The sequence below is a fragment of the Bombyx mori genome, chromosome 26 (genome assembly GCF_030269925.1).
Source record: "Bombyx mori chromosome 26, ASM3026992v2".
Classification (NCBI taxonomy): Eukaryota; Metazoa; Arthropoda; class Insecta; order Lepidoptera; family Bombycidae; genus Bombyx; species Bombyx mori.
The window spans coordinates 8,825,157-8,940,627 of NC_085132.1; the positions used below are offsets into that span (position 1 = coordinate 8,825,157).

General features: G+C 39.7%; 4 protein-coding genes across 5 annotated transcripts; 2 read left to right on the forward strand and 2 right to left on the reverse strand.

The window, feature by feature from the left end:
- Positions 1 to 3,787: 3,787 nt before the first annotated feature.
- Positions 3,788 to 7,702, forward strand: LOC101746650 (uncharacterized). Its single transcript, XM_038020710.2, has 2 exons — positions 3,788 to 4,035; positions 4,117 to 7,702. The coding sequence occupies exons 1-2, from the start codon at positions 3,921 to 3,923 to the stop codon at positions 7,446 to 7,448; spliced, it is 3,447 nt and encodes a 1,148-aa protein (XP_037876638.2). The 5' UTR covers positions 3,788 to 3,920; the 3' UTR covers positions 7,449 to 7,702.
- Positions 7,703 to 19,790: 12,088 nt separating this feature from the next.
- On the reverse strand, positions 19,791 to 48,644 carry LOC101739944 (uncharacterized). Its single transcript, XM_004922033.5, has 7 exons — positions 48,472 to 48,644; positions 35,641 to 35,758; positions 26,452 to 26,522; positions 24,608 to 24,683; positions 24,069 to 24,215; positions 22,908 to 23,067; positions 19,791 to 21,741 (listed from the first exon to the last, which is right to left on the reverse strand). The coding sequence occupies exons 1-7, from the start codon at positions 48,565 to 48,567 to the stop codon at positions 21,603 to 21,605; spliced, it is 807 nt and encodes a 268-aa protein (XP_004922090.1). The 5' UTR covers positions 48,568 to 48,644; the 3' UTR covers positions 19,791 to 21,602.
- A 2,037-nt stretch (positions 48,645 to 50,681) lies between these two features.
- Positions 50,682 to 106,789, reverse strand: LOC101746788 (huntingtin). Of its 2 annotated transcripts, none has more exons than XM_062676344.1 (43): positions 106,565 to 106,789; positions 106,349 to 106,490; positions 106,084 to 106,205; positions 105,409 to 105,626; positions 104,327 to 104,458; positions 103,085 to 103,218; positions 102,225 to 102,414; positions 101,535 to 101,686; positions 100,141 to 100,290; positions 98,920 to 99,029; positions 97,967 to 98,091; positions 96,330 to 97,084; positions 94,816 to 95,012; positions 92,880 to 92,999; positions 91,817 to 92,069; positions 90,813 to 90,987; positions 89,587 to 89,835; positions 89,120 to 89,301; positions 88,287 to 88,802; positions 87,786 to 87,946; positions 87,082 to 87,175; positions 85,585 to 85,684; positions 84,467 to 84,558; positions 83,615 to 83,860; positions 82,502 to 82,886; positions 81,801 to 81,987; positions 80,225 to 80,369; positions 79,359 to 79,541; positions 78,163 to 78,281; positions 77,558 to 77,689; positions 76,856 to 77,008; positions 75,359 to 76,394; positions 74,419 to 74,612; positions 73,353 to 73,499; positions 72,065 to 72,256; positions 71,282 to 71,430; positions 70,442 to 70,569; positions 67,730 to 67,951; positions 67,046 to 67,224; positions 65,435 to 65,573; positions 63,773 to 63,908; positions 55,939 to 56,255; positions 50,682 to 55,514 (listed from the first exon to the last, which is right to left on the reverse strand). In XM_062676344.1, the coding sequence occupies exons 1-43, from the start codon at positions 106,627 to 106,629 to the stop codon at positions 55,119 to 55,121; spliced, it is 9,219 nt and encodes a 3,072-aa protein (XP_062532328.1). In that variant the 5' UTR covers positions 106,630 to 106,789; the 3' UTR covers positions 50,682 to 55,118. The 2 variants fall into 2 exon arrangements, with proteins under 2 accessions (XP_062532328.1, XP_037876527.1); XM_038020599.2 differs by having other exon boundaries at positions 55,939 to 56,258.
- Positions 106,790 to 107,538: 749 nt separating this feature from the next.
- LOC693086 (proline synthetase co-transcribed bacterial-like protein) lies at positions 107,539 to 110,919 on the forward strand (the record flags this gene model as incomplete). The annotated part of the gene is given in 4 exon segments (NM_001046839.1): positions 107,539 to 107,744; positions 108,107 to 108,464; positions 109,312 to 109,553; positions 110,721 to 110,919. Coding segments are annotated over 4 exon segments (789 nt in total). The 3' UTR covers positions 110,793 to 110,919.
- Between the last annotated feature and the right edge of the window lie 4,552 nt (positions 110,920 to 115,471).

Here is a 115,471-nt window from a genome sequence, read left to right on the forward strand (position 1 = left end):
TTGCGATAGTATTATTTATTAACAAAGCTCTATTTTAAATTAGTATGTAATTCTTGGTTAGAAAAATAGAAATAAAATATACCGATTCACACCATATTTATGGCTAACTATACTGAGTATACTATACTATACTTGTAACTATACTATATAACTATACTTGTAACTATCCTAAGACCTTAGAACTTATATCTCAAGGTGGGTGGCGCATTTACGTTGTAGATGTCTATGGGCTCCAGTAACCACTTAACACCAGGTGGGCTGTGAGCTCGTCCACCCATCTAAGCAAAAAATAAAATAAAAAGCTAGCGGTTCTTAACAAGCCTACCAATTTCAATATAGTTGTTGTTCCAATTCAGATTTATCCATAGAATAAATTCAATCACATAAATTAATTGCGACATCAAAAAGGCTTATTTTTCTGTTAATACGGCCACGACTTTAGATCCATTGAGTTATTTTAATTAATATGATTAGAAATAAGACTGTTAGACCACTGTATAGATTGTCACCGACTATAACCTAATTGTTTGACCAAGTTATAATGGATTATAAATTCATTTGGTTTTCATTCTCACAATAACAAACACAATAAGAATATATTCAAAATCTGTATTCTGTGAATATTTACATTTCAAAAAACGAATTATCTAGAACGTTCTTTTTTTTCCATTTGCATGTTTTTATCCCGCGTCGATGGTTATACCGCCATTTTATTTATTTCAGCGGCGAAACAATAACGCGTTCCGGTTTGCGGGATAATACAAAAAAACATTAAACAATAGAAGTGAAGCTTCGTAGTCGCAGTAGAGGCCGCAATTGTCGCGGCTTAACATCAAGTAGTCCGGCAGCTTTACAACACAATTTAGACTTTCATGACTCATGTTTTTTTTATTGCTAACGTGGGTGGACGAGCTCACAGCTCACCTGATGTTAAGTGGTTACCGGAGCCCATCGACATCTATAACGTAAATGCTACCACCTACCTTGAGATATAAGTTCTAAGGTCTCAGTATAGTTAGGTACTCCTAAAAATTGTAATAAAAAAAACTCTTTTAATTTTACAGACTTCTGTTTGGATTAGAATAATTAATTGCGTAACACAATAATGTATAAGAAAACAAACAACACTACATTGTATGAAAAAATCAAATGAAAAGCTCAAACAGAAACGAGAAAATGTTTCTTTTAAATAAAAGGACCGAAGAAGGCATTCTTAAGATAAGAATAACATCTAAATTGAATTGTGTAAAGTGTGAAGTTCATTCTGGAACGTTCGACATTTCATTAGCGTCTCGGGAATAAAATGGTTTCGAACAGATTTTCAGTTCTTATCGCTTCATTTCGTCTTCAGATTACACTGGCCGAGTTAACTGCCGAAGCGCACCCTTCGAATATAAACGACTATTGATATTATAATATATATGTATGTATATATATGTCGTGAATAACGACTTCAGTAATATTAAGACATTGTTTTAATTATTATTTTAAATAATAAAATAATGTTTTGATAATTATCACAAAAATGTAGGGTAGACGCCGCCGCGCCGTAACGCCAGAGTATAAAATGGCGGTGCATGGACAGAGTTGTCTCAGTCAGTCTGTCAGTCTCAGTCAGTCTCAGTCAGTCTCAGTCAGTCTCAGTCAGTCTCAGTCAGTCAATCATTCAGTCTCAGTCAGTCAGTCAGTCATTCAGTCTCAGTCAGTCATTCTCAGTCAGTCAGTCTCAGTCAGTCAGTCTCAGTCAGTCAGTCTCAGTCAGTCAGTCTCAGTCAGTCAGTCTCAGTCAGTCAGTTTCAGTCAGTCAGTCTCAGTCAGTCAGTCTCAGTCAGTCAGTCTCAGTCAGTCAGTCTCAGTCAGTCAGTCTCAGTCAGTCAGTCTCAGTCAGTCAGTCTCAGTCAGTCAGTCTCAGTCAGTCAGTCTCAGTCAGTCAGTCTCAGTCAGTCAGTCTCAGTCAGTCAGTCTCAGTCAGTCAGTCTCAGTCAGTCAGTCTCAGTCAGTCAATCTCAGTCAGTCGGTCTCAGTCAGTCAGTCAGTCTTCAGTCGGTCTGTCGGTCTGTTGGAACGAAAATGCCGGCTTACCCTGTCATTGTGAAAATTATTTGTTGAGAGTTTCAATAATCTACTATATAAAAATAAGTCGGGTTTTCCTTCCTGACGCTATAACTCCAGAACGCACGAACCGATTTCCACAGTTTTGCATTCGTTGGAAAGGTCTCGGGCTCCGTGAGGTTTATAGCAAAGAAAATTCAGGAAAAAATTCAACAGAAAAGCGGGAAAATCTTTTTTTCCTAACGGCAGCGGCAACACGTTTATTTGACAACTGTCTATTGTGTACTACTAATCAATTGAATTGTCCTTAAAGCATAAAAAATCACTTAATGATACAAACACCATTCGTTTAGTAATTAGATTTAAAATAAGAATTTAATCGATCAGAAATTTAGCTTTATGATTATTTTTCCTGGGTTCTTAGCTTTGAGTTTATTATCAGTATAATCTATTTTATATGTTTAGTTTGATTTATGTTAAAAAGAATATAAAGTAACAAATTAAAATGTTGTAAAACGCTACTTATTTCAAAACGTTTCTAAACGTTTTGTAAGTTATCAAAATGACAACCAGCAAAGTGACGTTTTCTAAAGTCGGGGCGGAATAAGCCCCCAGTTAATTTCATATGACAAACCGGTATTGTGTTCACTGTGAAATTGTGAAAAAAAGTAAAAAAAATAAGTTATTCGTTTCCTAACATTTCAATTGGAAACCATCAAATCAATCACGTGTATTGTGCAAATTTTTATTCAATTTCAACAGCAGGCATTTGTTTTTAAGGTCGTAAGTTGAACTGTGTAAATTATGTGGATCGTGCATTTGAGGTTAAATTCACCACTCTGTCCATAGTCCAAAATGCCTAGAGGACGACGTGCGAACATTGGCCGCCGCACAAGACATGCAAGCCAGCAACAAGTGTATTCACAGAACTTAAGCGAAGAAAGACAAAATATAATAAGAGAAAATGCCCGATTGAGACAACGCGTGAGCACACGAAGATCATTGGCATCATACAATCGCTTGGCATTCCAATATGATCCCACTGCGAACTACAGTGATGATGAAAATTTAGATATTGGACCAATGACGACTATATGCCGATATTGCAATGCGTTAAAGTTCAAAAGAGAAACGGCTGGATTGTGCTGCGCAAGTGGAAAAGTCAAACTAGATCCATTACTTACACCACCACAGCCACTGAAACCATTGTTCGATGGAACTGATCCCGATTCCAACCATTTTCTTCAACACATCCTTGAATACAATAACTGCTTTCGTATGACTTCCTTTGGAGCTAATATCATTCGAGAAGGCGGCTTCATGCCGACTTGCAAGGTAAAAGATACAACACACATAACCAATCACTCACACCAACACAATGAATTGCAACACATAACAACTACATATACACCACACACTACACCATCACACGATCAGAAGTTACACCGTATTCTTCAACAAATGATTGTTTGCAATTACAGATCCAAGGACAAATATATCATTTGCATGGTTCAATGGTGCCAACACCAAATGAACCGCATCAATTTCTGCAAATATATTTCATTTCGTCGATGGTGGATCAGCTGAATGTGCGGTGCAATATACAGGGAACACAACAGTTAAAGAGACGAATTATTGAACAGTTGCAAGCATTTTTTCACGCTAATAATGCTGTGGTTAATATGTTCAAAACAGCATTGGAACGAATGCCATCGGATACGCACAAATTTGTCATAAGAGCGGATTGTACCCCAACAGGGGAACATGTGCGAAGATTCAATGCACCCACCGTTAATGATGTTGCTGCTATTATTGTTGGCGATCCAACTAAATCGCGAGACATTGTCGTTCAGCGAAGAAGCAATATCATGCATCGTGTAAACGAGACACATCGTTTGTACGATGCGTTACAATATCCAATCATTTATTGGCAAGGACAAGACGGATACGACATCACGTTGAAGATGGTCGATCCAATTACAGGTACAATATTCACACACAAATTATTGCTATTATTGCTATTATTGGTTTCCATTAACAATTCATTTAATTTTGCATTTTCAGGCGTATCAACGAATAAAAATCTAAGCGCAATGAATTACTATGCGTATCGTATGATGATTCGTACACATGAGGAGAATGTCATTCTGAAGTGCCGTCGGCTATTCCAGCAATTCGCTGTCGACATGTATGTCAAAGTCGAGACCGAACGTTTAGCGTTCATCCGATTCAATCAGGCAAAGCTACGATCTGAGGACTATATACACTTGCGTGATGCTATTCATTCAGATGGTGATGTTCAAAATATTGGACGTCTGACGATTCTCCCATCATCTTATATCGGAAGCCCACGCCACATGCACGAATACGCTCAAGACGCTATGACGTACGTGCGAAATTATGGAACTCCGGATTTATTTATTACGTTCACATGCAATCCGAAGTGGACGGAAATTGAACGTGAGTTAGAACCGGGCCAAAAACCGCAAGATCGCCATGACATAATCGCCAGAGTATTTCAGCAAAAACTCAAGGTTATGATGGATGTGCTTACTAAGTATCGAGTTTTTGGTGACACACGTTGTTATATGTACTCTGTGGAATGGCAGAAGCGTGGACTACCGCATGCTCATATCCTAATTTGGTTGCTGAACAAATTACATTCAAATGAAGTGGATGACATCATATCAGCTGAAATTCCTGATCCAGTCACTGATCCCCATCTACACGACATTGTGACAACACAGATGGTGCATGGACCGTGCGGTGCATTAAATCCATTATCGCCTTGCATGGCTGATGGAAAGTGCACAAAACGATATCCGCGACCGTTAGTTGCTGAAACAGTCACAGGGAACGATGGATATCCAGTTTATCGTCGGCGTTCAAAAGAAAATAATGGTCGAACTATCAAAGTTAAAGTTCAAAATCAAGAGATTGAGATCGGAAATGAATTCATTGTACCATATTGCCCGCTGCTATCAAGAATTTTCGAAACACATGCAAACGTTGAGAGTTGTCATTCGGCCAAATCAATCAAATATTTGTGCAAGTACGTCACAAAAGGCAGCGACATGGCTGTGTTTGGTATTGCGTCGGAAAATGCCAATGATGAAATCAGTAACTTCCAAATGGGCAGATACGTTAGTACTAATGAAGCACTGTGGCGATTATTGTCATTTCAAATTCATGAAAGATATCCCACAGTTGTACATTTAGCAGTGCATTTGGAAAATGGCCAAAGAGTTTACTTCACTGAGGCTAATGCGGCACAACGAGCTGAAAGACCACCATCGACAACATTGACTAGCTTCTTTGCAATGTGTGAAGCAGATCCATTCGCAGCGACGCTGATGTACGTTGAAATGCCCAAGTATTACACTTGGAATCAATCAACAAAGAAATTCCAACGTCGCAAACAAGGAACCCCAGTTCCAGATTGGCCACAGGTGTTTTCCACTGATGCACTAGGTCGCATGTATACTGTTCATCCTAGAAATGACGAATGTTTTTATTTGCGACTGCTGCTGGTAAATGTACGTGGACCAAAATCATTTGCGCATTTGAAAACTGTGAATGGCCACCAATGCCAAACATATCGAGAAGCATGTCAACTATTGGGTTTGCTGGAGAACGATTCTCATTGGGATTTAACACTTGCGGATTCAGTTGTTTCATCAAATGCGTACCAAATACGAACGCTGTTCGCAATTATCATCACCACATGTTTTCCTTCACAACCAATTCAGTTATGGAACAAATTCAAAGACGACATATGTGAAGATATCTTGCATCGCTTGCGCATTCAAACGAATAATCCTGACATCCAAATAACCGATGAAATCTACAATGAAGGATTGATTCTGATTGAGGATCAATGCTTGACTATTGCAAACAAGTTACTGATTGAAGTAGGAATGATTGCGCCAAATCGATCGATGCACGATGCATTCAACCAAGAATTAAATCGAGAGCTGCAATACAATGTTGATACATTGCAGGAATTCGTTCGAAATAATGTGCCGTTACTGAATGAACAGCAAAAACAAGTATACGAAACATTAATGCAAGCGGTGGACAATAATACTGGTGGTCTATTCTTCCTGGACGCACCTGGAGGAACAGGGAAAACATTTGTCATTTCATTGATTTTGGCCACTATTCGATCAAGATGTGACATAGCTTTGGCGTTAGCATCATCTGGAATTGCGGCGACTCTTCTAGACGGCGGTCGTACTGCACATTCTGCGCTTAAGTTGCCACTCAATTTAAACACAATTGATACTCCAACATGCAATATTTCCCGATCCAGTGCAATGGGAAAATTGTTGATGCAATGCAAGCTCATTGTTTGGGATGAGTGCACAATGGCACATAAGAAATCACTTGAAGCACTTAACTTCACACTGAAGGATCTTCGGCGAAATAACAACATCTTTGGTGGCTTGATGATATTGTTGGCAGGCGATTTCAGGCAGACGTTGCCAGTAATTCCCCGTGGAACGCCTGCAGATGAATTGAATGCTTGCCTGAAGGCATCACCTTTATGGAATAACGTAAAAACATTATCGCTAGCCACTAATATGAGAGTTCAACTTCAAAATGATCAAAGTGCTGCACAATTTTCCAAACAATTGTTAGCTGTTGGAAATGGAAAAGTCCCAGTTGATGCGACATCTGGATTAATTACTCTTACCAACGACTTTTGCCGATTTGTAGACTCTCAATTAGCTCTTATTGAAAATGTTTTCCCAAACATTAGTGAGAATTATCAGAATTATGCTTGGTTAAGTCAACGAGCAATTCTTGCCGCAAAGAATAATGATGTACACGCACTGAATTTCACCATTCAATCAAAAATTGCTGGCGATTTGGTGACATACAAATCCGTTGATTCCATAACAAATCCCGATGATGTAGTAAATTATCCAACGGAGTTTTTGAACTCTCTGGAGTTGCCAGGATTTCCACCACATAACTTGCAACTCAAAGTTGGTACAGTTATTATGATATTGCGTAATTTGAATCCACCGCGACTTTGCAACGGTACTCGACTTTCGGTAAAAAGACTTATGCCGAATTTGATTGAGGCAACCATTATTAACGGAAAGTACGCAGGTGAAAATGTATGTATTCCTCGAATACCAATGATTCCTACTGATCTTCCGTTTGACTTCAAACGACTGCAATTTCCAGTTCACCTTGCGTTCGCAATGACAATTAACAAGTCGCAAGGCCAATCGCTTAGTGTTTGCGGGATAAATTTAGAAAATCATTGTTTTTCACATGGGCAGTTATACGTTGCGTGTTCACGAGTTGGGAAGCCATCGGCTTTGTTTGTGTTAACGTCAGACCAAAAAACAAAAAATGTGGTTTACCAAAGAGCACTTCAATGAAACGGATAATTTGCGGACACGTATAACGCTTCGATTCAGTATTTACTTTGGATTCACTTTCATTTACTTAGAGAAGTTCAACTAAATAACACTTCATTTTTGTAATCGAAATGAATTCATTACTGTTGTGAAATGAAATAAAAATTTTCCTTTTCAAATATAAAACAAAAAAAAAAATCTTCATCTTTTAATCACCAAACGAAATGTTACATAAAATGAAGCCATCTGGTGGCGAAACGGAGTTCGCCGGGTTTGCTAGTTAGTATTAAAAAGGTTTTATTGACTTTTATTGCAATAAACTGAGTTCTACCGAATACGAATGATGACGGAACTGCCGCTCAGCCATCCCTGGCGCCGTCATATATATATTTTTTTAATTATTTCTTAGATGGATGGACGAGCTCACAGCCCACCTGGTGTTAAGTGGTTACGGAGCCCATGGACATCTACAATGTAAATGCCACCCACCATGAGATAATATGAGTTCTAAGGTCTCAGTATAGTTACAAGGACTGCCCCACCCTTCAAATCAAAACGCATTACAGCTTCACGGCAGAAATATGCAGAGTGGTGGTACCTACCCATGCGAACTCTATAAAAAAAACAAAAACAAAATTACTTTAAAAATAAAAAATAAAAATTGGATCTGCTATTGGAATTACCGCCAATTCTCCAACCTATAATGCATAAAGGGCTGACCAACTATAATGCATAAACTTCACGGCGGAAATAGACGGGGTGGTGGTACCTACCCGTGCGGACTCCCAAGAGGTCCTACCACTAGTGACTACTTAAATTATAATTTTATAATTTCATTATTCTCATTCGATAAGTCCATTATATTTTCAAAGTTAAAAGTTATTACTCAGACCACGCGCACTACAGTTTGGGAATTCAGGGAGTGCAGAAATTTAATGTAACTAAATTAAATTGTCTTAAATAAAAATTACTGAAGTGTGGTTTGTGGGTTTTTTTTGTTTTGTTAAAAGACAAACAAGATCGAGCTCTTAACAATACGTCTCTTCAAACAAACGAATCTCTAAATAGTTTAATACAAAGACGCTGTCTGTCTTTGTCTGTCTCCCCGCGTATTCTTCAAAACCACGCAACAGATTCCGATACGGCTTTTACGGCGAATACAAAGAACTATAAATAACAAAGGTTTGCGTGTATGCTTTCAATATTTTGGGACAAAATGGCTGAATTATTCAGAATGGAAAGCAGTCGACGTCGCCCCAAACACGTCATTTCGGATCGTCTCGATCCACTAACGGTGCTTTTCTTCTTCCTATTCGTACACTCTTGACAGAGTGGTCGTGGTCATGCATCAGTCGGATCCTGCGATACCGATGCTCTCGCGATGCGACGCCTTGTGGCACGATGTTTCGCAGAGTGAGAGCAAACATTTATGTTGGAGTGAATAACAGATTTTATGAGGTCGGTCCATCGTGTTGGAGATCGTCCGCGAGATCTTTTGCCCTCGACTTTCCCTTGCACCACCAACCGCTCAATGGAAACCTCATTACAAGTGATGTGCCCGAAGAACTTGAGGATTCGTAATTAGACTGTTGCTTTTAGGTACCTCAAGCACCGGTCATCGTTCTTATTAATTAACCTAATAACTCTAATTAATTATCCCACAGACACAGCCCACTGAGTTTCTCGCCGGATCTTCTCAGTGGGTTGCGTTTCCGATCCGGTGGTAGATTTTGCAAAGCACTGCTCTTGCTAAGGCCAGTGTTAGCAACACCTCCGGTTTAAGCCCCGTGTACTCACCTACATGTTAGGACGAAGCTGAAATAGCCTCTCAAGGCTATCAGCATAGATAGAAAAAAAAAAGCTGAATTATGATGGTGTTGTGTCAAACAAACTATTTACCATTCCAACCGTGGTTCAATATTAATGCTTAGTCCACCTGGGCGAGTTTTCGGCCGAAAAGCCAATAATAAATATTTCTGTTTCAAAACCAGCACGGTACGCGCTACCGATGCAGATCCGCGGCCCGCTAAAATCGATTGGCTTTGACGTAAACCAAATCGAATACGGAATCGATTTGATGATAGGACCGATAAAACTCAAACGCTGTCAAGATTAATTGATTTCAAAAACGTTCACGAACGATATATCGTCTTTCATATTTACACGCGGAGAAAAAACTGGACATATAATGTGACTACTTTTCGGTCCACTGCTTCGCCCATCTCGATTTAGTTTTAGATTTTTTTATTTTATTTGTTGCCCTCGTAGGCAGACAAGCATACGGCCCACCTGATGGTGAGTGGTTACCGTCGCCCATGGACTTCAGCAATGCCAGGGCCAGAACCAAGCCTACCGTTGAGTACTCTCCACAAGCGTCGTTTGAAGAAGGACAAGTCATAGCGCTCGGGAAACACCATGGAGCGGAGCTTATTCCAAAGCCGTATGGTACGTGGCAAAAAATATATCTGAAATGGCACTGTGGATGAACGCAGTGGCTCCAGGTAGTATGGATGAACTTTACTCCGATGGCGGGCGGTACGATAGTAAAAACGAGATGATGGAATCATCTCAAATAATTCCTCGTCATCTCAAATAATTTGCGTTGCTCATACTCAAGGTATGGTACGGTTGTACGGTGTAATTAACCCATAGACACAGCCCACTGAGTTTCCCGCCGGATCTTCTCGGTCGCGATTCCGATCCGGTAGTAGATTTTTTTTTATTGCTTAGATGAGTGGACGAGCTCACAGCCCACCAGATGTTAAGTGGTTACTGGAGCCCATAGACATCCACAACGTAAATGCGCCACCCACCTTGAGATACAAGTTCTAAGGTCTCAAGTATAGTTACAACGGCTGCCTCACTCTTCAAACCGAAACGCATTCACGGCAGAAATAGGCAGGGTGGCGGTACCCACCCGCGCGGACTCACAAGAGGTCCTACCACCAGTAATTCCGAGAAGGACTGCTCTTGCTAGGGCTAGTGTTAGCAAATTATCTCAGGTTGAGCCCGTGAGCTCACTTACCCGTCTGGGCGTAGCTGAAGTAGCCTCTTAGACTCCCAGCGAATAGGTTGGCAAAAAAGAGGCCAATATAATAGATATTGTATTGCCAATTTACTGTTGAATCGTGGTTTAAGTTTAACCCGCACGAGTAGGTACCACCACCCTCCTACTTCTGCCGCGAAGCAGTAATGCGTTTCGGTTTGAAGGGTGGAGCAGTCGTTGTACTGTAAAAACTGAGACCTTAGAACTCATTTGTCAGGGTAGCGACATTTATGTTGTTAATGTCTACGGACTCCAGTAACCGCTTAAGTGGTGGGACGTGAGCTCGTCAACCCACACTAGCGTACATCGATATATCAGCCGAGTGTTATTCAGTCTCATATAACCGACAGCATTTTTTTAAACTGATACCTGTTCGCCTTTACACCGATCTATTCAGTCTAGAGGTCCCGCAGTAGTCGAAATTCGACTATAATTAATTGGAATTGTAAGTTTGTACACTATTATGATTGTATTTTATACTTCTATAATCACAAATTTCCCCAAGACTGCACTATAAAAAATATTAACAAAGACAAACAATGCGTGTGTGCGTCAAATACATGGTATGTAGTGTGTGTAATGTTTTCTTTATTGATTTAATGTATCTTTTATGCATTATTTTAAAAAAATATTAGTATTGTGCACTTCTTCTCTATATTCTCTATAAGTGTAGAAAATTTCATACTCCTCCGCCCGCGCAATTTTCGTAAAAAGGGATACAAAGTTTTTGCTTCACGTATTAATATGATACCTGTTCGCCTCTATACCGAACTATTCAGATGACGTGTGGTTTTAAATCACTTTCTTTTTTTCATTTCAATTTCCATCAGAATTTTTTTTTTCGTGATTGAAAACTGAGCTTTTCTGTCGAAAATTTTTATTCACTCTCAGTTATTGATGTTATTTGGACCGGGTAAACGTAAAAGGTGAAATTGAAAAACGTTATCAACAGAATGAAACTCGTAACTTTTATGCGTGTAAATTGACTTTGGCTTGGTATTGCATACATTTGTAATAATTACTCATTTAAAGAAGAAGCAATTTAAAAAAAAATTGAAAAGTGATTTAAAATAATTTTAAGTCGCCATTATTAAATATAAGGCACGGTTCTACGGTAAAAGTATTTATTATTATTATTAAACTAGCGACCCGCCCTCGCTTCGCTTCGGAAACATTAAAACACACATGAAACCAAAAAAATAAAATTAAAAAAAAGTAGCCTATGTTCATCAGGGACAATGTCGGCTTCTAATGGAAAAAGAATTTTTCAAATCGGTCCAGTAGTTTCGGAGCCTATTCGAAACAAACAAACAAACAAATCTTTCCTCTTTATAATATTAGTATAGATTCTTTATTTCAGATAATCATCCATATAAATGTTAGTAACAGTGATTTCTTAAAAATAAATTAGTTAGGACACAGTAATAAAAGAAAACAACAACATTCATACTACATACGATTGCAATAGCGGCATTACGAGCAAATTTTGTGGAATGATTCAGAAAAGGTCCATCTAATCTAGAGATTTATAAGATACTTGACAGGTTCTAACAAAGGACTTCCATGATGAAGGAGTAGAAAATCCATGAAATTCCATAACTTATGGTAAAATATATTGCAAGTCCACATGAATGTACACCAGTATATTTTCTATTTCAGCCGCGAAACAGTAAGGCTTTCCGGTTCGAAAAAGTGTCACAGACGTACTAAACGCTTGAGACTTCGGCCTATTGTTTTAAGATGAGCGACTTTGTTAGCGTCAATAATCATTGCACTAAATAAGGCGCGATATTCTTCTGGACTCTATTCTATTTTTTATACTAGTGGAATACGTATAAGTGGTTTATAATAGTGGAACCGTGTATAATTGTTAGTAAATACACACATGGAATTTCACGCAGCTAAATATAGATAATTAAAGTCGGAGATATCAAGTGAGACACACGAATGCATCCACAGGGAGCACGAATAACGACCGGGTGCGTGAGCCAATTTTTGGATAAAATCCTCTCTGCAAAATTTATAAGACTCCCGGTGATACGAGCCGAGGTTTGAATGTAAGCGTGGAAAGTTTTATGAAGAACAAAAGCTTAGGCGAAAAGTATTCGCCGGTAGCCTTTAGGAGCTATTTCAGCTACTCTCAGACGCGTGGGTGAGCTCAAACTGAGAAAATTTTCTAACATCAGTCCTAGCAAGAGCTTCGGGGAATCTACCACCGGATCGGAATCCCGATCCACTGAGAAAATTAGGCGAGAAACTCAGTGGATGAAAAGTCTTAAGTAAACTCTTAATTGGTTTTCCGCCATAGACTTTCAAACACAAGTGTATCTTTTACATTACAGGGCGATATTGACTGGTCTAAGTACATAAACAAATCCGCGGGTCATGTTTATATGGAGAGAAACGCATTATCCTTTGTACCCAAATTCAAGGAACAAACCAAGATCTGAAGAGAGTACATAATGAAAATGTGCAGTAAATTAATTTGTGAACCCTTCCACTGATTTGGTATTGCAGTTCGAGGGTGGGTTCGACGTCAGACAAACATTTGTGTGATAAACAGATTTTGTTTGCTCTTAGTCTGGGTATTTAATCCTAAATTGGACCGGATGACCGTGCGTGATTTGTTCCCGTTTATTATCAATATTATATGTCGGAGACGGTCATCAGTTTGGTAGTTAAACGAAACGCAGTACGATTCCCGAGAGATGGCAGCACGATTGCTATATCGTCGGAACTCGGCTAACTTCGTGCTACGACAGAGCCTAGCCGATAGAGGCGCGTAGACGCCATCACACTTACCAACCAACCAACAAACCTTCTTGAAGAGCGGTGCCTCCGTCCTAAGAACTGTCATTCATTTTCGTTTGCTAACGTCAAAAGGTTTCTAAATTATTCTAAGACAACAAATTGGTGTACTCAATATTTCTCTTAGCTCGATCACCGTATTCGCCCCTACGATCTCTGACGATGGTGTTAATAATTGTGGTTTCTTCGACATAATTATATATTGTTACGCGCTGGGGTTCGGGATAAATAAAATTTCACCAAAGTATAACTAAAAACTATATTCAACACTTAGAACACTTAAACACTTCACAAACACTTTAAAACACTCAACAAACACTTTAAAACTCTCATTTCGCTTGTTCCGCTTTGCTTCAGGTGATCCATTCACTGTTTTGCTTCGAGTAGTTCCGATCACTGACTGACTGCGTGCCATCTCTACCACACTTTTATAGCCGCTACCTCATCCCTAGAATTATCGAGAATATTCCACACATCTCTAGTAGTAGTTCCCGGTATCTGACAATAGATGGCGTTGTACTTCTCGAGCGTTCTAGGTCCTTCGACATCGTTCGACTCGTTCGGCGATAGATGGCGTTACTCTTACCGGCGTAATAATATTCTTATTTTAGTATTTGGGTTAGTGCATTTCCCAGGGCTCTTCTGTTCATTAAGACTACATGTTCAGTTTTCTTAAAGTCTATCGTGATCATCTTCGTGATTTGTGTATATCGAAATAATAAAATATAAGCCCGCTCATATTGAAACCGCAGCTCGTGACAGACAAGTACGACTCCGCAGGTGGCATTTCTGATACTATATGTGCGCGATTCCCGGCCGAGCGCACACTTTACGGGCGCCTTTGCTTCTTGAAAGAAAAGCAATTTTTCACGATTCACCCTCCCTATTTTCCTGTCGATTCCCTTAGCTTTTCTTCGTGTACTTTCATACTAGATACTAGTAACACTGAATGCGCTTTGCAGTCGTTTTAAACCAAAGTCTGGTGTAGTGGTAAGTGACATGGTCACTACACAAGGGGGTCGCGGTTTCGAATCCCGCCAAGGGAAGATATTTGTATGATAAATATAAATGTCTTTTCTAGGGTTATGGATGTATATTAAATATATGTATGTGTATAATAAAAATCTTACATTTATATCCGTTATCTGGTACCTGTAACACAAGTTCTTTACGAACTTATCACGGGTCCGGTTAACGTGGCGTGATTGTTAGTAAATATTTAATTTATTTATTTATTTATTTATATATACAAAAATGAATTGCTGTTCGTTAGTCTCACTAAGAATCTGCTTACGTTTGCATTTATATTTGTTTTGTTACTGTGTTTTCTTACGAACTTAAATATATAACAAAAAAACGTGAAGTTACAGTTACACAAATTAATATCAAAAAGAACTTGAGTGTGCATTATTTAAAAAATTAAAATAGCAACAATAGTCTACTAAGCAGTGCAAAAAATAGTGCTCGTAAATTATTTTTTTATTTTTTATTTCTCGATTGAGGCACTACGAAGTCTGCCTGGTCAACTAGTCCTAAATAAATATTAAAATTAGTTTAACCTTCACGAAATCAAAGACACGAACTTGCTATTCAATTCTAAAATTATCTAGATACCAGCCATTAATTTAACATAATTTGCAAAGAAAACTCATGAGATACGAAATCCCGTTACGAAAATCTAATTTAAAACTGTATATGAAATTAGATAACACGAGATAGAGATTAAACCGACAAAATATTTACTGGATATATGTATAGGGTTAAGGGTCAGTTTGTATTTCTCAATACTCATATTTCTACGTGGGACGACATGGGATGGAACTATGCTCTATTCCAATTATGAAAGTCCCGTTCGACAGATCTTATTATTATGTTATTGTGTGTGTGAATTAATTATATAATGATTTAGATTGATTGTGTATTTTTAAATGTTGATTTACGACCATGAACAAAAAATTATTATTATCTATATATTAATACGTGAAGCAAAAACTTTGTATTCCTTTTTACGAAAATTGCGTGGACGGAGGAGTATGAAATTTTCTACACTTATAAAGAATTTATAGAAGAAGTGCACAATACTATTTTTCTTTTTAAATAATGCATAAAAGATACTTTAAATCAATAAATAAAACATTACACACACTACATAACATGTATTTGACGCACACACGCATGCATACTATTTATTGTCAAACTTTTGTTCTTGACGTCTGTTGTCAAATTGAGAATAGATTAGATATTGTTTGTCTTTGTTCATATTTTTTATAGTGTAGTCTTGAAGAAATTTGTGATTATAGAAGTATAAAATACAATCATGATAGTGTACAAACTTACAATTCCAATTAATTATAGTCGAATTTCGACTACTGCGGGACCTCTAGTTATTTCAAACTATGCCAAACGTGAAGAGTTACATTCTAAGAAGTGTCAAAAGAGACTTCGTAATTGGAATAGAGTATAGTGACCTTCCTGATTCCTGTACGCGATTCCGTAGGCTTTAAACTTGAACTCTTCTGCTTATGAAAAAAATTATAAAGATATTCTAAATTCTGAAGCAAAAAAAAACCTTTGTACCATTCACGGGAACATAATAATATTTTCGCTAATATTCCATAATGTTAATTGCAAAAGAGTACAGCTTTAAGCACACAGTTTGTTTGTTATTTTGTTTTTAATAAATAATAAATATTTACTAACAATCACGCAACGTTAACTGGTCCCGTGATAAATAGGTACCAGATAACGGAAATAAATGTAAGATTTTTATTATACACACATATATTTTAATATACACCCATAACCCTGGAAAAGACATTTATATTTATCATACAAATATCTTCCCTTGGCGGGATTCGAACCCACGACCCCCTTGTGTAGTGACCATATCACTTACCACTACACCAGACAGCCGTTAAACTGTAACTTCCAATACAATTTATCTTAAAAAATTCAAAGTGCTAACTTAGCCTTAAACGCCATGGTGGGATTAAAGCAAAGTGATTGATGACTAGACGTAAATTGGCGCGGACCTTCTGTCGGCTGACGCAAATTTGGGAGCCTCTGGTCTTTACGATGCCTTAAGTTGTGAGAAATCAGCGACTTTTTAATACGCTTTTATTAGCTTCAGACGTATGTATGTTACTATGTAGCGGAATCTTTGAACATGATTTTGACCCCCTTCAAAATGTCGGATTAACTCGAAATTGGGTATACTTATTAAGGACTGATGACAATTCAATATTTTAAAAAAAAGAAAAAAAAAATGAATTTTTTTTATTGAAAATATTGAAATTCATCTAAAAGATGAAAAATTAATAATAGTTTAAAAAAAACTAAAAAAATACGCTTTTATACAAAATCCAACTAAAAAATAGAAAATAAATTTGAATCTAAAAAATTGAAAAAGAAGCCAATACTTATTTTTATGGAAATATTTACGGGCAATCGTGACGGTATGTAGTGCAAGCTATTTTCCCAAAGGGCTACCTAAATATATTACTTTTGTATTTTGTGAAGAAACAAAAATGAAAACATTCTTTTACACAATAATTATCGGGCTGAGCATAACTGGATACTGTGGCGAAGATTAGCTCCCCTAAGTCCTAGTGTAGTAGTAAGTACGCCCATACTTAGCATATGACGTATGTGCGCTGATCATGCAATGGATAATTGAACGCCACATGGGACCTTGGCACAGACGAGAATATATATTTTTTATTGCTTAGATGGTTGAACGAGCCCACAGTCCACCTCGTGTTAAGTGTTTACTGGAGCCTATAGACATCTACAACGTAAATGCCGCCAGCCACCTTGAGATATGAGTTCTAATGTCTCAGTATAGTTACAACGGCTGCCCCGCCCTTCAAACCGAAACGCACTACTGCTTCACGGCAGAAATGGGCGGGGTGGTAGTACCTACCCGTGCGAACTCAGAACAGGTCCTACTACCAGTAAGACATTCCACCAGATGCTGATTAGCGTCGCTGTTGGACATCAGTAATGCCAGGAGCATGCCAAGCCCATGCTTACGGCCGAGTACTCTGTGAATCTTTTGACAAAGTAGCGCTCATCTCGTAACTTGGAGCACAAGTTGCAATTCATGTCAGACGTACCAACACAAATTTGCATACGATCCACTCCTAGGCGGATATTGCACTTTCGCTGTAACACGATTCCGCAGTTTGAAAGTGGTTTTGGTATTACATTAATTTACGACGTTATAAAATTTGAGAAGCGTTGATTTAGGGTACGCCACTGAAATTAGAAATATAGTACTACAATAAATTTTGTATATTTTTATTGCTTACTTTTGTGAACGAGCTGACAGCCATGATTAGGTACCGATGCTTATAGAAATTTGCAGTGGTAGGGCTGTATCGCTGTCGCTAAGGACTCTTTCGAATATTTTATTATGCGCCTCATTTCAGTCACAGTCGTTTCAAAATGGTAGGCAGCGGCTTAGCTCTGCCCCTGGCATTGCTGAAGTCCATGGGGGACGGCAACTACTCACCATCAGGTGGTTCGTATGTTCGCCTGCCTACAAGGGCAATAAAAAAAAGCAGAAAAATTGGTAGCTAATGAGGGAGTATGTTACCGTCTTCACCGAACCCGTCGCTTGCGACGAAGGGCTCGATGAGTAAATTAACTCATAGGCACACCCCACTGAGTTTCTCGCCGAATCTTCTCAGTGGGTCACGTTTCTAATCCGGTGCTAGATTCTGCAAAGTACTGCTCTGGCTAGGGCCAGTGTTGGCAACACACCCGGTTTGAGCCCCGTGAGCTCACCTACACGTCAAGGAAAAGCTGAAATAGCCTCTTAAGGCTGAAGCATACGTAGAAGAAAATAAACAGGCAGTAACTTTAGAATTTAAACTAAAACATAGGTTGAATCTGAAAATATTATCTATTATAAAAATAAAGTTAAATAGACAGATCGGGTCAAAGCACAGACACGAAGTGGTAGTCTGCATTTTATTGTACAGTAGTTTGTCTCACTAGATTTTGTGCTATATACAATTATGACCAGGAGATGGGAGATTGTGGACAGAGCTATGGTAAGCGCAATACCCCGAGGGATTGCGAGATTAAAGTGGCAGGGGCAGTGTATATTGTTCGAAGAACAGATGGACGCTGGAGATAAAAAGATCTTAGGTGAGAACCGAGCACTGGAAAAATCAGCGTGAGTAGACCTCCCTTGAGCTAGACCGACAACCTGCTAAAGGTTGCAAGAGTCGGCTGGGTACAGGCAGCTTGGGACCGGTCATTATGGCGAGCTTTGGGGATGCCTTTCTTATTTATTGCTTAGATGGGTGAACGAGCTCACAGCCCACCTGGTGTTAAGTGGTTACTGTAGCCCATAGACATCTACAACGTAAATGCGCCACCCACCTTGAGATATAAGTTGTAAGGTCTCAGTATAGTTACAACGGCTGCCCCGCCCTTCAAACCGAAACGCATTACTGCTTCACGGCAGTAATAGGCAGGGTGGTGGTATTTACCCGTGCGGACTCACAAGAGGTCCTACCACCAGCAATAATGTCTAGCAAGCAATGTTCCATAAGCTTATGATGATGATGGTCTACTTCGAGAAATAAATAGACATTTAGCACTTATCAGTGCGCTCTCAGAATGCACCCAACCAGAAATACTGCTATCCAATAAACATGATTTTAATATAATAAAATATCCACATTGTATGGACTAGAGCCAAAAACTGAAAATCCATTTTACGTTACTGTCTAGCGTAGTTACAAAATCCACGCACACAAATAATAAACTTTGATTACAATTATTAAAAAGTTTTGTAACGAATTTTTTCTCATTTCTATGTTAATGTCACACGAAGGGATGGGATGTGTTTTATTTGAATTTCACAAATGCTGCGTTGTTTTGTTTTTTAATTTAAAAATAGAGAAACAGTGATCTGCATAATCTCTATTCGCTAGTGCTTGTGATCACTGTCTTCTCCGAAGAATTGTCCAGAGTTGCTCCAAGACTGGTAACCAAGTCAACGGCCACTCCTCATTCCCCATCTCACAAACCGCCTATGTTATATGTGAAAGACCGGGACCCTTCTCAAGATATGAGGTCGTAGACTCAATTCCATCGTATATTATTACTGGTGACAGGACCTTTTTTGAGTCCGCGCAAGTAGGTACCACCGCCCTGCCTATTTCAGCCGTGAAGCAGTAATGCGTTTCGATATGAAGGGTGGGGCAGCCGTTGTAACTAAACTTGAGACCTTAAAACTTATATCCCAAGGTAGGTGGCGCATTTACGTTGTAGATGTCCATGGGCTCCACTTAACAACAGGTTGTGAGTTTATCCACCCATCTAAGCAATAAAAAGTATAATAATATTGTCTATCCCACCCTTTAACCCACGCAGGACTGCTTCACAGCAGAATTGAGCAGAATGGCGGAATCTCAGCACCCATATCGTTGTCGATGCCATTGTGTAGGTATATTATAATCGATTAATAATGGAAACTTAATAAAAACAAAGAATAATAAAAATCTCGTATATTTCTTTAAAAACCTATAACACTAATTTACATATATAAAACTAACAGAAGTATCGATATTATTAATATATTATCTTAAAACTAATTCAAGTATTAAATTCAACAAAATTACTTAAATAAGTATACTTATGCGTAAACAAAAAAAAAGAGCTTATACTTTTACTTATTTCGCGAGTGTAACAACATATAAAATGACGGGGATAAATCTCGACATCTTAATAATAAGCACGCATCTATTCTTAACTAAACTCGCTTGTACACGGATTATTTTATACATATGTAATCTTTAAGTTATCTTAAAAAATCTTTGTATGGATCGGCTTGTTGGACCGCTAAAGTGGCTGATGAAAGGCGATTGCATGCAGCAGAGATGCGAATGTTGCGATGGATGTATGGAGTAACGAGAATGGATAGAATACGGAACGAATATGTTAGAGGAAGTCTGAAAGTGGCACCTGTGACAGTGAAGCTGAGAAGTGTGCGTTTGGGATGGTATGAACATGTCATGAGACGAAATGAAAATGAGGTTGGTAAGAAAATGTTAACCATGAATGTGGAATGATATAGAGGAAGAGGTAGACCTAAGAAGAAATGGATGGATTGCGTAAAAGACGATATGGGTAAGAGGGGAGTGAGCGAAGAAATGGTATATGATAGAAGAATATGAAAGGAGAAAACATGTTGCGTCGACCCCAAGTAACTGGGAGAAAAGCAAGATAATGATGATAATAATATGTTGTAATCTTTAAAGTATTTTTCTTGAAGCTTGAAGTTCTATATTAACCTTGTGGCGGTACCTATCATACAATTATGGAGGCTAGAAATAAGAAGCACTATCTCAGTGTATTAAAAAGCGTAGCGGTAATGTTTTAGCGGTAGGCAGCGGCTTGGCTCTGCCCCTGGCATTGCTGTAGTCCATGGGCGACGGTAGCCACTCACCATCAGGTGGGCCGTATGCTCGTCTGTATACAAGGGCAATAAAAATAAAAAATAATAATAATAAACGTCACACAGCTAATGTGCGATAGAGATAACAGTATGAAGCTGAAATTAGCCGGTTCTCTCTTTCTGTAGATCGATTTGCAATATTTATTGCCGAGTACTGTAACCTTCTTTACAAATTGCACATAATTATTTCAAAAAATGTGTCATTTCAAAAATCCATATAAAAAAATCAATCGCCACATGTATAGCGTAGTATCTTTTGAGGACGGCTCGATCGATTTCGACACAATTCTTTTTCGTCGTCTGAAAGAAAATTCTTGGCAAACCCACTAGCAATTCTTCATACAATTAGTGATAGTCACAATGGAACGTGATCAGCTTACTTACTTGTTCACATTAATTGCTTACACAGTTAAAACGTCTTTAGGGAAACAACCACATCGGAATTAGTTTATTATAATGGCAGACAAAACAAAATTTAGCTTGGTCATAACTTTTTTCTTAATTAATAATAATAATAATAAAGCCTTTATTCAGACAAATACATATTTTTTTTACATATACAATTATTATTTCATTTTATTATTTTTTTTTTTTATAATTGCTTTAAGTAGTGGTATTAATATTACTTTAATTTTTATGGAAGATTTTTTTGTACCTAAATTATTATTAGTTTCTGTCTGTTTGTCTATTATAGACATAGGCCTCCTCCAACTGCCTCCATGAGCTTCTATTTTCAGCTGTTCTGGTCCATGTGCTTCCCGCAACTGTCTTAATATCGTCCACCCATCTCCTAAATTTCTTTATTGGAGAGTTCTTAATGATAAATTTATGAGTAAGGTAGATAATATTAATATAGAAATATAGTGCCGTCGGAATGATTGTCGACTTTAATGGTTGGCGGTGGCGGATCTCTTTCTAACAGGTACGATCTTAGACGTATCAGACAAACGTTTATCAGATTGCACAATACTGAAGTTATCAGGATCCTGAAACAATAAAATCTAAATATACCAATGGTAATAAATAGCTTCACAAGTTTGACTGGATCGATGGTGCGGTAGTTGGTGCTCTTAATTGCTGGGCTGAAGGTTGTAGGTTCGATTCCCAAATCTGGCCAGCATTCTAGTGATAAGCATATTTGTTTGATCTATATCTGGGTGTTAAGTTAAGTTAAGAATTTAAATGTATGTATAAGTATACTGTTGTATATAAGTATACTGTTCACTGCTTTTTGATATGACATGACGTTTATTAGACATTTTTATTAATATTTCAACAAATAGTACTGTTTTTTGACTGCGGCTGAAACTGCTTGTTGATATGATATGACGTTTATTAGACATTTTTATTAATATTTCAACAAATTGTACTGTTTTTTGACTGCGACTGAATTAAGAAATTCCGTAACGAAAATAACCTGACACCACCACTACGCCTACTGTGTAGCTCGCGTTCAACACATTCACGCGTTGCGCTGGTGTAGTGTTTGTGAATAAGCGCGCGACGTGACGTCGCACTGCATGATCATCATGAAAAGTCTGCCCATCTCTCTCTCACGCGGTCTAGCTTATGAGTGTAAAGGGGACAGTTAATGTTTTGCTTTTGTTAATGTTTATAAATATAGCGTGGTCTTATTTTTATTATTGTTTTAATATGAAATTATTATTGTCTACTTGTAATTGCAAAGTTGATAAAAAATGCTTTGCAATAGCTTTACCGCGGCAGTCCCCGAGTGCCACACGTCTTTTTTATTATTGTATTCCATTTTCGAGCCGATGAATTGCCAATGTTAGGTACGCCATTGTTGTCACATGCATCAGGCCATAAATTAAATAGTTTAAGTTTCTTTTCAATGTTAGATGTTTGTGATGCGGCAGTACTTTTTTAAACAAATAAATAATTAAGTATGTATATCAGTCTCTGATTCGCATAATTATTGTTGCAATAATCATTATTTGCAGAATTATTGGTGAAAGGGCCTTAATGTAAGTCCACACTGACAACTACGACCGTCATGTCTGTTTAATTGACGAAGTAATTGTGCAATTCAAAGGGTCTTTGATTGATTGCAAATGAGTTTGGCCTCATACCTATAAGCGAACGTAACAACTTAAACTCAGGAGTATCCAGTACCACAAACTGAAAGACTTACCAATAAGAGTATCCTAAGCTTGGACCTGGGACGAAAAGACCCAGCGCTATATACGATATGGCCAGATGGTCCTTCAAGCCTGACACCAGCCAGTATATGCCGAAGATCAGCAAAACAATCGAGCCAAGTAGTGCAGTTAAGACATTTGCCCAAAGACACCCTGGAAAAAATGATACACGCTTCATGTTCCGTCCACGAAACCGGTTCACAGGGAAAAACAAATAAAATCGGTTGTCTGTAAAGTCGGTTTACTGACAATAGTTGAACGTAACAACGTCATAAGAAAATACTGATGGAATGGTTTCATTTTTCAATTATCGCAATTATCGTTGCCATAAACAATTGACACCACATTCACTTTTCACTGAACTTCATACTTGACGAAAACATGTAAATGTATTATTGTATAGCAGCTGTCGGCGCGGATGCATCGCTCACTCAAGTAGGAGAGAGACAGATATCGAACGCTGCCGAACGCGGAGGCCGATCGTGCCTCTTTGACGCTCGTTGCGCGCTCTCGCTTGCACTTCAAGCCTTAAATGGAACGCCTCAGAGCGAGGTAACGCCGCATGAGTCATGTTTTTTCGTGCGTGCAGCCGGCTTTATCGAACTATAAGACGTTGTCAGGTCAAAACCTTCAAATGACTTTTTTTTCTAATTAGTGTAGACATTAAAACGTTTGTTACCTAGTGAAAAAGAATTTAATCTGAATTTCATATTTATTAAAATTTGATCACTGTATTTTTATTCAATTATTCTTACTCTTCTACTTTCAAGATGTCAACTATTGCACTGTCGATTGCATCTATAATTGAGGTGACATCTGTCATTTACTTCTATATATTGTTACGCCGGTAAGAGTAGCGCCATCTACCGCCGAATAGCCGAACGAATATCAAGACCTCTAGAACCTCTAGAACGCTCGATGAGTTCAACGTTATCTATTGTGAGATAGCCGAAACACACAATACTCGACTTTTGTGGACTTTTTACGGTAGGCAGCGGCTTGGCTTTACCCCTGTCGTTGCTGACGTCCATGAGCGACGGTAACCAGTCACCATCAGGTGGGCCGTATGCTCATCTGCTTATACGGCAATAAAAAATAAAAAAATAAAACTCAAGTGGTATTGAGTGCAAAGTATACCAAAAAAACGATCTTACCTGGTAACCCGAAGATCGGTTCGGTGGGGTTCTTCGTTGCGTTCAAAATGGCCAGAGAGGCAGCCACTAAGCCGAAAGCGAGCTGAACGAACAATACCACAATGACCGCAATGTAGACAGCATAGGACAAAACTGGCGGCGGATACACTGAAACAATGAAACGAAAAGCTATTATTACTGGTGGCAGGAACTCTTGTGAGTCCGCGCGGGTAAGTACCACCACCCTGCCTATTTCTGCCGTGAAGCAGTAATGCGTTTCGGTTTGAAGGCTGGGGCAGCCGTTGTAACTATACTTGAGACCTTAGAACTTATATCTCAAGGTGGTTGGCGCATTTACACTGCAGATGTCTAAAGAGTACCTTAAACACTTAAGATCAGATGGGCTGTGAGCTCGTCCATATAGCATTAAAAAAAAAAGAAGGAATCATGCATCGCAATAGAAAGTCTTATTTTCTCCTCAAAGCATAGTGAAGTAAAAACTTACCAATTTCTATACAATAACAATTAATCTGGTTATTCGAAATTAAAATTAGACTCACAAGGATCGTTTTGGTCCACTTCCGTAACAGCTGTGCAGGCCGGTGTGGGTCTAAATCCTTGAGCCAATGCTTCCACCTGCAAAAATGATTTTCACGTAATTACTGAACACCTTAGAACTCATGTCTCAAGGTGGGCAAGGCATTTACGTTGTAGATGTCTATGGGTTCCGGTAACCACTTGACACCGGGTGAGCTGTGAGCTCGTCCATCCATCTAAGCAACAACAATAATAAGTTAATTGTAAATAGACATGTTTAAACAAAAACAGACTTCAAATAGAAAAAAAAGAAAGATATTCCAAAACAAATTAATATACACTAAAAACAATAATCATCGAAATCGGTTGGCGTGATATTGAGTTATTCATCTATTTGTCGCGCACGTACTTAATGCAAATTTAAGACTTATATGGTTTTCTCAGAGATACCATTATCAGAACTGGACTAAATTGAAATGGGACCACACGGGAAGCGTCAGCTTTCTGATAAAAAAAGAATCACCAAAATCGATTCACCCAGTCAAAAGTTATGAAGCAGTCGAATTGAGAACCTCCTCCTTTTTTGAAGTCTGTTAAAAATAGTCCGGTTCAATCTACAAATGCTTAAAGTCCACACTACACCAATCCCAGAATGCATTTACACGTGAGTTCTACTGGTGTATTTTTTTCCTACATAAGCTGGTAGCCTAGAGAGGCTATTCCAGCGTAACCGTAACTAGTAGGTGAGCTCACGGGGCTCAAACCTGACGACGATGCTAACACGAACCCTAGCAAGAGCCGTGCTTCGCAGAATCTACCACCGGATCGGAAACGCCACCCACTGAGAAGATCCTGCGAGAAACTCAGTGGGCTGTGTCTGAGAGTTAATTTACTCGTCGAGCCCTTTGTCGCAAGCGACGGGTTCGACGAGAACGGTGACCGGTGCTTGAAGTACCTAGAAGCACCGTTAGCGGATCGGGAGGATCCGAGATGACGTGTTTTAGGCGACGTCGACTGCTTTCCATTCTTTCCGCAGGATCGGGAATGTAATGGTGTTAATGCGTGAGACGTTTAATGTATTCTACAGAGCAGCGCCCCTAGCGGCAAACTTAGGCAAACGTTCCAATTGTATACATATTTCAGTTAACTTTTACGTTATCGAGACCGTTAAAAAACTCGCACTAAGCACACTGCTCAATTCAAATAACAATTTCCTAACACAATAATACTTAATCTATCTATATAAGTATATAAAAATGAATTGCTGTTCGTTAGTCTCACTAAAACTCGTTAACGGCTGGACCGATTTGGCTAACTTTTGGAATTGAATTATTCGTGGAAGTCCAGAGAAGGTTTAAAAGGTGAATAAATATGAAAATGCTCGGAATTAAATAAAAACAAACAATTTTGTTTATCCTTTGATGTGTCGTCCCCCGTCGGACCGATTCCTTTTCTTTGTTTTAAGTTTATTTTATACAAAAGTTTAGGTCATTTATTTATCGATTGAGGCACTACAACGTCTGCCGGGTCAGCTAGTTTGAAATAATAATCTTTTTTTTTTCATGGCCTTAAACATCATTTAAAAAATACACAGTCAATCTAAATCATTATACAATTAATTCACACACACAATAATATAATAATAACATCTGTCTCATGGGACTTCGTAATTGGAATAGAGTCTAGTCTGCCCATCTAGAGCAGTAAAAAGTATAGGCATCTCAGCCTTCAAATTGAAACGCTTGAGTACTTGCGTTGCAGATAGATATATAGATATAGGCAAGGCTATGACACCAAACCACGTGGGCTCAACCGCTATACAGCTTAAAATATTTTACGATGATTTTTTTAATAAACGAATACTAACTTCTATAATCCTCGCGTTCTCCTCTGTTTTACAGCTTAACGCACAAGCGTTGAAGTCGGATAGGCAGGTCACTGAAACACGAAAAGAATAAAAGTAGCAATTAATAGTCGAAATTCGAAGTCGTCGTGGCCTAAAGGATGAGACATCCGGTGCATTCGTGTGTAGCGATGCACCGGTGTTCGAATCCCGCAGGCGGGTACCAATTTTTGTAATGAAATACGTACTCAACAAATGTTCACGATTGACTTCCACGGTGAATAGTTGTGTCGGTACACGGCTTGATGGCGAAAAGTTTCGATCAACATCTTAAGAAACTTTCGTTATCCAGCTGGGTTAAGGGCCTAATACAGAAAGCAGTTATCCTTGATACTGCACGCATTGTGAGGAGGTTTCTCACTCTGGAGTCCTAACCACTGGTGGCTTGTGTCGTAGACACCGCCATCAGCGGCAATCTATTTTTATATAGTGTTTCTTAAAAATTGTATTTTTAATATCTTTTTTAAAAAATATTATGTAATTAATAAGATTTTAAATAAATATAAATAATAATAAGAATAATAATAAGCCTTTTATTTCCTACTAAATACTCTAACAGCTATTAACATATGATCACTTTACTAATTTAATACATTTTGGTAGTTTTATGTAGAAACTCCATATTTGGTATTGGCCTTCTCCAAGGTTGCCCAATTGTTTCTGTCCTGTGCGATCTTTTTCCAGCTTGGACCGGCTGTCCTTATAATCCCGGCCTCCAAACGAGTCAATGGTCTACCTCTGTTCCCTTTACCTAGTGGGCCTTTCCAGAATGCTATTTTTATGGTCCATCTCTCATCCTTAGCCTCGCGATGTGACTAGCCCATTTCCACTTCAGTTTTTGTGCATAATTTTACGCATTGGTTGCTTTTTTTTTTATTTTTTTTATTGCTTAGATGTGTGGACGAGCTCACAGCCCACCTGGTGTTAAGTGGTCACTGGAGCCCATAGACATCTACAGCGTAAATGCGCCACACACCTTGAGATATAAGTTCTAAGATCTCAGTATAGTTACAACGGCTGCCCCACCCTTCAAACCGAAACGCATTATTGCTTCACGGCAGAAATAGGCGGGGCGGTGGTACCTACCCGTGCGGACTCACAAGAGGTCCTAACACCAGTAAATTGCTCTGGTTATTGACCGTTATTTTGTATGTCGTACTTTATCTACACTACATAATTTATTTATTACGACCCTGCAACAACCACGTCTAAGAACGCAGACGAAAATTACTCACAATAATGTAAGCGATAAATTTCGAAAAAAAAAAAACATTTTATTACATTACTCGTTCACAAATACGCGACGAGCTTATAATATTAATAATTTCGAAATTATTTTGCAACCCTCAAAGTTCTATCGTTTTGATTACGGCTTTCGTGAACACCAAATACTTCATGTAATCGTTTATTTTTTAAGCCCACGATTGGAGAATCGCAGTATATAAACAATCTAGATTTATTTATCTTGAATGAGAGTCGTGACTACCGGAAGAGTCGTGTCAATTTCATTAAATTACAAAAAAAAAAACAGCATTTTTGTCATTATTTTTTTATTGTGAGTTCCGAATAATTGTTCTAGTCTTAGAACTGTTTCAGGATACAGAATGACAATTACACACTGTTACACGCTGGGGTTCGGGATAAATAAAATTCAACCGAACCACAACTTTGTTAACTTAACTGTATTTATCACTTATAACACTTAAAACACTTCATAAACACTTTCACCTAAATCACAAACACTTTAAAATTCTTAATCCGCATCTTTCGCTTCGCTTCAAGTGATCGATTCGCTGTTTCGCTTCGAGTAGTTCCGATTACTAACTGACTATGTGCCATCTCTGCAACGCTTTTATAGTCGAGACGAAATCCCTAGAATCGTCAAGAATATTCCACAAAAGTCGAGTATTGTGTGTTTCCGATATCTGACAATAGATGGCGATATACTTCTCGAGCGTTCAAGATGCTACTAGATCCTTCGACTCTTACCGGCGCAACAAGCACTCTGGATCCAAACCAGCCTTTAGGTTAAGGTCGTTTTGACATTCATTTAAATTTTTTGTTTTATTAGTATTACATACTGTTTTTGTTTTATTCCGAAAGTGTAATTATTGTTTTTATTTAATTCTGGTATACTATATGAAATGTTAACGAAAGTGATATGGATGCAAAATCTGAACTAAATTAATTTAAAATAAAAATCGGTAAAAAAACTTTTAAGTTAAACGGTTTTATGTGCACTGAAAACTACAAAATAAATAAATAGTTACTTACCTATCAACCTACGTAAGTGATCTCGGTCATTAATATCTCTGATGGTAGTGGTTGTCATAACATGAACCATGTCAGCGGCCGAAAGGCAGTTCATGAAAGAACACTAACACCAGGGTTTGCTTGGTAGGTAAACTAAGCAGCCCACACTATAACAAGTAGGTATTTTGACCTTCTAGTTCAGAAATATTTTAGTACTAGGCAGAATAGCTTTTAGGCATATTAGACTAAAATAAAAACGTGGGGCCCATTATTATTTCTGTATTACTTTCTACTATACTAAGTGTGGATTGTATCGACTTATTATAATCGTCATCATCATCATCCTAGCGGTTTATCCCGGTCGCATCCGAAACCTCATAGCTCCGGAGTCCAGGGTCCGCTGAATCGACTTACTATAATCGTAACTGGAGGTTTTGACCATCAATAACCAGCCGTGACGGCTTCACCAGCGAGCGTCGAGCTCATGATCTACCAAAGTATAAGATATGCTCTGCCATAGGTATGATTTCAGAGGGGCCCCACGTTTTTATTTTAGTCTAATATGCCTAAAAACTATTCTGCCTAGTACTAAAATATTTCTGAACTAGAAGGTCAAAATACCTACTTGTTATAGTGTGGGCTGCTTAGTTTACCTACCAAGCAAACCCTGGTGTTAGTGTTCTTTCATGAACTGCCTTTCGGCCGCTGACATGGTTCATGTTATGACAACCACTACCATCAGAGATATTAATGACCGAGATCACTTACGTAGGTTGATAGGTAAGTAACTATTTATTTATTTTGTAGTTTTCAGTGCACATAAAACCGTTTAACTTAAAAGTTTTTTTACCGATTTTTATTTTCTTGTTTTTAGTATTTAGTGAAATTGTCTACCAAATATTCCTCATTCTATTTAATTCATTCAGTGCATCATTATTACATGGTTTCTTACCTGATAATTTAGTACAATCTAATTCCTCAATACATAGCCCTTCCAGAGACTTGACTCGACTTAGAGCCACGTATGCTTGTCCTTCCTCAAACAATTTTGAGCCCAAATATACTACTGCATGGTCGACGGTGCTGCCCTGCATTTTATAGACGGTGAATGCCCATGACAAAACTAAGGGCAACGTCCTTCTTTCAGCCGTACCATAATTGAATTTTGCTGGAAACTGTATGGCTTTAGGGTAAATAACGTGCATGCCGTTACATTGCACGCCGGAAAATCCCGAAGTGAAAACGCTGTGGTCACCTTGATGCCATGAAGCCCGAATAATTCTAGCAACGTCATTAATACTAATGAATACATTTGGAATTTCAATTCTTTCAGGTTCACCGTTTTCAGGTATATCTGGCACACTAAGTCGTATTAATTCTTGTTCACTAATCTGGACATTTTCGTCAATGCGTACATCTCTATAAAGCGGGTTATTTCTAGTTAACCATCTTAAAGCGCTGTAGACTTTTTCGCGAGATATTGTGAATTCTCTTGTGATGTTCAAATTCTCCAAACGTTCTGTAACTACAACGATACCCACCTGGCTGGAAGATCTTGGAAGCATATTAGGTAATCTTTCACTGACCTCAAAGATATCTTGGGCAACAACACTGCTTGTCCGCGGAAACCGTACTGCCCGTATAGCCCAGTAAATTTTACGATTTTAACAAACGGGATGATTCTACACAGCAAGCGCTGCTCTGCTTGCGTCAGCGTTTGAATCTCATCTGGTATTGAACCTGGATCCAGATTATTCCAATACGCCTTTGATGGTGTTATTGTTTTATTACTGGTCACATGTGTTTGGCAGCGCGAACATAAAAGTAATGTTGTTTTGGAGACAGTTCTGCAGGTAGATATCCTAATGCAGCTGTGTTGTAACGTACAGTATGAATTTGGTTAGGATAACAATGCTTCGTGCAAATGTTACAAACGTGTACACGATATGTTAATAGCATTTTCAAACGCTTGTACATGATTTTCAGCTCTGCGTTGCTGTGCATGCTCACGTTGGTTATTTCACCTGTCGTGGCGTTGCTCAGGTGTTTCTGAAGCTTCTAACTCCTTTCGTCTCTCACGCCGTCCTGTTAGCCTGGCCTCGTGTTGCTCAGATGTTTCTGACGCTAATAGCTCTTTTTGTCTGTTACGTTTTAATCTTAGCCTGGACTCATGACGCTCAAGTGTTTCTGACGCTATTAGCTCTCTTCGTCTGTCACGTTGTGATGCTAGCCTGGACTCATGACGCTCAGATGTTTCTGACGCTATTAGCTCTCTTCGTCTGTCACGTTGTGATGCTAGCCTGCACTCATGACGCTCAGGTGTTTCTGACTCTACCAGCTGCCTTTGTCTCTCACGTTGTGCCATTAACCTGGTATCATGTTGCTCAGGTGTTTCTGTTGCTAACCGTTCTCTTCGTTTCTTTTTCTCTTCGTTCTTTTTCGTTGTGTAGCAGTTTCGTTTTTATTTTTGTTTGCTTTTTTATTTATTGTTACCATGTTGTTCCCACGATTAAGAGGCATTTTGACGGTCGACCCCCCCAGAAGTCCAGTAAAGGGGCAAGGCTTAATATACAACAAGATGCGCCCAATCTTGAGGGGGAAGCGCTTACGACATTACATTTTTATCCACCCTAATGCCATACAGTCCTCGGCACGTTTTAACCTATTATTTTCATCGCCGGATCATCATGCCATCGTCTTTAGTGACTGTGGTCGTAATCATCATGGATTGGATCGGAAGACCCCCGAGATTCCCACCCTCCCGATCGTGGCCGTACGCCGGCGAAATTGGATCAGTAGATGTTTAATTTCTGTTTCTGATGTTAAATATAAGGGAAGCCAAGGGAGCGGGCTCCGGGGGAGAAACAGACGGGCCTGATCTACACCCTCTCCGCTGGACTACTGTGCGAAGCTCAACCAACGCCGCCCCCCATGACGGACGTCATTTGATTGAACCTGGTCCAGTTCATATGCGATCCTCTCAACACTAAGATTGTAACAGTCTGCAGTGTCGGTTCCCGAAGCCCGATTATGGTCCTCAACTCCTTAAAAGAAGCCAGGCTCCATACTCCCCTCCAAGATATCGTGCACGAAGTGGCTCGCACGCACTCAGCTTTCGGAAGTCCTAGTCTACCTGCGACCAACTCAACCACCTCCCCGTGATTCCCGTATTTATTACGTTTCTCACGGTGGAGCTCATCAAGCGACCGCTGGCCCGAGACGACCTGTACATCCACGATCATTCCGACACCATCCCTGGAGGCGATAATATCCGGCTTACGGAGACCCACCGATGCTCGTAGCCTAGGCTCCAGCTCAACCGTCCACTTGTTCTCTTCCATAGCTTTCGCCACGAAAGAGACAATCTTGTTATGTCGTAGAATCCGGCCGCCGTGTGTTCTGTGACACTGCTGTAGGATGTGAGCCGTCGTCTCCCTGACCCTGCAACCAGCACGGCAGGTCAACGCCGACTCACTCCCACCTCTACGCCCTCTCGATCCGCGAATGCGGGATGGGAGGGCGTTGATGTGCGTGTGCACGAACTGCACGAAGTCCCGTCCGGTTATCTGCGCGCATCGCTCCCTCATCCATTTAACTTGGGTGGTATAGCTACCGCTTACTAACGAGGTATCTAATTACCTAATTTTTTTTATCTGCCCCTCTAACGTCACACAATCTTGGACGCAATCTGTTCAATCTGTTCTCGACACGACTAATCATGCCCCCACCTAATACGCCATTTTGTAACGGCGTCCATCTTGAATTTTAAATTTTGACATAATCATCGTGTTTTACTAGTGTAGCCCTTTCATTTGATACCCATATTAAGGGGGTTAAAGTAAAATATGTAATCCGCCATTTTGTATCGGCGGCCATCTTAGATTTATAATGTTATTGATTTTATTATATTATATTGTCATCTAAATTACATGTGTGTACCAAATTTCAGATCAATCTGACAACGGGAAGGTGCTTAAATTTCAATTTCTAATTTTGACCCAAATAAATAAAAAACAAATTCCGTACGGGTCGAGCTAAATAAAACCGTTTAAAAAGACGCGTGGCACTCGGGGTCTGTCACGGTAAAGCTATTGCAAAGCATTTTTTATCAACTTATGCAATTACAATTAGACAATAATAACTTAATATTAAAGCAATAATAAAAATAAGACCACGCTATATTTATAAACATTAACAAAAGCAAAACATTAACTGTCCCCTTCACACTCATAAGCTAGACCGCGTGAGAGAGAGATGGGCAGACTTTTCATGATGGTCATGCAGTGCGACGTCACGCCGCGCGCTTATTCAAAAACACTACACCAGCGCAACGTGTGAATGTATTGAACGCGAGCTACATAGTAGGCGTAGTGGGGGTGTCAGGTTATTTTCGTTACAGAATTTCTTGATTCAGTCGCCGCGCTCAAGGCCCGCGAAAGAAGCTATGCAATAGCTTAAAAAAAATTACAACCTGCTTACATATTATTATTTACCTGTCACATGCGTATCGTATATCATGAAGATAAGAATAGAGACCCAAACTATACTTTTATCGCATTCAAGTCCACTGGTTACGTGGGATTCCCTGAATTGACGAAATTATCTGTAGCCAGTTCGAGAAAATAATTGCGATACCCACAAAACTAAAATTAAATTATCATTTTTTCCTACCTATGCTGATAGCCTTGAGAGGCTATTTCAGCTTCGCCCAAACGTTTGTAGGTGAGCTCGCGGGGCTCAACCGGAGAGTTGCTAACACTGACCCTAGCAAGAGCAGTGCTTCGCAGAATCTACCACCGGATCGGAAACGCGACCCACTGAGAAGATCCGGCGAGAAACTCAGTGGGCTGTGTCTATGGGTTAGTTCGCTTGTCGAGCCCTTCGTCGCCAGCGACGGGTTCGACGAGGACGGTGACCGTTGCTTGTGGTGCCTAAAAGCACCGTTAATGGATCGGGAGGATCCGTAATGACGTGCTTTGGGCGACGTCGACGGTTTATCATTCGGTCTACTGGGTCGGGTATGTAATTTCCAGCGCCTACGATGAGAGAGTTCTCATGTCGTGCCGCCTTCTCAAAATGGCGTAAAATTAAAGCAATTTCGTATCTGCTACGCCGAACTTTGCGATTTAAGAATTAGCACCGAAATTTATTTATCGCTCGCTTTATTAATTTAATCTTTGTAGAATACAATTTATGATCGCAATATAACGCTTGTTGCGCTGTAGGTATATAAACTTTAAATGCTCCTATTTAATTACGAACGAAACAAAATGCTTATTAGAGACATTTAATCAGTATGACGTTAATGCTCTCATTAGAAAAAAGTGTTGAAACGCAACGTTTGCTAGCACTATGAGAATATTATGTTACTCGTTATGAGAAAAAAATTACCATTTTAAATGAAATATTTCTTTCCTAATGAACTAGACGTCGGATGTACTTGCATCGTGGCTACGCGAGTATGCCCGGGCCTATTCAAATAAGCAGGTATCGAATATTGTGGAATAAAAATCAAACGTGCTGAGTTGATTAACTTGTGTGAGGACAGTAGGGCGTATTTTGGGCCTACGTAAGTGGTTACTTAAAAACAAACGAGATGATTCCTGTGCACCCCGCCTATTTCTGCCGTGAAGCAGTAATGCGTTTCGGTTTGAAGGGTGGGGCAGCCGTTGTAACTACTTATACTGAGACCTTAGTACTTATATATATAGCAATAAAATAAATAAATAAAAAATAAGTGATTTTTACCGCAAGCCGTCATACGGTTAGTCGATGCCTTCACTATACAATGAATATTCGATATGTTTGTCTGTGATAAGATTGTTAATATTCTATTCCATTATTCAAACTATTAAATACCTTATTATTACCGACCTTACCCTACCTTAAATAAAATTTTATTATTAATAGCTGAGTCTCGCGACGTTACCCGCGGCTATTGTCGTACCGCGAGTGACGCCGCGGGGCGAAGCTAGTCTAAAAAAGCAGCCAAAGCTACTCCCTATATCATCAGCTACCTATCAGTGAAAGTCTCGTAAGAATCGGTCCAGCCGTTACACAGATTAGCCGGAACAAACAGACAGATAGACAGACAGAAAGACAGACAAAAAATGTAAAAACTGTTATTTTAGTGTATGTACCATATATCAATATTACCATCAATATTACAAACAGTCACTCACGATATTTATATGTGCTGATTGATAAACACATCACAATTTTATTTTACACCGGCACCATGTTTTAGTTTTTTACACACAGTCTTCGCATCGTTTTCACACGCCTAGTTTTTATTATAGTGTCAACAGATGGCGTGGAAAACGGATCGAGCAAGAAATAAGCAAAATGAAGTCTCAACACAATTATTATAAACTAGCGGACCGCTCCGGATTCGCTCGGGTCTTTAACAAACATTTCAACGATATTTGACGTTGTTTTTTTTTTTAAATAAAAGAACACTTATTGCAGCATAACTATAATAGTTAGACATATGCTGTCGTGACACTTTTTGTAAATAATAATGTGTTCTACAAAGTCGTAGTACATAATTTTATTCTATCGTCAATAGTTTTCGCATCGCACGCGATGTAAAGAATATTTTAGGCATTTTTTTACACCTTGGGTTACATTATTGGAGTTTTAGGAAGGATCCCTAATTTTTTTCAAAAAAGATTATAGCCTATGTCACCCGGAAGTAGTGTAGCTTCCAAACAGTGACAGAATTTTTCAAATAGGTTCAGTAGTTTCGGAGCCTATTCAATACAAACAAACAAACAAATATTACCTCTTTACAATATTAGTATAGAAGTATAGATTAGTATAGATAAGTCGGCTGTGAGATCCCAAAACAGGTCCTAATAAAAACTATACAAACACAAAATAAGTTAAAGACAAACTTACTGAACAAAGCGTTCGACATTGGCGTGACAAGTGTGTTTAGAGTGAGCTCTCCCGTGAACAGTCCATAGCGAATCATACTGTCCCTTGATTGTATTTCTGCCGTTGCTGTTGACACAACCTGTAACCAATTATTAGTTTAAATAGCTATACCACGTTTTTACCAGCATAAAGGGAGATCTTGCGATTGTTTCCGGTGTGGAAAAAGACTATTTGTTTTTTTTATTGCTCTTCTAGGCATACAAGAATACGGCCAACCGGATGGGGAGTGGTTACCGTCGCGAAAGGACGTCAGCAATTCCAGGAGTTTACGCGGAGTATTATCTACAAGCCTCGTTTGAAGAAGGACATGTCATAGCGCTCGGGAAGCACCGTGGAGGTGAGCTCATTCCAAAGCCGGATGGCATGTGGCAGAAGAGATATCTGAAAACGCACTGTGGATGAACGCAGTGGTTCTAGGTGGTATAGACCAAGTATATTTCCCCCCTCCCATCAGTTATTATTTCCATACTGTTGATGTATTATGTGTATATAGGTATATTAGTATGTATTGTATGTAAGTATGTACATATTATTATATTGGTATATAAATATTAGTATATATTTCATATTATATGTAAACGGTATATATTTTGTTTATTGTATGTATATATTTTCTATAATAATGTATTATCTATAATACACCACAACATACCTGCTATATTTTTATATTTTCCAGAATTTCTGTAAATGAAACGGTTGTCTGGAAGAGATCGCTTTTAGCGATAAGACCGCCTATTGTACAAATGTATCTACTTTTTTGATTGTTTTTTGAATGTAAATTGTGTTTTAGTGTGCAATAAAGTGTATTCTCTCTCTCTCTCTCTGTATTTCCGTTATTTGGTGCAACCGAAACAGTTCGTCTTTATCGCTTTACCTTCTGATTAAGTGCAAGGCTATCTGAGTCGTTAAAACGCGAGACTATACAATATTCTTTTTATGTGAATATTTAGTTGAGATAAGTGATTGATACTCACCGCGATTTTATGTTTTGTAACAGTACTAGATAGTGAATCTAATTATTTGTACAAGTTTACATGACATTCTTTAAATGAAAGCTACGATAATTTTGATAAGTTTATCGCTTCTTAATCTTTTTTTAATGCTTATTATTTGTCTTGATAAGTATTTGATTCATATTAAATTTTCTTTAACATAATAACAAATTTTCAACCGTTACTGGAGCCCATAGACATTCACAACGTAAATGCGCCACCCACCTTGAGATATAAGTTCTAAGGTCTCAGTATAGTTACAACGGCTGAAATAGGCTGGGTGGTGGTACCTACCCGCACGGACTCACAAGAGGTCCTACCACCAGTAATTACGCAAATTATAATTTTGCGGGTTTCATTTTTATTACACGATGTTATTCCTTCACCGTGGAAGTCAATCGTGAACATTTGTTGAGTACGTATTTCATTAGAAAAGTTGGTACCCGCCTGAGATTCGAACATCGGTGCATCCACTCTTTTCCGTGGGTGCATCGCTCAACACGAGTGCACCGGACGTCTTATCCGTTAGGCCACGACGACTTCACCTATTAAAAAAAAAAATTTATTTCTGGTACTTTTATTGTTATGCCCAATAGTCGGCCGCGAAAACTGTAAAGTATTTTAAACGTCGGAAACAATTGAATGGCATTAAAAACGCGAGACTACACCGGGAAAGTAGCTTTAACTGTCTACAAACTCACGGACGACTTAGTCACGTGGTTGCCGATGCCCACAGACATCACGTAGCGTGCACTGCCTAGTATGATCCGTTTGTGACGACACTCTAGTTCTGAGAAACTTCCAAGGTTCTCCATGCTATTGGGATTCTTCTAGTCGATATTTTCTATGCTCAGTATGAGGTCCATTCTTGATGCTTTTAAAGTCTTCAAGCACCGTTCACCGTCCTCGTCGAACTCGTCAATTACGACGAAGAGTTCGACGAGCGAACTAACTTATACTAGTAGTATAGTATAAGTTATAGTATATAAATATATATATATATATATATGTCGTGGATAACGACTTTTAGTAATATTAAGACGGTGGTTTCGATTATTATTTTTAAATGATGAAATGTTGTTTTGATAAATATCACAAAATGAAGGGTAGACTCCGTAACGCCACAGTATAAAATGGCGGTACGTGGACAGAGTCGTGGCATTCCGTGTCAGACAGTCATTCCGTCCGTCTCAGTCAGTCGGTCTGTCGGTATGTGCAACGAAACTGTCGGTTTATCCTGTCATTGTGAAAGTTGTGTGAGTTGAGTTTCAATAATTGTTATTCAAAAGGTTTTATTGACTTTTTATAAACTGTGTTCAACCAAATACGAGTGATGACGGAACCTACCGCTCAGCCATTCCTGACGTGTGCCGACATCAGAAGTGAGATCAGGACTCTACTCTCACTGGCATGACGTATTTGAACATGTTCGAAGTACAGCAAAAAAAAACATGATGCAGATCAGAATACTAGTAGTGGTACGCCACAATAGCGTGAATGCAGCATACGTAAGTCGTGTAATAACGTCTCTGTTACCTCGATGGAAGATCTGAGCCACGAAGAAATCGTCACATCTTACGTTCTGGCTCATGTTGCCCAGTTTGACTGTCGACTTCATCACATGGCATTTACTAGCGGAAATACAACACGTAACAAGCTATTGCAAGAAATTAAGCAAGCAAGCAAACAAGAAAACAAGCAAGTTTCCGTGGGGAAGAAAAATTGACACATCTGAAGTCGTCGTGACCTGTAAGATAAGACGTCCGGTGCGTTCGTGTCTGGCAATGCGGCGGTGTTCGGGTCCCGCTGACGGATGCAGGTTTTTCCGGTGAAGTGCGTGCTTGTGCGTGCTTGACAAGTGTTCGCGGTTGGCTTCCTCAGTGTGGGAATAACATCGTGTAGGAGAGGTGGAACCCGTAAAATTGTAGTTTGCGTGGTGGCTGGTAAGATTTGTTGCGGTAAGAAGTTTGCATGGTGGTAAAATGTCTTGTGAGTCTGTACAGGTAGCCGGAGGTGAGACTTCCGCGGTCGCGGCCCACCCAGTCCGCGAGAACCGGGCAGATCGCCTCGACGGTACGGAGGCCGGCCGACGGGTCCGTCAAAGGACGAGACCACGCCTCCAGCACGGACTGCCGAGATTGGAGCCTCCGCGCTCCAGCCGCACTTGCGCTAGGGCGCGCCGCCTCGTAGGAGACTGTGAGGTATCCTTGAATGACTCTGACTGCGATAGCGCGCTGCCGGCATCGCAGCGCGGCGACGTTCTCGTGGGTAAGGACGTGGCACCAGACGGGTGCTCCGTATAGTGCCATCGACCGCACGGGTACCATCACCCTGCCTATTTCTGCCGTGAAGCAGTGGTGTATTTCGGTTTGAAGGGTGGGACAGCGGTTGTCGGTTGTAACTATACTGAGACCTTAGAACTTCTATCTCAAGGTGTGTGGTGCGTTTACGCTGTGGATGTCTATGGGTTCCAGTAACCACTTAACACAAGGTGGGCTGTGAGCTCGTCCACACATTAAAACGAAGAGCGTAATCAAACGAATTTAGATCCGAAGTTTAAAGGGCCGTTTAAAGTAGTTGAAGTATTGGATGGTGACCGTTACACATTGAAAGCTTTAAATTCAAAACGTACTTACAAATACCCACATGATAGGCTAAGAAAAATGCCAGCAGGTCATATACCAGTCGAGGTTGATGTAAATGATGATGATGAAGAGCAAGCTTAAATTGTGGTGAAAACTCGAGTAAGGATAGTCTATCGGCCGTATTGTGTTCGACCGTACCAGTAGCTATTACGTAGTCGTAGCCCGGTAGAAATCGGTGTCTCTTGAGGCAACTCAAGTAGTCCGTGGGTGCGCGGTGCGCGTTTGGCTCTGGCGGAGGTCGGGGTCTGTAAAGACCATCGTGTGTAGTCAGCGGGTGATGCACACGGGCGATCCACGCTGTGGATGCGCATCATGAGGGCAATTGCGATTGCTGGTCGGCTGGAGAGCCGTGGCGTTAGATATTTTTACTCGGAAGTTTTCTTTGATCTGAGTTCCTGTAAGCTATGCCTGATTTGTACAGAGTAAATTTGAAGTTTGATGAACGACTGTGGTACGTGCTCTGGCTGCTGAATAGTGAACTTTGTATACCCTATTGTTTGATTTGGTTAAAATGGTATAAAAACAGTTTAAAGCTTTGATGACTTAAAATTTTTCCGAAGTGTAGTCAGGAGTTATCGAGCGGAACAAGGGTTCTCGTGGATGTTTTTGATTGTAGGTTAACCATCACACGAGGACGTATACAGTCAGGAAGGCCGTGTCGCAATCGACACGTGATTGCTGCAGCCAATACGAGATATGGGACGCTAACGCCGTCTGTCGGCGCTCGATGGGTCAACTATTCACCGGCCGAGCGGAGCGACGTGCCGATAGCTGCGCAATATCGGGCATTTTGGTAAATGAGAAAAACCTGGTGAGTCGTTTTATTTTTATTTGGAAGGTGCCGAATGCTCTCTTGTCAAGAAATATTAGTAGTAGCTTCATAATTCAGCAATTTTATACGATGGTTCTCATAAAAGGTTTCTGTTGTTTTGACCCAAAACTGTACGGAACAAATCCTATGCGATGGTTTATTGCTTACCTATTGTATGTCATGTACTACCTGATAGTTGTTTTAATCGGTTCAGTGAGATTGAGCATTCAGCGAAATAGAACTCTTAAATCTAGTGTCCTTATTCGAAGCCCAGACTTGCGTTATTGATGACCAAGCTCGCGATGAGCTCATGGAATTGTTCTTGACAAGAAGTGCTAGAAGCCGTACATCTTTTGAAGTGAAAACTTCTTTAGAATCGTTGTGATTTCAAACCGGAAGCAAGGAAAAAAAAAAAAAAAAAACGACATGTAAGAGACACAAATACAAAAATGTGTAGGATGAAGCCAGCAAAGAAGGAGACAGAAATAAACAACATACTATTTAATACAGCGCCATCTGTGAGATTTTTAATACTAACGTGTGTATGAAGAATAACAGAGGCGAGCCCCTTCGAATTCTTTATAGTTCGCGTGCCATATCCCAAAAGGTTTTTACTTAAAATGATACTGAAAGTAAGAGATTAACTTTGACGAGACCAGAACATTGGAAATTTAGTAAAATTCGATGTTGAATTTTGTTGAAATGAAGACAGATTGCTTTAACTGGTAATAGAACCTATGATTACATAAGGTTGCCTCTAAGTAGTGCTACTGACGAGACTGATCAGTGAGGTGAGAGTATCTCCATCGATTGGTACAGCGGAGACCTGGGTCTCAATGGAGACTATTGTTGTGTTGGTCTAGTAATGACTTTGACTCTATATTGTGAAATGATGTGTATTGGTTTTATCATTTGTTTTAATGATAATGTGGGTGGCAATGTCACTAGCTGCACCGGCAGCCAGGCCAGGAGCGTTCTATACGATTTTGTTGACACTAGTGATGTAGAAGATGTAGGATCAAATGACCACGATACAACTAACTGATTAAAGTAAGGATTTTGTTGTCCTATTTTGTGTGATTAGTACAACAGTATTCAGTGTTATTTATGACTGGTAATTGAACACCTCGCTCGGTTTAGGTGATGTGTTCGTTTTATTGCCGGATGGAGGCATTGCGATGTGTTTTATGGTTGAAGTGGGTACTGGATGGAAGTTCCAATTGCGTGCCGGATGGAGGCATTAGTGTTTTGTGTTAAGGTTGGGTACCGGATGGAGGTCCCACTTATTTGCCGAATGGAGGCAATAAGTAGTCAAGAGCTACTTGATGGAGGTGGCACTTGAATTGGTTTATCGTCACTCGATATAGGTGGCATGAGTTACTCTCACTAGATGCAAGTAATTGTAACGATAGTTTGTGGTTGATACATAATACTGATGAAATACTGCTCAGATTGAGTTGTTTTGTAATAACTCGGGTTTCTAATGCTTATTGAGCATTAATGAAATTTTTCAGTTGTATAGTGTATCACTAATAATTAGGTAATTAAGTTATCTACTCACACTGGTTAACATAGTCTGTTAAAGATCTTGTTGAGAGCTAACGTTATGGTTTGTAATGAAAGGAATCCCAATCCTCAATCGTGAATGTATCAGGATTGGCCGAGACGAAACCTGTTTGATATTGGAAAAGGTTGTTTTCCTTGCAGGAGCGTCACACAGGGACGTGTGACGTGTCAGAATGGCCGTGTCGTGGATAACGACTTTTAGTAATATTAAGACGGTGGTTTCGATTATTATTTGTAAATGATGAAATGTTGTTTTGATAAATATCACAAAATGAAGGGTAGACTCCGTAACGCCACAGTATAAAATGGCGGTACGTGGACAGAGTCGTAGCATTCCGTGTCAGACAGTCATTCCGTCCGTCTCAGTCAGTCGGTCTGTCGGTATGTGCAACGAAACTGTCGGTTTATCCTGTCATTGTGAAAGTTGTGTGAGTTGAGTTTCAATAATTGTTATTCAAAAGGTTTTATTGACTTTTTATAAACTGTGTTCAACCAAATACGAGTGATGACGGAACCTACCGCTCAGCCATCCCTGACGTGTGCTGACATATATATATATATTGCTTAGATGGATGGACGAGTTCACAGCCCCCCTGGTGTTAAGTGGTTACTGGAGCCCATCGAAACTACGATGTAAATGCGCCACCTACCTTGAGATATATGTTCTAAGGTCTCACGTATAGTTATAACGACTGCCCCACCCTTCAAGCCGAAACGCATTACTGCTTCACGGCAGAAATAGGCACGGTGGTAATGGCGGTACCGACTCGTGCGGACTCACAAGAGTTCCTACCACCAGTTATAGACACCGCCCACTGAGTTTCTCGCCGGATCTTCTCATTGGGTCGCGATTCCGATCTGGTAATAAATTCTGCAAAGCTCTTGCTAGGGTTGATGTTAGCAAATTTTATAAGGTTGAGCCTGTGAATTCACCTACCCATCCGCGTGAAGCTGAAATAGTCTCTTAGGCTACCAGCATTTGGCAGGAAAAAAAACAGTACGAGAAGAATTTGAAAACTATTCGCACTGACTGCTGCGATGATGCTAAACCCCAGAATTTAAAATCTGGTGGCGACTTAACTCCTCCTAATCCTCTCGATACGAATAAAATAAAAAGTTTTGATCATCAGTCGAATCTGTGTTCACGATTGTACCAAAATCATGCGAACAGTTCTGCCGTGCTTACGATAAATACAGTAAGTCACATTTTTGTCGATATTGAGTTAAGTATATATTTGGAATGTAGAGATTGAGATCTACATTTCTGTATATTTAAAATTTTAAAATGTGGTATAGAAACTTAAATAAGCTTAAGCATAATTACAGTAAGAAACATTTTGCGCCAAAACATACTTATTATAATTGCAGTATGGGCACATACGGTTGATTTTTTCATAAAGTTTAAACCATTTCCTATGTATTGATACAGTAAGTAATTTTGCTGTTATTATTTTTAAGATATGAGTATTTTTCATCAAGTATCACTGAAACATATTAGCAGTAAGTACCACATACTATTATTATATTAATTGTTGAAAATAAAACATTAGTTACTAAACCTTAACATATCTACAGTAAGTTGAACTTACTGTGTATATGATAAGTCAGCAAATTAAAATATTTATTTTTATGCATAGTCGTAACAACAGCAAGATTCACTACTGTAATTATATTAAGGAATACTTCATATTATGCGTAGACTTGCCTGGAACATGTTAGGTAAACACGTTACTTACTGCAAATATTATAAGGTGTTTAGTTAAAGTTGAGAGGGCTCAACTCATACTAATGTATAAAACAGATCATAATGAGATGTTTCAATCATTGGATTTTTTACAAGCTAAAATTGTGAAGACCCAAAAGTTTCCTGAGGTGAAGTCTAAAAATAGTCCCAGAGGAATCACTGCAGATCGTAAAGTAGATATTATACAGAAGCTTGTACCTCTGATGCCTGAGAATAGAAGAGATTTTTGGTTAAACATTTCGAATTCTGCAACAAATCTATTAACCGAAGAGTTTTGAGTTCAGATATATTTTTTTAAATAACAGGTGTTATTTAAAATTGCCGTTTTATTGTAATAGGTACCTACTTCGAATTGACATAGAACCTTTATGGTTTGAGATTTTTTAGTGAACAGGTGTAACGTTCGATTATCGACTTTCAGTTTTTTTTTATTATTATTCAGCTTAGACAAGAAAGATGGATACTTCGAAAATTCGAGTGATTTTTTAATAAGAGTTCCGACGCGGAATTAACGCTGCAAAAGCAGCACGCTACATCAATGTTGCGTTTGGAGAAGGGACTGCTAATGAACGCAGCGTGCGATTTAGTTTAAACGCTTTCGTGATGGAAATTTTGATTTGAAGAACGAACCACGTGGAAAAGGCCGCCCACACAAGTGCATAACAATGAATTGAAAGAGATGGTGAGGCTGATCCGAGCCAAACTAACCAGGTATTAGCGGCATGGTGTAACGTTACCTTACCAACAATATTCACTCATTTGCGTCAAATCTATAAAATAAAAAAATATGAAAAATGAATGCCTCATGATTTGACTGATCTGCAGAATGAAACGCATCTGGAAACTTGTGTTGCCTTGTTGAATCGATACAGAAATGAAGTAATATTGGATCGAATTGTGACATGTGATGAAAAGCGATTCTTTACGATAACCGTAAGCGAAAAATGCAATGGCTGACCCCAGGTCAAACGCCGCAACAGTGTCCTGAAGCAAAGCTTACCAATATATGTATAGTAATCGTAACTGTTTGGGGATCTCAGCATGGTGTTATTCACTATAGGTTTCTCCGATCTGGTCAAGAAATAACGGTAAATGTCTACTATGCCGTACTCCGAACAATGATAGTAAAACTTGTAGTGAAAAAGGCCTGAATCCTGAATCGATCTTCACCATTATTGCTCTATGATGACGCCAGACCTCACACAGCACGAGAAACCGTTTTAACTCTACAGGAACTGCAATTAGAAATCATTGGTCACCCCCCGTATTTGCTAGACCTTGCTCCAACGGAATCCCATTTTTTTCGGATTTGGACAATTTTCTACGTGATAAAAACTTTTCTTCCCAGGAGGCAGTACAAAATGCTTTCACACAGTTTGTAGCATCTAGATCACCAGAGTTCTATCGCAAAGACATAAATGACCTTTCAATTAGATGGTAGCAATGTATAGATAATAACTGTAGATATTTTGATTAAATAAATATGTTAAATGAAAAAAAAAACGAATTTCAATTTTTCAGGTCAAATCGGCAATTTCATACTTTAACCCCTAATATGCCTATATTATGTAAGCCTACATATTACTAGTCAATTAAAGGACATTTACTATTTTACCATAAACTGTTACACAGGTGCTAATATTATTGATTTGTAAGATTGACTAATTTGATAATTTCTCGTATCGAGGTTTTCATAATCTACATAATAGTTTAGTAGTACATAATAACCGTCTTAAGAGGTTAAATGACTTATTAAAGATTTTAAAGTACATTATTAGATCAGGGTTGTGCAGCTGCGTTCTGTCAATCTACATATTATTATTTTTATTATAAAGATTCCAAAGAGAACTGTATTCGTTTTTTTAGAAACAAAGTGTTTATTTTTGGTGATTTTTTTATTGTGTACAAAGAAGTACAAACACGAATTTTAAAAAAATTGGTACGGTAAAGGTGTTGTTTGTGTAGATATCTACAGAGCTTAGTTTATTTGGTTTATGATTATGTCATGTACGAAGGAGATTGTACAAACACGAATTGATTCTTTATAATTAGTTTATAATATGATTCTCAATGCATAAAAAATTCAATAAATGGAACTGATTTTAAAATTTTATAGTATTAACAAAGTTGTGTAATTATTCTATTAAGCTGTGGTTTCATAAGATTTCTTTTGTTTCTTTTATCTACAAATAATATCGAGGAAGAGTAATTAATTATGGTTCCAGTGCTTTATGGTAGATGCCATAAGTTTACATATTGCTCCTAGATATAATTACAGTAAGTGATTAAGTTTCATTAGGCAAATTGTGCAATTTTTGTTATTCTATTTAAACATTCACCTCATTCCGTAATCATAATTGCAGTATGTAGTTCAAACTAAAGATTGTTACAGTAAGTCACACACTTACTGTACCAATGCTAAAAAAATGTTTTTTTTTAAATTATTAATTCCTTAATATAAATAATTTTTGAAGCTTTATAATTTAAATATTATTTCTGAATAAAAATAATAATAGGCAAATTGTTACAAAAGCCTATATTTATCTTAAAAAATTATAAAAACTTAGGTATGCTTTATACTTCGTGAGAAACGTCAAAAGTAAAATTGAAATCTTTAAACGCGTTTTTCTCAAAAGTGTCTCCAAGGCACTTACTGTATATATCACAAGCACGGCAGAGTTTTTATGAGCTTTTGTCGCTTTTTCAAGCACAACACTGGCAATGACAGTGAACGATTGCTTATTTATACGACCAACAATAATATTTTTATTTTTTTTATTGCTTAGATGTATGGACGAGCTCACAGCCCACCTGGTGTTAAGTGGTTACTGGAGCCCATAGACATCTACAACGTAAATGCGCCACGCAACTTGAGATATAAGTTCTAAGGTCTCAGTACAGTTACAACGGCTGCCCCACCCTTCAAACCGAAACGCATTACTGCTTCACGGCTGAAAGAGGCAGGAAGGATTGCTTCGTTGCTTTAGTCTCGCCATAATCTTGTATATTCATAGGTCATATTCGCTTCACACTCAAAGCCTAATATCATTATTAAAAGTCCCTATAAAATGTTCCTTAAAATTGAATGAAAAATAATATATGCTGCTGGTTTTCTAATATAAAGGGTGTCCCAAAATTCAACGATCAGCCGGTACCAGTGTATGGTCGGGCCAATAACTACCCATGGAAAAAAAATCCCTCTCTTTTTTTTTAATTACATAAACTTTTTTGAAAAATGTTGTAATTTGATACCTTACACCCTACGATTAGATACTGCGGTTACAAATGTGAACATATCCCCACTTTTTTTTTGTACTAGCTACCTCAGTAACATAACTATTAATTGCAGTTCCAAATAGGACAAAAACATTCGCTTTTAATATAAAAATAAAATAAACAATCTTTTTTCTTGAAATTTTAAAATATTTTAACTTTTAGTGAACTTTGATTTGGATTTTTTATTTTGTTTTTTCATGGGTAGTTATTCACCCGACCATCGTTAAATTTTGGGACACCCTGTATGTATGTAAAACTTAATAATGATAACTTTTTTTTAAACCCTGTAGATGGTCAGTCGTGGACACAGTTCACTCGATATTAAATGGCTATTGAAAACCATAACTATTAGAACGTTAATATCGCTATCTGCCATGAGATAGAGGTTGGAATTTCATTAGTCATTAACATTATAATCTTTACATGAACTCGTGCCCATTTAACTGGAGTCCATAGACATATCACATCTAAGTGCCTATCTTGAGATGTCAGGTTAGTCTCAATTTTATAGTTTAAAGTTTATACCAGTGTATTTTAATTATTCAATCATACAAAACCAATTACTGACGACGGTTTTGGATGAAATGTTACACAAAGGATCCAATGAATTAACATTTCGGATATTTTTTACCGTGATCAATGAAGAATGGCATGGCGGGATGTGTCAGCTATAAGAAACACGATGTTGCATTGGCTGATTCATGGTTTTACGCACAACGTATTAAAAAAGAAAAACGCAATACAACGGATCTACTAGTCGAGTCGTGATTTAAGAATCAGAAATTGATACAAGTAACTCCTTATCCCGGGAAGAAACATCGCGTTTGCGTCTATCAAGATTACGAATTGAACGTGTCACCCGATCCGACACGGGTCCATAGTTGCCGTTCCTTTCATAATAATAAGTAGTTTGATGCACTATTAATGTTAATTTCTAAATGTATATTATTATGTTGATTTAGGTTAAATAAATAAATAAATAGTTATTAAGTTTTTTTGAATCCTTCATAAGTTAATGACATTTGACACTATCAAGATGTGGTTTAATCCCGATTCTGCAGGATAGCCGTCGGAGCACCATGATTCCAGAGGAACGTGGATCTCCACGATGACCTGGACCTCAACCCCGTCAGTACCTACAGTCGGCATCGCTGCGCCACTTTGAGAAGACGGCACGACATGGGAACCCTCTTGTCGTGGCCGCTGGAAACTACATACCCGATCCTGTAGACCGAATGGTAAACCGTCGACGTCGCCCAAAGCACGTCATCACGGATCCTCCTGATCCATTAACGGTGCTTTTAGGCACTACAAGCACCGGTCACCGTCCTCGTCGAACCCGTCGCTTGCGACGAAGGGCTCGACGAGCGAATTAACCCACAGACACAGCCCACTGAGTTTCTCGCCGGATCTTCTCAGTGGGTCGCGTTTCCGACCCGGTGGTAGATTCTGCGAAGCACTGCTCTTGCTAGGGTCAGTGTTAGCAATTCTCCGGTTTGAGCCCCGTGAGCTCACCTACACAAGCTAGGGTAAGCTGATTTAGCCTCTCAAGGCTATTAGCATAGGTAAGGAAGAAAAAAAAAAGATGTGGCCATTCTGTGATTTATCTTCTATTTTGATCGTTTATGTTTTAAAAATTTTCGGATAATTACAGTGACCACTGATGAGTTGTAAATTCGGCACCATTTCCAATTTATGATTTTACTTAAGCTATACGAGAAGTCCACAATAATACGAATAAACAGTAACACAACTCACCCAACTATCACTGGAAATAGCTACGACTGTTAATAACACTGACAGTACACTGAGTAGGAATGCCCCAAAAATGTATACACGTCTCGTAACCGCCATGTTGGCTGCACAAACCACTAATGATAAAAATTCGACAATTATCCGCGATAAGAGAATCGTAATCAATAGATAAATATATTATTACTTTTGTAGTGGAGAACAATGTGGTCAAAATGTAATCACTACAAAACAAAGTCGCTTTCTCTGTCACCATATCCCTATGTGTGATTAAATCTTTAAAACTACGCAACGGATTTTGATGCGGTTTTTTTAATAGATCGAGTGATTGAAGAGGAAGGTTTATAATAATAATATGTATAATAACATCCATTAAATAGTGGAGAAATCAATAATAAATTAGTTTCCGAAGCGAAGCGAGGGCGGGTCACTAGTAGAACATAAAACTTTTTTGAAACATTAAAATTCCCAGTGCTACTTCTATTTTCTCATCGTCCGTGCCTTGTAATACCAACACACATTATTTCCCAATAACTCTCCCGACAATTTATAAATGTATTTATGGAAATAGGCTGTCTTGTAAGACCGAATTGGGATCCTGTCCAATATATCACTGACACCTAGCTACCGTTCATCCCAATTCGAAGGGTAGGTCTTAGCACGATGGTTTAATATTTGAGTTTCTGTACAGGGTGTCTACATTCTTTATTTTTGTAAGTGATTGTAATAATAAACACAGATACAAACCTTTCTAGGGCGACATGCCACTGCTTACCATCTGGTTTTTTATTAGGCCTCTTTCCTCGAAATATACCTATTAAATAGAGCCGAGAAATCAAAGCGATGGACGATACAAACTAGAATTTCACACAGTGAAGAAATCACTTCCAATAGGATGTTTTGTGTTTGTTTGTATTGGCAACGCATAGATGTACGGAGAAGTAGTTTAGTCATGGCATAAGTGATTGTCTGTACCATCTTCCAGTAGACAACAGATTCTTCTAGAGCTGAATTATTTGCACCGATAACAGTCACAAGTTCAAAGCGATTACATATATTTTCCAATAGCATTCTTGATTAAATATTAAATACTAACAATGTCTGCGGTACAGTTAATCAGATTAATATTTACTAGTTTCTAGGGCTTAGAATACTCTTTTGGTCAATTACATAAATCTTCCGACAGAATCATTTGAACTTATCCAGAAAACTCGACTTACTGCTCTCCACTATTCGTGTAAACCGTAATGACTCAATTTAGAATACTCAGGCGTATTAAATGACGTTTTTATTATTAGATAGATGCACACGAGTCATGATAAGATAAGACGGGCTACGACTTTTCAATGCTTTAATTTGTTAAGTAAACAATTAAGGTAACTCTACTTCACGTATTTCACTGCCAACGTGACCAAAATTGTTAAAATTCGTCTAATAGTAGTCTAATTATTGTTTGGAGTCTGTTTATATCTATTAAAGATGTTTGCCACTATATAATATTATATTTTATATCACAAATGGGTGGACAGGCTCACAGCCTACCTGGTGTTGTGGTTACCGGAGCTTATAGACAACGTAAATGACGCCACTCACATTGAGATATGAACTGTAAGGTCTTAGTATAATTGTTACAACGGCCGCCCCGCCCTTCAAACCGAAACGCATTACTGCTTCACGGCAGAAACAGGTAGAGTGGTGGTACCTACCCGTGCGTACTCACAAGAGTTCCTACCACCTGTAAAATTAGTAATATATTGGTTGCGGTTGCGTTTATTCCAAACGAACATATTATTCAAAATTCTCGATGCAATGGACAATCTCTGCCAAAAAAAAAAACAAAGTGTGTGCAATTCACACGTGGTAGAAGTGAAACCTTCCAAAATTAAAATACAATTATCCTAAACGTCTTAAGTATATGTAAAATTTTGTCATTAGTAAATAATTGTAAGGTAGCGCCCTCTGTGAATTGATATTTTAATTTCACCTATAATCCTAAATTAAAATTCACTACAAGAGCTTTCATACACACGTTAGTATTAAAAAATCTCACAGATGGCGCTGTATTAAATAGTATGTATATTTCTGTCTCATTCTTTGCTGGCTTCATCCTACACATTTTTGTATTTGTGTCTCTTACCTGTCGTTTTTTCCGTTGCATCCGGTTTGAAATCACAACGAATCTAAAGAAGTTTTCACTTCAAAAAAAACAACACAAATGGCTTCTCCAAATTTATAATAATATATTTTCAACATTACAAAGCGTCTAAATTCATGGATTCATAATATATTAATCGTTTATTAATTAAAATAAATACAAACAAATATAAACAAAAAAAAATACACCGTTCAAATATTTCAAGACACCGTGCAATAAACATTTCGATTGCAATGGACGTTATATAGGTGTGGCGGCCTGAGCCTGATAAATACAAGTTTACATAAATAATATACAAATCGAGGGATGAAAGGATGAAAGGTTTAGGCGACACTTTTACAGCTTTACCGGAGACCCATTTAAGGTTTAAAATTTGAAGAACATATCACAATAAAAAAAAACTTCTTCAGCTATTTGAATGGAGTGAACTTAATTTATAATTGTTTTTTTACTGGTGGTAGGACCTCTTGTGAGTCCGCACGGGTAGGTACCACAACCCTGCCTGTTTCTGCCGTGAAGCAGTAATGCATTTCGGTTTGAAGGTTGGGGTTGCCGTTGTAGCTATACTGAGACCTTAGAACTTATATCTCAAGGTGGGTGGCGCATTTACGTTGTAAATGTATATGGGCTCCAGTAACCACTCAACACCAGGTGGGCTGTGCGCTCGTCCACACATCTACGCAATAAAAAATAATAATAAATACTTCTTCAGCTATTTGAATGGAGTAAACTTAATTTACAATTGAAGTTCAATTAGAAATATTGTATTGTTGATACTAATCTATACTAATATATAAATTTACAGTGGTTTTTACGGATGTTGCGTTATAACTACTGAACCATGCACCCGATTGACTTGAAACTTGGTATCCATATAGAAAATACATGTACTTAATGGATAGGCTAATATTTATATGAGTGTGTTGGACTCCCTAATAATAATGACAATAAATAATAATGTTAATTTTAAATGCCCAGCGAAACGGGCGAGTACGGCTAGTACCAAATAAAATGGACGTTTAATTACAAAATACTATAGTAAATATACTATACTATAGTATATTTACTAAGGTAGTATATATATAATATATAGTATATACTATAGTAATAGTAAATACTAAGCGAAATGTCGTTTAAGCCAAACAAACTTTCACCTCTCGATATATTATGTATATATGTTATATCGGAAGGCGATCGCATTGAAATCGTATTGAAGAACGCGCATTCGCGGTCGCCCTCCTAAAACAGAAATCAGTCTGAAAAGTCACACAACTAATAGTACATCATTGGTAGATTTAAAAATTATCGTCTAACGCCTTTTGATAGCGCCATTGGCCCCGCAAAGCTTAAAATCCAGAAACTTCCTCGCCAACGAACACCAATATACAGTACCAAACGAATTAAGTGGTTTGTTACACGGGGCACAAATATCGAAAAGTTATTGAATAATAATGTTACGCCGGTAAGAGCAACGCCATCTATCGCCGAATAGTCGAACGAATATCGAACGACCTAGAATGCTCGATAATTACAACGCCATCTGTTGTCAGATAGCGGAAACTACTACTAGAGATGTGTGGAATATTCTCGATCATTCTAGGAATGTGGTATCGGCTATAAAAGCGTTGTAGAGATGGCACGCAGTCAGTCAGTACTCGAAGCGGAACAAGCAAATTGAGAGTTTTAAAGTGTTTGTTGAGGGTTTAAAAGTGTTTAAGTGTTTTAAGTGTTGAATACACTTTTAAGTTGTACTTTGGTGAAATTTTATTTATCCCGGACCCCAGCGCGTAACAATAATAATAAATAATAATAATAACAGTTAGGAATAAGTCACACCTGGTCGTCTGGACCCAAACCAGGTTTCCCTGTACCACGGGAACCGGAGACTGATATACATACATATGTGTAAAGAAAAACCTTTATTATGTAAAACCTTTAAAACTCTTTAGTTTAAAAAACAGATTTTTCTTAGACAGATCCACTGACCTGTGTCATTGAGAAAAAAAATCATACGTAATTCAATGAGACTGTTTAAAAAAATAGATTTAAAAAGGAGATTTAAAGACTTTAAATGTTGGCTAAAAGGCTTATCTATACTTCTATACTAATATATAAATCTAGTGGTTTTTACGGATGTTCCCTTATAATTACTGAACCATGCATCCGATTGACTTGAAACTTGGTATCCATGTAGAAAATACATGTACTTAATGGATAGGCTAATATTTATATGAGCGTTGGACTCCCTACAACAGTTGCGGGGGCGTTAATTATGAGAACCTTAGTGGGGGTGAGAAATAATAATGTTAATTTTAAATGGCCAGCAAAGCGGACGGGTACAGCTAGTCATTTATAATTTGAGTATTAGCACGAACTACACGGGCTGACGTTTATTATTTTGTTTTAATTGGTAATATTAAAATGGTAATTTTAATAATATTTCAATGATACTGTGTACTGGTTTTTGAAATAAAGGGTTTATAGCAAACCGACCGGTACGTCGCTCTCGCGGCCGTATGCCCGCTCGCTATACATAGTTAGTATCTATGTCCATCTTTTTAACAGTGTATAATCTATGTTCCGGGCGCTTCCGTTTTGAGTGTGAATAGCGTGCGCCCGCGTCTAAATGCAATTATTGTTTAAAATTGAAAATTGTTTGTGTTAAAGAAAGATTAAAATTCGAAATTCGATACTGGTGACTAACCCATAGTTTTAAATACCCCTGAGATCTACCCCTCACTATAGGTTTTAATTTAAATATGAAATAAGAAATAGACGGCAAAATTTATTGAATAAATTTAATAAAATAAAAAAAAATGTTTTGTTAATATCAGTTGTTTTTTATCTATTTTTTTATCTTGTACTAATAGACCTTGTTTCCAAGCAAACTTAGGTATTAGTTCATTAATCTTAATAATAATCTATTTTTTTTAAACTTTTCCCTATATTTATCTCAATCTAAGTAAAATATCTATAAAAATGTATGGTTGACTTCAGACGTCTGTTTTTCCAACGATTTTTTTTTCGTCTCTTGAGGTTCCGACTCAAATTTGAGGTGTCTTATGAAAGGAAATATAGTACCATCGTTGTAGTTTTACGCGCACATATCTACCTTTGATTTCTAGAAACTTCTCCCTTACCGAACGTATTAATTTAAAACTATCACAATGCAAATAAAGAAAAGAATTTTTTTTAGAGATCTTCAATAAAATTAGCAATTAAATTAGCACTTGTATAATCGAATGATCGAAATAAGAATATTATCTTAGATCAATCGAATTAAGGCCGTATACGCCGGCGGGTCGCGCGACAAGGTAATCTCGCATCTGCACCGCGGCAAAGTTTTAACTTTTTATTTATTTATTGCTTAGATGGGTGGACGAGCTCACATTTAGAATTGTAGTGACTTAACTAGATTTTTTTTAAGAAAATAAGTTTTATACCTACTTTGAACGACTTATAAACATTTGTATTCTATCAGTTTGTAAAATTAAACAGTCTCTGTTAGTCTGGAAAAGGACATAGTAACCTTTCCGTCTCTTTAAAATCAAGCGCTTATCATAAAGTATTAAAATCGAATAAAAAAAATTAATTACATTTTTAATGTTCACAAAAAAAAAAAATTCTAATTTTTATTTATTCCTTAGATGGTTGGACCAGCACACAATCCACCCGGTGTTAAGTGGTTACTGGAGCCCATAGACATATGTACGAGTCGTGTATCGTACAGGGCACGCGCGCATTCACATCAGCATCACTTTTACATTGCCTTACTCAAACCATAGTATAAAGCGCCGGTACACATTCAACACTCACATACAGCGGTACTCACTACATACAATCTGCGCGCGAGTTCATGTCCATCGGGGCCAGAGGCGACGCGCGGGGGACAGCTCGCCCCGCCTCCGCCCGCCTCCCCGCATTCGTCTGACGTCGAGTGTTGTCCTTGACGGTTGTGACGCGCGCTTATCGATACCGAAAATTGACGTTAACGCTATTGTGTTATTTAACCATGACTACTCCGCTTCCAACTAGTTCAGATAGAAAAAGAACCTATTGAAAAAAGATACATACTGATTCCGACTCTGATCTGTCGGTTGTCTTTTCATTTGATAGTAATTGAATTGTTTTTTTTTTTTTCTTTATTAGAAATAAACGAGTAATTATCACATTTATTTTATTTCATATATTGCAAAGTTACCTTAAGTTACATTAAACCAAACTAACAGCTGTTGACTAAATCGGTAGTTATTATCGACATTACCATAATTAACTAGGTGACAGTACTACCGCATTCCTCAGGATGGACATGAACTTGCGCGCCTACAGTACAATAGAATTAGTTACTTGATAATAAACTCATATTTTATAACTAATCAATGATTTCTTCCTATCTAAATCTCGAGTTGTGTACGCCACATTCAGCAGCGCATACAGCATCTACAACGCAAACGCGCCCCCCCATCTTGAAATATAAGTTCTGCGGTCTCAATTATAGTTACGACTGCATTGACAATTTCAAATTCAAACATGCCGTTAAATCTTGCAGGCGTTCGTTTCGCTCGCACAGCTCCTTTAGTTTTTCTAGTTGGGCGGTGGTGTAGTCAGAGTGCGTGGCGACGACGCACAGCAGCCGCTTGTCTGCGTAGGGCAGGTCGGCGGGGGGCGCGGGGTCGGCGTGCGTGCGCGCCCGCAGGCCGGCGTGCAGGGCGGCGCGGGTGAGCGGGGCGGCGGCGCGGGTGAGGGGGGAGGCACTGGCCGCCACTAGCAGCGTCAGTAGCGCGTGCGGCGTCACGCCCGCCGACAGCTTGTCGCTCAACAGGTGCCCCAGCGCTTCGAACGTCCAGCCGCTCAGTACCGGCAGCTGTTCCAGCGCTATCGACGCTTCGAACACCTGTAACGTTAATTAGTAAGCTTTACTGTATTTTTACTTGAAAGAAATATGGCAGTCATATTAAAATAGATTTTGAATGGTGAAAGTTCCGTTAAATACGCGACATTTATCTTTGTAATTCCTTTCTCTCCTCTGAAACCTATCACTGTCGTACAAAATTCTTACTAATAAGACAAGACAAGAGAACGCACGGATAGGTACTACAATCTTGTCTTTATTTACTGATAGGTAGTCTATGATAATCATTGTTTATGCCTTGTTCCAAATTAATTCCTTAAATTAAGACCTTACAAATCGTGTCTCAAGGGGAGTGGCGGAATTTACATTGTAGATGTCTAATTGGTCCCGTAAACACTTAAGATCAGGTAGACCGTGAGCTCGTCCACCCATCCAAGCGATAAAAAAATAACTCTTCAAATCTTACCTCAAAAACAACTTCAGCATTCATGACCGAGCACTCGATAAATCTATCTCTGTCCGATAAAACGCCGGCATTTAACCTTTCCGCGTCTCTACACCAGTCCAAAAACTCTAGGACGACTCTACTCAACGTGGCGGCCGGCGGTAGAGTCTCCCTCAGGAAATATTTGAGGGCCGCTACAATTATTCTCTTGCTCTCCCTTTCTTTAGTCTGCTTCAGGGTTTTGTAGAGCAGCGTTATGCGTTCCATTGACGTCATCAGCACGTCGGGATCCATGTTGGACACGTCGGTCGCGTTCTTCGAGTTCAACAGCTTGTCGTCTACTGAAAGAAATAAACAGTGATGAGATCTGATATTGCACGCACAGCGCCTCCTGTCGTCCGCTGAGGGCAACTACGAACCCTTTCTTGGATTAGCAGAAACTAATACCAATCTATGTCGACCATAGATTACGGACAAACAAAATATCATTTATTTATTGTTATGAATAATTTGTGCATGGTCAAGAATTTTTTCCCCTACCTAAGCTGATGGTCTAGACCAGTCTTTCTCAAAGTGGGCGATAACGCCCCCTGGGGGGCGTTTTAAACCTAGAGGGGGGCGTTAAGGGGCCCACGAAAAAATGGGGGGCGTTGATGTGGGTTAGGGGGGCGCTGTAAAATTTGTAATTTCATTTACTTTATAGTATTTTAAATTTTACTAAAATTAAAACTCACCTACTACACAATAACGAATAATTAGTTTATATTTCTACCCTGTATGATGTTATAAAAACTTAAAATAATTAACATAGATTTCGTAGGATAGCCCACACACCGTACGCAATCAAGTTGTAACAAGTTTCTGCGGAACATGATCGATGATAGTTAAAAAATTAGAGCAAATTTACCTTCATTACATTGCACCAGAAATTATTTTAAACATTAGAAAAAAACTACCATGCAGGATTTTAAAATATTACACATACGTAAACTAACACAAATTGAGGTTTTCTTTACTTTCTTTCTTGTTTTTAACATAAGGGCATTTTAAAGCATTTTCCTAGCATTTTATAAGAAATTACTGATGTGAGAATCATAATTTTTATATAAAATGGAAATACGTGTTTAATTATTGTTCAAAAACTTGTTTTAGATTATTATTTTTTACAATTTACCCATTACCATCCAATGTCAAATAGTATAGTATAGTAAGCCTAAACAGCTCACTTATTGTAAACATTGTTTACTATTTTATTTCTATATAATAATAGGTTGGGGAAAAAGTTTCTTCGCATTTTTTAAGAAAATTCACAATATTTTTTAATATAGTTTATTCACATTTAACTAAAGTATATCGGTACCATTTTGTTCGATAACTTTTTGCCATCTTGTAGGTAGGGACATGATCCCATTGCTATAGAAATTTTGGGGCTTCTGATCAAAATACCGCGACAATTGGTTTTGGCAGTCCTCTCATAATGCTAACCTGACACTGCCTAAAGAATTCTGAAGAGACCGAAACAGGTAGAAATCTGAAGGTGCAAGGTCAGGACTATACGGCGGATGCATTAACACTTCCCAGCCATGCTCTCTTAATTTTTGCTTAGTGGCTAAAGATGTGTGAGGTCTAGCGTTATCGTGAAGAAAAACCACATCTCTTCTGTTGATTAACTCCGGCCACTTTCTCTCAACTTCTTGCTTTAATCTCATCAGTTGTTCGCAGTAGAGTTCAGAATCGATGGTCCTGCCTGGTGGTAACAGCTCATAATGTATAATGCCCTTCCAATCCCACCACACACACAGCATCACCTTGTTGCGAGTTAACCCGGGTTTCGCCAGAGTCTGTGAAGCCTGACCGGCCTTTGACCACAACCTTTCTCGTACGTGATCCACTTTTTATCACCAGTTATCAGCTTCTTCAAAAATGGTTCGGTTTCATTACGTCGTAATAAAGAATCACAAATGAGTACACGGTTCATTAGGTTTCTTTCAGGGAGCCTTTTTGTGTACCCAGTTTTTTTCAAATGCGCCATAACTATTTTGTGGTCAATTCCCAGTTCTTCAGTTACGTCGTAACTACTGATATGCCGATCTTGCCCCACTTTTTCAAAAATGGCATAGATTTTATCCGTAATAGGGCGACCAGAGCGACGTGCATTTTTGACATCAAAATTTTAGGATTGAAAACGCTTAAACCAAATTTGTGCTACTCTCACAGACACTGCACTAGGTCCATAAACATCGCAAATTTTTTTCACGGCTTGCGTTGCTTTTTTACCATTTTTGTAGTAAAATTTTAAAATGTATCGAATATCTTCATTAGATTCACTCATCTTGACAGTACGAAAAATAAATAAAAATCACACATCTTCCTAATTTTAATTTGGAATTATCTGCTTTCGAATTTAAACTTTTAATGATACCAAAACCAGCCAGATACAAATAGTATAGCCAAAGAAATTTTATTACAAGTTCATACATTTTTAAGCTATTGCATAGCTTTTATCGCGGGCCTTGAGCGCGGCGACCGAATCATGAAATTCCGTAACGAAAAAAACCTAACATCCCTCACTCCGCCTACCATGTAGCTCGCGTTCAACACATGCACGCGTTGCGCTTGTGTAGTGTTTGTGAATAAGCGCGTGGCGTGACGTCACGCTGCATGCGCATCATGAAAATTCTGCCCATCACTCTCTCGCGCGGTTTAGCGTTATGAATGTGAAGTAGTTTTATGAATGTGAAGGGGACAGTTAAGGTTTTGCCTTTATTAAGGTTTAATATAGCGTGGTCTTGTTTTATTATTGTTTTAATATTAAATTATCATTGTCTAATTATAATGTCATAAGTTGATAAAAAATGCTATGCAATAGCTTTACCGCCGCAGTTCCCGAGTGCCACACGTTTTTTTTTTTCGCAGGAGGAAATCGCCGGACTTCTGCCCTTCACTGGGGATGGAGGGCGGGGCATGTCGGAGTCGAACCGACTAAAACCTCCTGTCGCTCAACAACCAGCATCTAAACCTCGCATGAGACAGAGCTCATGAAAAGGCAAAGGGGGAAAGTGAAGCGTTTAGCGCGGAGCACATCTCTCCCATCACCCTCTCCCTCGGGACGCCGGACTGGCGGTCGTCGGCGCCACGACCACCAGCCCTCTCGGTCGGCAGGCTGTCCGAAGCCCGCCTAGATGGCGCCGGTCAGAATGGTCTATCCTACGGAATACCCCGCTGGATCAGAACCAGCGTGGGTTGAGGATAGCCGGCCTTCCATCACCCGGATGCTCATGCGTAAAACGTGTGCAGAGCAGCTTGCACGTCGTCTTCTTAGGCCCCCTTCGCCAGTCCCCAGGCGTGAGGGAGACCCGAAACACTTAGAGGGCCGGGGCTTGGGTGAGATCCGCCTCCCTGGACCCCGCTCGATGGCGGCGGGCCTGTGCATCTCTCACGCGCCTCGCCGCCTCCTTTTGCGAGATGGTGCACTCGCAGAAGTCGAGCATCGCCTTTCACGACTCGTCGTCACCGAGCATCGATGCCAGAACACTCGGCAACGACAAGTCGTTTCCTATTTTTGCGACGAGGACACGCCGCCACCCCTCCCATGCGGGGCAGGCGACGAGCGTATGCTCCGCCGTGTCCAAGTCGCAACCACAATGGTGGCACTCTGCCGTCGGCTCGGCTCCGATCCGGTGCAGAAACTCACCGAAGCAACCATGCTCAGTGAGTACCTGCGTGAGCCGGAAAGTGAGGCGTCCTCTATCACGATTCACCCAATTCACAAGAACCGGGCGAATCGCCTCGACGGTCCTTCGACCAGCTGAAGGATCGGCCAGCCGCCTGGACCATGACTCCAGCACGGACCGCCGAGATTGGGCCCTCCACGCTCTGACCACACTGGGGCTGGGACGCACCACGCCCCGGGCACGAAGGTTAGCCCGCCACTGATAGTCAGCGGCGAGCGCCTCCGCCTCCAGGACCCAAGGCGGCGTCCCAGCCAGTACACACCCCGCCTCGAAAGAGATGGTGCGATAACCACTGATGATCCTGACCGCGATGGTGCGTTGCGGCCGTTGCAGCAACTTCGCTACCCCCACGGCCAGTGACTGGCCCCACACGGGTGCCTCTATAAGGCCATTGACCGCACTACCCCCGTATAGAGACGGCGCGTCACCTGGTCAGGCCCCGGGAAGAATCCGGCTTAACGCGCCGGCCACCCCCAACAAACGAGGGACCAGGTTCTGAAAGTGAACATGGAAGGTCCAACGACTGTCCAGAATGAGGCCGAGGTACTTCAACTGCACCCCGACCCGATACAGACGCCTCCAACCACGATATGGGCATCGACAGGTGGCACCACATGGTCTCGGATTTACTGAGTGTCACGTCGAGGCCCAATCTCCTGATTTTGCCGATGACATGCGCCACCCCAGCGGTGGCAAGACGAGCAAACTCAGCAAAACTCTCCTCCCCCCCACCATGTCCAGTACACGTGACCGATCTGTCCCCCAAGTAGGAAGCCACCAGTCGGCGAAGGTAGGGGGGCACTCCGTGTCGTACCAGGGGCATTTTTTTTAATAAAAGGACATTTATTGCGGCATGACTATAATAGTGAGACATATGCTGTTGCGACACTTTGTAAATAATAATGTTTTTTTGAAAGTCGTAGTACATTATTTTATTCTATCATCAATAGATTTCGTAGGGCACGCGACGTAAAGAATATTTTAAGTATTTTTTTTTACACCTTGGTTTAATTTATTGGAGTTTTAATAAGGATACCTAATTTTTTTCAAAAAAGGTTATAGCCTGTGTCGCTCGGGAATAGTGAAGCTTCCAAGCAGTGAAAAAATTTTTCAAATCGGTTTAGTAGTTTCGGAGCCTATTGAATACAAACAAACAAATCTTTCCTCTTTATAATATTAGTATAGATATTAATTATTACAAACAATAAAAACGCTGACTTAGGCGGCGGTTTTTATTTGAACCAGTTCTAAATTATAAGCTAAAATTCTATGAAAAATTACCCATATCCATATTTATTTATCCCTGCAACCTTCCGAGAGTATCGGGATACTTGGGGTCGACATTTCGAGCGATGTCCAATTTCGGAGTCATTTGGAAGGCAAAGCCAGGTTGGCGTCCAAAATGCTGGGAGTCCTCAACAGAGCCAAGCAGTACTTCACGCCTGGACAAAGACTTTTGCTCTATAAAGCACAAGTCCGGCCTCGCGTGGAGTACTGCTCCCATTTCTGGGCCGGGGTTCCCAAATACCAGCTTCTTCCATTTGACTCCATACAGAAGAGAGCCGTTCGGATTGTCGATAATCCCATTCTCACGGATCGTTTGGAGCCTCTGGGTCTGCGGAGGGAAGTCCCTCCGACCGAAGTCGGTTCCCTCTGTATTTTGTACCGCATGTTCCATGGGGAGTGCTCTGAGGAATTGTTCGAGATGATACCAACGTCTCGTTTTTACCATCGCACCGCCCGCCACCGGAGTAGAGTTCATCCATACTACCTGGAGCCACTGCGGTCATCCACAGTGCATTTCCAGAGATCTTTTTTGCCACGTACCATCCGGCTATGGAATGAGCTCCCCTCCACGGTGTTTCCCGAGCGCTATGACATGTCCTTCTTCAAACGAGGCTTGTGGAGAGTATTAAGCGGTAGGCAGCGGCTTGGCTCTGCCCTTGGCATTGCTGAAGTCCATGGGCGACGGTAACCACTCACCATCAGGTGGGCCGTATGGTCGTCTGCCTACAAAGGCAATAAAAAAAAATGTCTATAATACGAAATGATATTAATTTATTTTTCGTAGTTTCCTTCCTTCTTGCGTCGATAATCCTCAGTGCTGAGGGTCGTGGCCTCCTCTAATAACTTTCTCCTGCATCATCTTGCGCCATTCCTGCCTGTCCTCGGCTGTGTGGATAGCTACGTGGACTGAGGTATTGAGAGTGGAGTGTATTTGGTCCGACCAGCGCATTAGATTTCTGCCTCGGTGCCTTCTCCCGCATACCTTGCCTGTTACCAGCAGCGTTTCCAGATTGTCACCTCTCTTTCTGGCGATATGTCCAAAGATCTCGAAACTCCTCCGCGCGCATGTAGTGCTGAGGCGCATTGTAATCTTGAGCTCGGTAAGAATGGATTCGTTGGTTCTGTGTTCTGTCCAACGAATCCCGAGCATTTTCCTCCAGCACCACACCTCAAACGCGTCGATGCGTTGGCGGCCGGCTTTCTTGAGGGTCCAAGTCTCTGCGCCGTAAAGAAAAATGGAAAAGAGGAGGGAGGTGACGAGCTGCTTTTTGGTATTCCTCGAGATGTTTCTGTCCGCCCAAAGACGGTCCATTTGGGACATAGCTCTCTTTGCCATACTGATTCGCCTTCTGAGATCCTTTTCGGACGATCCATTACTAGCTATGACGGAGCCCAGATAAATTAAATCCTCTACGACTTCCAGGTTTAGCTTATTCGTAGTTTAATAAGTTATTATTGTTAGTAGTATTATTTACTAGTCGAAATATAAATTTTTAATTATCTTAGGATAAGAATCTTATATTAATGAGAAAGATATTCAACAAAAATAGTTTCGTTCTAATAAATTAGCATAGTAATAGTACAGTGAACTAGCAATTTATTTTGGTAATTCTGAATTTAAACAAACATATTGATGAGAAGAATTCGTTTTTACTTTGCAAATTTGTAAATACACGCTTTGTAGCAATGTACGGACATATAATAATATGAAGAAACAATAATAGCATCTACAAATACATATGTACTACGTGTACTACATTTACTAAAATGAATACAACATTTATTAATTAAATTAATGAAATTGTGGTTTTAAAATTTTAAGGGTGTATAAAAAATGGGGGGCGCTGAAAAATAATTGATTTTCAAAGGGGGCGGTAAAAGAAATAAGTTTGATAATCACTGGTCTAGACTCTAGAGGGACCATATCAGCGTCACTGAGCTAGTAGATGAGATCGCGAGGCTCAAACCTGACGACGTCGCTAACACTGGCCCTAGCAAGAGCCGTGCTTCGCAGAATCTACCACCGGATCGGAAACGCGACCCACTGAGAAGATCCGGCGAGAAACTCAGTGGGCTGTGTCTGTGGGTTAGGTAATTTACTCGTCGAGCCTTTTGTTGCAAGCGACGGGTTCGACAAAAACGATGACCGGCAGGTCAAGAAATTTTAATTTAGATTCCTTTGGATTTTTTTCAATGTCACTCTACTAATGATTACACTTAAAAAAAACTCATTTCAATCTGTTGCTCCGGTTCGACTTGATAGAATGACAAACAAACAGACTGCACATTTACAACAGATTTCAAAGGATTCTAAGATTTGCTTTAAAAATATAAGGTATGCGTTTTTAAATCGCCATTGACTCGGAATACATTCTCACCATGTGAGGAGAAACAGAAAAAAACTTAATACATAATATAAAGATATGTATATATCCACAAAGTCGGTCACGCTTCGTGGTGCTAATGGCTAATCGTACGAAAAACATTCATTTGATGAGACTATTCAAGCGCCATCTATTCTCTTCTTTTTCTTCACCTTATCCCACTAGGTAGAGTCGGCACAGCATTTTTTTTTGGAAGATGATTGGACGAGCTCGCAGCCCATCTGGTGTTAAATGGTTACTGGAGCCCATAGACATCTACAACGTAAATGCCGTCACCCACCTTGAGATATAAGTTCTAAGATCTCAGGTATAGTTACAACGGCTGCCCCGCCCTTCAAACCGAAACGCATTACTGCGTGGCAAAATAGAGAGGGTAGTTTTACCTACCCGTGCTGACTCACAAGAGGTTCTGCTACCAGTAAAGTGTTATGTCTAGTGTAATGAGCCCACCAGTAAACAGATGCAGCATCAATATCAGCACGACGTGTCGTTCCGCGCGGCTGTCGGTGCTGCCCAGGAACTTGTCCACCGCGGCGCTACGGAGCTGCTTGGGGAGGACTTGATTCCTCAGCGCACTCGCGATGCCCTGGAAATTAAAATCACCTTTAACACCCAATGTGATGATCTTCTTCGGACACATCATGTGGTCTCCCAGAGATGAGTTAGACGTCATCGTTAGTCGTCGTGGCCTAAAGGACGTTCAGTGCATTCGTGATGAGCGATGCACCGGTGTTCGAATCCCGCAGGCGGGTACCAATTTGTCTAATGAAATACGTGCTCAATAAGTGTTCACGTTTGACTTTCGCGGTTTTTTTTTTATTTATTTTTTATTGCTTAGATGGGTGGACGAGCTCACAGCCCACCTGATGTTAAGTGGTTACTGGAGCCCATAGACATCCACGACGTAAATGCGCCACTCACCTTGAGATATAAGTTGTAAGGTCTCAAGTATAGTTACAACGGCTGCCCCACCCTTCAAACCGAAACGCATTACTGCTTCACGGCAGAAATAGGCAGGGCGGTGGTACCTACCCGCGCGGACTCACAACAGGTCCTACCACCAGTAATAAGCGGTGAAGGAATAACATCGTGTAATAAAAATCAAACCCGCAAAATTATAATTTGCGTAATTACATGGCAGGACATCACAAGGAGTAAAATCATGTCGAATTATAATAGTCACGACCCTCAGCAGTGAGGAAACGACGCGAGGAGGAGGAGGACCTCTTGTGAGTCCGCACGGGTAGGTACCACCACCCCACCTATTTCTGCCGTGAAGCAGTAATGCGTTTCAGTTTGAAGGGCGGGGCAGCCGTTGTGACTATACTGAGACCTTCGAACTCATATCTTAAGGTAGGTGACGTAATTTAAGTTGTAGATGTCTATGAGCTCCAGTAACTTAACACCAGGTGTACCGTGAGCTCATCCACCCATCAAAGCAATAAAAAAAATTAAAAAAAAACCGCCAAGAAACTCAGTGGGCTGTGTCTATGGGTTAATTCACTCATCGAGCCCTTCGTTGTAAGCGACGGGTTCGGCGAGGACGGTGAGCAGTGCTTGAGGTACCTAAAAGCACCGCTAATGGATCAGGAGGATCGGTAATGGCGTGTTTAGGGCAATTTTCTCGTTCGGAACGATCGTTTGGAACCTCTGGGTCTGCGGAGGGACTTCGGTTCCTTCTGTATTCTGTATCGTATGTTCCACAGGGAGTGCTCTGAGGAATTGTTCGAGATGATACCGGCATCTCGTTTTTACCATCGCACCGCCCGCCACCGCAGTAGAGTTCATCCATACTACCTGGAGCCACTGCGGTCATCCACAGTGCGTTTCCAGAGATATTTTTTGCCACGTACCATCCGGCTATAGAATGAGCTCCCCTCCACGATGTTTCCCGAGCGCTATGACATGTCCTTCTTCAAACGAGGCTTGTGGAGAGTATTAAGCGGTAGGCAGCGGCTTGGCTCTGTCCCTGGCATTGCTGAAGTCCATGGGCGACGGTAACCACTCACCATCAGGTGGGCCGTATGCTCTTCTGCCTACAGGGCAATAAAAAATAAATAATAATAATTTTAAATATACTATAAAGCTTTAACGTCATAAGCCATTCCTCACCCTGACGACTAGCTCGGTGCAGTAGTGGGTGGGGTCGGTGAGCACGAAGTCCACGGCGATGTTCACGAGGTCGGGGTGTCCGAGTTCGACCAGCGCGAACAGGACGGTCCAGTACAAGCTCTGCTCGTAAACAGATATCCTGGAATTAAGAACATAAAGCTTTGGATATTTAAATTTTTTTATTTTTACATTTTATTGGAGGGTAGATTGTTTATACTTATAAAGAGCAGTACGGAAAAAGTTTGTGGGGATTACATTTTGTCTGCGAACAATCGAGAATTTTTTACCGCTTAAACGGGTGGACGAGCTCACAGCCAACCTGATGTTGAGTAGTTATCGGAGCCCATAGACATCTACAACGTAAATGCCGCCACCCTTCTTGAGAGATGAGTTCGAATGTTTCAGTATAGTTACAACGGCTGGCCCACCCGTTTTTTATGATTGAAAGATTACTGGTGGTCCTGAGGCCTTTCCAGTTTCACCTGGACAGGTGGGCGAGCAAAGGCTCAGCCAGGAGGGGTGGGATTTGTTAACAGCTGCCCGAGCGCCTCCGAAGGAGACCTAACAACTCAAGAGCAACCGCTTCGCGAATGAATCTACTACCGGATCGGAATCACGACCCACTGAGAAGATCCGGCGTAAAACTCAGCAGGCTGATGCACGGATTAGGTTGCACGTCGACCTCTTTGTCCAGTTCCACGAGTACGGTTACCAGGGTCCCGAAGCTTGCTCCTAGTGTTAGAGCTGAAGGCGTCTAATGCAAAGGTTATTGAGCCTGATGGATCCGTAAGGACGTGTCAAGGCCGTCGACGGTGACTGGTTCCTGCGTGATCAGGATTTGGAGAGTAGTCAGCGGCGTTAACGATAAGGCGATTATCATGATGCATAGCCTTATCAAAAGACCGTTCCGACGCTGATTTCATATATTTTCGGATTAATTCGAGGCCCAGGTCTTCGTGTAGGTCGACGTTCCTCACGAACCACGGAGCTCCGACGGTTAACCTGCAAAAGCAGTATTGTCGGGATTGGAGGGTGTCTATGTGCGTCCGGACCGCGTGAGCGAACACCACACTCGCGTAAATCATGACGGGCAGCTGCCCCGCCCTTCAAACCGGAACGCATTACTGCTTTTTTTTTATTGCTTAGATGGGTGGACGAGCTCACAGCCCACCTGGTGTTGTGTTTACTGGAGCCCATAGACATCCACAACGTAAATGCGCCACCCACCTTGAGACGTAAGTTCTAAGGTCTCAAGTATAGTTACAACGGCTGCCCCACCCTCCAAACCGAAACGCATTACTGCTTCACGACAGAAATAGGCAGGATGGTGATACCTACCCGCGCGGACTCACAATAGGTCCTACCACCACCAGTAATTACGCAAATTATAATTTACGTTATTCCTTCACCGTGGAAGTCAATCGTGAACATTTGTTGAGTACGTATTTCATTAGAAAAATTGGTACCCGCCTGAGATTCGAAACACCGGTGCATCGCTCAACACGAATGCACCGGACGTCTTATCCTTTAGTCCACGACGACTATGGCTTATGACGTTAAAACTTCCAACTACTAACAATCATTCAACCGTCAATGGGATAGGCAATTGACCTGTTGTTCCTGGGCAGGTATTGTCTGACGGCGACGTCGAGCTGCGCGACGAGGTCGTGGCAGGGCGCGGGCGGGCGCTGCGACAGCTGCAGCAGGCAGCCCTGCAGCGCCGCCTGCCGGAGCGGCGCGTGCGACGACGACAGAGACTTGACCAGCTTCTGGTGAACCGTTGACAGTTCCTGACGGGACGACCTTATTATTTATATGCATAGAGTCCAATTTCAATTAATATAATGTGGGAAACGGAACGTTAAGAGTGAATGGGATGAATGTATGGGGAAGAAAGGGACGGAGGAGAGATGGTCAAGATGACGATCGGGCATTATAAGGTGAACAATTACGACGTGTGCTAAAATAATATATTTCGTGACTTTTCCAAAAAACTGAGCTTTGAGCGAACCCCACAATTATATCGACGCTTGGAAGGCAAACGTGACTAAGCAACAATAACGGCTTTGTACATAAATCACAGGCAATAACCATATTCGACGCGCAAAAAAAAAATTATTTCTAGGTCTATTAAAATCATTTCAATCCCACAGCTAAATTCGTTAAAATAATTATTGTTTTCCGGTATTTCAACTTTAAATTAGTCTACTGTAAAGTTCACGCATTGTCGCTTAGTCATGTTTGCCTTTCAAGCGTCTATATGTACAGTTAGTGGTAGCGTGAGCACACACCGACCTGCAGGCCGTCGAACCCGTCGAGCACGCACAGGCAGGCGGAGAGCGCGGTGAGCAGCGGGCGGCCGGCGGCGCTGTACTGCGTGAGGCGCGCGTGCTGCGGGCCCGTGAGCGCGATGAGCTGCGACGCCGCCCAGCACCACTGGCCCGGCTGGCTGAACGCGCCGCTCGTGTGTATCACGCACGACAGCAGCGCCACGCGGGCCGCCAGACCCGTCCCAGCCTGAACAGTTATTCATTTCAAAGGTAAACTTTCTATTCACTCTCAAAGGATCACCCATATCTTGACTCAAGGAGTCGTATAACATCAAGGTAGTGGATTTTATTTAACTACTAGCTGACCCGGCAAACGTTGTGTTGCCTTAAATAAGATTTCTAGAGAAATTCTAGTATAGGAAAAAAAACCTCATTCAACAACATAATACCTCATCATAACCAAAAAATTAATGTTTTGGGGTGGACAACCCTTATCACTTAGGGATATGAAAAATAGATAGTATCCGATTCTCAGACCTACTGAACATACTCTTGATACGCAAATAAAACCAAAAAAACATGGCTGAAAAATGTATAGTATTGTATAGCTCTCAAATATATTATAATCTATAATAATGTATAGTCAGTAAGTAAGACAGGAGACCAGCTTCGTCCTCATCCCTACTACGTGATGTTTGCTGGATGAGTGGTGACACCTGGCGGGGATAACTGATCGATTGATAGTTGATCAGTAGTCGACCGGCGAGGGCGGAAGATCAATAAAGACTTTAAAAAAAAAACATAATTAAAGGAACTTGAAATTATAAACTCTGAATATGAATTTATCGTACTACAATTGAGTCGTCTATTATCAAAGGTAGCAATCTGTGCATTTGGACAAAAAAATGTTATTGATATGTCAATACAGATTTATTTGAATATAATCGTCTCCTTCAAAGAATACGGTTCAAAACCTGCATTAAATAAAGGTTAATACTTAACCTGTTATTTATCTAAGATGTCGTTCAGAAGAGTTTTGTGATTGCCAATGGAATACAAAGTCAATAATTCGTTTTTCTGATTTACCAATAATTGTCCAAAAGTCACATTGCCGGCTTTGATAATAGTCGACTCAATTATAATATTTGATTGCCATCTTGCAACCTTATTGCGGATCTGTACATATAATAAAAAAAATAAAAATCGGGATGGAAAAATAGGGGTTGATCCTATAAGAGTGAAAATTGAGAGTAATATGATTTTTTTAATTTGAAGTCATGACAAAATAAAAAAAGATCTTGCCAAAAAAATTAAAGTTTTTAATTAGCAAATAAAAAATAAGGGTTGATCGTGGAGCGGTGAAAATTTAGTGTTGTATGTATTTTTGTATGCTGTATCATAGAAAAATAAAAACAAAAAATTAGGTCTAAAAAATAAAAAAAATTTAGGGGTGGACCACCCTTAACATTTAGGGGGATGAAAAATAGATGTTCGATTCTCAACCCTGACCGATATGCACGCTAAGATTCACGAAAATCGGTCAGCCGTTTCGGTGGAGTTCAATCACGCACACCGTGACACGAGAATTTTATATATTAGAAGATTATCCCAAATGTAACTTTGGATTTAGTGACATTTATTAAATAATATTCACGAACTAAGTATCTACAGTCGGCATCGCTGCGCCATTTTGAGAAGGCGGCACGACATGAGAACCCTCTCATCGTAGCCGCTGGAAACTACATACCCGACCCAGTAGACCGAATGGTAAACCGTCGACGTCGCCCAAAGCATGTCATTACGGATCCTCCTGATGCATTAACGGTGCTTTTAGGCACCACAAGCAACGGTCACCGTCCTCGCCGAACCCGTCGCTTGCGACGAAGGGCTCGACGAGCAAACTAACCCACAGACACAGCCCACTGAGTTTCTCGCCGGATTTTCTCAGTGGGTCGTGTTTCCGATCCGGTGGTAGATTCTGCGAAGCACTGCTCTTGCTAGGGCCAGTGTTAGCAACACTCCGGTTTGAGCCCCGTGAGCTCACCTACACACGTTAGGGTGAAGCTGAAATAGCCTCTCAAGGCTATCAGCATAGGTAGGAGAAAAAAAAAACTCACGAAGGACAAATTTGTTTTTTAGACTAGCAGACTTAGCCGGCGTTAAGTTACCCGCGTTTTATATACTATTACACGAAGGTTGCGGTCTACCGCCTTGGGATCATTAACGTCGCAAGTAGAGCGATGCCCTTACCACAGCACCCAACTGTAAACAGTCGACGTCGCCCTAAACACGTTATTTCGGATCCTCCCGATCCACTAACGGTACTTTTAGGTACCTCAAGCACCGGTCACCATTCTCGTCGAACCCGTCGCTTGCGACGAAGGGCTCAACGAGTAAATTAACCCTAAAATTAACAGACTCAGCCCACTGAGATTCTCGCCGGATCTTCTCGGTGGGTCGCGTTTCCGATCCGATGGTAGATTCTGTGAAGCACTGCTCTTGCTAGGGCCAGTGTTAGCAACCTCGTCAGGTTTGAGCCCCGTGAGCTCACCTACACGTTAGGTTACGCTGATATGGCCTCTCAAGGCTATCAGCTCAAGTAAGAACAGAAAGCACCCTACTGTCTACAGCATTAAGTCTACCACTATACTTTTGTGCATATAGCTAAACAAGTGAGTGCAGAGTGAATGAGTGAGTGAGTGAGTGAATGAGTGAATGAGTGCACTGTCTCTAGAACCTTCGGCTCCAGCATCTGTGACGTCACGTCCATGAGTATCTGCAGGCAGCTGTTAACGTCGACCTCCTTACACTTCCTCGCGCGCCGAACCTCCTTCCGCACTTTGAACGGAGCGTCGTCAGTGATATCTGAAATTCAACATGTACATTGTATATTATTAGCTTATATCGACGGGTGCAGTGGGTCTCAAGGGGTGTGCGAGGGGGCGAGAGGGGCATCAATCCCTAGGCGCTACTCGCCAAGGGATGCCAAAACGTCCGCAAAACAAAAAATTGCTGGATATTTTTTTTTATAATTGATTTCTCAAAAATATATTTAAAATTTCGTGCCAGTTGTAATTTTTATTTTTACTGCATATAAGTTCTATATATAAGTTCTAAGGTCTCAGTACAGTACAACGGCAGCCCCGCCCTTCAAACCGAAACGCATTACTGCTTCACGGCAAAAAATAGGAAGGGTGGTGGTACCTACCGGCGCGGACTCACAAGACATCCCACCACCAATAGGAATAATAAATGTTAATACATAAATAAAGACTGTTGTAGTGTTGCGTGCGACAGAGATAGCACTATTATACACCATGTGCATTCGTATAGATGCGACCGTCGACTGACTGGTATGAGATACATACCTAAATGGTAGGACGTCTTGTGAGTCCGCACGGGTAGGTACCACCGCCCTGCCTGCCTATTTCTGCCGTGACGCAATATTTTTTTTTATTGCCTTTGTAGGCAGACGAACATACGGCCCACCTGATGGTAAGCGGTCACCGTCGCTCATGGAAGTCAGCAATTATCAGCCAGAGGCAAAGCCAAGCCGCTGCCTACCTATAAAACTCACCTGAAGCCATTTTCAGGTAGGCCGTGCTGAACTGTGCGTAATGGTAGCCGTCGAAGCCGTCATCGAGGAGGGCGACCCTCTCCAAATTGATATCGTCGAATAGAGTGTAGTGCGAAGTCCCGACTAGAATGTTCCTCAACTGTTGCATTCTAGAAAATAATAAACGAACAGTGTGCTCAGTGCGAGTTTTTTAACATTCTCGATAGCGTAAAAGTTAACTCTGATCTGTTTGGCACTATTTAGTTGTTAGGTAGGTACCTAACTTTAGGTAATTAATTTTGTGAATTATGTTTATTGATTTACATACAAAGCTTTGATGACTAAATTAAATGATTTAATATTTATACACACTAAATCAAAGTCATTTTTAGTTCAACAAAGTTAAATCTCTAACAACTCAACAAAAGTATTGTGACATCCCAGATTTGTCCCTATTCTACCTCTAGTCTCTGTTTCCCCTAATCTACTGTACTGAAATTATGTGTTCAATGGTTTGACTAATGTCCCTTGATATTGCTCGTTTTTTTTATGGCTTAGATGCATTGATGTATTAAAAAACCCAAGATACACACTCAGCGTCTCAAAAACGTCCGCATAATAATAGTAATGCATAATAATAATGCTTATGCGGTAGGCTGCGGCTTGGTTCTGCCCCTGGCATTGCTGACGTCCCTGAGCGACAGTGACCACTTACCATCAGATGGGCCGTATGCTAGTCTGCCTACAAAAGCAGTAAAAAAAACAATAATCTATTGGTAAGATCGTGTGCGGGCGCGTGCTCACCCGCCGGAAGGTGCGGGGGGGTGCGCGCGGGGCACGTGCAGCGGGGCGGCGGCGCGGCGGGGCAGCGCGCTCAGCAGCAGCTGCGTGACGCCGCGCACGGCGCAGTGCGGCCCGTTCCCCTGCAGCGCGCCCAGCAGCCCCACCCATATCTCCTCGAACTGCTTCTTGTTCGACCAGCCTATCAGATTGACCCTGCACACAAACATATTACATGTACACCAAATAACTATAGTAGGTACTTATGTAGCGGCCTGAAGGATAAGATCCCCGACGTTTTTGTATCAATTATACCGGTGTTCGAATCCCACAAGCGGATACCAATTTTTGCAATTAAATGCGTACTGGTAGTGCGTTCACTGGTGGTAGGACCTCTTGTGAGTTCGAGATGGGTGAACGAACTCACAGCCCACCTGGTGTTAAGTGGTTACTGAAGCCCATAGACATCTACAACGTAAATGCGTCACCCACCTCGTGATATGAATTATAAGGTTTCAGTATAGTTACAACGGTTACCCCAACCTTCAAATTGAAACGCATTACTGCTTCACGGCAGAACTAGGCAGGGTGGTGGTACTTACCCGTGCGGACTCACACATCCTACCACCAGTAATTGCCTAACTATGCCTTCATTTGTTTATTAAGGTATGCTTTAGTCTTTTAGGCCTCTTAGAAATAGATTCAATCTGAATATCTTCGGTTTGGTCTCTCCCAGAGTCTACTACTACCTTAGTAACAGAGAGAGAGAGAGAGTATTCTTTATTGTACACCAAAAAACAAATAAACAGTGCGATACACTAAAAACAAAAAAGTACAATTGGCGGTCTTATCGCTAAGAGCGATCTCTTCCAGACAACCATCAGGTGGACAAGAATTATTTGGAAACGTACTACGCGCGGTGTACCATTCCAGTGAAATACATATACGTATATGTACACATACATATACACATACATATCTCCGTAAATATACATACAATTAATACAAAGTATTATAATATAATAATAATTATTAAAAATAAAAAATAATAAACAGATATCGACATAATTACTTCCTTTTTTCCTACCTAGTCTGATAGCCTTGAGAGGGTATGTCAGCCTAACCCTAACGCGTAGCTGAGCTCTCGGGGCTCAAACCAGCGTTGCTAATACTAGTCCTAGCAGGAGTAGTACTTCACAGAAATTACTTCAGTACCTACACGAAAATCAAAAGGTTAAACCGTAGGACGTACAGTTCAAACCACGATTTTGGTTTTCTTTGACTACTTTTAAACACCAGACGTCTTCTCTACCTGAATAGAAAAGCTTCCAGAACATCCTGATCCTGGAGAGCTTGAAGCGGAAGCTCTATCTTCTGCAGTTGGTCCTTTTTCATGGCCACCTCCACTGTCGACCAGGCTATCGGTGGGATAAGCGCCACGTTACTCACAACATCTAATCTGCAATCAGAACATTAGTGACAATAAGAGATTCAATTAAAAACTCCATTCCTTGCAGTCGCAGTTTAACCAAAACATTTAACAAAACATTTTTATTGGTGGTAGGACCTCTTGTGAGTCCGCGCGGGTAGGTATCACCATCCTGCCTATATCTGCCGTGAAGCAGTAATGCGTTTCGGTTTGAAGGGTGGGGCAGCCGTTGTAACTATACTTGAGACCTTAGAACTTATATCTCAAGATGGGTGGTGCATTTACGTTGTAGATGTCTATGGGCTCCAGTAACCACTTAACGCCAGGTGGGCTGTGAGCTAGTCACCCATCTAAGCAATAAAAAAATATATTAATTTATAATATTATGATATCGTTTAAGCGACATTTATTGCAACTTTACAGGAGAGCCATTTAAAGTTTAAATCATGGAAAAAATATCTAGACAAAAAACCTTATTTAGCTATTTGAATAAACTTTTTTTATTTATGGCCCGTGTAGGCAGACGAGCATACTGCCCACCTGATGGTGAGTGGTTATCGTGGCTCATGTACGTCAGAAATATCAAGGACAGAGTTAAAAGCTCCCCCCTGCCTACTGTTAAAAACTCCAAAACATTGATGCTACCAAATTAAGTGTACCTTTAATTACAAAGATAAATGTCGCGTGTTAAGCGAAATGTCGCTTAAAACAAATAACCCATCACTCCTCGATATTATAAAATATAAATAGAACTAGATGATGACCGAGCTTTGCTCGGCTTTTTTTTATAACGTTTTCTTGTTGTGTTTCTTTAAAGCAGTAAAAATAGCATTATTATTCGCCAATAGATGTCGGGAAGAGTCATAAAGTTGATTATTGAAAACACGAATAAAACAACAAATGTCATCTGCCCAATTGTATTAAGTAAAAAAACACAATTGATTCTCACCTGGCCAAACTGACAAGCATACTCTCCAACGGCTTTTTATAGCATTTGGGCATCACATATCCATGACCGGCGTAGAAATTGTCCTCCCAGTATTCGACAAGGGTGACCAGCTTATCGCCGGTTATTAGTATATCCGGCTTTGGACCGGAATCGTCAGTTCGCATGTAATGTTTTAGGACGAGAGGTTTTGTGTCCTGCAAACATTTCGTTTATGACTGTAAAGAGACTTGTGACGTCATGTCTCTTGGCTGCTATTAGCACTTGAGAACAGCGTGCTTAGTGCGAGTTTTTTAACGTTCTCGACAGCGTAAGAGTTAACTTAAATTTGTATGGAGTAGGAACAGCGCCCCTAGCGGCAAACGTGAGTAAACGTTCCAACTGCATACAAATTTATGTTAACCTTTAACGCTGTCGAGAACGTTAAAAAACTCGCACTAAAAAGACACTGTTAGATCCTAAACTCGACTCGAATGAGGGACACGTCGTTAATAAAATTTCGAACTGTAAACTTATTTTAGAATTCGTTGCATTTAGAAAAAAATTGTTTGAGTATATTTGAGTTTGAGTATATTATATATATTATTAATATTGAAAAAAAACTTAAATAATCAGTGAAAAAAAAACACTAGATTAGATTTTAAAACCTAAATAGACAAATTTAAGTTTTCATTATCAATAAAACTGATAGGTTTCTTCTAAGGCAATTATTTCGATGACTATGGGCTTCTGTGACCACTCAAAACCAAATGGACCGTAATAAAATAATTTTTGTTTTAAATAGTGTATTAAGCGGTAGGCAGCGGCTTGGCTCTGCCCCTGGCATTGCTGAAGTCGATGGGCGACGGTAACCACTCACCATCAGGTGGGCCGTATGCTCGTCTGCCTATAAGGGCAATAATAAAAAAAAAGAATAATTTTTAAATATAAAAATTGTATGTACCTTGACCAAGTACTTGACGACGGCGTATAAACAGCTGATCGCCGATTGGGTTCTATTAGCGTTGCTATCGGCGTTCAACTCCATCCAGATCTCTCTGACGGCCAAGGCTTTTGACACGTTCTCGACTGTCACCGCGACGAGGCTGTCGACTGTCACGTGCCGGGTCGCAGCGTCCGTGGCCCGAAACGAGACGTCCGCGTGCACGGGCGACTCGACAATACTCTTGTTCTTAATCAAAAACGACAGGTACTGCAGGGAAATGACGCAAAAAACCGAAATATTCTTGGCTATTGTCAGCGGCAGAATGTTCTCGATGCATTTTTCTAATAGATCACAGTCGGCCTCGTCTATGGCGTTCATTATTCTGGTCGCGGCGTCCAAGTAACCGGTCAGTACCGTCTGCAGCGTCACGTACTCGTGGTAAAACAGCTTGTCTTGGAACACTTGGTGGCATCTGCGCGTATAACGGTCCACTGTGTGTTCAACGCTCAAGTCAAAGTTCTCCGACTGGCTCAATGGCCGGTTCTGTTTCGGGAACAGCCGTATAACTTCAATTAGGGACCTGTCGAACGTCGATAACGCGACGCGGTACATCACGGGCAGCTCCGGCAAACTCAACTCTATTTCGTCGTCAGTAAGCTGCAAATTCCCAAACTCCTTCTCGTTGTCCGCTATCGGTATGAAGAATTGAGATTTCGATTCCTTGTTGTCGCTCTTCTTGAACACGTGCAGCGTGTTCGCGACTGTTAGTTTGTTGCTGTCGATCGATGACGTCATCTCCTCATCCCTCTTCAAGCCGATTCGTTCTCTTGCCTTATCTTTCTCTAGCTCTTTCCTTTCGTATTCTGCGTAGACATTGAGGAACTCTCTCAAGTAGCTGTCGCTGGCCACTTTAAATGCCGAACATAGAATTTTCCTTTCGAATTCCGGACATGACATCACGGTGCTCACATCTTCGTGGGAGAGGTTCGAGAGTATTTCCGCCAGGTGGTTGTGCTTCGACATCTTCGGCGGGACACAGTCAGACCTGCAGCATCTGTGAAGCGATACGAGTACAGGTTATATGCGACTTTTTGACGGGAATGCGAGGAGTGAAATTGTGTGATTTGTTTTATTTTGTCTATTTAGTGTTTCTTCAGGTTTAAATGTGTAATAATGGTGGTTTATTAACTGTTTAATATCTGTGAAAGTGCACAAATGTGGGAAAATGAAACAAAGCCGCTGGACGTAACTTCTCGGGATCCTCCAAAAAGTCCAATGAAAAGATCTCAGTAAACGACCACCATTTTACTGAGATTATATTGCATCCCATATCATATCATCTCATTTCATTTAATTTTACTCCAAATTATTATTTTTCATAAAAATAAGAATATAAATTAAAATAAGACATGACTTAAAGGTCTTAGTTACTAAGTCATAAAAGCACTTAAAAAAAAACAGGACTATATGCAAACAAGAGAGATGACAACAAAACAAAGAGAGAAAAGAACGTACCTATTTTTAATCTGGTTCAAGAGCCAGCCAGAATCGACATTGGTGGTCAGCACGTGCTGGGGGTTGATCGCTCGGTCCTGCGACAAGTCGAGAGGCGATAAGTCGAACACGCTCGACGCTAAAGAGTTTAATTCCATCACCAGCGCCGGGTACCTGATTTAAAAAAATATATTAATACAATAGCTAAAATAAATAAATCGGTTCACTAATAATAAATTGTACCTTTAGAATTGAAGTGGTTTAACTAAAAAATCTATAAAAATTTGTATCCTATGAGTTTCTCCGTTAGTCTAGAAAAGAACAAAGTACTCTTTCCGTCTCTTTAAAATCAAGCGCATATTATGTAACTTAAAATATTAAAATCGAAAATAATAATTTAATTACATTTTTAAGTGTTTACCAAGAAATCATTTTTTATTTATTGCTGATATGGGTGGACGAACTCGCAGCTCACCTGGTGTTAATTGCTTACTGGAGCATGTAGACATCTACAACGTAAGCACCACCACACGCCTTGAGATATAAGTTCTAAGGTCTCAGTTACAACGGCTGCCCCACCCTTCAAACCGAAACACGTAACTTATTCACGGCAGAAACAGACAGGGTGGTGGTACCTACCCGTGCGGACTCACAAGAGGTCCTACCACCAGTAACGCCACATTAAGCCGCTTCGATACTAAAGATACGTAATGTTAAGTTTACCTGACGTGAACTTTGTCCCGCTGCAAAAGCTCCAACGCGACTTGGACGTCCTCTTTCGATAGTTGCGCGTTCATATTGTCGGGCGGCACGTCTTTGAGCGCACGACAACGTTCTATCGCCAGTTTTGCGAACCTGGAATGTTTTATTTAGAACTAGCTGACTCCGTTAGACTTCGTAGTGCCTTAATCGATAAATAAAAGACCTAAACTTTTGTATAAAATAAACTTAAAACAAACAAAAGGAATCCGTCCGACGGGGGACACATCAAAGGAAAAACAAAATTGTTATTTTTATTTAATTCCTCTTCTCCTCTTCCTTCTCTCTCAAAAAAGACCTCTGGAAACGCACTGTCGATGAACGCAGCGGTTCCAGATAATATGGATGAACTCTGCTCTGATGGCGGGAGGTGCGATGATAAAAAGGAGATGAGGGGATCATCTCAAACAATTCCTCAGAGCACTCCCCATGGAACATACGGTACAAAATACAGAGGGAACCGAAGTCCCTCCGCAGACCCAGAGGTTCCAAACGATCGTATCTATCTATCAATTTGTATCTATCTATCAACTTCATTTAACAGTTGAACAGTTCGACAGGCCACGTACTTGACCGCGATGGCGGGCTCCAGTTTCCCGATGATCCGGCATATGAGGAACACCAGCGCCCCGGACTGACTCTCGTGGCAAAACGACAGGATCTTGTACACGTTCAAAGCGAACTCGTCCTGGGGAAAGGAATCTTTGTGAACGTGAATATTCAAGTAACGCTGTGGATGTTAAGGCGGTTCAGCAATATATAAATATATATACATACATACATTGCGATCAACGAGATAGATTAGATATTTTTTTTCCTATCTTTTCGCTGGCAGTCTAAGAGGCTACGCTCGGACGGTTTTCTTTTATTAAATTGCCGTCTCCACGTTAAAAAACTCGAGGAAACAGAATTAAATAACGCGTGACGTCATTAGAGGCCAAAATAATTATGCTGACTAAAAATTGACTATAGAACGCATAATGACAATAAAGGCAGCTATAATATGGAGTTATCTGTTTTTTTTTCCTAGCTGATGGTCTTGAGAGACCTCTTCAACATAGCCGGGCGAGTAACTGAGCTGACAGGGCTTTTTAGTTTTTTTTCCCTACCTAAGCTGATGGCCTTGAGAGGCTATTTCAGTGTAACCTTAACTAGTAGGTGAGCTCACGGAACTCTAACCGGGAGCGTTGCTAACACTGACCCTAGCAAGAGCAGTGCTTCGCAGAATCTACCACCGGATCGAAAACGCGACCCACTGAGAAGATCCGGCGTAAGCTCAGTGGGCTGTGTCTGTGGGTTAATTTACTCGCCGAGCCCTTCGTCGCAAGCGACGGGTTCGACGAGAACGATGACCGGATTATTTCGACGTTAACAATGGATGAAAATCTTTTTTTTATATTTTATTAAGCTACTAGCTGACTCGGCAGACTTCGTACTGCCTCAATCGATAAATAAAAGACACATCAAGGGGACACATCAAAGGAAAAACAAAGTTGTTTGTTTTTATATGATTTCGAGCTTTTTTTATATTTTCTCACCTTTTAAACCTTCCCTGGACTTCCACGAATAATTCAAGACCAAAATTAGCCAAATCGGTCCAGCCATTCTCGAGTTTTAGCGAGACTAACGAACAGCAATTCGTTTATATATATAGGGATTTATCAAAGTACTTCAAGTCATTGATGTTTCACAAGGATTGTGACTGAATTATTGTTTTAATTCTATTACATTAAGTCGTGTCGCGATTGTCCTATTGCCACCTCACCTTCAAACAGCCCTGACATCTAGCGGCGATGGCCTGCAGCAGCAAGCCGGACGCTCCACTCGTCTGCTGAACTCTGGAGATGAGACCCTGGACCAGAGTTTGAGAGAACTGACTGACTAGTATATGAACTCTGTTCACCAGTAGCCAGGTTAGATGTACCGCTTCGGTGAGACCGTTTTCTACCTGTCAACGATATAAATGGACATGAGTACTACATATAATATCACACCTTTAGAATTGAAGTGTCTTAATCCAATGCACTTGAAGAAATATAATATTTCAGTTCTTGGATTTTAATACTTTATGCTTTAAAGATTGAAAAGATACACAAAATCTACTTTGTTCTTTTCTCACAAAAAAAAAAAAACTTTTAATTATCACGACGTCCAGCCACTAGTTTTAATTTTACTCGAAATCCGACTATAACACCTAAAGATTTACGATTCATTAGACTGTATTGCACTTATTCTTTTCGTTTTACTATTTACAAAAAAAAAAACACTTCCAGTTGTTGATAAAATACAACACCCTGTACTTTTTTTATATATTTTTTTTATTGCTTAGATGGGTGAACGAGCTCACAGCCCACCCGGTGTTAAGTGGTTACTGAAGCCCATAGACATCTACAACGTAAATGCGTCACCTACCTCGAGATATGAGTTCCAAGGTCTCAGTATAGTTACAACGGCTGCCCTTCAAACCGAAACGCATTACAGAAATAGTCAGGGTGATGGTACCTAGCCGCGCGAACTCGCAAGAGGTCCTACCACCAGTAATTAGGCAAATTATAATATTGCGGGTTTGATTTTTACTACACGATTGTACATTGTACGTGGTTCACGCGGTTGTATATGAGGGACACTTACGAAATATTCACAGTAAGCCATGACGCAGGCTATCTGCAGCACGTCGACCCTGAGCGGGGCCGCGAGCCCGCCGCCGGCGCCCAGCGGCAAGCTGCGGACGAAGCCGACCAGCTTCTGCCAATACTTGTGCGTCAGGAAGTTCAATCTGAAACGGAACATCACAATAGTGAACCAGAGATCTTCTTGTCCTTGTCCCTCCTTATGCAGGATTGGCACAGTAGGTCTTTTTTCACGGCGCACCTGATTTTAAGTGGTTACCGGAGACAAGAGACATCTACAACGCAAACACCGCTACCTACCTTAAGATATGAGTTTTAAGGTCTCAGAATAGTACAACGGCTGCCCCACCTTTCAAGCCGAAACTCATTACTACTTTACGGCAGAAACAGGCAGGGTGGTGGTATCTACCCGTGCGGACTCCCAAGACATTCTACCACCAGTATACGTTCATACGTCATCTTTGCACTCACGTATCCCACAGACACAGCCCACTAAGTTTCTCGCCCAATCTTCTGTGCGTTGCGTTTCCTATCCGGTGGTCGATACTGCGAAACACTGCTCTTGCTAGTGTTAGAAAATTCTCTCAGGTTGAGCTCACGAGCTCACCCGCTGGAATAGCCTCTTATGCTACTAGCGAATCCTTAGGGAAAAAAAAATAACATGTGTGCAATTCACACGCGTTAGAAGTGAAACCTTCAAAAATTAAAATACAACTATCCTAAATGTCTAAGTATATTATTAGTAAAATTTCGTCATTAGTAAATAATTGTAAATCACCTTTTATAGTATGAGGTAGCGCCCTCGTTGAATTGATATTTTAACTTTACGTATATCCTACATTAAAATTCACTACAAGAGGTTTCATACACACGTTAGTATTAAAACATCTCACAGCTGTTATTAAAAATAAAATACTTTATACGTATGTATTAAAGTATGTAGGAACTGAGCATTCTATCTCACTTTTCTCTCGACCTTTCTCACTTGCTTGCTCCCTACTCTCACTCCATGGCTAGCTTTCTTACTCTCTCTCTCAATCGGTCTCGATCGCTCTTTCCCTCCTTTTCGACACTTCCGTTGCATACCTGCGTGACGTTACATCTGTAAAAAATTTACCCTCATGCGCCTAAAGAAGTTTCACTTCAAAAACTCGCATACGTATTTTTAAGAGGACCCCATCTCAATTTACCGTCTACCCTCACACACTATCTACTCTCATGTTACCGTCTACAAAAACTACTACTAACATTGTATTGAACGGTGTGTCCAGGCTTCCTTTTGTTGTAATAATGATGATGACAACTTTAGAAATTATTTATTGATAAGCTTAAACCAACTGACGAGTACGCGACGCTTTACTTCGAATGAATGACTCTGATGAAAAATGTATGCAACACAATGTGCGCGTTTGCCCATACATGTAGAAACATGTTTAAGAACCACAGCCAACTTTTGATCAAACCAGCCATATTGGTCATAGTTTATTTTGAAGTAGTGGGTATTTGGAGATTTCAGATGGCTCTGCCACGGCTATCCAGTGCGTATTTATTTTGAGCAATCCTTTTTAATCACTGACCTGATGAGCAAATGGGACCAGTGCGCGGTGAGCAGGGGCAGCGCGTGGGCAGCTCGTAGGCATATCATGTTGAGTGTGTCGAGTGGAATGTTCTCGTCCGGACTGTACAGGCCCGTGTTGAGGCCGCTCTGCTCGTTGTGCAGGAGACTCTGCGCCGTCTTCGATATCAGAGGGAACAGGCAGCCAGCTGGAAGACACCACGCTTGTATAGCTCGATTGTTTGTATTAGTCGTCGTGGTCTAAAAGATAAGACGTCCGGTGCATTCGTGTTGAGCGATGCACCGGTGTTCGAATCTCAGGCGGGTACCAATTTTTCTATGAAATACGTACTTAGCAAATGTTCGCGATTGACTTCCACGGTGAAGGAATAACGTAAATTATAATTTGCGTAATTACTGGTGGTAGTAAGACCTCTTGTGAGTCCGCGCGAGTAGGTACCACCACCCTTCCTATTTCTGTCGTGAAGCAGTAATGCGTTTCGGTTTGAAGGGTGTGGCAGCCGTCGTAACTATACTTGAGAACTTAGAACTTATATCTCTAGGTGGATGGACTTTTACGTCGTAGATGTCTATGGGCTCCAGTAACCACTTAACACCAGTTGGGCTGTGAGCTCGTCCACCCCTCTAAACAATAAAAAAATAACAAAACCGCATGGGGGCCAGTCAGCCGCCTACGCACTCGTAAATAAAACGCCCACTTACTAGTCAAATGCAACATCTGCTTGACCTGCACGACGATGTTGACGCACACGGAATACAGCAACCTGTTCTCGTCGGTATCGTACTTCGGATTCGGCTCGTAATTCTTCTCCACTTCCGTAACGGCGTAAGTCAGCGTTTTGAAAAGGAACCTTACGAGCACCACGTCAGGGGACAGATTCGCGCAGTTCTCGTTCACGTTGAGCACGTTGAGCGGGTCCACGTCCGCTTTCGCGTTGAAGAAGATCGACTGCGGCGACACGCAGGTCGACTTCAAGTAGTTGATCGATAATAATATCTCGCTCTCCGGTATCAGTACCAGGACCTTCCTTAGTAGCACCATTATTATTGATAGATAGCGGAGTTTCAGCTTCGGTGGCGTTGTGGACTGAAAACAAAAAAAAATATACTGATTAAATCGTGACCTAATGGATAAGGCGGTGCATTCGTATCGAGCGACGAGACTGTTCCGGAATACCAAATTCTCTAAGGAAATAAATACTTAATATATTAATACTGGTGTAATATAAATCATATTGTTACGCCGGTAACAGTAACGCCATCTATCGCCGAATAGTCGAACGAATATCGAAGGATCTAGTAGCAGCTAGAACGCTCGAGAAGTATAACGCCATCTATTGACAGATATCGGAAACTACTACTAGAGATGTGTGGAGTATTCTCGATAATTCTAAGAATGAGGTATCGGCTGTAAAAGCGTTGTAGAGATGGCACGCAGTCGGTCAGTAATCAGAACTACTCGAAGCGAAACAGCGAACGGATCACCTGAAGCGAAGCGGAAGAAGCGAATTGGGAGTTTTAAAATGTTTGTTGAGTGTTTTAAGTGTTACAGTTTTTAAGTTGTACGTTGGTGAAATTTTGTTTATCCCGAACCCCAGCGCGTAACAATATTTATAAAGTTGCGCATTTACTAGTGGTAGGGATATATCTATGGGCCTGTATGGGACGAGCTCACGGCCCACCTGATATTAAGTGATTACAACGCCCATAGACATTCTACAACGTAAATGCCGCCCATCTTGAGATATGAGTTCTAAAGTCTCAATAACTGGAAACTTATGGTTAATTTAATATAAATTTAAAAAAAAAATCTACCTGATCTGGTGGTGCTTTAAACAGAATCTTCAGTAGCACCTCGACCCGGCTCTGCTCTAGCAGAACGTCCTTATACACCGTCTCTAGCAATCGCTCTAGCGCCGACACTGCTAGACATGAGTCCAGCTCTACAGACCTCTGAGACAACAAGTTGAGCAACGTGTCGGTGGCCAGCTCCGAGTATCGATAGTAGCTCTCCGGGTGTTCTTGCGTCAGAGACAGTATACACGACACTAGCTCTAGCACCTAAAATAGAATTCTCAATTTATTAACTGGATATTAATTCATTACAGTCGGTTGCTCTTGGCAGAGCAGTTGTGGTCATGTGGAATTCCTGTTTTTTTTTTAATTTTTTTATTGCCTAAGCTGGCAGACTAGCATACGGCCCACCTGATGGTGAGTGATTACCGTCGCCCATGGACTTCAGCAATGCCAGGGGCAGAGCCGAGCCGCCGCTTACCGCTTAATACTCTCCACAAGCCTCGTTTGAAGAAGGACATGTCATAGCGCTCGGGAAACACCGTGGAGGGGAGCTCATTCCAAAGCCGGATGATACGTGGCAAAAATGATCTCTGGAAACGCACTGTGGATGAACGCAGCGGTTCCAGGTAATCTAATGCTTATTAAAGCCTTGACAGATGTTCTTCATAGTTCGCGAACTAAGGCTTGGCGCACGCACTTGTTAATTATATAATATTATACCCACATTACATAATCCCCATATTATCGAGGAGTGAAAGGATATTTGGCTTAAGCGACATTTCCCTTAATTCGCAACATTCATCTTTGTAATTAAAGGTCCGTTTTAAGGCGGAACACCCTGTACTTGGATAGCTATACTAAAGCCGATACCTTCTGTTGATGCATGGTCTTCTGCAGCATATAGAAGAGCACTTCTCTGGTCGCCTGCGCCTCTTGCTGTTGAGCTCGGCCTAACACGTTACCTGAAACCGAACTCTATTCAAAATTATCGATATTTACAGTCGACGCTCACATTTAACATTCAACGATAGATGGCGTTGCTAACGGCAAATCAAAGACTGGCACCTTCGACGTTTCACGCAAACATCATTACTGTATAAGATTAAACAACAAAATTTGTATATACCACATTCACAACCATAGATTAATATACATAAATTAGTTATAGATAAGCAACTCAAGACAATCGACGCTTGAAAGGCAAACGCGACTAAGCGACAATAACTGCTTTGTACATAAATGATAGGCAATAACCATATTCGATGCGCAAAAAAAATATATTTCTAGGTCTATTAAAATCATTTCAATCCTACAGCTAGATTCGTTAAAATAATATTTTTTTTCAGGTATTTCAACTTTAAATTAGTCTCCTGTAAAGTTCACGCATTGTCGCTTAGTCACGTTTGCCTTTCAAGTGTCGATATCCTAATTCCCGCTTTAAGGGTCGCGAGAATTTTATTTCCCGCATATATGTATTTGTACTATTGAACGAGCTCAACATCCACTTTGAGACATGAGGTCTAACTCACAATTGTATAGTAGAACGGCTGCCCCACCCCTCTGACCGAAACGCCTAATATCCATTTTAATAAATTATATCCATTTTGGGAGTTTGATTTTTATTACACGGGAAAAGTCGTCTTAATTCGTCGATGATCACAAGTGATCCTCTGTGTCAGCGGTCGGGGAACTTTTTTAATTATAAGCCCAAAATATTTTTGTGTAACTTGATATTACCTCAGGGCGAAGAACAAAAAAACGAAATCGCTTCTTTTTAGTATCTTTAATATTATAGCCCCCATAATAATTTTGAAAAGAAAACAATAATTAAAATTTTAACGATTCTAAAAAAGTTTCACTTCAATATATACTTTTTACTCACAAGTTTCATTTTTACCCCACAAAATTTCATTTTACCCCATTTGGGGTACTTTACCCCGGTTACCCGACCGCTGCTCTATGGCATGTGAGGTCCGTCAAGTACTCACCTCCCATACTGCTGAAGACTTTGACAGCGACGGGTTCTAGACCGGCGATGCACTCCGCGTGGGCCCCCGACGCCATCAGACCATCGCACAACTGGATTAACTGGAACACACCACCGACTTATTACCTCATTGCTCGAGTTCAGCGGTCGGGGAACCGGGGTAAATTACCCCAAATGGGGTAGAATGAAATTTTGGGGGGTAAAACAGAAGAAAATCATTTACATTAAAAAAATAGTTTTTATGGGGGCTATAAATATATAAAATTTAAACTAGTTTTTTCGTCTAATAATACAAGAAAAATATCATTTTAATTATAAAATAACAAGAAATTATCATTTACTATTATTTTGCTGTGGGGGCGATTTTTTTCCCTCAACTGTATATTACATATATTACTATTATTACCGTTATGTATTACATTTATAAATTGAATAAATTATGTATAAATAAATTTTTTAGTTATTTTTTCCTTTTTAAGATTATCAGGGGGGTCTATAATATGAAATATGCTAAAAAGAAGCGATTTCGTTTTTTTTTTGTTCTTCGCCATGGCGTAATATCAACTTACACAAAAATATTTTGGGGTAATAATTAAAAATGTTCCCTGACCGCTGCTCGAGTTCCTCTTTAGCCTGATTAAACTACGTGTTTCAGGTTCAATACTCAATCAAATTTAATATACTTATGAAAGACTAGCTGTACCCGTCCGCTTCGCTGGGCATTTAAAATTAACATTATCATTTCTCACCCCCACAAAGATTCTCATCATTAACGCCCCCCGCAACTGGTGTAGGGAGTCCAACACTCGTATAAATATTAGCCTATCCATTAAGTACATGTATTTTCTACATGGATACCAAGTTTCAAGTCAATCGGATGCACGGTTCAGTAGTTATAACGGAGCATCCGTAAAAACCACTGTAGATTTATATATTAGTATAGAAGATCATAGGTAATGGTAACTGATTATTAATCGGAAGACAACAGACTGCAACAGATGTGTTAAGGGGTCACCCGCTCACGGTACATTAAAGAGAGAGAGAAAGATAGTATTCTTTATTGTACACCAGAAAAACAAATAAACAGTGCGATACATTAAAAACAAAAAAAGTACAATTGGCGGTCTTATCGCTAAGAGCGATCTCTTCCAGACAACCATCAGGTGGACAAGAATTATTTGGAAACGAACTACGCGCGGTGTACCATTCCAGTGAAATACATATACGTATATGTACACATACATATACACATACATATCTCCGTAAATATACATATAATTAATACAAAGTATTATAATATAACAATAATTATTAAAATAAAAAAATAAAAATTAAATTTTGCTAAATAGTCCCCTTTACAAATTGAATGGTGACACTTCATAACATGGGGTCTAACATTCAAGAAATATACAATACATTAGGACAAAGTTGCCGTAGACATCCGGCCTTCTGACTCTGATTTCGAGGTCTCTTGCCCACACACTAGTGGAACACTTACTTTCGGTATTTCAATGATCTTCTTCGTGTGATGCTTGGAAGACGACAGTTGCACCAAAAACATGAGGATGCTGTTCACCAAATCGCAACAATTCCTGAAATCAAAATAAATAAGTTTTTTTTATTATCATACAAAATTACAAGTTTGTATTTTCGTCGAGCTCATAAACCAACTGTTGTTAAGTGATCACCGGAGCCCATCAACAACGTAAATGCCACGAACCGTCTTGAGATATGAGTTTTATAGTAAAACGGCTGGCCCACCCTTCAAACTGAAATACATTACTGTGGCAGGGTAAACTGATGTTAGTAACATAAAACTCATGTTAGTTAAAGTGCCATTTAAATTTATAGTATGTCTATAATGGGGTAATATTACTGTTAAAGGGAGCCTCTAAGACTGCCTGTCCACCGGAACGGAGTGACGGAGTAGGGCGGAGCGGAGTTGCGTACTGTGTCTGTTCACCGGAGCGGAACGAGGCTGCGGAGCGAGGAAGTAATGCGGAATAGAGTTTAGTACCTACGCGACGAGTCAGTTCACTCCCTGTCCACTAAAGTGGAGCGGAGATTTTGTGCGATCTTATTGGTTAATATTTCTCCGTTTCTCCGCTCCACTGCCTCGCTCCGCTCCGGTGCACAGGCAGCCTAAAGCTTCGATAACTAATAAAATTAATACCGAAAATGTTAAAGTAAATAAAAACTTACGGTATTTCATGTTGTTCGAATAAATCTAGTTGTTTCATCAGGAAGCCTATGAAGATCAGATCGTTGTCCAGCATGCAGTAGTTCACCCTCAGGGTCAACAGTTGGTTCAGCAGACTTAGCACTTGGCGCTGGAGTGGAATGTCGTTTTGCATTGTGTAGCTCTGTAACCAAACAGCATAGGTGTTGTTACAACCGCACCTGTATCGCACCTCCCGCCATCGGAGCAGAGTTCATCCATATTATCTGGATCTCTTGTGAGTCCGTGCGGGTATGTACCACCACCCTGCCTATTTCTGCCGTGAAGCAGTAATGCGTTTCGGTTTGAAGGGTGGGGCAGCCGTTATAACTATACTGAGACCTTAGAACTCATATCTCAAAGAGAGTGGCGGCATTGACGTTTTAGATGTCTATGGGCTCCGGTAACCACTTAACACTAAGTGAGTTGCGAGCTCGTCCACACATCTAAGCAAAAAAAAAACTGACGTCACAATAATAACATACCTTCAAAGACTGTATGACAACCGGTTCAAATAACTTAATATATTTCTCCAGCTCCTCCTTATTGGTACTCCACTTCCTATCAGATTTGTTCTTGGCGAAATTCTCCAGCGCGATCAGCAGTTGCCTCTCCGCCGCCATCCTGGGGTTCTTGATGTCCAGACACAGCTTCTGACTCGCATTCGAGCCGACGCTGCTCCTCCTGGAGCCGTGGTCTGCGCGAGTCCACACGTCCTCACAGAAGCTGGTCTGCCGGCTGCCCTCATTCTTGTCGCTGATGCTCATGTAATCGTCGTACTGCGCCACCATGTTCGTCCCGAATAAACATTTCAACAGCTGCGTCACACAATAGACCGTATTGTCGGCGCATAAGGGCATTATTGCCTTGAGGTAGTACAGGATCTCTTCTGTGACGGAGCCGAACTCCTTCTCGGTGGACAGTTCCAGTTGCACGGCGAGGCAGTCCAGAGTGGTCGATAGAAACGTGTGGAATATGCTCGATTTAGGGTCGAGATTTATCTGAAATTAAAATTCAGTATGTTTTTTTGAGTCTTCTGTGCTAGTAGGGATGGGCTACTGTAAATAAAAAAAATATCGATAGTCGATTTTCTGAAACGTAGTGTATAAAGGGATCTTTAACTATATTGAATAGGATTTAAAACATATGTTATTGTGATAATCCAATTACTGTTTTAGAATGGTTGTTTTTTTTTCTCGGTAAGCCGCTTCAAAAATACCTTTTATGTCCCAAACACCAACTATATGTTGATTAATTATATTATTCATAAATTTAAAATATGGCCTTACGTATCCTAGAGAGAAAAAAAAATTATTACCTTATGATTCGAATAAGCTGCTCTTAAGCCCTCGTACAATTTCATATAGAACGGTTCGTTATAAAAGTGTCCCACAAAGTTCGCTCTCAAGCTCGTTGCCGGCATTAAAGGCTTTCGTTTTAGAGAGGCTTTGTCATCTAAGCTTTCACTCGCCGTCGAATTCTTCCGAGTTTGAATAGAATCTATACAAATAAAATAAAAAGTGAAGGGCCTGTTCCTAATGTCAAAATACAGACATATAACTAAAAGGATTTGAAAAGTATTCTCTTATATGATAACCACTTTTTTTTGTATTAAAAAAAACTTTTACAACTAATCTCAGAAACGACTGAGCCAACTTTAACTGGACTCTCATAGCTGATGTTATAAAAACCAGTTTAAGAGGCTACATAAAAATAATTAGGGTTCAAAGCAAACAAACTTTGAAACCCTCGAATTAACAACAATTGGGTGCTAATTTAAAATACCTTGAGTTTTCCTTCGAACCGGACTCCCGGGAAGGGCAATCCCGCCCTTATTCAAATGTACATTGGGATTAACTTCCTCAATCAGATGAACCAATACATTCAGCATTTTCAATGTTACTTGGAGAAATTTCTCTGCTAAGCTGGCAACCCTGTCGCCGTCGAGGTGTTGCCACTTCCCTTTACTAGTCGAATCGCGTTCAAATATATCTCTACTAGCAGTCCTTTTGCGCATTATGTTGTGCACTTCAACTGTAAATAACATTTATTCTAGTAAAGTCATTGCGTAAAAACAAAAAAAAATAGAGAAGGAATGCAGAATATTTTTTATTATAAAAAATACATTAGATCAATAAATAAAACATTAGACACACTACCATGTATTCGACACACACACGCGTATATACAGTCCGCGCGTGAGCTCCGAGGAATGTTAAGGAATGTTGACGTAATGAGCTAGTGTTGTAATTAGTCGATATTGCGCTATCGATACTAACACATCTTAAGCCTCCGTACGAGTGTAAATTATATAATAGTTCTATCAGGGTATTATGTACTTCAAATAAAAAAAAACAATTGATCACGTATGAATTTAATTTAATGAACTGCTACTTATTGGACAAAATGCACGTAAAATCTTATTGATTACTGTGGCAATCAGATTAATCAGTACTTGAAGAATTTGATGTACTATTGTCACTCTTCTCACGTACTTCAATAATAAATGATTCGACAACTTCCTCCACTAAGCCATCCTTTTACCAGTAATGTTCCTCTAATGCTAAGGCATGTTTATTATGCTAGTGCTCGCCATTCCTTTTTCCTCAAATTAAATAGCTATTTGTGCCAACAAAAACACTTATAAGTGTAAATACTATTTATAGTAGAAAACACACGTAAATAACACTGCTATCGCAAAATTAAAAGCAACGAGTCGGTAAGCGCACTCTGACGTCTTAACTAGTACTAGTCTAGTACTAGTCGACACTAGTAGTGGGAGAGTGCGGGGTATGAAGCGACGGTCGGGCGCGGTGCACGCCCGCCCGCTTACTCAGCCCCCGAATCCTCGGAGCGCGCGCGCGGACTGTACTCTTTTGTTTATTGTTAAAGTCTGTGGTCAAATTGAGAATAGCTTTGTCGAATAGCTAGTCGAATTTCGATTACCGGGCGACCACTAGTTGACATTAAAGAGCTACTCAATAATGAATACTACGAATCTCGATGGATACCTGGATAAATCAAACGGCACAGGTCCAGAAGAAGGGTCCTCATAGAAACGTTCGTGTTGCAATAGTCCAGGTTATCTAGACAATAGCCCAGGATCCCTTGACCGGAGTAGGCGTCTATGTGTTTCCAAGGAGTCCACTTGATTAGTATCGCTTGTAGCGCCTCCAGTAAGCCTTGCTGCGGAACACATGTGATGATATACAAAAAAGTGTTTTTTACTGGCGGAAGGACGTCTGTGAGTCCACACGGGTAGATACCATCACCTTTTTTTTTTATTGCTTAGATGGTTGGACGAGCTCACAGCCCACCTGGTGTTAAGTGGTTACTGGAGCCCATAGACATCTTCAACGTAAATGCGCCACCCACCTTACCTATTTCTGCCGTGAAGCAGTAATGAGCTTCGGTTTGAAGGGCGGGGAAGCCGCTGTACTGTTAAATGAGACCTTAGAACTCATGTCTCAAGGTGGGTGACGGCATTAACGTTGTAGATGTCTATGGGCTTCGGTAATAACTTAATACTAGGTAGGCCGTAACTTCGTCCTCACACATAAGCAAAAAAAATTGATATATATAGCTAAGGAGCTTTGTACGAGATATTTGTGTACTATATATGTACCTGTTTCCAGCGCCCATAACTGAATAAAAAAACTCAGATTGGAGAAGTAAAATGTGGAATGTTAATACAAATCCCAAAACGATAAATTATTAAGCGAAAAATTCATTGGAACTGTGTAGGTATTTAGGCAAAAATTACTCGAAGCGAAACAGCGAACGGATCACCTGAAGCGAAGCGGAACAAGCGAATCGAGAATTTTAAAGTGTTTGTGATTTAAGTGAATTTTTTTAAGTGTTCTAAGTGCTAATACAGTTTTAACTTGTAATTCGGTAGAATTTTATTTATCCCGAACCCCAACCGTAACAGTATTAAAATGATTATTATTATTATATTACAAAAAAAGGACATTTGAGAATCAATCTTAAGGCATATGTTCTTTAGGTCGCTTACCGAATAATGTTTACAGCTGCTGGCCATCAGTCTACCCATTAAGTCTCCGACAACAATCTTGAGGGTGTCGCCGTCCGTTCTGTTCCCTTCGGTCAATTGCCGAGGGAGGTCGTGATAGAAGTATATGTCGCGTACTATTTGCAACGACAGCGTCGCTCTATCCAAAGACACCTCGTCCGTTAACTCCTTAGCTAACTCAGTTACCATTGTGGCCGGCGTGTGTCTCCTTCGCGGGTATATCGTTGGTATAACGCTGTGGACAACGCGATAACAAATAAGGCGAGGCGAAAGTTAAGTGCACTGTATTGTTCAATGCGAATTAGAAGTTAAACTTCTTTAGGTTCGTTGAGAGTAAAATTTCACTCGCGACAGATTCGTTACGGCTAGAGAGAAATGATACAATTTAGGAGGAGCGAGAGTGAGACAATAGATAGATCGTCTCGGGAACCACTCGACCGCGGAGAGGGAAAGGATAAAGAGAGCTAAGTCGTTTCTTTTATAGACAGCATGCATTCCTTGTTACGAGAGAAATTTTATTGAAGGATGTAAAATACTACACACCGCAAAAGAAGTTTCACTTCTTTCACATGCACCAAGTTGCACGCGCGCCATTTTTTTTAAATTCATTTAACGTCACATAAATTAGCTCACAAACGACTTCACTAACTCACTAAGGTGATACAATTGATATAACTTAACGATTAAGTTTTCGAATAAATTATTAATAAATCATACATCATCATCTATACTAATATAAAGCTGAAGAGTTTGATTGTTTGAACGCGCTAATCTCATGAACTACTGGACCGATTTGAAAAATTCCTTCAATGTTAGATAGCCCATTTATAGAGGAAGGCTATAGGCATGACGCTAAGACCAATGCAAGCGGAGCACAAATAACGAATGTTTCAAAATCGGGATTTTAATCCTTTTTGAGAGTTTCCACTGCGTAAATGAAGAGGCGGGTTAAATTTAACGTTATGCCAAAGTAACTATTCCACGCGGACGGAGTCGCGGGCAAAAGCTAGTCAAATATACATTAATAAAATCGATTAAAACTCACTTCGCTATGGCGTGCGCTGCGGCACTCCTGACCTTCTGATCCGGGTCGCGGAGCAGACCAATCAACGTGTTCATTATCATTCGACTTCTAGCGCGATACCCCGGATACAGTGTGAATAATCTAGAAAAAAAAAAAGTGTGTGTGTCCGCTCCGACGCACGACTGGAGTTTACTGGATATAAAAAATTAAACGAAACAATACGAGAAATAGTTCTATATTACGACAACACGATACACTACAGATTATTAACAAATTAACGAGACACAAAACAAACGACTAACAAATATATGAAAATACAATAATGAGAGAAACGCGCGATCAGTACGAGGCTTTGTGGCGGACTGCCGGCGCAGCAGCCCGGCGTCACCTGCGATAACGCGGCCGCGCGTTGGCTCCTGATTGGCGCGCGCACGCATCACGCAATCAGGAGCCAATCAGGCGCATAACGCATTTCGTGTGACATGCTAGTACGATTTTGGTCCCCATAATTTTCATACCCCGGGCCTATATATGTAAATCGATTCTAAAGGAGTAAACTCCAAAAATGTGTGTGTGTCCGCTCCGACGCACGACTGGAGTTTACTGGATATAAATATAAATTTGTGTCAGTTGAATACAGTAAAATATGGAAGTTACGTATTCTAGTGAGAATGATCCGGGAGTTGCGGAACACGTGGATGCGGTAATTAAGTAAGTCTATATAATTCACTTTTACAATTAATATATAAGTTGTCCATTCACTGATAGAAGGAATTGTTTATATTTAATAAGCTTTATTAATAAATGATTTGTAGCGGGTTATATTCGGGTATCAACCCACTAACAGTTGATACGTTCAGGAATCGAACCCGAACGGCGTCCGGCCACAAGCAAAACGATGTCGGTAAATTAAACGAAACAATACGAGAAATAGTTCTATATTACGACAACACGATACACTACAGATTATTAACAAATTAACGAGACACAAAACAAACGACTAACAAATATATGAAAATACAATAATGAGAGAAACGCGCGATCAGTACGAGGCTTTGTGGCGGACTGCCGGCGCAGCAGCCCGGCGTCACCTGCGATAACGCGGCCGCGCGTTGGCTCCTGATTGGCGCGCGCACGCATCACGCAATCAGGAGCCAATCAGGCGCATAACGCATTTCGTGTGACATGCTATACTCTCTAGTACGATTTTGGTCCCCATAATTTTCATACCCCGGGCCTATATATGTAAATCGATTCTTAAGGAGTAAACTCCAAAAACATCTCTCAAATGATTGGACTTTACCAGGGTGGAACTGAATTTCTTTTTGCTATATTTTATTCGGTTTGTATTATAAATTTAAAAAGTCAGTATAAAATAATTTAACCAATGTTAGATGTGAAATAAATGCGAAAAAAATGCTATTGTAGAGATTATTAATTGAGGCCGTCAGCGCAAAAGTGACCTAAGCTTATCATAGTTAGTATGGAAGCAACTAGGTTTGAATTTTCATGAATTTGAATTTGTGTAAGCAAAAAAAAACAATCCGCGCAAAAGTAATGTTTACAAAACTATCTGTTATCTACGGATGAAACTATGGATGGGCCGGTTTTACATCAAAATTTATTATATTTTAAATAAACTCCAATATACGTCATATAAGCTTGAATATCTATTGCTTAGAGAGGTGGACGAGATCACAGCCCACCTGGTGTTAAGTAGTTACTGGAGCCCATAGACATCTACGACGTAAATGCGCCACCTACCTTGAGATATAAGTTCTAAGCTCTCGGTATAGTTACAACGGCTGCCCCGCCCTTCAAACCGAAACGCATTACTGCTTCACGGCACAAATAGACAGGGCGGTGGTACCTACCCGCGCGGACTCACAAGAGGTCCTACCACCAGTAGATATGGGCGGACACGACAATCATCACGGCTGCTCCTCCACTAACTTACCTCTTATACGGTATCCTTTCGTAGAGCTTACAGAGATTGACCCTGCACAGCCAATACGTGTTGGCCTCCACGTGCACTAACGAGGTCAACGCATCCACGAGCAGGGACCAGTCTGAGCTGGCCGACAGGGCCACGGCCAGGCCGGTCAGTGCTGACAAGCTGTGGTTCACTGTTGAATGTATTTCATCCCTTAGACCCTGAAAGACAATACAATAAGTGCTACGCTGACAACGGAAACAATATCACTACATAGTATAAAACAAAGTCGCTTTCTCTGTCCCTATATCCCTATGTATGCTTAAATCTTTAAAACTACGCAACGGATTTTGATGCGGTTTTTTTTTAATAGATAGAGTAATTGAAGAGGAAGGTTTATATGTATAATAACATCAATTAAATTGTGGAGAAATCAATAATAAATTACAGTTTCCTAAGCGAAGCGAGGACGGGTCGCTAGTTATCTATATACCAATATATGAAGCAAAAGCTTTGTACCCCTTTTTACGAAAATTGCGCAGACGGAGGATTATGAAATTTCCCACACTTCCAGAGAATTTAGAGGAGTGCAGAACTTTTTTGTTTTGATTATGCATAAAAGAAAACATTACACACACTACCATGTATTTGATACACACACGCATGCATACTATTTGTTTATTGTCAAGCTTTTCTTATTGCTTATAGTCTGTGGTCAAATTGAGAATAGATTAAATATTGGACTGTGGGAAAATGAAACAAAGCCACTGGACGTAACTTCTCGGGATCCTCCAAAAAGTCCACTAAAAAAATTTCAGTAAATAACCACCATTTTACTGAGATTATATTTCATCCCATATCATCTCATTTCATTTCATCCCAGTTGATTAATGTCTCAAATTAATCATCTTCATTTCATTTCATTTACCTTCATATTATCATTTTTCATAAAAATAAGAATATAAATTAAAATAAGACATGACTTAAAGGTCTTAGTTACCAGGTCATAAAATCCCTTAAAAAAGATTAAATATTGTTTGTCTTTATCAATATTTGTCTAAAGTGTTGTCTTGACGAAATCTGTGATTATAGAAGTATATTATCGTTGACAATAGAATCATAATAGTGTACAAACTTATAATTTAAATTAATTAAAGTCGAATTTCGACTACCAGGGGACCACTAGTTTTTGTTTATTTTTTAGCTCACAGCCCACCTGGTGTTAAGTGGTTATAGGAGCCCTTAGACATCTACAACGTAAATGCCGTAAAGTATTTATTTAAGTACGAGTACTATCTATAAATATTATGTATGTTATATATATACGTATGTTTAAGTAATATCACTATCACACTACACCTACCGAGGTTCATCTCTGCACTCCCCTAAGGTAGAATGTCAGAGAATGCCTATGGCATTAACTCCACCTTTTAAAAAAAAAAAAAACAAAAAAAGTTACCAATCACTTAACCTATGATTTATGAACTATGCATTACATGTTACTTGAAATATTACGACAACCATTTGTTCCAACATACCTTCAATATGATCTGTACCAGGTCCCCAGCGCTCATGCAGTCTCCGACGGCTTTAGGCAACGAGTTAAAGTTTCTCCATCTATTATAATCGCCGTGGGAGGCATTCAGAGCGGCCGCCAAGTAGTTCCCAATGCAGACCCTGACCAGACCCCTGATCTGCGGGTCGCAGTGACCTTCCAGCAGCAGAAAAACATCGGATAGATGCTGAAACTCAAAGTCTTTCTCGTCTTTGCTGTCGACCAAGCCCTCCACATCAGCGCTTTGTACTTCATCGGTCCTTTTCAAGGCTCTTTTCGTCCTGTCAGTTTTGCGTTCCAAATCCTTGAGATTGTCCAGATTGGTTGTCGATTCTCCGAAATGATCGAATTTCATGTCCAAATCGATGCTCGAGGACAGTACGTCCCCACTGCTGGACATGGGGTATCCGCTGGTCTGGTCGTTACTCGTGGTCATGTTGGAGTTTGTGGTGAAGTTACTAATGGTCATGTTGGGATTCGTGCTATCGGTCATGGCGCTTCCCATTAAGTCCGTTTTGTGCTTACTGTCGATGCTGGGTGCGTCCTTGGAGCTTTTCTCGCCGCTATCTGTGCTTTTTTCGAGGGACTTTATGTCTTTTTTGCAAATCGAGTGACCTTCGATGCTCCTATTCAGCTCTTGGCTTAAGGAATCTGTTAGGGAATCCTGGTAACAGACGTTTCTCTCTAATATGTACTCATTAATGTTATCTTGGTTCGAGTCTGTGCCCTCTGATGACCCTGAAACATATCGATTAATAAATAATACAAAATTAAACAACAAAAAAGTACTATAGTACATAAGATAGCATAAAAGTCAGGGAATATTTTATAGGCAGCATATAATTTTGTAGGCTTGGTTCTGTCCCAGGCATTGCTGACGTCCGTAAGCGACGGTGACCACTTACCATCAGGTGGGCCGTATGCTCGTCTGCGTACAAAGGCAATAAAAAAAATTGTTGTTGTGTACCTTATAAAAAAGCCACGTATACTATTATATTATACTAGTGTTATAAAATATTGTACGTGTTTGTATTTTAAGAGCCGTGAATAAAATATTATTATAATTGAGGCTTCGATCTCATACTTCAAGGGCGATACTTTCGTCGCGATATCCTCAATGCTAACCACCAAAAAATCTTACTTTCTCAAGAGTATTTTCCTTTCACCTTAAAAAAATATATCGTCGCTGTCAAACCAAAATCTGCTATGTGAACATTTTGAGATTCTCACTTTTTGACATTTTCGTATAACTTTCACAGCCCTATCTACCGTATATAAAAACTGTTATGTGTCTATAGCTTTCATTTGATGTAGTTCTTAAAAATTCACTTTCATATAAAATTTTATACGAAAATGTTTTTTTTACTCGTTAATTCAAAATATAGTTTTTGCACATAGCAGATTTTGGTAATGACAACGACGATTGTATTCTTCTACCCACTCATGTAAAGCTTTCCTTTTTTAAGAACGGTTAGCTGGTAGAAAACTCAATTGTTGAGTTAAGCTCGCCATTTTTATATCTTATCGCAATTACTGTATTAACTGTGTATTGTACAAATAAAGAATAAAGACGTTATATCTCAAAAATCACTATTATCCAACACCAATCGTGCCTCTTACCGGAAATATTATGGATTTTCGCGTCAGCATCTTTGTCCAAATACAAGGTCATCGCTTGAGGGTACACCTGCACTACTTCCGATATGCAGTTAAGCGCGGACGCCTTCAACGAGACCCGCACAGACCTGCCGCGTTACGGGACGTTGACAAATTATCATTGTATCGATTACGATCGAAACTCGAATTATCATTATATCGATTGGGAAAATGGAGCTCACAAAAAATAATAATTAGACTTTTTAGAAAACCCAAAAAAAATATGAAAAATAAATTTATTGTAAAAAAAAAAACTATTGAATAAGGCTTTGTTAGTATTGTTGGAGAGCTGTTAAAATTAGAAGGTAGTCCCGACAAAAAATCGCTATTCCTGACTGTCATCTTAGCAAGGATAGTTATCCTAGATAGTAGTAGATAGTAGACCAGTTGGTCTAACTGTAAATATTGAATTAAAATTAATTGTCATTAGTCCTTGATAAGTATGCCAAATTTCGAGTCAATCCGACGTAAAGGGGGGGGGGTCAAAATCATAATCAAAATTTCCGTTACATACTAACATACTAAAGAGTGTTAAGCGGTAGGCAGCGGCTTGGGTCTGCTCCTGACATTGCTCACGTCCATGACCGACGGTGACCACTTACCTTCTTACCACTTACCGTGGGCCGTATGCTCGTCTGCCTGCTCGGGAAAAACATCATTCGTATGAAGCTAATTAAGGCGTATTAAAAAAAAGGTTATTATTTATTATTAGTTGAACTATGGTTGTCTTGTTGAATTAGTGAGGTCGCCATTTACTGAGGTTGGATGAACCCAAACCCAGCTTATATCTGCTGCGAAGGGGTCCTGCGTTTCGATTTCGAGGCAGCTGTTACACAACACTGTAGACAAAGACCTCAAGTCTCAAAGTGGGTGGGACACGCACGCGGGGCGCTATGAACCGATCGCAATGACCTTACCGATCAGGAATGAGGTCTCCTTTGTTGCCAGCCAACAAAAACTTCGAAGCCAGCAACCTCACACAATACTTTAGCGGGACATCATCATCGGCTACAGATCCTATGTTTATCTGAAATAAAACTAGACTTTTCAATTTGTAAACATACTTATTACATTATCGAGCGGCAAAAGGCTATTTGCTAAATATTTATTTAAGTGACATTTTTGCAACTTTACTCTTCAACTATTTTAATAAACTGAATTAAAGTTCAATTAATAACATCAAACTGTTGATGCTAAATACCAAATAAAACGCACATTTAATTACAAAGATAAATGTCGCGTGTTAAGCGAAACGTCGCTTACAACAAATTGCCTTTTAACCCTCGATTTGCTTTTCATTGGTAGCCCCTTTACTAGAATACACAAACGCGATTGGCTTAGTTTTTTAATGTTTTTTTTTATTGCTTAGATGTGTGGACCAGCTCACAGCCCATCTGGTGTTTACTGGAGCCCATAGACATCTACAACGTAAATGCGCCACACCTTGAGATATAGTTCTAAGGTCTCAGTATTGTCACAACGGCTGCCCCACCCTTCAAACCGAAACGCATTACTGCTTCACGGCAGAAATAGGCAGCGCGGTGGTACCTACCCGCGCGGACTCACAAGACGTCCTACCACTAGTAAAAATGTGTCGGTAATAGCCCGCCTATGACCATCGGTGTGCATCGTGCGAGGATTTTAACTTCTCTATCGCCACAGAGCAGCTGCATCGGACCAGCTTCCCTACGTTTGTCGCTAGGGGCGCTGTTTCAAGTCCATACAAATTTACTTTGTACGCTATCGAGAACGTTAAAAAACTCTCACTAAGGCTCGATAATCACGACCGACGGTGACCATTTACAATAAAAAACAAAAATATAGGATGCGACACTCTGTGTATTATCAATATAGTCTCGCTAAAACTCGAGAACGGCTGAATTTGGCTAATTTTCATCTTGAATTATTTGTAGAAGTCCAGAGAAGGTTTAAAAGGTAGATAAATATAAAAATGCTCGGAATTAAATAAAAATAACAATTTTGTTTTTCCTTTGATGTGTCCCCCGTCGGACCGATTCCTTAGGTTTGTTTTAAGTTTATTTTATACATAAGTTTAGGTCTTTTATTTATCGATTGAGGCACTACGAAGTCTGCCGGGTCAGCTAGTCAATATTAAAATTAAATCAAACGAATCTAACCTTGAACCCGGCGTCGTGGGAACATTTCTCCAGGTCAGTATCGGTGCTGTCGGTTTCTTCGAACTCCTTAAGTTTCTCCGACAAGTCTCTGGAGAGGAGCTCCGAGTCGGGCGGCGGTGCCTCCCCCTCGCTCGCCGGCGACTCCGGAGTCTGCGCCGCGGGGACCTCGTTAATATGGTGACGTCAACACTCCACGTGGATATCACTACCCTTTCGAGACCCTCATCTCATAGCTCATTAAAACCGGTTCAGACAAATTCAACCTCAATTGCCGCAAGCGTAAGATCGAAATTTCGACATTTATCCAAAATGAGACTTTTCTTCGGACCAATCCATAGAGAGCTACTTAAATTAGATATACTTAGAAAGATATAATTTTGCCTAAACGAATAACCCCAATGTGAATGTATCTTTGTGGATTACTACCATACCCCCCAACACAGATACAAGCCCTTATTACGAAAATGGTCGATCGACCACCACCGGTCGCCGTCCTCGTCGAACCCGTCGCTTGCGACGAAGGGCTCGACGAGCGAATTACCCCATAGACACAGCCCACTGAGTTTCTCGCCGGATCTTCTCAATGGGTCGTGTTTCCGATCCGGTGGCAGATTCTGCGAAGCACTGCTCTTGCTAGGGTCAGTATTAGCAACACTCCGGTTTGAGCCCCGTGAGCTCACCTACACACGTTACGGTGAAGCTGAAATAGCCTCTCAAGGCTATCAGCATAGGTAGGAAAAAAATAAAAAAGGTCGATCGCATTCGCGGCCGACCTGGTTTAAAACGGTCACCAGAGCCCATAAACAGTACAACCTGGACGCCGCCACCAGATAAGGTCGAAGTTCACGGCTACCCCACCCTTCAAACTGGAACGCACGACTGGTTCGCAGCACAGAAGCAAGACAGTGATACCCACCACCGCGGGCTTCCAATACAAATGAATTCGTAAATTATCTATATATTAATACGTGAAGCAAAAACTTTGTATCCCTTTTTACGAAAATTGCGCGGACGGAGGAGTATGAAATTTTCTACACTTATAGAGAATATAGAGAAGAAGTGCACAATGCTAATATATTTTTTTAAATAATGCATAAAAGATACATTAAATCAATAAAGAAAACATTACACACACTACATACCATGTATTTGACGCACACACGCATGCATACTATTTATTGTCAAACTTTTGTTCGTGACGTCTGTTGTCAAATTGAGAATAGAATATGGTTTGTCTTTGTTAATATTTTTTATAATATAGTCTTGGCGAAATTTGTGATTATAGAAGTATAAAATACAATCATAATAGTGTACAAACTTACAATTCCAATTAATTATAGTCGAATTTCGACTACTGCGGGACCTCTAGTAGTTATTAAAAGCCCATAAATCACCTGTATGGTCAGATCTTCGACGCTCAAGCTCGGCGTGTTCAACTGCAATAGACTTCCAAGTTGCAAAGCTCCAGTAAACGAAAGCTCTAGATTATCTCTCTGCTCGGAGGCCGGACTCGGCGCGTACCTTGAGGATATGACACTCGACGAACCTGTGCACAACAATACCACTGCGTGTTAGAGTTCAAACCAGCTGGGAACGATGTCTGGATGACACCGTTTTTAAAGTCCAGAAAATCTATACATATAAATAAAATTGGTGTGTCTATTTGTAATACTACACTTTTTACTACATGCATATGAATATATATACTGTACATACACCAAAATCACATTTTTTACAATTTTTGTCTGTCTGTCCGTTTGTTCTGGCTAATCTCTGGAACGGCTGGACCGATTTTGATGGGACTTTCACTGATAGGTAGCTGATTATATAAGGAGTAACTTAGGCTTTTTTATGAGTGGGGGGGCTCTGCCGTGAAGCAGTAATGCGTTTCGGTCTGAAGGTTGGGGCAGCCGTTGTAATTATACTGAGACCTTAGAACTTATATCTCAAGGTGGGTGGCGCATTTACGTTGTACATGTCTATGGATTCCAGTAACCACTTAACATCAGGTGGGCTGTGAGATCGTCCCCCCATCTAAGCAATAAAAAAATAATAATAATAAAGAACCAAGCTTGTGTACTCACTAATATTCCTCCTGTGTCCTTTATTTAAATTCCTCTCCTCCAATACAACCCGAGCCGGGTGTTTCTCCAGCACGGCCGCCCTGTACGCTCCGGCCGCTTTGGACAGTATTACGGTAAGGCATTCCATCACGCAGTTCTGGATGTTGTGGTCCGTCGACTGATCTACGTAGTTCACGCATAGATTGTACAGCTGTTTTGTGTTTGAAACAAATATTATTAGTACGTTACCTGCGATGTTAGGCGTGACAGAGTACAGAGTAGAGTTTTGACTGGTGGTAGGACCTATTGTAAGTCCGCACGGGTAGTACCACCGCCCCGCCTATTTCTGCCGTGAAGCAGTAATGCGTTTCGGTTTGAAGGGTGGGGCAGCCGTTGTAACTATACTGAGACCTTAGAACTTATATCTTAAGGTGAGTGACGTATTTACGTTATAGATGTCCATGGGCTCCGGTAACCATTTAACGCCAGGTGGGCTGTGAGGTCCACCACCAGTAAAAAAAGCATGTATAAACGACTATATTATTATGTTTCTACAGTAATTGTAGCAATTGCTGCAGATTCTTCTAGCACAAGTTCTGTGCTCTGCATCTTAGAATTAACGTATCGAACACATTTTTTCGTTCGGAAAGAAATAAAATTAAAATATTTACATATTTTATACATTGATTAGCTTTTTGGAATACCGTTTCTGCAAAAGCGGAAAGCCCAAGAATATTGGATTAATACAAGTGCAATCATCTGTAGAGTAAATTTAATGCAAACTAAATGTGCTATCTCCTCACGACGGTTTAAGGTTGCCCGGCTTTTAGGTTACCAACTTAAAACTGCCAAAAACGTTAACTATATAAACATACAATTACCTCCATGTAATCATGCACGTTGAAAAGATCGCTTTCGGCAAATTTCTTGAATTCGTTTATCTGAAAAACGACTTTGATGACGCTAAACCAGCCCAAAACCACTGGACTCTCGCGAGAGATGGGCCACAGTTTTTCTGAAATGCAAATGGCTAGTTACTATCCACTGTGGAGATGTGAAGGTTTGCAAGTTCTGAATCAATCTGTATATGTATATAAAAACGAATTGCTGATCGTTAGTCTCGCTAAAACTCGAGAACGGCTGGACCGATTTGGCTAATTTTGGTCTTGAATTATTTGTGGAAGTCCAGAGAAGGTTTAAATGGTAGATAAATATGAAAATGCTCGGAATTAAATAAAAACAACAATTTTGTTTTCCCTTTGATGTGTCCCCCGTCGGACGAATTCCTTTTGTTTGCTTTAAGTTTATTTTATACAAAAGTTTAGGTCTTTTATTTATCGATTGAGGCACTACGAAGTCTGCCGAGTTAGCTAGTAGCTAATAAAAATGCCTTCATTACCAGGGGGAAATGGAGAAATGGAACCAGTTATATAACACATATATAACTAGTTGTTGGCAACATTTGATAAATCACTTTGGATACAAACAGGTTACTATCATAATTTAATACTACTAACTATCCATTTGGTTTTCAATCTTAACTAATTCCTATTGACTTGTAAAATTTTCAATGACTTGGTGGCATAGTAGCTAACGCCCCTGGCTACTGGGCTGACATTGAGGGTTCAATTCCTTCATCGGATAAAAAATTGGATAACCAACAGGTTTGTTTGCTCTTTATCTGAAACGCATCTCTAGTATTGTTGAGAAATGTAGTTTGTGTCTAAATGACCGAGTGTGAAAAAAGAGGCTACAATTTGTTAGGATAATGTCGACCAAACATCATTATCAGCTAAATTTAATAGAGAATGGACCCTTCTTATTTCAATCCTTCTATTTTAGGCCGAGAATATCCTACTACTTCCCTGGTTTAGGCCACCCACTACAAAACTTCTTGTACTTTTGGCCCAGGATTGAAGCCGGCAGAGTTAAAATTAGGTATCGCAATCTACACTGCAAAAATGACGCCGACCGACGCAGTCATCAACGAAGGCGACGTCAGTCATGGAATTCCCTCATTTCTATAGTTTCCGGTAAACATTACAACACTAAACAGCTGTAATTACATTAAGCCTTTTCTTTGATAGTAATAAAAGAAAATCTATAAGCTTAAAGTAGCTTACCAAACACTTTCTGTAGGACATTAGTAAGCAAGGCTTCTCTGTGTGAGCACATGTGCGCTATGCATGTCGCTATGCCTCTCCTCACAGATGCTTCAGTCGTTTCTACGTGCAATAGAATTGCTTTTGACAGTTCTAGAAAATTACAAATATAAAATTTTAACATGGTTTTCTACCATAATGCCACAACTTAATAGTGTTTTTATATGGTATCACAGACCACCTGTGTTACCATTCTCTATAAACATCACATAAAGAAATAAGGGCGAAATATCAGGTGTAATTATGTAACAACTGTATGTTGAATATTTTTTAATGAAAAGCGTTGGCATCTAAAATATAATAGAGCAAGAGCCCGCGACAGCGAGACCTTCGTTGTATTATAAAAGCTGAAAGTTTCTCTGTGTATGTCTCTAACACAGGTAAGATCGACCCGCGATTATAGAGTTTCGATTGTGGTTACTTGGGCAGGTAACAGGCAGTAAAGATATATAAAATAGTACCTTAAATTCGTTAAAGTATAAAGTTATTTTTTTTTATTATTTACTCCAGAATATCTTTAGAAATCACGATATCCATTGCCGGACACTTTTTCCAGTTGCTACCCCCTGCCAGACACCCCCAAACTTTAATAAGTTTTAATTATACTTTCGTTATACTATAAAAGCTAAATTTTATATATGTTACTTGGGGACTTATAAAAATATGTTACCCCAATAGCCGGAAAGTTTTAGTGGTTCTTAAATCTTGCCAGACACATTGAGAGCCCACTGTAGCCCACCCACCACCCTAGCTATTTCGGCCGTGAAGCAATAATGCGTTTCGGTTTGAAGGGTGGGGCAGCCATTGTTCTGTAAAAACTGAGACCTTAGAACTCATGTCTCGCGTGGGCATTTACGTTGTCTAATATGGGCGCCGGTAACCACTTAACACCAGGTGGGCCAAGAGATCGTATACTTATTTAAGCAATATAAATAGTTTTTTTATGAATCGAAAAATGTAATTACCCAATGGAGCGTTTATATTTTAAATCTCATTAAAGTACAACTTAACTTAATAATTCATTGTTATGAGGCATTACATACCTGAAATCTCTTCATCTGAAGTATATTCACCCAAGGCATTTAGGAGCCGAGGCAGGTTACTCTCTAATGCTTCCACAATGAGTTGAATTTCATTTGTCTCTTTCACTATCTGACTTAATTTTGGAAATAGGAACTGGGCTTGATTTCGAATCTTGCCAACACCAGGACGGAGCCAACATTCTCCAAGGCAAATACGAGATAAAGCTGCACGGATCCATCTAGAAATCCATATGCGAAATTTGTAGATAATTTGTAATGTACCTTTTTTCTATTCAGTCCCGCAAAGATAAGATAAAACAAAATAGCTTCCCTTTTAATTTCTATTTACAAAGACCAGAGAAAAGGTTAAATTCTAGGGAAAAAAAAAAGTTGTGTACAATAAGCAGGATTTTGTGAAAATTAAAATGCTACATTTTTTTTTCATTTCAGAAAGTAATAGGATTATTCAAAAATACCCGTGAAGTGTATGTACCTATTTAATGAAACAAGTGTAAATAAATTCATGTATCTAGAACAAAATAAGGAATAATTGATGATAATAATTATTCATAATTTTTTCCACATTTTTCAAGAATCAGAGAAAAACAGAAAGTAATATTAACTTGCTATTTATATGTTGTATTAATAACAACACTATTGACATGGCCTGCAATATATTTTTAAAAAGGAGTTTACCTGGCATTCCTTTTGTGATCAATCTGATTTTGAAGTATAATATTAGTTTTGTGTGAATGGAATGCGAAACCTCCGACTACGGCTCTATTGAGAGCTTCATCGCCAACCAAACGCACCTCAGCCTAAAAAGTTATTAAACCATGACAACAGTTAAGCAGATTTTTTTAATAAAAAGGTAGCAACTAAAAATTACTATTCTTTTTCAACTTGTTCATGGCAAATATATATATTTTTTTTAATATATAAATATTCTTTAATCACTTACGCTGTCATGGCTGGCTAAAAACAATAAAGTTGGAATTGCTGAGTGTAACAAATTTGCATAATGCCGAGCGCAATTCGAGCGAGTTCCTAAAGCTCCCAGGCATCTGCCCAGAGTTCCAGCAGCCGTTTGGAGCTCATGAACTCTAGAAAGTTTACAAACACTATAAAAACATTCGTTGAAAAAACTGATTTCCACTTTGGTAAATAAGAAACTTACTTCGCAGAACCTTCGTTTGCTTTAAGATATTCTAAAGCTTTTTCAGCTTTCTCTAAGACGTTCATGTTTGAGCTTTATTAGCCTCTCGTAGAAAAATATATTTTATCCATTTTTTAACAACAATCGAATACAACTCTAAAGTTTTCGCATTGAAATGCAAACAAACGAAATAAAAATGGAAATAGAAAAATCAATCAATTTGACGTAAGTTTCTTCGTTCAAAAACTTACTTAATAAATTAGGTAGTGCTACTATTTTACTTTTTGTTATAATCTATGGTTTTCCTTTAGATTTTATTCCACCTACCTACTGCATACTGCCAGTCACGTCGAGAAGCCATTCTCGCTTCACTGGATTTCTAGACGAGCTCACGGGACTTAGCCTGAGAGAATTTGCTAACACTACCCCTAGCAAGAATAATGAATAAACACTATAGCACAATAAACGCTACTGAATGGTATGTAACAGAACAGATCTTTGGGAACGCACTGTGGATGAACACTGGGATTCCCGTTATTCTGGATGAACTCTGCTCCGTTGGCGCACGCTGCGATGTTCAAAGCGAGATCATAGGATCATCTATTCAATTCCTCAGGGAACTCCGCTCACTCCCCACGTAAAATACTATTACATAAAGAGATCCATCAATTGTATCTCCGTAGACCCAGAAATTCCAAGCGATTCTCACAGAGAATGAGAACATTGATGCGGAGAAATTGGACTTTCTAGAGTACCAGCGGCCGCAAAAAATTGAAAAAGTAAAAAACGAAATGTTGCTAGCTCGACTGATATGCAAAAAAAGCAAAAAATGTCGAGCAAAAGGCAAATCCATAGATTATACACTTAATATATGATATGAATGATGAATGACATGAATGTCAAATGTCAATTGATAATAAATCACTGCTACATTGCTATCATACGGAGTGTCCTTGACTCCTTGTCCTTTTAGAAAACACTTGGTTTTCACTTATTCTGCGTGTTCTTCGACGCCTTAAGATATCATTTATTGATTAATTTCATTATGTATTTAGTGGCGATTTAATTCATACTTTTTTGGTGGATGAGGATAATTAAATCTTCAGTTATGACCAGTGAAGTCGATGCTAAAGTTGACATAATGTATGGATTGAAGACGGTTCTTTCACAAATTGAAATTGCCGTGGCCAGAAGAAGTAAAGTAAGTAATTAAATCTAATTACATTTATGTCAACAATGGGAGAAATATTTAGATAAATCAATTAAATTATAGTTTTTTTTTATATTTAATATTGGTCACTGACCACTATAATACAGAAATATTCAAGCAACATAATCTTGAACTTGATAAACACTATTAGTGTAATCATTTTTGGTTTATTATTAAGTTTTAAAACCTTGTAACTTGGAAGAAAAGTAAATCGGAGAAGTTCTTCAAAATGTTGTGATTATCTGTATATTTCATATTATAGATCAAAACCCTTGATTTAATTTAAAAAAAAATTCTAATTATTGTGAAATATTAAATTAACTCGGTTTTAAAAAAATACTTTAAAATTTCAGGACCTACCTCAGATAGCACCAAGATTGGTTGCTGTATCAAAAATTAAACCTGTCGAACTTATTGTGGAAGCTTACAATGCTGGCCAGAGGCACTTCGGAGAAAACTATGTAAACGAATTAAGTGATAAAGCCAGTGATCCATTAATACTGGAAAAATGCAAAGACATTAAATGGCACTTCATTGGACATTTACAAACAAACAAGATTAACAAACTACTTGGTTCGCCAGGCTTGTTTATGGTTGAAACAGTTGATTCAGAAAAATTAGCTGATAATTTGAATAAGCAATGGTTGAAATATAGGAAGGAGAAGGAAAGATTGAGAGTTATGGTACAAGTTAATACTAGTGGTGAACAAGGTAACATAATTTACTTAATGAATGGTACTTTATATCTCTGGCATATTCAACTTAATTTACTAATATGGATATTAATTGTAGCTTCTCTAAGTTTATAAGTTTGCCCATTTTACTATTATTTTATAGGTTCTTATTATAATTTTCACATTAAATAAGTTCTTACGATATATTTTCTGTTGCACTTTAATTCTACTGAATATTTAACAATTTAACATTATTTACTGTATATTTTATTATAAAATTGTTAATAAATTGTGATTTGTCATGGCTTAAAGGATAAGACATCCAGTGCATTAAATTAATCTAAGCAATAAAAAAAAAATGGTGTCGAGCAATGCGTTGGTGTTTGAACCCTGCATGCGGTTACCAATTTTTTTTTTTTTAAATCCGTACTGCGGAGCATGAACTCCAAATAATGTTAGTTGCTATTATTATAGTACCCTAAACATGCTTTATTATGAAGCAGTAATGCATTTCCTTTTGAAGGGTAGGACAGGAGCTATGTCTCATGTTTTGGGTGGCAATGTTCATGTTGTGATGACTATGCACTCCAGTAACCATTTAACACCTGGTGGACTGTGAGCTTGACCTATGCATTAGAAAACACATGGAAATTTAACATTTTACACTTTGAGATTTGGGTTACGATTACTGGAAACACACAACATACAAGAAAAGAAAAAGTACCCGAGCCAAGAATAACAACCTTCTTTATGGATGATAATGAGTGCCTGGGAATTGTACACATATAGTAGTCAGGGCAGTTAACCACTAAGCTAATGATGCTATTTAAGGTTTAAAAGTTAAAAAAAAGGTATTTTAATAAATACATTTCTGATTTCTTTAGCAAAAAGCGGCTTAGAACCATTGGAAACAACAAAAGCTGTTGAGCACATTCTCGAAAACTGTCCAAACCTAGATTTCCAGGGACTGATGACCATAGGGCAGTATGACTATGATATTACCAAAGGACCAAATCCTGACTATCTGTGCCTAATAAAATGCAGGCAAGAAGTGTGTGAGAAGTTGAATTTGGATATCAAAGATGTTGAGTTATCAATGGGAATGTCTTCAGATTTTGCACATGCTGTAAGTTTTTGTACTTGGTTGAATTTATAGTTTTAGTTTGATTTACTTATCATAGTGCTAAGAATACTATTATAAATTAATAGGGGTAGGATCTCTTGTGATTTGGTATAGGTAAGGTACCACCATCCTGCTATTTCTAATGTAAAGCAGTAATATGTTTCATTTTGAAGGTTTTTCTTTTTTTTTCTACCTAAGCTGATAGCCTTCAGAGGCTATGTCAGCGTAACCCTGACGTGTAGGTGAGCTCTCAGGGCTCAAACCAGGAATTTTGAAGGATGGAGTTGGAGATGGATGGAGCATTTTACTATAAAAAGTGGGGCCTTGAAACTCATGTCTCAAGATGTATTGGCCCTATGTTGTAAGTTATGTTTATAGGCTCCGGTAACCACTTAATACTAGATGGGCCCATCCACCCAGATAAGTAATAAAAAAAACTATAAATAACGTGTTAACAAAAGAGTTACAATATTATTCAATTCTGCTGTGGCACTTTTATGGTGTAAATAGTTTCATTGTGGTGGGCAAGTAGATTCAACAGCAATATAGCTTTTCATTTATATTTTGGTTATAAGAATAATAAAACAAAATTAATAAAATATGTAGGTACACCAAAAAGTTTATTTAAGTTTATTTAAGGTACCATATACCTAGATATGGTTTTAGAGTAATATGTTTTGTTAATAAACATTTCATTTTCTTGATAATATGCCTTATTGCAAGTGTACATTTGTAGTTGCTATAATACCATTGTAGTTATGTGTCCTCACGGGTAATTGTTAATCTATAAACTTTCAAAATTTCATTGTTGCTGTAGAATATAACTTATTTATAAAAAACGCCTACTGTGGTTTTTGTGGATACTTCACTTGAGACGGGTACTCACAAGATTTAAAGCTGTTGAGTCATCAATATACATCATACAATGATTTTTTGCTGTATATTGTACATACTCCTACATAGATTTTCCTCCATCTAAACCCCAAAAGCATAGTATCTTTAACAGAGCTATTAACTTTCAAAATCAATCTGAAACACCTGGTAATATGAAGGCTCACCAACCACAAGACCAAAAAGAGGTGCTATTGCAGTCAGTGCAGTAATGTTTCAGTAGGAATTTAATTATATTGAAAACGCTACCTGTGTTCAATATCTGTATTTTTATTGCAGATTGAATTAGGCGCAACTACAGTTCGGGTTGGTTCTACTATTTTTGGAGCAAGGCCGCCGAAAAATTCATAAATCACGTTGCTTAGAAGTTACTTTAAAGTTATTTATAGGTTATTGAAATTTTAAACCATTAATTTGTAAAATGTATGTAATGTTTCTATAAAAGGGCTTCCAAAATAAATAAGATTTTACGCAAAAACGCATATTTTTTTTGCTGTTGTAGGCAGACGAGCATACGGCCCACCTGATGGTAAGTGGTCACCGTCGCTCATGGACGTCAGCAATGCCAGGGGCAGAGCCAAGCCGCTGCCTACCATAAACACTGAAGTAGGAAACCTATGGAAATGAAACGTCAACAAAAAATTCGTGCCACTGTGACGTCATCTGGCCACAAAACATGGCAGTTTTAGTGCTGCCCAGAAGATTTTAATGTTAGTAGGTTTTATCGATAAACGCCAAGAATTATTTTATTTTAAATATTGTTGAGTATGAATGTATTTGTAGAATTTCTACTTTAATAGGAATTAAGTATATTGTTATGTGCAAAGATGATGTGATTTAGATATTATGTGAAATATTACTTGAGAGTGATTCAAATTTTAAACTTATCAAGGGACCGCCTGATAAAAAAAAACACCTACAGAACATTTATTCGTTAATGAAATTACAAACGTCATTCCTTGTGACTTCCTCTCTAAAATCACTTAATTAATAAACATTTAACGAATTTAAAATGTAGTGAGTAAAACACTACTCACTGCGGAATAAAACTATTTTATTTAAATAGTTCCGAAGAGATTTTGTCGGTAGCCTTTTTCCCGAAATATCTAAACAGAATGTCTAAATATGTTTTGATGGCATATTTTAAAGAGGTATTTATGATTAGTGTCATGATGAATAGATTCCGACCGAAAAATGGTGTCCGATATTTCGGATTCAAATATATTATTAAGTGTATAATCTATGTTTCGGATGAGGGCTCCATAATGAATTTAAATATATATAGATAATAGTTTTGGGGCATCGACCTTCTTGAGATCCTATAAAATATGTTTTAATTATTATTTTTGTATGTTTTAAGCATGATAAAATTAGAAATTTTATATAAGCAATCATATTAAATCGATATCAAAGTCAATAAATAATGTACAACCCAAAACAGACGGCCGAACTGACGTGACAATGACATTTGGCGCGCTAAGCATGGCGGATTTTCGGCCTCATTAGACGGAGACGGAGACATTTACGTATATTCATGTTTCATTTTATGTACGCACTGAAATACTGTTATATTGTTTTCCTGCGAGTTAAAGTGCTGAGTAAGAACGAGATAGATATATGTTTATGTGTATGCCTTCAAAATGGGTGCTATTTATATAAGCAATTGTACGTATAGAACAATATGTCGTGTCCCTACTATATAGGTCTATGACCATAAAGTACTCTCCGTAAGCCTCGTTTGAAGAAGGACATGTCATAGCGCTCGGAAAACACTTTCTCATATTTACTATTTTTTATTTTTTACTAGCTGACCCGGCAGACTTCGTAGTGCCTCAATCGATAAATAAAAGACCTAAACTTTTGTATAAAACTAAACTTAAAACAAACAAAAGGAATCCGTCCGACGAGGGAAACGTCAAAGGAAAAACAAAATTGTTGTTTTTAGCATTTTCATATTTATGTACCTTTTAAACCTTTTCTGGTCTTCCACGAATAATTCAAGACCAAAATTAGCCAAATCGGTCCAGCCGCTCTCGAGTTTTAGCGAGACTAACGAACAGCAATTCGTTTTTATATATGAGTCGTCTATTATCAAAGGTGGCAATCTGTGCATTTGGACAAAAAAAAATTATTGATATGTCAATACAGATTGATTTGAATATAATCGTCTCCTTCAAAGAATACGGTTCAAAACCTGCATTAAATAAAGGTTAATAGTTAACCTGTTATTTATCTAAGACTAGCGACCCGCCCTCGCTTCGCTTCGGAAACATTAAAACACACATGAAACAAAAAAAAAAAAGTGTGTGTGTCCGCTCCGACGCACGACTGGAGTTTACTGGATATAAAAAATTAAACGAAACAATACGAGAAATAGTTCTATATTACGACAACACGATACACTACAGATTATTAACAAATTAACGAGACACAAAACAAACGACTAACAAATATATGAAAATACAATAATGAGAGAAACGCGCGATCAGTACGAGGCTTTGTGGCGGACTGCCGGCGCAGCAGCCCGGCGTCACCTGCGATAACGCATTTCGTGTGACATGCGCAATCAGGCGCATAACGTATTTCGTGTGACATGCTAGTACGATTTTGGTCCCCATAATTTTCATACCCCGGGCCTATATATGTAAATCGATTCTAAAGGAGTAAACTCCAAAAAAAAAAATTAAAAAAAAAATGTAGCCTATGTTCATCAGGGACAATGTCGGCTTCTAATGGAAAAATAATTTTTCAAATCGGTCCAGTAGTTTCGGAGCCTATTCGAAACAAACAAACATACAAATCTTTACTCTTTATAATATTAGTATAGATATAGATGTCGTTCCGAAGAGTTTTGTGACTGCCAAGGGAATACAAAGTCAATAATTCGTTTTTCTGATTTACCAATCATTGTCCAAAAGTCAGATTGCCGGCTTTGATAATAGTCGACTCATATAGAGATTACTGAGATGGTTGGACGAACTTGTGAGCCCATCTGGGGTTAAGTGGCTACTGAAGCCCATAGCCATCTACAACGTAAGTGCGCCACCCACTTAGAGATATAAGTTCTAAGATCTCAGTATAGTTACAATGGCTGCCCCACCCTGCAAACCGAAACGCATTACTGCTTCGCGGTAGAAAAAGGTGGGGTGATGGTACCTACCCACGCGGACTCACAAGAGGTCCAACCAGTAATTACGCAAATTATAATTTTTACGGGTTTGATTTTTATTACACGATGTTATTCCTTAACCGTGGAAGTCAATCGCGAACATTTGTTATGTAGGTACGTATTTCATTAGAAAAATTGGTACCCGCCTGCGGGATTCGAACACCCTTGCATCGTTAGATACTAGACATGTGTAAGTAATGCGAGTGATATTACTCGGGTAATATTACTCTACGATGTAATGCAACATCACACATTACGCGAAGGAAACAAACATCACACTATCACCCAACATGTTTCTTTCTTTGTCGTGTAATGTTGCCTAATACACGAACGGAACCGAGCGAGCGAGACAGACCGATCGACGCAAAATAAATGAGCAAGCGACACGGAATTATTCCTAGTGATTTTGAACCGTATGTCCTGGCCGCTAGGTACATTTTTATACCTATGGTACGTCTGAATTTTAATATAGGTATTTGTGTTTATATTTTTCATGCGCCCAGCCGGTAGTTCCCCGCAAGTACTTACTTAATTTTTTATTCGCAACTTTTGTAAAATCGCTAGTCGCTCGTAATTGTTTAGTAATATTTCATATTAATTTTTGGGTTTGATTTGAATTACTTAAGCACTTGTTTGAAGATAGTTTAATTATTTGTTTTAATGCGTGTTTAATAAGTGAAAGAAATAACGGCGTCTAAATGAAAGTCCTTGGATGCACTTTGAGGATATCGCGTCGAAACAATGCATCTACTGCTCTCGTATATTAACATTATTGTCGAGCTCAATTTGCAGTCTAAGTCGCCATATGAAATCCGTTCATCCCACAATAAATTATATTAAGTAAAAAATAAAATTATTATATTATTAAGTAAGTCAATCTCTGTCAAGTAATATAACAGTGTATTACAATGCAAAGTTCATACTTTGTATTGTAATACACTACTGTAATGACACACCCGAATCATTACCTAAGTGATGTGTTGATAAACATCACTTAAGTAATGATTCGGGTGTATAGATACAATGTATTCGTCGTCACAGTATCTATTGAACGCACCGAGTAATGTTAAGAGTGATGTGTAATGTTTTCGAGTAATATCACCTGTCTGTAAAAGTGATGTCATATCACATTACATTGGGAAGTGATGTTTTGCGCAAGTCTATTAGATACGAATGCACCGGACGTCTTATACAGGGTGGCCCATAAGTCCTTTGAAAAGTAAAATTTGAATAAAACGAACAGGGCGCGCGTGAGCGGTGCAGGGGAAGCGGGGGGAGTAACTTCGGTTTCTGGGAATTTAGTCGCGATGGAGCGTTTTCCTGGAGCGGACCGTGCGTTTTGTGTGCGCGAGTTTTATAAAAACGACAATTCGGCAACCGTTGCGCGGCGTAAATTTCGAGAACACAAAGGTTTACACAACTTTGACGACACTCCAACTCTTCAAACGATTAAGAACTGGGTTGCTAAGTTCGAGGAGACCGGTTCGACGTTAGATAAACCGCGGTTGGGTCGCCCAAGGACGTCACGTACGGAACAAAACATAGACACAGTGACACAGTCTATTCGCGAAAATCCGACACAGTCAACTCGTAAGCGCGCCAGAGCATTAAACGTATCCAGGACATCGTTACAACGGATTTTGAAGAAAGATTTACATATGCACCCTTACAAAATTTAGTTGGTTCAAGAATTAAAGGAAACTGACGGTATTCAAAGACAAAATTATGCGAATGAAATGTTGAATCGGTTTACTTCCTTCAATAACATAATGTTCTCTGACGAGGCTCATTTCCATCTTAACGGGCATGTTAGTAAACAAAATTGCCGCTATTGGCCCCATCAATCCAAAACTTAAGCATC

Excerpts from the sequence above, each read along its gene's own strand:
- LOC101746650 (XM_038020710.2), top strand. The coding sequence starts at position 3,921 with ATGCATCGTGTAAACGAGACACATCGTTTGTACGATGCGTTACAATAT. Across the intron at positions 4,036-4,116 it reads GATGGTCGATCCAATTACAG|GCGTATCAACGAATAAAAAT; the intron begins GTACAATATTCA and ends TTGCATTTTCAG.
- LOC101746788 (XM_038020599.2), bottom strand. The coding sequence starts at position 106,629 with ATGAACGTCTTAGAGAAAGCTGAAAAAGCTTTAGAATATCTTAAAGCA. Across the intron at positions 89,302-89,586 it reads GGTTCGAAGGAAAACTCAAG|ATTCTATTCAAACTCGGAAG; the intron begins GTATTTTAAATT and ends TTATTTGTATAG. Across the intron at positions 72,257-73,352 it reads CTGGAAGCTTTTCTATTCAG|GGTCAATCTGATAGGCTGGT; the intron begins GTAGAGAAGACG and ends GTTTGTGTGCAG.
- LOC101739944 (XM_004922033.5), bottom strand. The coding sequence starts at position 48,567 with ATGGCGGTTACGAGACGTGTATACATTTTTGGGGCATTCCTACTCAGT. Across the intron at positions 23,068-24,068 it reads ACCGATCTTCGGGTTACCAG|GGTGTCTTTGGGCAAATGTC; the intron begins GTAAGATCGTTT and ends CATTTTTTCCAG. Across the intron at positions 21,742-22,907 it reads AGCTTAGGATACTCTTATTG|GATCCTGATAACTTCAGTAT; the intron begins GTAAGTCTTTCA and ends TTATTGTTTCAG.